General features: G+C 47.6%; 3 protein-coding genes across 3 annotated transcripts; all 3 read left to right on the forward strand.

Annotated features, from left to right (window-relative positions):
- The first annotated feature begins 73,537 nt into the window (after positions 1-73,537).
- Positions 73,538-81,835, forward strand: LOC144602677 (prostate stem cell antigen-like). Its single transcript, XM_078415809.1, has 3 exons — positions 73,538-73,717; positions 78,100-78,210; positions 81,106-81,835. Exons 1-3 carry the CDS (start codon positions 73,666-73,668, stop codon positions 81,291-81,293), a joined length of 351 nt encoding a protein of 116 aa, XP_078271935.1. The 5' UTR covers positions 73,538-73,665; the 3' UTR covers positions 81,294-81,835.
- Positions 81,836-92,360: 10,525 nt separating this feature from the next.
- On the forward strand, positions 92,361-97,020 carry LOC144602678 (prostate stem cell antigen-like). Its single transcript, XM_078415810.1, has 3 exons — positions 92,361-92,412; positions 96,052-96,162; positions 96,833-97,020. Exons 1-3 carry the CDS (start codon positions 92,361-92,363, stop codon positions 97,018-97,020), a joined length of 351 nt encoding a protein of 116 aa, XP_078271936.1.
- Positions 97,021-100,409: 3,389 nt separating this feature from the next.
- LOC144602679 (prostate stem cell antigen-like) lies at positions 100,410-103,668 on the forward strand. Its single transcript, XM_078415811.1, has 4 exons — positions 100,410-100,463; positions 100,563-100,907; positions 102,079-102,189; positions 102,864-103,668. Exons 2-4 carry the CDS (start codon positions 100,856-100,858, stop codon positions 103,049-103,051), a joined length of 351 nt encoding a protein of 116 aa, XP_078271937.1. The 5' UTR covers positions 100,410-100,463; positions 100,563-100,855; the 3' UTR covers positions 103,052-103,668.
- The last annotated feature ends 40,511 nt before the right edge of the window (positions 103,669-144,179 follow it).

Genomic DNA, 144,179 nt, shown 5'->3' on the forward strand with positions numbered 1-144,179 from the left:
TCAATCTCGTGAACCTACGCTGCACTGCCTCAATTACAAGGATGTCTTTCCTCAAATTAGGAGAGCAAAACTGTACACCATACTCCAGATGTGGTCTTACCAGGGCCCTATACAACTGTAGAATAACCTCTTTACTCCCATACTGAAATCCTCTCGTTATGAGGGCCAACGTGCCTTTAGCTTTCTTCACTGCCTGCTGCATCTGCACGCCAATTTTCAGTGACTGGTGTACAAGGACACCCTGTTCTCGCTGGACCTCCCCCTTACCTAACCTGACTCCATTGAGATAATAATCTGCCTCCTTGTTTCTGCCGCCAAAGTGGATAACCTCACATTTATCTATATTATACTGCATCTGCCACGCATCTGCCCACTCACTCACTCAACCTGTCCAGGTCACCCTGCAATCTCCTAACATCCTCTTCGCAGTACATACTGCCACCCAGCTTTGTGTCATCGTCAAACATGCTAGTGTTGCTTCTAATTCCCTCTTCCAAATCATTAATATATATGGTAAACAGTTGTGGCCCCAACACCGAGCCTTGCGGCACTCCGCTCGGCACTGCCTGTAATTATTAAAACGATTCGTTTACTCCTATTTTTTGCTTCCTGTCTGCCAACAAATTCTTTATCCATGTCAACACCCTACCCCCAATACCATGTGCTCTAATTTTAGTCACCAAGCTCCCGTGCGGGACCTTATCAAAGTCTTTCTGAAAGTCTAGATACACTACATCCACTGGCTCCCCTTCATCCATTTTACTTGTCACGTCCTCAAAAAATTCCGGAAGATTAGTCAAGCATAATTTCCCTTTCACAAATCCACGCTGACTTGGACTGGTCTGTAATTCCCCGTTTTCTCTCTCGCTCCTTTCTTGAAAAGTGGAATAACATAAGCTGTCCTGCAATCCTCAGGAACTGATCTTGAATCTATTGAACATTGGAAAATGATCACCAATGCGTTCACTATTTCCAGAGCCACCTCCCCGAGTACCCTGGGATGTAGACCATCAGGCCCTGGGGGATTTATCAACCTTCAGTCCTATCAGTCTACCCAATACAATTTCTCGCATAATGAAAATTTATTTCAGTTCCTCTACCCACCTAGATCCTCTGATCTCCAGTACATCTGGGAGATTGTTTGTGTCTTTCTTAGTGAAGACAGATCCGAAGTGCCTGTTCAACTCTTCTGCCATTTCCTTGTTACCCATAATAATTTCACCCGTGTCTGCCTTCAAGGGACCCACATTTGACTTTGCTACTCTTTTTTGTCTGCTTAACCTGCTTAAGGACAACCTCCTTCCAGTTGACGAAGCCAATGCTAATACTAAATGCTTGATATTTGCAATCTTTTAATAATTTGGATGATAATAATAATCATATAACTTGGAGCTTGTACCATTACTCTGTTCATGTGTTGCCGCATCTCAATAAAGTACTGATTTTCAAAGTAAAATGTGAGCGTATTCTTTTCTTTCATAAGTTCAAGGATCAGGATTAAGCCATTCGGCCCATCGACTCTACTCCGCCATTCAATCATGGCTGATCTATCTCTCCCTCTCAACCCCATTCTCCACATAACCCCGGACGCCTGTACTGATCAAGAATCTGTGTCAAAACCTCTCTCAAATTCTCCAAAGCAATTTCAGAAAACTGCCTCACAAGTGATCATTACTGCACTGGCATCAATGGTAGCGCACCGGTAGAGACAATAGACAATAGACAATAGGTGCAGGAGTAGGCCATTCGGAGCCAGCACCGCCATTCAATGTGATCATGGCTGATCATTCTCAATCAGTATCCCGTTCCTGCCTTCTCCCCGTACCCCCTGACTCCGCTATCCTTTAGAGCTCTATCTAGCTCTCTCTTGAATGCCTTGCTGCGTCACAGCGCCACAGACCCAGTTTCCATTCTGGCCTCGTGTGCCGTCTCTACGGATGATGCTTGACCACATCCAGTGCTTTGTCGGGGAGGCTTGTTACCAGCAGCAGCATTTCTTGTATCTACTTGCTCGATTTCTCCTCTCCAGAGTCGCTGTTCTCATCAGTAATTCGTCCTTTACCTTGCCTCCTCCCTCTACCTCTAGAAGACCCTCCCATTTGTCAAAACCACAGGGGGGTTTTCAATAAAGGCGCAGAGCGCTGGCGTAACTGAGCGAGTCAGGCAGCAGCTCTGGAGAACATGGACTGGTGACATTTCCAGCTGGGACCCTTCTTCATATATCAGGGAGTTTGAAAGACTTGTGTTCGAATTTTTTCCTGTTCTCTCTCTTGCCTTCGAAGCTCAGCTGCTCAAATCCAAAGATGACTTGCCTTTTGGTCCTGGTCGCTGGTCTCATTCTCAGCGCCCCTCTGGGTAAGAAAATCAAAACTATTTTGTTGTCCTGCAGTTTAACTGTGGAAAGGCATTTTAGATTCTCAAGTGGGATTGGAATTCTAGGTGAAACATTTAGCCTATGTGTTTGTTAACATGTAGGGAGTTTCTTACTGAATATAATAATAACAAAATAATAATAATAATAGTAATAATCATAATAATAGTAATAATCATAATAATAGTAATAGTAATAATAATAATAATAATAATAATAATAATAATAATAATAATAATAATAATAATAATAATAATAATAATAATAATAATAATAATAATAATAATAATAATAATAATAATAATAATAATAATAATTTATTTCTTTATTAGTCCCACACCGGGGAAATTTGCAGTGTTACAGCAGCAAAGTGGATAGCAAGAGATCATTCATTATAAATAAAATAAAGATAAAAGTATAAATTGTCATCAGTTTACTGTGTATTCCTTAACTGTTACTGTTGACTCGTGTGCTGGGAGCAGTGCTGGTTGTGCAGTCTCACAGCAGCGGGAAGGAAGGACCTCCGATATCTCTCCTTCATGCACTTGGGGTGAAGGAGTCTGTCACTGAAAGACCTACTCCGTGCAGTGACAGTGTCCTGCATGGGGTGGGAGTCGTTGTCCAGCAGCGATGTTATCTTTGCCGTCGTCCTCCTCTCTCCCACCGCCTGCACTGAGTCGAGGGGGCAACCCAGGACAGAGCTGGCCTTCCTGACCAGCTTGGCGAGTCTCTTCCCTTCCGCCGCTGAGATGCTGCTGCTCCAGCAGACCACTCCATAGAAGATGGCCGATGCAACCACCGTGTGGTAGAAAGTCCTCAGGTGCGCCCCCTGCACTCCAAAGGACCCGAGTCTCCTCAGCAGGAACAGTCTGCTCTGGCCCTTTTTGTAGAGCGCATCGGTGTTTGCGATCCAGTCCAATTTATGGAGTTAGTTATTGTCAAGTCAAGAGTGTTTTATTGTTGTACTAGACTGAGGTAGACTCGTTGGGTCCAAATCTCTCCCTGGGGCAACCCTCTCCCAACTGACGAAGCCCGTTGCCGGGCGGGGAGTGTCTCCCGGGTCCGTGGGCGGGCGAGGGGGGACTGGGAAGGGGAGAGGGGGCCACTCACCTCGGCCCCGTGCGGCCAGCACTGCAGCCAGAGCGAGCCGTGGATCAAAACCTCTCCTGCATCGGTCAGCACCCTCTCCTCTACCCCTCCCCCACCCCCACTCCCCCCCCCCACTCCCCTCCCCATTCCCCTCCCCCCACCCCCACTTCCTTTTACCCCTCACCCACCCCACCCCACTCCCCTCCCCCCCACCCCCACTCCCCTCCCCGCTCCCCCCACCCCCAACCCCACTCCACCCCACTTCCCTCCCCACACCCCCACCCCGACTCCCCTCCCCCCACCTCCACTTCCCTCCACCCTCCGCGCACCCCCAACCCCACCCCCCCCAATTCCCTCCACCCCTCCCCACACCCCCAACCCTACTCCCCCCCAATTCCATCCACCCTTCCACCCACCCCCACTCCCCTCCTCCCACCCCCACTCCACTCCTCCCACCACCCCTACCCCAATCCCCCCACCCCACTCCGCTCCCCTCCCCTCCCCCTACCCCCACTCCCCTCCGTAAACGAATGGGCGGTATTGAACGACTTTTTTTAACAGAATCTATCAAATAAAAATGTTTTTTTATTATATTTAAGCTGATTTTTTTTTGAACGAGAAAACTTTAAACAAACGGGGTTTTTTTCAGGGCGTTGTTTTAAAAAAATCTATTTGGTGAAACAAAAGTGTTATTTTAACGTCTTTTTTAAATGAGGAAGTAATTTTTTCGGGTTTTTTAGCAGTTTTATTTAACTGATTTTTAAAAAATATTCGAATAAATCTAATCCGTGAAATAAATGCAGGAAATACTAGATGCAGGAAACATGTTCTCAATGTTGGGCGAATCCAGAACCAGGGGCCACACACACACAGTCTTAGAATAAAGGGGAGGCCATTTAAAACTGAGGTGAGAAGCAACTTTTTCACCCAGAGAATTTGTTGTGAATTTGTGGAATTCTCTGCCACAGAGGGCAGTGGAGGCCAAATCACTGGATGGATTTGAGAGAGAGTTATATAGAGCTCTAGGGGCTAGTGGAATCAAGGGGTATGGGGAGAAGGCAGGCACGGGTTACTGATTGTGGATGATCAGCCATGATCACAATGAATGGCGGTGCTGGCTCGAAGCCTCCTATTTTCTATGTTTCTAAATTGTTCTTTTTTTAAATCAATAGAAATGAGAAAAAATATTTTTTTTCAGTGGGAAGGGCAGGAGAGGCCCCAAACGTGCAACACGGACCATTTGGGCGTCGAGCGCCACCGAAGGACTTTTTTTAAAGAATCTTTAAAATATATATATTTTTTAATTATTCAAGCTTTTTTTTTTAAATGAGAAAACCGTAAACAAACGGGCGGGACTGAACGACTTTATTTTTAAGACAGAATCTTTCAAATAAAACAATCTTCTTTTTATATTTAATCCAATTTTTTTTAAATGAGAAAACTTTAAACAAACTGTTTTTTTTAAAGGCCGTTGTTTTAAAAATCTATTCCGTGAAAGGAAAGTGATTTTTAACGCCTTTTTTTAAAATGAGAAAGTATTTTTTCGACTTTTTAGCGGTCTTTTTCAATTGATAATTTAAAAAAAAAATCGGATAAATGAAATCCGTGAAATAAATCGTTCTTTAACTGAAAATAAATGAGAAACCAGCATCAGCAGTTCCTCCTTACACACACACACGCACACACACACACGTACACACGCACACACACACACGCACAGACACATTAAGGTACACATAAAACAAACAATAACAGTGCAAAAAGGCAAAACTATAAGTGTGTAGATAGTTTAGATACTACTTTGGCAGTGTTTAGGAGAGTGCTGGTCGCTGGTCGGCACGGACTCGGTGGGCCGAATGGCCTGTGTTTACGTGCTATAAACATCAGAGGGCTCGACAGTGCTATTGTGCAGGAAGGAACTGCAGGTGTCGGTTTACACCGAAAATAGACACAAAGTGCTGGAGTAACTCAGCGGGACTGGCAGCTCGGTGAAAGCGAGTTACAGACAACGAGACTCAACAAGGCGACTTTCAAGCCAGTACAACCACTCGGATGGGCGAGGGTCTCGACCAAAACATCACCTCTACCTCTACCTCCAGAGAGGCTAGCCTGACCCGCTGAGTTACTCCAGCAGTTTGTGTCGGGACTGTTCTATGTTTATTGAAAGGAGTTGCTTGTTTTCAGAGCAGCCGCAGAATGAGCTACAGGTGTCTCTCACACAACTTTCCCTGTTCTCATGTACAGGTAACTGTTTGCGGTGTTACTACTGCCAACCATCAACGAACAGATGCGTGACCGATTATGTTACATGCTCTGGGAATGACGAGCAATGCTATCTTGGGGTTGGGATGACTGGTAAGTAAGAACCAATTTGAGATGCACACCTCTAGCTTAGCTTGGTTTAGAGATACAGCGCGGAAACATTCCCCCCCAAGCCTTTGTGTGAAAAGGTTACCCCCGCCGATTCCTATTAAATCTTATCCCCTTCACCTTAAACCTATGTCCTCTGGTCCTCAGTTTCCCTACTCTGGGCAAGAGACTCTGTGCATCTACCCGATCTATTCCTCTCATGATTTTATACACCTCTATAAGATCACCCCTCATCCTCCTGCGCTCCAAGGAATGGAGACCCAGTCTACTCAACCTCTCCCTGTAGCTCACAACCACTAGTCCTGGCAAAGATGTAAAGACTGTACATTTCTGTGAATCAATTGCTGATTTACTCATAAAAATGTGAAAACAATAGACAATAGACAATAGGTGCAGGAGGAGGCCATTCGGCCCTTCGAGCCAGCACCGCCATTCATTGTGATCATGGCTGATCATTCTCAATCAGTACCCCGTTCCTGCCTTCTCCCCTACCCCCTGACTCCGCTATCCTTAAGAGTTCTATCTAGCTCTCTCTTGAATGCATTCAGAGAATTGGCCTCCACTGCCTTCTGAGGCAGAGAATTCCACAGATTCACAACTCTCTGACTGAAAACGTTTTTCCTCATCTCAGTTCTAAATGGCCTACCCCTTATTCTTAAACTGTGGCCCCTTGTTCTGGACTCCCCCAACACTGGGAACATGTTTCCTGCCTCTAACGTGTGCAACCCCTTAATAATCTTATACATTTCGATAAGATCCCCTCTCATCCTTCTAAATTCCACTGTATACGAGCCTAGTTGCTCCAGTCTTTCAACTTGTGACAGTCCCGCCATTCCGGGAATTAACCTAGTAAACCTACGCTGCACGCCCTCAATAGCAAGAATATCCTTCCTCAAATTTGGAGACCAAAACTGCACACAGTACTCCAGGTGCAGTCTCACTGGGGCCCTGTACAACTGCAGAAGGACCTCTTTGCTCCTATAATCAACTCCCCTTGTTATGAAGGCCAACATTCCATTGGCTTTCATCAATGCCTGCTGTGCCTGCATGCTTCCTTTCAGTGACTGATGAACTAGGACACCCAGATCTCGTTGTACGTCCCCTTTTCCTAACATGACACCATTCAGATAATACTCTGCCTTCCTATTCTTATCACCAAAGTGGATAACCTCACACTTATCCACATTAAACTGCATCTGCCATGCATCCGCCCACTCACACAACATGTCCAAGTCACGCTGCAACCTCATAGCATCTTCCTCACAGTTCAATCTACCACTCAGCTTTGTATCATCAGCAAATTTGCTAATGGTACTTTTAATCCCCTCGTCCAAGTCATTAATGTATCTTGTAAATAGCTGCAGTCCCAGCACCGAGCCTTGCGGTACCCCACTAGTTACTGCCTGCCATTCTGAAAGGGAACCATTTATCCCCACTCTTTGCTTTCTGTCTGTCAACCAATTTTCTATCCATGTCAGTAACCTACCTCTAATTTTGTTCTAATTTGTGCTCTAATTTTGCCCACTAATCTCCTATGTGGAACATTGTCGAAGGCTTTCTGAAAGTCAAGGTACACCACATCCACCGGCTCTCCCCTGTCAATTTTCCTGGTTACATCCTCAAAGAATTCCAGAAGATTAGTCAAGCATTAATTCCCCTTTGTAAATCCACGCTGACTCGGAATGATCCTGTTACTACTATCCAAATGCTCCGCAATTTCATCTTTTATAATTGACTCCAGCATCTTCCCCACCACTGATGTAAGACGAACTGGTCTATAATTTCCCGTTTTCGCTCTCCCTCCTTTCTTAAAAAGTGGGACAACATTAGCTACCCTCCAATCCACAGGAATTGATCCTGAATCTATAAAACATTGGAAAATGATCACCAATGCGTCCACAATTTCTAGCGCCATATCCTTAAGTAAACTGGGATGCAGACCATCGGGCCCTGGGGATTTATCAGCCTTCAGTCCCATCAGTCTACCCAACACCATTTCCTGCCTAATGTGGATTTCCTTCAGTTCCTCCGTCACCCTAGGATCTCTTGCCACTAGAACATCTGGGAGATTGCTTGTATCTTCCTTAGTGAAGACAGATCCAAAGTACTGGTTCAACTCGTCTGCCATTTCCTTGTTCCCCATAATAAATTCCCCTGCTTCTGTCTTTAAGGGACTCACATTTGCCTTGACTATTTTTTTCCTCTTTACATACCTAAAAAATATTTTATCCTCCTTTATGTTATTGGCTAGTTTACGCTCGTAACTCATCTTTTCTCCCCGTATTGCCTTCTTAGTCATCTTCTGTTGCTCTTTAAAAGAGTCCCAATCTTCTGGCTTCCCACTCTTCTTTGCTTTGTTGTACTTCTTCTCTTTTATTTTTATGCTGTCCTTGACTTCCATTGTCATCCACGGGTGCCTCTTACTCCCCTTAGGATCTTTCCTCCTCTTTGGGATAAATTGATCCTGCAACTTCTGCATTATTCCCAGGAATACCTGCCACTCCTGTTCCACTATCTTCCCTGCGAGGGCCTTCTTCCAGTCAATTCAGGCCAGCTCCTGCCTCATGCCTCTGTAATCCCCTTTGCTGCACTGTAATACTGACACTTCCGATTTTCTCTTCTCCCTCTCAAAACCCAGTGGGATTCACAGAGAGGGTGGTGCGTGTGTGGAACAGCAGTTGGACAGGTACATAGATAGGACAAGTTTTTGGGGGGGGGGGGATATGGACTAAGCGCAGGCAGGTGGGACTAGTATAGCTGGGACATGTTGGCCGGTGTGGGCAAGTTGGGCCGAAGGGCCTGTTTCCACGCTGTAGCACTCTAAAATGGTACATGAACTACGAACACAGAAATTATTTAACTGTCCATTCTGTTTCTCCAGCTAGTGTAACGGGTTACAGCGCTGGATGTCTTCCTCCTGCTGGTTGTGGTTTTCAGAAAGATATTGAAGGGGTTTCAGTCTCTATCCACTGTTGTAATACTGACCTCTGCAACGCGAGTGACCAAGTTAAATTATCTCTTGTGCTGTTCCCTGCTCTGTTGTCAGTCTGGTTTGCAATATTTATGTGAAGCAAATGCATAATAATAATGCACCGTGTAAACGTCCGGGTGCATGCTATATGGAAATTCCTCAAATTTCCAATTCACCTTTTTTCTGGTATTGATTTGAATGATGCTTTTGTGATGATTACATGCATACAGCTTTAGTAACTGCAACAGAAGGCAGTGGAGGCCGAGGGAATTGAATTTGTAATGCAGACATATATAGATTCTTGATTAGTGCGGGTGTCAGGGGTTGTGGGGACAAGGCAGGAGAATGGGGTTAGGAGGGAGAGATAGATCAGCCATGATTCAGTGAGGAGTAGATTCGATGGGCCGAATGGCCTAACTCTTCTCCTATCACCTGCTGTATGACTTATGCCCTTATGACACTGGATTAATCTCGGGAGGCTGGACAAGCATGTTACGCAGGCACCGCTTGGACAACCTCCTTCCAGTTGACAAAGCCAATGCTAATAAACAATGCTTGATATTTGAAACCTTTTAATAATTTGGATGATAATGATAATTATATAACTTGTAGCTTGTATCATTACTCTGTTCATCTGTTGTAGCATCTCAATAAAGTACTGATTTTCAAAAGAAAATGTGAGCGTATTCCTTTCTTTCATAAGTTCCGGGACCAGGATTAAGCCACTCGGCCCATCGAGTCTACTCCGCCATTCAATCATGGCTGATCTTTCCCTCCCTCTCAACCCCATTCTCCATATAACCCCGGACGCCTGTACTGATCAAGAATCTGTGTCAAAGCCTCTCTCAAATTCTCCAAAGCAATTTCAGAAAACTGCCTCACATGTGATCGTTACTGCACTGGCATCAATGGTGGCGCAACGGTAGAGACAATAGACAATAGACAATAGGTGCAGGAGTAGGCCATTGGGAGCCAGCACCGCCATTCAATGTGATCATGGCTGATTTCTCTATCTTCAAGAAATCAAGTTGCAAAGGAAATCATTGGTTGCCCACTGCCCTCTCTAGAGGAACTTTACCCCGTCCGCAGCCTCAGCAGAGCAGCCAACATCCTGAGGGATCCTTCCCACCCTGGCTCAAGTCAAGAGAGGGGGACACTCACCTCGGCCCCGTATGGCCAGCACATTGAATGGCGGTGCTGGTTCGAAGGGCCGAATGGCCTACTCCTGCGTCTATTTTCTATTGTCTCCCTCCACATCCACTCTATCCGGGCCTTTCACTATTTGGTAAAGTTTCAATGAGGTTCCCCCCCCCCCCCACCTCATCTTTCTAAACTCCAGCGAGTACAGGCCCAGTGCTGATAAACGCTCGTCGTATGTTAACCAACACATCCCTAGGATGCTGGTTCAAACCGAAGGCAAACACTCAAGCTGGTGGATGCACGGGTTACTTGAAGATAGAGAAATCAAAATCCGTACGACTGCGCTGTAAGCTGCCCAAGCTAAACACCAGGTGCTGTTCCTCCAATTTGTGTTTAGCCCAAAGATAACAGAGCAGAGCAAGGTACACCACTCGACCCTAAAACCCGTAGTATGTCAAGGCCCCATTTTAGTTTGCAGAAACCTGCAGAAACATTTAAAAGAAAAATAACAAAAATCTGTGAGTTGATAGATGAGATATATTCTGCATTTTAATGGTGTCATCACACATTCTGTTCCCCCACAACACTGATTACTCTTCGAGAGGCGGGTTTTGCTTACTAGAATGGCGCCTTTGCGTACTGCACTTCAGTACGGGCGATTTCAACATAGAAAATAGGTGCAGGAGTAGGCCATTCGGCCCTTCGAGCCTGCACCGCCATTCAATATGATCATGGCTGATCATCCAACTCAGTATCCCGTACCTGCCTTCCCTCCATACCCCCTGATCCTTTTAGCCACAAGGGCCACATCTAACTCCCCCTTAAATATAGCCAATGAACTGGCCTCAACTACCTTCTGTGGCAGAGAATTCCACAGATTCACCACTCTCAGAGTGAAAAAAACCTTTCTCATCTCGGTCCTAAAAGACTTCCCCCTTATCCTTAAACTGTGACCCCTTGTTCTGGACTTACCCAACATCGGGAACAATCTTCCTGAATCTAGCCTGTCCAACCCCTTAAGAATTTTGTAAGTTTCTATAAGATCCCCCCTCGTTCTTCTAAATTCCAGCGAGTACAAGCCGAGTCTATCCAGTCTTTCTACATATGAAAGTCCTGCCATCCCAGGAATCAATCTGGTGAACCTTCTCTGCACTCCCTCTAAGGCAAGTACAGAGAAGTACAAGATGAACAGTGGTTCATCTTGCTCCTCCAGTATCTTTGTTTGTTTAGCCTCACTCTGACGGGGGAGGAGGCTCAGGACAAAGTTCAGTGTGGGATTGCGAGAGGGAGTTAAAGTGCCGAGCAGCACTTCCAAAGGGGATCGGGTATCTTCGGAGAGCAAATTTAGATTAGAGACACAGCGTGGAAACAGGCCCTTCGGCCCACCGAGTCCGCACTGACCAGCAATGCCTGCATACTTAACACTATCCCCCACACACACACACACACACATGGAACGATTTAAGGGCCTGTCCCACTTAGGGGATTTTAAGGCGACTGCCGGTGACTAGGCTGTCGCCGACCGTGTGTCGGGGCGTGATCGTGAGGAGTCTTCAATGAATCGCAGCTGATCTCGGCGCGTAAAGCAGGGAGTGAGGAGGATAGAAAAAGCCTGCAAAACGATATAGATAAGCTAGGAGAGTGGGCAGCGACTTGGCAGATGAAATTTAATACTGATAAATGTGAAGTTATGCATTTTGGGGGGGAAATCATAAAGAAAGTTATTTTCTAAATGGGGAGGAGCTGCGTGGTAATACAACGCAAAGGGACCTGGGGGTTGCCAGCAACTTTAAAAGCCCAGTCAAGACTATCCGTTAGCGCATGAAGAGAGAGAATGAGAGAGAGAGAGAGAGAGAGAGAGAGAGAGAGAGAGAGAGAGAGAGAGAGAGAGAGAGAGAGAGAGAGAGAGAGAGAGAGAGAGAGAGAGAGAGAGAGAGAGAGAGAGAGAGAGAGAGAGAGAGAGAGAGAGAGAGCGAGAGAGAGAGAGAGAGCGGGCAACTCCTGAAGAAAGATTGTGTTCAACAGCGTGCCTCCCCCCCCACCCACCCACCCCTGTTCCAAAGCCACATTATTCTGTTCTTGCTCTTCCCACTCCCCCTGTCCCCACCCACAGTTGTGATCCGAAGTTGGTGCCAATGGAAAACTTTTCAGTGGGGGAAACAAAAAACTTTAAAAATGTTTCAACAACAACAAAAATAGAGCCGCGTGTTTGTGGCGGGTTTGTTTGTTTGTTTGTTTGTTTGTCTGCGTGTGCGTGCGTGGAAACACGTGGAGGTGAATCCCGAACTGCAGACGCTGGTCTACACCTTCGATAGACACAAAAGCGCTGGAGAGAAGGAATGGGCGACGTTTCGGGTCGAGAGCCTTCTTCAGACACAAGAAGCCTCCTCTCCAGAACGACGGTATTTATTCACAAAATGCTGGAGTAACTCAGCGGGTCAGGCAGCATCTCAGGAGAGAAGGAACGGGTGACGTTTCGGGTCGAGACCCTTCTTCCAGACTGAAGAAACGTCGCCCATTCCTTCTCTCCCGAGATGCTGCCTGACTTGCTGAGTTACTCCAGCATTTTGTGAAATAAATAACCTTCGATCTGTACCGGCATCTGCAGTTATTTTCTTATCCTCCTCTCCAGAGATGCTGAGTTTGCTCCGGCCCTTCACGCGTCCGCCTGAGGTGGATTATTCTCTGTTCAATCCCGTGCACTTCTGCCAGTTCCGTGTAAGCTGTAACAGCCAAGGAACTGCAGCTTGTGGTTTACACCAAAGAATGTCAAAGTGCTGGAGTAACTGAGGGGGGTGGGGGGGGGGGGGGGGGGGGGTGGGAAGCAGCATCTCTGGAGAACATAGATGGATCAGGACACTTGGTGAAAATCCCTGACCCGAAACGTCACCTGTCCATGTTCTCCACAGATTCTGCCTGACCAGCTGAGTTACTCCAGCACTCTGTGAAACGTCACCTATCCGTGTTCTCCACAGATGCTGCCTGACCCGCTGAGTTACTCCAGCACTCTGTGAAACGTCACCTGTCCATGTTTTCCACAGATGCTGCCCGACCCGTTGAGTTACTCCAGCATCTCTGGAGAACTTGGATAGGTGACGTTTCTGGTCGGGACCCTCCACAGACGCTGCACGACCCGCTGAGTTACTCCAGCACTGGCTGTCTCTCCGTGCCCGCCAGGAATAGGTTTAATCCTGTGTACAGACAGGTAACTGCAGATGCTGGTTTGCACCAAAGATAGACACAAAGTGCTGGAGTAACTCAGAGAGTCAGGCAGCGTCTGTGGCGAACATGGATAGGTGACGTTTCACAGAGTGCTGAAGTAACTCAGCGGGTCGGGCAGCATCTCTGGCAAACATGGGTCGGTGACGTTTCCGGTCGAGACCCTTTATCAGACCTGACCTCGAGCAGAATTAGGCCATTCGGCCCATCAAGTCTACTCCGCCCCCCCCCCCCAGACCCCATTCTCCCCACAACCTCAGATACCCGCACCAATCAAGAATCCGTCAATCTCTGCCTTAATATCCATTGGCTTGGCCTCCACAACCCACTGTGCCAGTGAGTTCCGCAGATTCACCACCCTCTGGCCAAAGGAAGCCCTTCCTCATCTCCATCGGTCTCTCCGATCTACCTTCTCCCAATCTCTCCCCACAAAACGCCGCACGTTCTCCGGAGATGCTGCCCGGCCCGCTGAGTTTTTTTCCTCCAGCACTCTGTGCGTGTCCGTCTCGGCGTGGGATCGGCCCATCCCGGTGTGCCGTCCCGACGTTGAGGCAGCGGTGTAGAGAGAGGAGCGCCAAACGCCAGCGGCCCAACATTTCACTCTCGACAACTAAAGACCCAAAGCGATCATCCAGTTGAAGGGGTAAAGCGAAACATCACGGTGTTAGTAGCAACGTCTGAGTGCCTTTTTCCCTCTCATCTTTATGTTCTCTCTCTCTCTCTCTCTACAATCCGTGGCTTGTGAGAGAGAGAGAGAGTGGCTACCAATTTCGAAAGAGGTCCCGAACATTTTGCAACCACACTGAGAATCCAACACCATAGCCCAACACGCCGAACGAGTGACTCATTTATTGTGTCACCCTGCTTGGAATGAAGAATATTTTAGTTCCTTTCACTTGCCCCGAGCCTACAGGTAAGTTACGATCGTTAACTGTACGATATGTATTGTATAATGGAAGTTGACGCAGTTAAAAGGCTGCCTGTGTATTTTTGTTTGAAAGAACGTGTTGAATCAGTTCTGGGATTGTTACTAATAATAATAATAATAATAATAATATATTTATTTTATATAGCGCCTTAACACATGCACAAAGCGCTTTACAAATACAATTAACATAGAAACAAACAGACAAACAGACAAACTATCCTGACGGAAAAGCGGCTAATACTCAACGCCAGCGTCCTCTCACGTCAGGGTCCGGCAGTAGACATTAAAGAACACAAGACACACAGATACAATTTTTTACACAAAACAGCCATCACAGTGATTGCTCTAGGCATACCCTCACTGTGATGGAAGGCAAAGTCTTATCTCCTCCTCGTTCTTCTCCCGTGGCGCCACGAGGTGATCGAGGCTCCCAACCCCTTGAAGCCCCCACCGGGCGATGGAAAGTCCCAGGGTCGAGCCGAGCAGGCCGATGAAAGTCCTGAGCCCCCACCGGGCGATGGAAAATGCCGCGGCCGAGCCACGCAGGGCGATGAGAGTCCTGAGCCCCCACCGGGCGATGTAAAGTGCTGCGGCCGAGCCACGCAGGGTGATGAAGGGCCTGCGGGCGGGTTGATCGTGCCTCGTGCTTCGGGGCGGTCGAAGCTGCTACGGCTGGAGCTCCCAAAAGCCGGTCGCCAGCCAGGGACCTGCGAACTCCCGATGTTGCAGTCTGCAGGGCCCACGGCCGAAGCCTCCGAGATGGTAAGTCCAGGCCCTGCGACCGGAGTCTTCGAGGTCGATCCCAGCTGGAGGCCGCCGACTCCACGTTGTTAGGCCGTTGCGCGAACGGAGATATAATGTTTATTTCTGAATAAATGCTTGATCGAAGTGACAAAGTGTTTCAGTTTGCCCTTTCTGTTCCTACGCATAATAGCCAATAGGTGCATGAGTAGGCCATTCGGCCCTTCGAGCCAGCACCAGCATTCAATGTGATCATGGCTGATCATTCTCAGTCAGTACACCGTTCCTGCCTTCTCCCCACATCCTTAAGAGCTATCTTTAAGAGCTCTGTCTAGCTCTCTCTTGAATGTATTCAGAGAATTGGCCTCCACTGCCTTCTTGACCGACCGCTGTTAAACGTTGAAGAAGGGTCTCGACTCGAAACGTCACCCATTCCCTCTCTCCTAGATGCTGCCTGACCCGCTGAGTTACTCCAGCATTTTGTGACACCTTTGTTTTAAACGTTGCTGAGACTCTAACTCTGCTAGGCATTTCCATCACAATATGTAAGATGACATATAAGGTTATCAAGGGATTGGACACGCTAGAGGCAGGAAACATGTTCCCGGTGTTGGGGGGAGTCCAGAACCACAGTTTAAGAATAAGGGGAAGGCCATTTAGAACAGAGACGAGGGAAAACTTTTTCACTCAGAGAGTTGTGAATCTGTGGAATTCTCTGCCTCAGAAGGCAGTGGAGGCCAATTCTGGATGCTTTCAAGAGAGAGTTAGATAATGATAGCGGAGTCAGGGGGTATGGGGAGAAGGCAGGAACGGGGTACTGATTGAGAATGATCAGCCATGATCACATTGAATGGCGGTACTGGCTCGAGGGGCCGAATGGCCTCCTCCTGCACCGATTGTCAATGTCCTGTTTCCTTTATCATCCTTACTTTTTTTGCATATCTTTCATTGTTCTTTATCTCTCCACATCGCCGTCTATATCTCTCGTTTCCCTTATCACTAACTGGTCTGAAGAAGGGTCTCGACCCGAAACGTCGCCCATTCCTTCTCTCCAGGGATGCTGCCTGACCCGCTGAGTTACTCCGGCATTTAGTGTCCGCCTTCGTTCACGGTGAGAACTCTTATTAGAAACATAGAGAAACATAGAAAATAGGTGCAGGAGTAGGCCATTCGGCCATTCGAGCCTGCACCGCCATTCAATATGATCATGGCTGATCATCCAGCTCAGTAACCTGTACCTGCCTTCTCTCCATACCCCCTGATCCCTTTAGCCACAAGGGCCACATCTAACTCCCTCTTAAAAATAGCCAATGAACTGGCCTCAACTACCTTCTGTGGCAGAGAATTCCAGAGACTCACCACTCTCTGTGTGAAGAAATGTTTTCTCATCTCGGTCCTAAAAGACTTCCCCCTTATCCTTAAGCTGTGACCCCTGATTCTGGACTTCCCCAACATCGGGAACAATCTTCCCGCATCTAGCCTCTCCAACGCCTTAAGAATTTTGTAAGTTTCTATAAGATCCCCCCTCAATCTTCTAATTTCCTGCCTAGTCTATCCAGTCTTTCTTCATATGAAAGTCCTGCCATCCCAGGGATCAATCGGGTGAACCTTCTCTGTACTCCCTCTAAGGCTAGAATGTCTTTCCTCAGATTAGGAGACCAAAACTGTACGCAATACTCCAGGTGCGGTCTCACCAAGGCCCTGTACAACTGCAGCAGAACCTCCCTGCTCCTATACTCAAATCCTCTTGCTATGAATGCTAACATACCATTCGCTTTCTTCACTGCCTGCTGCACCTGCACGCTTGCTTTCAATGACTGGTGCACCATGACACCCAGGTCACGTTGCATCTCCCCTTTTCCTAATTAGCCAGCATTCAAGTAATACTCTGCTTTCCTGTTCTTGCCGCCAAAGTGGATAACCTCACATTTATCCACATTATATTGCATCTGCCATGCATTTTCCCACTCGCCTAATCTATCCAAGTCACTCTGCAGCCTCCTAGCATCCTCCTCGCAGCTAACACTGCCACCCAGCTTCGTGTCATCCGCAAACTTAGAGATGTTGCATTCAATTCCCTCGTCCAAATCATTAATATATATTGTAAATAACTGGGGTCCCAGCACTGAGCCTTGCGGTACCTCACTAGTCACTGCCTGCCATTCCGAAAAGGACCCGTTTATTCCCACTCTTTGCTTCCTGTCCGCCAACCGATTCTCTATCCACCTCAACACTGAACCCTCAATACCATGTGCTTTAAGTTTGTACACCAATCTCCTATGTGGGACCTTGTCCAAGGCCTTCTGAAAGTCCAGATATAACACGTCGACTGGTTCTCCCTTATCCACTCTACTAGTTACATCCTCGAAAAATTCTATAAGATTCGTCAGACATGATTTGCCTTTCATAAATCCATGCTGACTTTGTCGGATGATTTCACCACTTTCCAAATGTGCTGCTATCACATCTTTAATAACTGACTCTAGCATTTTCCCCACTACCGATGTTAGACTAACTGGTCTGTAATTCCCCGTTTTCTCTCTCCCTCCCTTTTTAAAAAGTGGGGTTACATTAGCTACCCTAATTGTTCTATTGTTATATTAAATATTCTATTGTTCTGTTGCAAATACCTCCATTTTGGAGCATGCCACATATGGGCGGAATTGTAAGCCCATAAACTTGGGTGGGGTGGAGATGTGCTGGGGATCTAGTTCAGCCATAAATCACTCACATGGGTTCAGCACTAGGTGAGAACAATACACCTGAAGATGCATCAGAAAGCATTTTATTGGGAAACAGCTCCGTCCACTAAAGGTGCAGCAGGCAGTGAAGAAAGCGAATGGTATGTTGGCATTCATAGCAAAAGGATTTGAGTTTAGGAGCAGGGAGGTTCTGCTGCAGTTGTACAGGGCCTTGGTGAGACCGCACCTGGTGTATTGTGTGCAGTTTTGGTCTCCTAACCTGAGGAAAGACGTTCTTGCCTTAGAGGGAGTACAGAGAAGGTTCACCAGATTGATCCCTGGGATGGCGGGACTTGCATATGAGTAAAGAATAGATAGACTGGGCTTGTACTCGCTGGAATTTAGAAGACTGAGGGGGGATCTTATAGAAACATATAAAATTCTTAAGTGGTTGGAGAGGCTAGATGCGGGAAGATTGTTCCCGATGTTCGGGGAGTCCAGAACCAGGGGTCACAGCTTAAGGATAAGGGGGAAGTCTTTTAGGACCGAGATGAGAAAACATTTCTTCACACAGAGAGTGGTGAGTCTGTGGAATTCTCTGCCACAGAAGGTAGTTGAGGTCAGTTCATTGGCTATATTTAAGAGGGAGTTAGATGTGGCCCTTTTTGCTAAAGGGATCAGGGGGTATGGAGAGAAGGCAGGTATAGGCTACTGAGCTGGATGATCAGCCATGATCATATTGAATGGCGGTGCAGGCTCGAAGGGCCAAATGGCCTACTCCTGCACCTATTTTCTATGTTTCTATGTCCAATACCACCAGAAATTGCGGAGAATTGTGGACGCAGCCCAGACCATCACACAAACCCTACCGTCTATATCTCTTGTTGAAAGATTGGAGCGGCTAGGCTTGTATGCACTGGAATTTAGAAGGATGAGAGGAGATCTTATCGAAACGTATAAGATTATTAAGGGGTTGGACACGTTAGAGGCAGGAAACATGTTCCCAATGTTGGGGGAGTCCAGAACAAGGGGCCACAGTCTAAGAATAAGGGGTTGGCCATTTAGAACTGAGATGAGGAAAAACCTTTTCGGTCAGAGAGTTGTGAATCTGTGGAATTCTCTGCACCAGAAGGCAGTGGAGGCCAATTCTCTGAATGCATTAAAGAGGGAGATAGATAGAGCTCTTAAGGATAGTGGAGTCAGGGGGTGTGGGGAGAAGGTAGGAACGGGGTACTGATTGAGAATGATCAGCCATGATCACATTGAATGGCGGTGCTGGCTCGAAGGCCTTGTTCTGCACCTATTGCCTATTGTCTATTGTGTCCCTCTCTTCCCCGCCGACCCTCAGTCTGAAGAAGGGTCCCGACCGAAAACGTCACGTGTTCCTTTTCTCAAGAGACGCTGTCTGACCCAAAGATAGAGACAAAATGATGGAGTAACTCAGCGGGGACAGGCAGCATCGCTGGAGAGACGGAACGGGTGACGTTTTTAGGGTCGAGACCCTTCTTCAGACTGGACAAAATGTGTAGGAATTCTCCCCTCAGACCACGCCAGAGATGCTGCCCATCCCACTGAGTTACTCCAGCACTTTGTACTTATCCATGTTCTCCACAGATGCTGCCTGACCCGCTGAGTTACTCCAGCACTCTGTGAAACGTCACCTATCCATGTTCTCCACAGATGGTGCCTGACCCGCAGAGTTACTCCAGCTTTTTGTGTCTAACCACAGTGTGTGATTGTGGATGGAAGGGGGTGTCCAGTTTGCCTGCAATATCTCTGATCAGTAGTTCCTCTCCAGGCATCACATCTGGCGGTCTGGCATAGAGCTTTGATGCGCATTGATTTTCTGCCTCATGATCTCTCACTTCACGGCGAGAGGAGTTTAGATTAGTGCTGTCACATCTACCAAGCGACAGCGAAAAGCTTTTGATCAGACACAAAAAGCTGGATTAACTCAGCGGGACAGGCAGCATCACTGGAGAGAAAGAATGGGCGACGTTTTGGGTCGAGACCCTCCTTCGGACCGGTTAGCGATAAGCGATACACCAAACGCAAACGTGTCAGGAGCAGACGAGAGCATTCGATTCAATTTCAGATACCTGCTACCAAGACAGATGTGTGCAGCAATTCATTCTTCACTCGCACAATTAAAGCATGGAATAGTCTTCACCCTGCTGCAGTTACTCAACCTGACGCAACTACATTTAAGGCAGCTCTTCTCCAAGAAGCCCTTGTTGATTAAGTCCATACTCCGCCACCTCCAGGTTAAATTCTATTTGGAATATTTTGGAGGACCAAGAACCAAGGGAAACGAGAGAGATAGACGGTGATGTGGAGAGATAAAGAACAATGAATGAAAGAAATGGAAAAAAAGTAACGATAATGAAGGAAACAGGCCATTGTTCGCTGTTTGTTGGGTGAGAACGAGAAGCTGGTGACTTGGGTGGGGGTCGGATGGAGAGAGAGTGGGAATGCCGGGGCTACCTAAAGTGAGAGAAGACAATGTTCATACTGCTGGGGTGTAAGCTGCCCAAGCGAAATATGAGGTGCTGTTCCTCCAATTTGTGTTTAGCCTCACTCTGACGATGGAGGAGGCCCAGGACTGAAAGGTTAGGTTGGGAATGTGAAGGAGAATTAAAGTGTTTAGCAACCGTGAGATCAGGTAGGTCCAGGCGGACTGAGCGAAGGTGTTCAGCGAAACGATCGCCCAGCCTGCGTTTGGTCTCGCCGATGGTCTCGGCGCTGTGAGGCAGCAACTCTACCGCTGTGCCACCGTGCTGCCCTGAATCTCCCCGTATCTGTTGAAATGCAAAAACAAGTTGCGGCAGGGAGATTGCTCCTGGCAGCTCAGAAACGGGTTCTGCTGCTTGTTTCACTGCCTTCACGCACAGCAGTCCACCGTGGGAGGACGTGCCCTGTTCCGCTTGAAACTAATTGGAAATCTGAATCGAAACAGAAGGCAGCAAAAAGGTTGTTCAGTTAGTTTGGGAAAAGACACAACGTGCTGGAGTAACTCAGCGGGTCAGATAGCATCTGTGGAGAACAAGGATAGGTGACGTTTCACAGAGTGCTGGAGTAACACAGCGGGTCAGTCAGCATCTGTGGAGAACGTGGATAGGTGACGTTTCACAGAGTGCTAGAGTAACTCAGCGGATCAGGTAGCATCTCTGGAGAACATGGATAGGTGACGTTAGACAGAGTCCTGGAGAAACTCGGCAGGTCGGGCAGCATCTCTGGAGAGAAGGTATGGGTGAGGTTGTGGGTCAAGACCTGATACGTCACCTATTCCTTTGCTCCAGAGGTGCTGCCTGACCCACTGAGTCACTCCAGCTTTCTGTGTCTATCTTATATGTCAGGACCTTGACCCAAACTTGGACCCTTGACCACTCTAACTCCAGAGATGATCAATTTTGAAAAAAATTGCTCAAGTTTCTCCAGTAAAACGATTGAAGGGGTTTACCAGCCTTGCTTACCTTGAACAGATTTGCAATAGTTTTCATTTGTTTGTCTGAAAGATACAGGGCGGAAATGAGCGCTTCGTGCCACCGAGTCCCCGCCGACCGGCGATCCCCGCACACGAACACACGAGGGACAATTTTACATTTACACCGATCAGCCAAAACAATATGACTACAGATAGGCGAAGTGAATAACATTGGTTATCTTGTTACAATGGCACCTGTCAAGGGGTGGGATATATTAGGCAGCAAGTGAACAGTCAGTTCTTGAAGTTGATGTGTTGGATGCAGGAGAAATGGGCAGGAGTAAAGACCTGAGCGACTTTGACAAGGGTCAAATTGTTCTGGCCAGACGACTGGGTCAGAGCATCTCTGAAACGGCAAGGCTTGTGGGGTGCTCCCGGTCAGCAGTGGTGAGTACCGACCGACAGTGGTCCGAGGAGGGACAGACCACAAACCGGCGACAGACAGGGTGTTGGGCGCCCAAGGATCATCGATGCGCGAGGGCAACGAAGACTATCCCGTCTGGTCCGAACCGACAGAAGGTCGACTGTGGCACAAGTCACAGAAAATTTCAATGGTGGTGACAGGAGGAATGTGTCACAATACACGGTGCATCGCACCCTGCTGCGTGTGGGGCTGCACATGGAGGACCAACATCATATTAGGCAGGTGGGCATCGTGCTTTGGCTGATCAGTATATAACTAAGCGAATTAACCTTCAAATCCGTCCGTCTTTGGAGTGTGGGAGGAAGCCCACGCCTTGCACGTCCTGGGATGGCAGGACATTCATATGAAGAAAGACTGGATAGACTCGGCTTGTACTCGCTGGAATTTAGAAGATTGAGGGGGGATCTTATAGAAACTTACAAAATTCTTAAGGGGTTGGACAGGCTAGATGCAGGAAGATTGTTCCCAAACTTGTATTAACCATCTGTTGTTGAATAAGGTTAACATAAATAGTAAGTTGCTAGACGAAGTGGACCCGTTGGGCCCAAACCTCCCCGGCATTGGTGCAGCATCCTCTCCTCCCTCCCCCTCCCCTCCTCGCCCCGCCCTCCCCCAGCTGGTCAGGCAGTATCTCTGGAGAGAAGGAATGGGTGACGTTTTGGGTCGAGACCCCTCTTCAGACTGATGTGAGGGAGGGAGGGGGGGGGGGGGCGGGACAAAGATAGGATGTAGTCGGAGACAGGAAAACTAGTGGGAGAACTTGGAATGGGGAGGGGATGGAGGGGAGGGAAAGCAGGGACTATCTGAAGTTAGAGAAGTCAATGTTCATACCGCTGGGGTGTTCATACCGCAGGACAGAAAGGTCAGACTGGGAGTGGGAGGGGGAGTTGAAGTGCTGAGCCACCGGGAGATCAGGTCGGTTGAGACGGACTGAGCGGAGGTGTTGAGCGAAACGATCGCCGAGCCTGCGCTTGGTCTCGCCAATGTGGAGAAGTTGACATCTGGAGCAGCGGATACAGTAGATGAGGTCGGAGGAGATGCAAGTGAGGGGAAATGTGTGTGAGTGTGTGGGGGAGGGGTTAGTTACCAGCACCTGCATTTCCTTGTAACTACTTCCTTGATTCCTTCTCTCCATAGATACTGACTGACCCATTTTAGGTAAAATCATTGTTTCGTATCTATATTTTTCGTAATTACTCAATTTCCCAATTATCATCTCTTCCAGTTATTCATTAGACAATAGACAATAGGTGCAGGAGGAGGCCATTCGGCCCTTCGAGCCAGCACCGCCATTCAATGTGATCATGGCTGATCATTCTCAAGCCAATGGAATGTTGGCCTTCGTAACAAGAGGAGTTGAGTATAGGAGCAAAGAGGTCCTTCTACAGTTGTACCGGGCCCTTGGTGAGACTGCACCTGGAGTACTGTGTGCAGTTTTGGTCTCCAAATTTGAGGAGGTTCACTAGGTTAATTGAGGAGCGAAGGTTTACTAGGTTAATTCCCGGAATGGCGGGACTGTCGTATGTTGAAAGGCTGGAGCGATTGGGCTTGTATACACTGGAATTTAGAAGGATGAGGGGGGATCTTATTGAAACATATAAGATAATTAGGGGATTGGACACATTAGAGGCAGATAACATGTTCCCAATGTTGGGGGAGTCCAGAACAGTTTAAGAATAAGGGGTAGGCCATTTAGAACGGAGATGAGGAAGAACTTTTTCAGTCAGAGGGTGGTGAAGGTGTGGAATTCTCTGCCTCAGAAGGCAGTGGAGGCCAGTTCGTTGGATGCTTTCAAGAGAGAGCTGGATAGAGCTCTTAAGGATAGCGGAGTGAGGGGGTATGGGGAGAAGGCAGGAACGGGGTACTGATTGAGAGTGATCAGCCATGATCGCATTGAATGGCGGTGCTGGCTCGAAGGGCTGAATGGCCTACTCCTGCACCTATTGTCTATTGTCTATTGTCTAATCACTACCCCGTTCCTGCCTTCCCCCCATATCCCCTGACTCCGCTATGCTTAAGAGCTCTATCTCGCTCTCTCTTGAATGCATTCAGAGAATTGGCCTCCACTGACTTCTGAGGCAGAGAATTCCACAGATTTACAACTCTCTGACTGAATTCTTTTTCCTCATCTCCGTTTTAAATGGCCTACCCCTTATTCTTAAACTGTGGCCCCTTGTTCTGAACTCCCCCAACATTGGGGACATGTTTCCTGCAACTAACGTGTCCAACCCCTTAATAATCTTATACGTTTGGATATGATCTCCTCTCATCCTTCTAAATTCCAGTGAACACAAGCCTAGTCGCTCCAGTCTTTCAACAGACGACAGTCCCGCCATTCCGGGAATTAACCTAGTAAATCTACGCTTCAAGTTTCCTCTAAGGCATCAGTAATTCGTCCTTTACCTTGCCTCCTCCCTCTACCTCTGTAAGACCCTCCCATTTGGCAGAATTACAGGGGATTTTCAATAAAGGCTCAGAGAGCTGGCGTAACTCAGCGAGTCAGGCAGCAGCTCTGGAGAACACGGACTGGTGACGTTTCCAGCTGGGACCCTTCTTCAGATTTCAGGGAGTTTGAAAGACTTCTGTTCGAATTTTGTTCCTGTTCTCTCTCTTGACTTCGAAGCTCAGCTGCTCAAATCCAAAGATGAATTGCCTTTTGGTCCTGGTCGCTGGTCTCATTCTCAGCGCCCCTTTGGGTAAGAAAATCAAAACTATTTTGTTGTCCTGCAGTTTAACTGTGGAAAGGCAGTTTAGATTCATATGTGGGATGGGGATTCTAGGTGAAACATTTAGCCTGTGTGTTTGTTAACATGTAAGGAGTTTGTTACTGAATATGGAGTTAGTTATTGTCGTCAAGAGTGTTTTATTGTTGTACTAGACGGAGGTGGACCTGTTGGGTGCTAATCTCTCCCCGGGGCAACCCTCCCCCAACTGAAGAAGCCAGTTGCAGGGCGGGGAGTGTCTCCCGGGGCCGTGGGCGGGCGAGGGGGGACGGGGAAGGGGAGAGGGGGCCACTCACCTCGGCCCCGTGCCGCCAGCACTGCAGCCAGAGCGAACCGTGGACCAAAGCCTCTCCTGCATCGGTCAGCACCCTCTCCTCCCCTCCCCCACCCCACCCCCACTCCCCTACCCCACCCCACTCCATCCTTCCCTCCACCCCGTCCCCTCTCCCTCCCCTCCCCTTCCCCCACTGCCCTCCCCCATTCCCCCCCACTCCCCTCCCCCCACCCCCACTCCCTCCCCCACTCCCCTCCCCCACCCCCACTCCCCCCCACTCCCCTCTCCCCATTCCCCCACCCCACTCCCCTCCGTAAACAGACGGGCGAGATTGAAGGACTTTTTCTTTTACACAGAATCTTTCAGATAAAAAATATTGTTTTAATTTTTAAGCCAATTTTTTTTAGGGCGTTGTTTTTTAATCTATTCGGTGAAACAAAAGCGTTTTTTTAACGCCCTTTTTCAAAATGAGGAAGTATTTTTTCGGGTTTTCAGCGGTCTTTTTCAATTGATAATAAAAAAAGAAATAAATCTAATTGTTTTTTAAATCAAAAGAAATGAGAAACCATCATCAGCAGTTCCTTCACACACACACACACACACACACACACACACACACACACACACACACACACACACACACACACACACACACACACACACACACACACACACACACACACACACACCACACACACACACACACACACACACACACACACACACACACACACACACATATATATATATGTACACATACACACGCACACGCGCAGACACACACATGTGTACATATAAAACAAACAATAACAGTGCAAAAAGGCAAAACTATAAGTGTGTAGGTAGTTAAGATACTACTTTGGCAGTGTTTAGGATAGCGCTGGTCGATGGTCGGCACGGTCTCGGTGGGCCGAATGGCCTGTGTTTACGTGCTATAAACATCAGAGGGCTCTGCAGTGCTGATGTGCACGAAGGAACAGCAGGTGTCGGTTTACACCGAAAATAGACACAAAGTGCTGGAGTAACTCAGCGGGACTGGCAGCTCGGTGAAAACGAGTTACAGACAACTAGACTCAACAAGGCGACTTTCAAGCCAGAACAACCACTCGGATGGGGGAGCGTCTCGACCAAAACATCACCTCTACCTCTTCTCCAGAGAGGCTAGACTGACCCGCTGAGTTACTCCAGCATTTTGTGTCGGGATTGTTCTATGTTTATTGAAAGGAGGTGCTCGTTTTCAGAGCAGCCGCAGAACGAGCTACAGGTGTCTCTCACACAACCTTCCCTGTTCTCATGTACAGGTAACTGTTTGCGGTGTTACTACTGCCCAGAATCAACGGAGAGATGCGTGACCAATTCTGTCACATGCGCTGGCAATGACGAGCAATGCGCTCTTGGGAATGCGACGATTGGTAAGTAAGAACCAATTTGAGATGCACACCTTTAGCTGAGCTTGGTTTAGAGATACAGCGCGGAAACATTCCCCCACCACCCTTTGTGTGAAAAGGTTACCCCCGCCGATTCCTATTAAATCTTTTCCCCTTCACCTTAAACCTATGTCATCTGGTTCTCGGTTTCCCTACTCTGGGCAAGAGACTCTGTGCATCTTCCCAAACTATTTCTGCCATGATTTCATACACCTCTATAAGATCACCCCTCATCCTCCTGCGCTCCAAGGAATGGAGACCCAGTCTACTCAACCTCTTCCTGTAGCTCACACCCTCTAGTCCTGGCAAAGATGTAATGACTGTCCAATACTGCGAATCAATAGCTGATTTACTCATAAACATGTGAAATTCAGTGGCATTCACACAGAGGGCGGTGGATGTATTGAACAAGCTGCCAGAGGACGTAGTTGAGGCAGGGACTACCCCAACGTTTGAGAAACAGTAAGACAGGTACATGGATAGGACAAGTTAGGGTGGGGGGTGGGGGGGGGGGGGGGATATGGACCAAGCGCAGGCAGGTGTTACTGGTGTGCTGGGACATTTTGGCCGGTGTGGGCAAGTTGGGCTTAAGGGCCTGTTTCCACGCTGCAGTACTCTAAAATGGTACATGAATTATGAACACAGAAATTATTTAACTGCCCATTCTGTTTCTCCAGCTGGTTTAACGTTTTACGAAGCTGGATGTAGTCCTTCTGCTCTTTGTGGTTATCGGCAAGATATTGGAGGAGTCTCAGTCGCTATCCGCTGTTGTAATACTGACTTCTGCAACGCGAGTGACCAAGTTAAATTATCTCTTGTGCTGTTCCCTGCTCTGGTGACCGTCTGCTTTGCAATATTTATGTGAAGCAAATGCATAATAATAATGCACAGTGTAAACGTCCGGGTACTGTATGTCGGAAGATCAGGGATGATGAGTCTTAACACTTGATTTGCAGGAGATGAGCTGCTTAATCTAATAGATGTTCTGCAATTCCTCACATTTCCAATTCGCTTTTTTTTCTGGTATTGATTTGAATGATGCTTTTGTGATGATTACATGCATACAGCTTTAGTAACTCCAACAGAATGCAGTGGAAGCCGAGGGATTGATATTTTTAAGGCAGAGATAGATAGATTCTTGATTAGTGCGGGTGTCAGGGGTTGTGGGGAGAAGGCAGGAGAATGGGGCTGGGAGGGAGAGATAGATCAGCCATGATGGAATGGCGTAGTAGATTCGATGGGCCGAATGGCCTAATTCTGCTCCTATCACCTGCTGTATGACTTATGGCCTTATGACACTGGGTTGATTTCGGGAGGCTGGACAAGCATGTTGCGCAGGCACCGCTTGGACAACCTCCAGAGAGAGCTAGGTAGAGCTCTTAAGGATAGCGGAGTCAGGGAGTATGGGGAGAAGGCAGGAACGGGGTACTGATTGAGAATGATCAGCCATGATCACATTGAATGGCGGTGCTGGCTGGAAGGGCCGAATAGCCTCCTCCTGCACCTATTGTCTATTGTATTCCAGTTGATGAAGCCCATGCTAATACACAATGCTTGATATTTGCAACCTTTTAATAATTTGGATGATAATGATGTTCTGTTCCCTGCTCTGGTGTCAGTCTGGTTTGCAATATTTATGTGAAGCAATTGCATAATAATAATGCACAGTGTAAACGTCCGGGTGCTGTATGTCGGAAGATCAGGCATGATGAGTCTTAACACTTGATTTCCAGGAGATGAGCTGCTTAATCTAATAGATGTTCTGCAATTCCTCACATTTCTAATTCACTTTTTTTTGGTATTGATTTCAATTATGCTTTGTAGATGATTACATGCATACAGCTTTAGTAACTCGAACAGAAGGTAGTGGAGGCCAAGTGAATTGATATTTTTAAGGCAGAGATAGATAGATTCTTGATTAGTGCGGGTGTCAGGGGTTGTGGGGAGAAGGCAGGTGAATGGGGTTAGGAGGGATAGATAGATCAGCCACGATCGAATGGCGCCGTCGATTCGATGGGCCGAATGGCCTAATTCTGCTCGTATCACCTGCTGTATGACCTATGGCCTTATGACCCTGTGTTAATCTCGGGAGGCTGGACAAGTGGTATCGCTTGGACAACCTCCTTCCAGTTGACGAAGCCCATGCTAATACACAATGCTTGATATTTGCAATCTTTTAATAATTTGGATGATAATAATAATCATATAACTTGAAGCTTGTACCATTACTCTGTTCATCTGTTGCTGCATCTCAATAAAGTACTGATTTTCAAAGTAAAATGTGAGCGTATTCCTTTCTTTCATAAGTTCCGGGATCAGGATTAAGCCACTCGGCCCATCGAGTCAACTCCGCCATTCAATCATGGCTGATCTATCTCTCCCTCTCATCCCCATTCTCCACATAACCCCGGACGCCTGTACTGATCAAGAATCTGTGTCAAAGCCTCTCTCAAATTCTCCAAAGCAAACTGCCTCACAAGTGATCATTACTGCACTGGCATCAATGGTGGCGCACCGGTAGAGACAATAGACAATAGACAATAGATGCAAGAGTAGGCCATTCGGAGCCAGCACCGCCATTCAATGTGATCATGGCTGATCATTCTCAATCAGTACCCCGGTCCTGCCTTCTCCTCGTACCCCCTGACTCCGCTATCCCTCAGAGCTCTATCTAGCTCTCTCTTGAATGCGTTGCTGCCTCACAGCGCCAGAGACCCGGGTTCCATGCTAGCCTCGTGTACCGTCTCTGCGGATGTGGCCTGACCACATCTAGTGCTTTGTCGGGGGAGCCTTGTTACCAGCAGCAGCATTTCTTGTATCTACTTGCTCGATTGCTCCTCTCCCGAGTCGCTGTTGTTCTTCAGAAATTCATCCTTTATCTTGCCTCCCGTTACCTCTAGAAGACCCTCCCATTTGTCAAAACCACAGGGGGATTTTCAATCAAGGCTCAGAGAGCTGGCCTAACTCAGCGAGTCAGGGAGCAGCTCTGGAGAACACGGACTGGTGACGTTTACAGCTGGGACCCTTCTTCAGATTTCAGGGAGTTTGAAAGACTTCTGATCGAAAAAAATTCCTGTTCCCTCTCTTGCCTTCGAAGCTCAGCTGCTCAAATCCAAAGATGAATTGCCTTTTGGTCCTGGTCGCTGGTCTCATTCTCCACGCCCCTAGAAACATAGAAACATAGAAAATATGTGCAGGAGGAGGCCATTTGGCCCTTCGAGCCAGCACCGCCATACATTGTGATCATGGTTGATCGTCCACAATCAGTACCCCGTGCCTGCCTTCTCCCCATATCTCTTGATTCCACTAGCCCCTAGAACTCTATCTAACTCTCTCTTAAATCCATCCAGTGATTTGGCTTCCACTGCCCTCTGTGGCAGAGAATTCCACAAATTCACAACTGTCTGGTTAAAACAGTTCTTTCTCACCCCAGTTTTAAATGACCTCCCCTTTATTCTAAGACTGTGGCCCCTGGTTCTGGACTCGCACAACATTGGGAACATTTTTCTTGCATCTAGCTTGTCCAGTCCTTTTATAATTTTAGATGTTTCTATAAGATCCCCTCTCATCCTTCTAAACTCCAGTGAATACAAGCCCAGTCTTTTCAATCTTTCCTCATATGTCAATCCCGCCATCCCAAGGATCAATCTCGTGAACCTACGCTGCACTGCCTCAATTACAAGGATGTCTTTCCTCAAATTAGGAGAGCTAAACTGTACACCATACTCCAGATGTGGTCTTACCAGGGCCCTATACAACTGTAGAATAACCTCTTTACTCCCATACTGAAATCCTCTCGTTATGAGGGCCAACGTGCCTTTAGCTTTCTTCACTGCCTGCTGCATCTGCACGCCAATTTTCAGTGACTGGTGTACAAGGACACCCTGTTCTCGCTGGACCTACCCCTTACCTAACCTAACTCCATTGAGATAATAATCTGCCTCCTTGTTTCTGCCGCCAAAGTGGATAACCTCACATTTATCTATATTATACTGCATCTGCCACGCATCTGCCTACTCACTCAACCTGTCCAGGTCACCCCGCAATCTCCTAACATCCTCTTCGCAGTACATACTGCCACCCAGCTTTGTGTCATCGTCAAACATGCTAATGTTGCTTCTAATTCCCTCTTCCAAATAATCATTAATATATATGGTAAACAGTTGTGGCCCCAACACCGAGCCTTGCGGCACTCCACTCGCCACTGCCTGTAATTATGAAAACGACTCGTTTACTCCTATTTTTTGCTTCCTGTCTGCCAACAAATTCTCTATCCATGTCAACACCCTACCCCCAATACCATGTGCTCTAATTTTAGTCACCAAGCTCCCGTGCGGGACCTTATCAAAGGCTTTCTGAAAGTCTAGATACACTACATCCACTGGCTCCCCTTCATCCATTTTACTTGTCATGTCCTCAAAAAATTCCAGAAGATTAGTCAAGCATAATTTCCCTTTCACAAATCCACGCTGACTTGGACTGGTCTGTAATTCCCCGTTTTCTCTCTCGCTCCTTTCTTGAAAAGTGGAATAACATAAGCTGTCCTGCAATCCTCAGGAACTGATCTTGAATCTATTGAACATTGGAAAATGATCACCAATGCGTTCACTATTTCCAGACCCACCCCCCCCGTGTACCCTGGGGTGTAGACCACCAGGCCCCGGGGGATTTATCAACCTTCAGTCCTATCAGTCTACCCAATACAATTTCTCGCCTAATGAAAATTTATTTCAGTTCCTCTACCCACCTAGATCCACTGATCTCCAGCACATCTGGGAGATTGTTTGTGTCTTTCTTAGTGAAGACAGATCCGAAGTGCCTGTTCAACTCTTCTGCCATTTCCATGTTACCCATAATAATTTCACCCGTATCTGCCTTCAAGGGACCCACATTTGACTTTGCTACTCTTTTTGTCTGCTTAACCTGCTTAAGGACAACCTCCTTCCAGTTGACGAAGCCCATGCTAATACTAAATGCTTGATATTTGCAATCTTTTAATAATTTGGATGATAATGATAATCATATAACTTGGAGCTTGTACCATTACTCTGTTCATCTGTTGCCGCATCTCAATAAAGTACTGATTTTCAAAGTAAAATGTGAGCGTATTCTTTTCTTTCATAAGTTCAAGGATCAGGATTAAGCCATTCGGCCCATCGACTCTACTCCGCCATTCAATCATGGCTGATCTATCTCTCCCTCTCAACCCCATTCTCCACATAACCCCGGACGCCTGTACTGATCAAGAATCTGTGTCAAAGCCTCTCTCAAATTCTCCAAAGCAATTTCAGAAAACTGCCTCACAAGTGATCATTACTGCACTGGCATCAATGGTGGCGCACCGGTAGAGACAATAGACAATAGACAATAGGTGCAGGAGTAGGCCATTCAGAGCCAGCACCACCATTCAATGTGATCATGGCTGATCATTCTCAATCAGTATCCCGTTCCTGCCTTCTCCCCATCCCCCCTGACTCCGCTATCCTTAAGAGCTCTATCCAGCTCTCTCTTGAATGCCTTGCTGCGTCACAGCGCCAGAGACCCAGTTTCCATGCTGGCCTCGTGTGCCGTCTTTACGGATGTTGCCTGACCACAACCAGTGCTTTGTCGGGGAGGCTTGTTATCAGCAGCAGCATTTCTTGTATCTACTTGCTCGATTTCTCCTCTCCAGAGTCGTTGTTTTCATCAGTAATTCGTCCTTTATCTTGCCTCCTCCCACTACTTCTAGAAGACCCTCCCATTTGTCAAAACCACAGGGGGGTTTTCAATAAAGGCGCAGAGAGCTGGCGTAACTCAGCGAGTCAGACAGCAGCTCTGGAGAATACGGACTGGTGACGTTTCCAGCTGGGACCCTTCTTCATATATCAGGGAGTTTGAAAGACTTGTGTTCGAATTTTTTTCCTGTTCTCTCTCTGGCCTTCGAAGCTCAGCTGCTCAAATCCAAAGATGAATTGCCTTTTGGTCCTGGTCGCTGGTCTCATTCTCAGCGCTCCTCTGGGTAAGAATATCAAAACTATTTTGTTGTCCTGCTGTTTAACTGTGGAAAGGCATTTTAGATTCTCAAGTGGGATCGGAATTTAGCCTGTGTGTTTGTTAACATGTAGGGAGTTTCTTACTGAATATGGAGTTAGTTATTGTCAAGTCAAGAGTGTTTTATTGCTATACTAGACTGAGGTGGACGCGTTGGGTCCAAACCTCTCCCTGGGGCAATCCTCCCCCAATTGACGAAGCCCGTTGCCGGGCGGGGAGAGTCTCCCGGGGCCGTGGGCGGGCGAGCAGCGACGGGGAAGGGGAGAAGGGGGGCACTGACCTCGGCTCCGTGTGGCCAGCACTGCAGCCAGAGCGAGCCGTGGATCAAAGCCTCTCCTGCATCGGTCAGCACCCTCTCCTCCCCTCCCCCCACTCCCCTACCCCACCCCCACTCCCCTACCCCACCCCCACTCCCCTACCTCACCCCCAATCTCCTACCCCACCCCACTCCGCTCCCCCATCCCCCCCACCCCACCCCTCCACCCCACACCCTTTCCCCATTCCCCTACCCCCACTCCCCTCTCCCCATTCCCCTCCCCTCCACCCCTCTCCCACACCACACCCCTCGTCCCCCCCACTCTCCTCCACCCCTCCCACACCTCTCCCCCTCCGCTCCCCTTCCCCCATTCCCCTCCCCAACACCCTCCCCTCTCCCTCCCCTCCCCATCCCCACCCCCGCTACCCTCCCCCATTCCCCTCCCTCCACCCCCACTCCGCCCCTGCTCCCCTTCCCTCTGTTCCCCCCACAGCCACTCCCCTACCCCACCCCCACTCCCCTACCCCACCCCCACTCCGCTCCCCCATTCCCCCCACCCCTCCACCTCACCCTCTTTCCCCCATTTCCCTCCCTCCAACCCCACTCCCCTCTCCCCACCCCCACTCCCCTCCCCTTCCCCACTCCCCTCCCCCATTCCCCTCCCTCCTCCCATACACCCCCTCCCTACTCCCTCCCCTCCCCTTCCCAACCCCACTACCCTCTCCCCATTTCCCTCCCTCCACCCCCTCACCCCCTGTTCCCCCTCCCCCCAATCCCACCCCTTCCCACCCCACCATTCTTCCCCTCCACCCCCTTCCCCCTCCCTTCCCACCCCTCCCCTCCCCCACCCCCACCCCCACTCCCCTCCCCCCCCACTCCCCCCCACTCCGCTCACCGCACCCCCACTCCCCTCCCCCCACTCCCCTCCCCCCACTCCCCTCCCCCCATTCCCCTCCCCCCCACCGTAAACAAACGGGCGGGATTGAACGACTTTTTTTTTACACAGAATCTTTTAAATAAAAAATCTTTTAAAAATATTTAAGCCAATTTTTTTAGGACGTTGTTTTTAAAAAATCTATTCGGTGATACAAAAGTGTTTTTTAACCCCCTTTTCAAAATGAGGAAGTATTTTTTCGGGGTTTTAGCGGTCTTTCTCAATTGATAATTTAAAAAAATCAAATAAATCTAATCCGTGAAATAAGTTGTTCTTTAAATCAAAATAAATGAGAAACCATCATCAGCAGTTCCTTCCTACACACGCACACACACACACACACACACACACACACACACACGCACACACACACACACACGCACACACACACACGCACACACACACACATACACAAACGCACACGTACACACGCACAGACACACATATGTACACATAAAACAAACAATAACAATGCAAAAAGGCAAAACTATAAGTGTGTAGATAGTTTAGATACTACTTTGGCAGTGTTTAGGATAGTGCTAGTCGCTGGTCGGCACGGACTCGGTGGGCCGAATGGCCTGTGTTTACGTGCTATAAACATCAGAGGGCTCGACAGTGCTATTGTGCAGGAAGGAACTGCAGGCGTCGGTTTACACCGAAAATAGACACAAAGTGCTGGAGTAACACAGCGGGACTGGCAGCTCGGTGAAAACGAGTTACAGACAACGAGACTCAACAAGGCGACTTTCAAGCCAGTACAGCCACTCGGATGGGGGAGGGTCTCGACCAAAACATCACCTCTACCTCTTCTCCAGAGAGGCTAGCCTGACCCGCTGAGTTACTCCAGCAGTTTGTGTCGGGACTGTTCTATGTTTATTGAAAGGAGTTGCTCGTTTTCAGAGCAGCCGCAGAATGAGCTACAGGTGTCTCTCACACAACCTTCCGTGTTCTCATGTGCAGGTAACTGTTTGCGGTGTTACCACTGCCCCGGTTCAACGGACAGATGCGTGACCAATGCTGTTCCATGCTCTGGCAAAGACGTGCAATGCTATCTTGGCAATGTGGCGATTGGTAAGTAAGAACCTATTCGAGATGCACACCTCTAGCTTAGCTTGGTTTAGAGATACAGCGCGGAAACATTCTCCCACCACCCTTTGTGTGAAAAGGTTACCCCCGCCGATTCCTATTAAATCTTTTCCCCTTCACCTTAAACCTATGTCCTCTGGTTCTCGATTCTACTTTGCGCAAGAGACTCTGTGCATCTTCCCAATCTATTCCTCCCATGATTTTATACACCTCTATAAAATCACCCCTCATCCTCCTGCGCTCCAAGGAATGGAGACCCAGTCTACTCAACCTCTCCCTGTAGCTCACACCCTCTAGTCCTGGCAAAGATGTAAAGACTGTCCAATTCTGTGAATCAATAGCTGTTTTGCTCATAAACATGTGAAATTCAGAGGCATTCACACAGAGGGCGGTGGGTGTATGCAACAAGCTGCCAGAGGACGTAGTTGAGGCAGGGTCTTATCCCAACGTTTAAGAAGCAGTAGGAGAGGTACATGGACAGGACAAGTTGGCGGGGGGGATTTGGACCAAGCGCAGGCAGGTGGGACTAGTGTCGCTGGGACAAGTTGGCCGGTGTGGGCAAGTTGGTCCAAAGGGTCTGGTTCCACGTTGCAGCACTCTAAAATGGTACATGATCTATGAACACAGAAATTATTTATCTGCCCATTCTGTTTCTCCAGCTGGTGCAACGTTGTACGAAGCTGGATGTAGTCCTTCTGCTCTTTGTGGTTTTCAGCAAGATATTGGAGGAGTCTCAGTCGCTATCCAGTGTTGTAATACTGACCTCTGCAACGCGAGTGACCAAGTTAAATTATCTCTTGTGCTGTTCCCTGCTCTGGTGTCAGTCCGGTTTGCAATATTTATGTGAAGCAAATGCATAATAATAATGCACAGTGTAAACGTCCGGGTGCTGTATGTCGGAATTGATTTGAATTATGCTTTGGTGATGATTACATGCACACAGCTTTAGTAACTCCAACAGAAGGCAGTGGAGGCCAAGTGAATTGATACTTTAAGGCAGAGATAGATAGATTCTTGATTAGTGCGGGTATCAGGGGTTGTGGGGAGAAGGCAGGAGAATGGGGTTAGGAGGGAGAGATAGATCAGCCACGATCGAATGGCGCCGTAGATACGATGGGCCGAATGGCCTAATTCTGCTCCTATCACCTGCTGGATGACTTATGGCCTTATGACTCTGGGTTGATCTCGGGAGGCTGGACAAGCATGTTACGCAGGCACCGCTTGGACAACCTCCTTCCAGTTGACGAAGCCCATGCTAATACACAATGCTTGATATTTGCAATCTTTTAATAATTTGGAGGATAATGATAATCATATATAACTTGGAGCTTGTACCATTACTCTGTTCATCTGTTGCCGCATCTCAATAAAGTACTGAATTTCAAAAGAAAATGTGAGCGTATTCCTTTCTTTCATAAGCTCCAGGAACAGGATTAAGCCATTCGGCCCATCGAGTCTACTCCGCCATTCAATCATGGCTGATCTATCTCTCCCTCTCAACCCCATTCTCCACAACCCCGGACGCCTGTACTGATCAAGAATCTGTGTCAAAGCCTCTCTCAAATTCTCCAAAGCAATTTCAGAAAACTGCCTCACATGTGATCATTACTGCACTGGCATCAATGGTGGCGCACCGGTAGAGACAATATACAATAGACAATAGGTGCAGGAGTAGGCCATTCGGAGCCAGCACCGCCATTCAATGTGATCATGGCTGATCATTCTCAATCAGTACCCCGTTCCTGCCTTGTCCCCATACCCCCTGACTCCGCTATCCTTAAGAGCTCTATCTAGCTCTCTCTTGAATGCTTTGCTGCGTCACAGCGCCAGAGACCCGGGTTCCATGCTGGCCTCGTGTGCCGTCTCTACGGATGATGCCTGACCACATCCAGTGCTTTATCGGGGGAGGCTTGTTACCAGCAGCTGCATTTCTTGTATCTACTTGCTCGATTCCTCCTCTCCAGAGTCGCTGTTGTTCTTCAGAAATTCATCCTTTATCTTGCCTCCCGTTACCTGTAGAAGACCCTCCCATTTGTCAAAACCACAGGGGGATTTTCAATCAAGGCTCAGATAGCTGGCGTAACTCAGCGCTGCCGTCGCAGCTGCGGCTTGCCTGCAGTCCGTCTGTCTTTTGTGTTTTTTGTTGTTTTTGTCTGAATTGTGGTTTTAATATGATGTAGTGTTGTATGTTATGTTTTTTGGGGGGGGGGGGGGTGGGAGGGAACAGGAACTGTAACTGTAACATTCTCTCTCCAGAACGGAGACGCGACCTTTGTTCTGTGTCGTGTCTCCGTTCCCGTTGCGGCCTACCACCGGCCATGCACCTGGGACCACCTGGGTCTCTGGTTCGCAGAGCCCGCGGTCCGGACTCACCACCTGCGGCGCTGGCTGCCTGCGAATGCTGCGGGAACGGCTGCGACTCGTCTCCGGAGGCTCCGGCGCGGGCCGCGTGGACGTCGGAAGCCCGCAGGCCCCTGGATGGGGGCCGACATCGGGAGCTCCGGCAGCGGCAGAGGCAACGTGTCCGCCCGCCCCGAATCGCGGGGCTTGGGTCGGCCCGCCACGGACCTTTCACCATCCGGCGCGGCCTGAAATAGGCCGCGGGATTTTTTTTCACCGCCCAGCGGGGGGTTCAATATCGGGAGCCCCGACCGCCCCGACGTGGCAACTCCAACAGCCTGACCGCGGGACAAGACGGCAGGGAAGAGAAAAATACATTCTGGCCTTCCATCACAGTGAGGAGGGACTGGAGGAGACTCACTGTGATGGATGTTTCTTTTTGTTTGGTGTTAGTTGTGATTGTATGTGTTATTGCATTTTTATTGATTAATCTTATTGGTCTTATTGTTCAACTGCGGGTAATGTTTCATTTTACTACACATTTATGTGTATGTAACAAATAAACGACTATTGACTATTGACTATTGAGCAGCTCTGGAGAACACGGACTGGTGACGTTTCCAGCTGGGAACCTTCTTCAGATTTCAGGGAGTTTGAAAGACTTCTGATCGAAAAAAAATCCTGTTCCCTCTCTTGCCTTCGAAGCTCAGCTGCTCAAATCCAAAGATGAATTGCCTTTTGGTCCTGGTCGCTGGTCTTATTCTCAGCGCCCCTAGAAACATAGAAACATAGAAAATAGGTGCAGGAGGAGACTTTTTGGCCCTTCGAGCCAGCACCGCCATTCATTGTGATCATGGTTGATCGTCCACAATCAGTACCCCGTGCCTGCCTTCTCCCCATATCTCTTCATTCCACTAGCCCCTAGAACTCTATCTAACTCTCTCTTAAATCCATCCAGTGATTTGGCTTCCACTGCCCTATGTGGCAGAGAATTCCACAAATTCACAACTGTCTGGGTGAAACAGTTTTTTCTCACCCCAGTTTTAAATAGCCTCCCCTTTATTCTAAGACTGTGGCCCCTGGTTCTGGACTCGCCCAACATTGGGAACATTTTTCCCGCATCTAGCTTGTCCAGTCCTTTTATAATTTTAGATGTTTCTATAAGATACCCTCTCATCCTTCTAAACTCCAGTGAATACAAGCCCCGTCTTTTCAATCTTTCCTCATATGTCAATCCCGCCATCCCAGGGATCAATCTCGTGAACCTACGCTGCACTGCCTCAATTACAAGGATGTCCTTCCTCAAATTAGGAGAGCAAAACTGTACACAATACTCCAGATGTTGTCTTACCAGGGCCCTGTACAACTGTAGAATAACCTCTTTACTCCTATACTGAAATCCTCTCGTTATGAGGGCCAACGTGCCTTTAGCTTTCTTCACTGCCTGCTGAATCTGCACGCCAATTTTCAGTGACTGGTGTACAAGGACACCCTGGTCTCGCTGGACCTACCCCTTACCTAACCGAACTCCATTGCGATAATAATCTGCCTCCTTGTTTCTGCCGCCAAAGTGGATAACCTCACATTTATCTATATTATATTGCATCTGCCACGCATCTGCCCACTCACTCAACCTGTCCAGGTCACCCTGCAACCTCCTAACATCCTCTTCGCAGTACATACTGCCACCCAGCTTTGTGTCATCGTCAAACATGCTAGTGTTTCTTCTAATTCCCTTTTCCAAATCATTAATATATATGGTAAACAGTTGTGGCCCCAACACCGAGCCTTGCGGCACTCCACTCGCCACTGCCTGTAATTATGAAAACGACTCGTTTACTCCTATTTTTTGCTTCCTGTCTGCCAACAAATTCTTTATCCGTGTCAACACCCTACCCCCAATACCATGTGCTCTAATTTTAGTCACCAAGCTCCCGTGCGGGACCTTATCAAAGGCTTTCTGAAAGTCTAGATACACTACATCCATTGGCTCCCCTTCATCCATTTTACTTGTCACGTCTTCAAAAAATTCCAGAAGATTAGTCAAGCATAATTTCCCTTTCACAAATCCACGCTGACTTGGACTGCTATCCAAATGCACCGTTATTACCTCTTTAATAAATGACTCCAGCATCTTTCCCAGCACCGAAGTCAGGCTAACTGGTCTGTAATTCCCCGTTTTCTCTCTCGCTCCTTTCTTGAAAAGTGGAATAACATTAGCTGTCCTGCAATCCGCAGGAACTGATCTTGAATCTATTGAACATTGGAAAATGATCACCAATGCGTTCACTATTTCCAGAGCCACCTGGGATGTAGACCATCAGGCCTTGGGGATTTATCAACCTTCAGTCCTATCAGTCTACCCAATACAATTTCTCGCCTAATGAAAATTTATTTCAGTTCCTCTACCCCCCTAGATACTCTGATCTCCAGTACATCTGGGAGATTGTTTGTGTCTTTCTTAGTAAAGACAGATCCGAAGTACCTGTTCAACTCTTCTGCCATTTCCTTGTTACCCATAATAATTTTACCCTTGTCTGCCTTCAAGGGACCCACATTTGACTTTGCTGCTCTTTTTGTCTGCTTAACCTGCTTAAGGACAACCTCCTTCCAGTTGACGAAGCCCATGCTAATACAAAATGCTTGATATTTGCAATCTTTTAATAATTTGGATGATAATGCTAATCATATAACTTGGAGCTTGTACCATTACTCTGTTCATCTGTTGCCGCATCTCAATAAAGTACTGATTTTCAAAGTAAAATGTGAGCGTATTCCTTTCTTTCATAAGTTCCGGGATCAGGATTAAGCCATTCGGCCCATCGACTCTACTCCGCCATTCAATCATGGCTGATCTATCTCTCCCTCTCAACCCCATTCTCCACAACCCCGGACGCCTGTACTGATCAAGAATCTGTGTCAAAGCCTCTCTCAAATTCTCCAAAGCACTTTCAGAAAACTGCCTCACATGTGATCATTACTGCACTGGCATCAATGGTGGCGCACCAGTAGAGACAATAGACAATAGACAATAGGTGCAGGAGTAGGCCATTCGGAGCCAGCACCGCCATTCAATGTGACCATGGCTGATCATTCTCAATCAGTACCCCGTTCCTGCCTTCTCCCCATACCCCCTGACTCCGCTATCCCTCAGAGCTCTATCTAGCTCTCTCTTGAATGCTTTGCTGCGTCACAGCGCCAGAGACCCGGGTTCCATGCTGGCCTCGTGTGCCGTCTCTACGGATGTTGCCTGACCACATCCAGTGCTTTGTCGGGGGAGGCTTGTTACCAGCAGCAGCATTTCTTGTATCTACTTGCTCGATTTCTCCTCTCCAGAGTCGCTGTTGTCATCAGTAATTCGTCCTTTAGCTTGCCTCCTCCCTGTACATCTGTAAGACCCTCCCATTTGTCAAAACCACAGGGGGATGTTCAATAAAGGCTCAGAGAGCTAGCGTAACTCAGTGAGTCAGGCAGCAGCTCTGGAGAACACGGAATGGTGACGTTTCTAGCTGATACCCTTCTTCCAATTTCAGGAGGTTTGAAAGACTTCTGTTCGAATTTTGTTCCTGTTCTCTCTCTTGCCTTCGAAGCTTAGCTGCCCAAATCCAAAGATGAATTGCCTTTTGGTCCTGGTCGTCGGTCTCATTCTCAGCGCCCCTCTGGGTAAGAAAATCAAAACTATTTTGTTGTCCTGCAGTTTAACTGTGGAAAGGCATTTTAGATTCTCAAGTGGGATTGGAATTCTAGGTGAAACATTTAGCCTGTGTGTTTGTTAACATGTAGAGAGTTTCTTACTGAATATAATAATAACAAAATAATAATAATAATAATAATAATAGTAATAATCATAATAATAATAATAATAATAATAATAATAATAATAATAATATATTTATTTATTAGTCCCACACCGGGGAAATTTACAGTGTTACAGCAGCAAAGTGGATAGCAAGAGATCATTCATTATAAATAAAATAAAGATAAAAGGATAAATTGTCATCAGTTTACTGTGTATTCCTTAACTGTTACTGTTGACTCGTCTGCTGGGAGCAGCGCTGGTTGTGCAGTCTCGTAGCGGGAAGGAAGGAACTCCGATATCTCTACTTCTCGCACTTGGGGTGAAGGAGTCTGTCACTGAAGGAGCTACTCAGTGCAGTGACAGTGTCCTGCATGGGGTGGGAGTCGTTGTCCAGCAGCGATGTTATCTTTGCCGTCGTCCTCCTCTCTCCCACCGCCTGCACTGAGTCGAGGGGGCAACCCAGGACAGAGCTGGCCTTCCTGACCAGCTTGGCGAGTCTCTTCCCTTCCGCCGCTGAGATGCTGCTGCTCCAGCAGACCACTTCATAGAAGATGGCCGATGCCACCACCGTGTGGTAGAAAGTCCTCAGGTGTGCCCCCTGCACTCCAAAGGACCCAAGCCTCCTCAGCAGGAACAGTCTGCTCTGGCCCGTTTTGTAGAGCGCATCGGTGTTTGCGATCCAGTGCAATTTATGGAGTTAGTTATTGTCAAGTCAAGAGTGTTTTATTGTTGTACTAGACTGAGGTAGACTCGTTGGGTCCAAATCTCTCCCTGGGGCAACCCTCTCCCAACTGACGAAGCCCGTTGCCGGGCGGGGAGTGTCTCCCGGGTCCGTGGGCGGGCGAGGGGGGACTGGGAAGGGGAGAGGGGGCCACTCACCTCGGCCCCGTGCGGCCAGCACTGCAGCCAGAGCGAGCCGTGGATCAAAGCCTCTCCTGCATCGGTCAGCACCCTCTCCTCCACCCCTCCCCCACCCCCACTCCCCTCCCCCCCCACTCCCCTCCCCATTCCCCTCCCCCCACCCCCACTTCCTTTTACCCCTCACCCACCCCACCCCACTCCCCTCCCCCCCACCCCCACTCCCCTCCCCCCTCCCCCACCACCAAACCCACTCCACCCCACTTCCCTCCCCACACCCCCACCCCGACTCCCCTCCCCTCACCTCCACTTCCCTCCACCCTCCGCGCACCCCCAACCCCACCCCCCCAATTCCCTCCACCCCTCCCCACACCCCCAACCCTACTCCCCCCCAATTCCATCCACCCCTCCACCCACCCCCACTCCCCTCCTCCCACCCCCACTCCACTCCTCCCACCACCCCTACCCCAATCCCCCCACTCCGCTCCCCTCCCCCACCCCCACTCCCCTCCGTAAACAAATGGGCGGATTTGAACGACTTTTTTTTAACAGAATCTTTATTATATTCAAGCTGATTTTTTTGTTGAACGAGAAAACTTTAAACAAACGTGGTTTTTAAGGGCGTTATTTTTTTAAATCTATTTGGTGAAACAAAAGTGTTTTTTTAACGGCTTTTTTAAATGAGGAAGTAATTTTTTGTTTTTTTTAGCGGTTTTATTTAACTGATTTTTTAAAATATTCGTTTAAATCTAATCCGTGAAATAAATGCAGGAAATACTAAATGCAGGAAATATGTTCCCAATGTTGGGCGAGTCCAGAACCAGGGGCCACACACACACAGTCTTAGAATAAAGGGGAGGCCATTTAAAAGTGAGGTGAGAAGGAACTTTTTCACCCAGAGAATATGTTGTGAATTTGTGGAATTCTCTGCCACAGAGGGCAGTGGAGGCCAAATCACTGGATGGATTTGAGAAAAAGTTATATAGAGCTCTAGGGGCTAGTGAAATCAAGGGATATGGGGAGAAGGCAGGCACGGGTTACTGATTGTGGATGGTCAGCCATGATCACAATGAATGGCGGTGCTGGCTCGAAGCCTCCTATTTTCTATGTTTCTAAAATGTTCTTTTTTTAAATCAATAGAATTGAGAAAAATCTTTTAGCAGTGGGAATGGCAGGAGAGGCCCCAAACGTGCAACACGGACCATTTGGGCGTCGAGCGCCATCGAAGGACTTTTTTAAAGAATCTTTAAAATAAATATATATTTTTTATTATTTAAGCTTTTGTTTTAATGAGAAAACCGTAAACAAACGGGCGGGACTGAACGACTTTTCTTTTAGACAGAATCTTTCAAATAAAACAATCTACTTTTTATATTTAAGCCAATTTTTTAAAATGAGAAAACTTTAAACAAACAGGTTTTTTAAAAGGACGTTGTTTTTTTTAATCTATTCGGTGAAAGAAAAGTGTTTTTTTAACGCCTTTTTTTTTTAAATGAGAAAGTATTTTTTTCGAGTTTTTAGCGGTCTTTTTCAATTGATAATTTTTTTTAAATCGAACAAATTAAATCCGTGAAATAAATCGTTCTTTAAATCAAAAGAAATGAGAAACCAGCATCAGCAGTTCCTTCATATACGCACGCACACACACACACACACACACACACACACACACACACACACACACACACACACACACACACACACACACACACACACACACACACACACACACACACACACACACACACACACACACACACACACACACACACACACACACACACAAACGCACACACGCACAGACATACATATGTACACATAAAACAAACAATAACAGTGCTAAAATGCAAAACTATAAGTCTGTAGATAGTTTAGGTACTACTTTGGCAGTGTTTAGGATAGTGCTGGTCGCTGGTCGGCACGGACTCGTTGGGCCGAATGGCCTGTGTTTACGTGCTATAAACATCAGAGGGCTCGACAGTGCTATTGTGCAGGAAGGAACTGCAGGTGTCGGTTTACACCGAAAATAGACACAAAGTGCTGGAGTAACTCAGCGGGACTGGCAGCTCGGTGAAAACGAGTTACAGACAACGAGACTCAACAAGGCGACTTTCAAGCCAGTACAACCACTCGGATGGGGGAGGGTCTCGACCAAAACATCACCTCTACCTCTTCTCCAGAGAGGCTGGCCTGACCCGCTGAGTTACTCCAGCAGTTTGTGTCGGGATTGTTCTATGTTTATTGAAAGGAGTTGCTCGTTTTCAGAGCAGCCGCAGAATGAGCTACAGGTGTCTCTCACACAACCTTCCGTGTTCTCATGTACAGGTAACTGTTTGCGGTGTTACTCCAGCCCCGCATCAATGAACAGATACTGGACCGATTCTGTTACATGCTCTCGGAATGACGAGCAATGCTATCTTGGGGTTTTGACGGCTGGTAAGTAAGAACCAATTTGAGATGCACACCTCTCGCTTAGCTTGGTTTAGAGATACAGCGCGGAAACATTCCCCCACCACCCTTTGTGTGAAGAGGTTACCCCGCCGATTCCTATTAAATCTTATCCCCTTCACCTTAAACCTATGTCCTCTGGTTCTCGGTTTCCCTACTCTGGGCAAGAGACTCTGTGCATCTACCCGATCTATTCCTCTCATGATTTTATACACCTCTATAAGATCACCCTTATCCTCCTGCGCTCTAAGGAATAGAGAACCAGTCTCACTAGTCTGTTCATCTAAATTGGACTGCTTCCAACCCGTCACTCTATCCTCCCTTGCAAAGCTTGTCTCCGCTATGAAACCTGCAACCTGCCCCCTTGATCCTGCCCCCACTGCCCTTCTGAAGGATGTCATTGCAATAGCCGGTCCCAGCATCCTCTCTATTATCAACAGTTCTCTGGCCACTGGCACTGTTCCAACCAGTTTCAAGCACGCGGTGGTCCAGCCCCTACTGAAAAAACCTAACCTAGACCCCACCTTGCCTAGCAACTACAGACCCATTTCCAAACTGCCATTCCTGTCAAAAGTCCTTGAAAATGCAATTCTAAACCAATTAGTGCCCTACCTGCACCAAAACACCATCCTGGAAAGTTTCCAGTCAGGTTTCAGAGCCCACCACAGCACAGAGTCTGCCTTGTTGAAGGTACACAACGACCTGCTTCTCGCCATCGACACCGGCGACTGTGCAATCCTGCTCCTTCTCGACTTCAGCGCAGCGTTCGATACAGTGGACCACACCATCCTTATTGACCGTCTCCGGTACGCGGTTGGCATTGATGGCACTGCCCTGAGCTGGTTCGCTTCGTACCTCAAAGATAGGAGTTTTGCCATCAACATAGGCAGTTATTCCTCTGCTCCAGCTAGCCTCTCCTGCGGAGTTCCACAAGGCTCCATCCTAGGCCCCATTCTCTTCTCTCTATACATGCTCCCCCTTGGCCAAATCATTCAAAGGCACGGCATTTCTTTCCACTGCTATGCCGATGACACTCAACTTTACCTCCCCCTGAAACCCAACAACCAGTCAAATTTAAACAGCCTCTTACACTGCCTTGAGGACATAAAATGTTGGATGGCACAGAACTTCCTCCAATTAAATGAGAGCAAGTCTGAGGTCATCCTATTCGGCCCCCCCGTCTCCATCAAATTGATAACAGGCAGTCTTGGAAGTCTATCCTGCCTAGTCAAACCGCATGTCAAAAACCTCGGCATGATATTTGACTCTGCATTAAAATTTGATAAGCAAGTCAACGCTGTGGTAAAAGCCAGCTTCTTCCAACTTCGAACCATAGCTAAAATCAAACCTTTCCTCCAATTCGACGACACAGAAAAAATCATTCACGCTTTCATTTCCTCCCGACTAGACTACTGCAACTCCCTATACACTGGGATCAGCCAATCATCCCTGTCCCGCCTGCAACTGGTCCAAAACGCCGCAGCGAGACTCCTGACGGGTACCCGTAAAAGGGACCACATCACCCCGATTCTGGCCTCTCTCCACTTGCTCCCTGTACGGTACAGAATCAACTTCAAGCTCCTCCTATTCACGTATAAAGCCCTAAATGGACACTCCCCCCCTACATCAAAAATCTTCTAACCCCCCTCTCTAACTCCAGGTCCCTCAGGTCGGCCGACTTGGGGCTACTCACTATCCCGCGGTCTAGGCTTAAGCTCAGGGGTGACCGCGCTTTTGCGGTTGCAGCTCCTAGACTGTGGAACAGCATCCCTCTCCCCATCAGAACTGCCCCCTCCATCGACTCCTTTAAGTCCAGGCTCAAAAACTATTTCTACTCCCTAGCGTTTGAGGCTCATTGAGGAGGCGCTGTGAACTGTTTGCGTGCTACTGTATGTTTCATTTTTTTCCCATTGGAACCTAATCAGATGTACAGCACTTTGGTCAACGTGGGTTGTTTTTAAATGTGCTATACAAATAAAATTGACTTGACTTGACTTCACTTGACTAGTCAACCTCTCCCTGTAGCTCACACCCTCTAGTCCTGGCAGAGATGTAAAGACTGTACAATTCTGTGAATCAATAGCTGATTTACTCATAGACATGTGAAAACTCAGTGGCATTCACACAGAGCGCGGCAGGTATATGGAACAAGCTGCCAGAGGAGGTAGTTGAGGCAGGGACTTTCCCAATATTTAAGAAACAGTTGGACAGGTACATGGATAGGACAGGTTTGGGTGGTGGGGGGATATGGACCAAGCGCAGGCAGGTGGGACTAGTGTCGCTGGGACATGTTGGCCGGGTGGGCAAGTTTCGCCGAAGGGCCTGTTTCCACGCTGTATCACTCTAAAATGGTATATGAACTATGAACACAGAAATTATTTAACTGTCCATTCTGTTTCTCCAGCTGGTGCAACGGGTTACAGCGCTGGATGTGTTGTTCCTGTTCTTTGTGGTCAACAGCATGATGTTGCAGGAGGTTCCGTCTCTTTCCACTGTTGTAATACTGACCTCTGCAACGCGAGTGACCAAGTTAAATTATCTCTTGTGCTGTTCCCTGCTCTGGTGTCAGTCTGGTTTGCAATATTTATGTGAAGCAAATGCATAATAATAATGCACCGTGTAAACGTCCGGGTGCTCTATGTCGGAAGATCAGGGATGATGAGTCTTAACACTTGATTTCCAGGAGATGAGCTGCTTAATCTAACAGACGTGCAAATCCTTTTCATTTCAAAATCAGTAACCTTCGCCCAGGTTTCGGATGAGTTCATCGACGTTGGTTAGTTCTGTGGGTTCTGCAATTCCTCAAATTTCCAATTCACTTTTTTTTCTGGTATTGATTTGAATGATGCTTTTGTGATGATTACATGCATACAGCTTTAGTAACTCCAACAGAAGGCAGTGGAGGCCGAGGGGATTGATATTTTTAAGGCATAGATAGATAGATTCTTGATTAGTGCGGGTGTCAGGGGTTGTGGGGAGAAGGCAGGAGAATGGGGATGGGAGGGAGAAATAGAACAGCCGTGATGGAATGGCGTAGTATATTCGATGGGTCGAATGGCCTAATTCTGCTCCTATCACCTGCTGTATGACTTAAGCCCTTATGATACTGGGTTAATCTCGGGAGGCTGGACAAGCATGTCACGCAGGCACCGCTTGGACAACCTCCTTCCAGTTGACGAAGCCCATGCTAATACACAATGCTTGATATTTGCAACCTTTTAATAATTTGGATGATAATGATAATCATATAACTTGGAGCTTGTACCATTACTCTGTTCATCTGTTGCCGCAGCTCAATAAAGTACTGATTTTCAAAAGAAAATGTGAGCGTATTCCTTTCTTTCATAAGTTCCGGGACCAGGATTAAGCCACTCGGCCCATCGAGTCTACACCGCCATTCAATCAGGGCTGATCTATCTTTCCCTCTCAACCCCATTCTCCACATAACCCCGGACGCCTTTACTGATCAAGAATCTGTGTCAAAGCCTCTCTCAAATTCTCCAAAGCAATTTCAGAAAACTGCCTCACATGTGATCATTACTGCACTGGCATCAATGGTGGCGCAACGGTAGAGACAATAGACAATAGACAATAGGTGCAGGAGTAGGCCATTTGGAGCCAGCACCACCATTCAATGCGATCATGGCTGATTTCTCTATCTTCAAGAAATCAAGTTGCAAAGGAAATCATTGGTTGCCCACTGCCCTCTCTAGAGGAACTTTACCCCGTCCGCAGCCTCAGCAGAGCAGCCAACATCCTGAGGGATCCTTCCCACCCTGGCTCAAGTCAAGAGAGGGGGCCACTCACCTCGGCCCCGTGTGGCCAGCACATTGAATGGCGGTGCTGGTTCGAAGAGCCGAATGACCTCCTCCTGCACATATTGTCTATTGTCTATTGTCTCCCTCCACATCCACTCTATCCGGGCTTTTCACTATTTGGTAAAGTTTCAATGAGGTTCCCCCCCCCCCACCTCATCTTTCTAAACTCCAGCGAGTACAGGCCCAGTGCTGACAAACGCTCGTCGTATGTTAACCCACACATCCCTAGGATGCTGCTTCAAACCGAAGGCAAACATACAAGCTGGTGGATGCACGGGTTACTTGAAGATAGAGAAATCAAAATCCGTACCACTGCGCTGTAAGCTGCCCAAGCTAAACACCAGGTGCTGTTCCTCCAATTTGTGTTTGGCCCAAAGATAACAGAGCAGAGCAAGGTACACCACTCGACCCTAAAACCCGTAGTACGTCAAGGCCCCATTTTAGTTTGCAGAAACCTGCAGAAACATTTAAAAGAAAAATAACAAAAATCTGTGAGTTGATAGATGAGATATATGCTGTATTTTAATGGTGTCATCACACATTCTGTTCCCCCACAACACTGATTACTCTTCGAGAGGCGGGTTTTGCTTACTAGAATGGCGCCTTTGCGTACTGCACTTCAATACGGGGGATTTCAACATCGAAATAGGTGCAGGAGTAGGCCATTCGGCCCTTGGAGCCTGCACCGCCATTCAATATGATCATGGCTGATCATCCAACTCAGTATCCCGTACCTGCCTTCCCTCCATACCTCCTGATCCCTTTAGCCACAAGGGCCACATCTAACTCCCCCTTAAATATAGCCAATGAACTGGCCTCAACTACCTTCTGTGGCAGAGAATTCCACAGAAAAATCCCAGAAAAAAAACGTTATCATCTCAGTCCTAAAAGACTTCCCCCTTATCCTTAAACTGTGACCCCTTGTTCTGGACTTCCCCAACATCGGGAACAATCTTCCTGCATCCAGCCTGTCCAACCCCTTAAGAATTTTGTAAGTTTCTATAAGATCCCCCCTCAATCCTCTAAATTCCAGCGAGTACAAGCCGAGTCGATCCAGTCTTTCTACATATGAAAGTCCTGCCATCCCAGGAATCAATCTGGTGAACCTTCTCTGCACTCCCTCTAAGGCAAGCACAGAGAAGTACAAGATGAACAGTGGTTCATCTTGCTCCTCCAGTATCTTTGGTTGTTTGGCCTCACTCTGACGGGGGAGGAGGCTCAGGACAAAGTTCAGTGTGGGATTGCGAGAGGGAGTTAAAGTGCCGAGCAGCACTTCCATAGGGGATCGGGTATCTTCGGAGAGCAAGCTTAGATTAGAGACACAGCGCGGAAACAGGCCCTTCGGCCCACCGAGTCCGCACTGACCAGCAATGCCCGCATACTTAACACTATCCCCCCCCCACACACACACACACATGGAACGATTTAAGGGCCTGTCCCACTTAGGGGATTTTAAGGCGACTGCCGGTGACTAGGCTGTCGCCGACCGTGTGTCGGGGCGTGATCGTGAGGAGTCTTCAATGAATCGCAGCTGATCTCGGCGGGTAAAGCAGGGAGTGAGGAGGATAGAAAAAGCCTGCAAAACGATATAGATCAGCTAGGAGAGTGGGCAGCGACTTGGCAGATGAAATTTAATACTGATAAATGTGAAGTTATGCATTTTGGGGGGGAAATCATAAAGAAAGTTATTTTCTAAATGGGGAGGAGCTGCGTGGTAATACAACGCAAAGGGACCTGGGGGTACTAGTACAGGAATCACAAAAAGTTAGTATGCAGGTGCAGCAAGTGAGTAGGAAGGCCAATGGAGTCTTAGTCTTTATTGCCAGGGGGATAGAGTATAAAAGTAGGGAGGTTTTGCTGCAGCTGTATACAGTATTGGCAAGACCGCATTTGGAATACTGTGCAGTTTTGGTGTCCATATTAAGGATAGCGGAGTCAGGGGGTATGGGGAGAAGGCAGGAACGGGGTACTGATTGAGAATGATCAGCCATGATCACAGTAAATGGCGGTGCTAGCTCGAAGGGCCGAATGACCTCCTCCTGCACCTATTGTCTTAGTAGGAGCGCGGGAGGAAACCGGGGCTCCCGGAGAAGACCCACGCGGGTCACGGGGAGAAGGTACAAACTGGTAGTCGGGGTGGAACCCGGGTCTCCGGCGACTCTATCGTGACTGTGTCGCCTCCGCACCATCGCGCTAACTCTCTCTCTCTCTCTCTCTCTCTCTCTCCTTTCTTCAGACTCTACGGCTTCAAGATTCACCCCATGGCTTACCAACTTCAGCTTCAGGCTGCCAGCAACTTTAAAAGCCCAGTCAAGACTATCCGTTAGCGCATGAAGAGAGAGAATGAGAGAGAGAGAGAGAGCGGGCAACTCCTGAAGAAAGATTGTGTTCAACAGCGTGCCCGCAGGCAGATGATACACCGTGTTCACTTTAACTAAACAAACTCTTTGCCTCCCCCCCCCCACCCACCCACCCCGCTCCAAAGCCACATTATTCTGTTCTTGCTCTTCCCATTCCCCCTGTCCCCACCCACAGTTGTGATCCGAAGTTGGTGCCAATGGAAAACTTTTCAGTGGGGGAAACAAAAAACTTTTAAAATGTTTCAACAACAACAAAAATAGAGCCGCGTGTTTGTGGCGGGTTTGTTTGTTTGTTTGTTTGTTTGTCTGCGTGTGCGTGCGTGGAAACACGTGGAGGTGAATCCCGAACTGCAGACGCTGGTCTACACCTTCGATAGACACAAAAGCGCTGGAGAGAAGGAATGGGCGACGTTTCGGGTCGAGAGCCTTCTTCAGACACAAGAAGCCTCCTCCCCTCCAGAACGACGGTATTGATTCACAAAATGCTGGAGTATCTCAGCGGGTCAGGCAGCATCTCAGGAGAGAAGGAACGGGTGACGTTTCGGGTCGAGACCCTTCTTCCAGACTGAAGAAACGTCGCCCATTCCTTCTCTCCCAAGATGCTGCTTGACTTGCTGAGTTACTCCAGCATTTTGTGAAATAAATAACCTTCGATCTGTACCGGCATCTGCAGTTATTTTCTTATCCTCCTCTCCAGAGATGCTGAGTTTGCTCCGGCCCTTCACGCGTCCGCCTGAGGTGGATTATTCTCCGTTCAATCCCGTGCACTTCTGCCAGTTCCGTGTAAGCTGTAACAGCCAAGGAACTGCAGCTTGTGGTTTACACCAAAGAATGTCAAAGTGCTGGAGTAACTGAGGAGGGGGGGGGGGGGGAGCAGCATCTCTGGAGAACATAGATGGATCGGGACACGGTGAAAATCCCTGACCCGAAACGTTATGTTCTCCACAGATGGTGCCCGACCCGCTGAGTTACTCCAGCACTCTGAAACGTCACCTATCCATGTTCTCCAGAGATGCTGCCCGACCCCCCGAGTTACTCCAGCATCTCTGGAGAACTTGGATAGGTGACGTTTCTGGTCGGGAGCCTCCACAGACGCTGCCTGACCCGCTGAGTTACTCCAGCACTGGCTGTCTCTCCGTGCCCGCCAGGAATGGGTTTAATCCTGTGTACAGACAGGTAACTGCAGATGCTGGTTTGCACCAAAGATAGACACAAAGTGCTGGAGTAACTCAGAGAGTCAGGCAGCGTCTGTGGAGAACACGGATAGGTGACGTTTCACAGAGCGCTGGACGGAGTAACTCAGCGGGTCAGGCAGCATCTGTGGAGAACATGGATAGGTGACGTTTCACAGAGCGCTGGAGTAACTCAGCGGGTCAGGCAGCATCTGTGGAGAACATGGATAGGTGACGTTTCACAGAGTGCTGGAGTAACTCAGCGGGTCGGGCAGCATCTCTGGCAAACATGGGTCGGTGAAGTTTCGGGTCGAGACCCTTTATCAGATCTGGCCTCGAGCAGAATTAGGCCATTCGGCCCATCAAGTCTACTCCGCCATTCGGTCATGGCTGACCTATCTCCCCCCCCCCCCCCCCCGCGAGACCCCATTCTCCCCACAACCTCAGATACCGGCACCAATCAACAATCCGTCAATCTCTGCCTTAATATCCATTGGCTTGGCCTCTACGGCCCACTGTGCCAGTGAGTTCCGCAGATTCACCACCCTCTGGCCAAAGGAAGCTCTTCCTCTTCTCCATCGGCCTCTCCGATCTACCTTCTCCCATTCTCTCCCCACAAAACGCCGCACGTTTTCCGGAGATGCTGCCCGGCCCGCTGAGTTTTTTTCCTCCAGCACTCTGTGCGTGTCCGTCTCGGCGTGGGATCAGCCCATCCCGGTGGTGTCAAAGGCCTGGTGTGCCGTCCCGACGTTGAGGCAGCGGTGTAGAGAGAGGAGCGCCAAACGCCAGCGGCCCAACATTTCACTCTCGACAACTAAAGACCCAAAGCGATCATCCAGTTGAAAGGGTAAAGCGAAACATCACGGTGTTAGTAGCAACGTCTGAGTGCCCTTTTCCCTCTCATGTTTATGTTCTCTCTCTCTCTGCAATCCGTGGCTTGTGAGAGAGAGAGAGTGACTACCAATTTCGAAAGAGGTCCCGACCATTTTGCAACCACATTGAGAATCCAACACCATAGCCCAACACGCCGAACGAGTGGCTCATTTATTGTGTCACCCTGCTTGGAATGAAGAATATTTTAGTTCCTTTCACTTGCCCCGAGCCTACAGGTAAGTTACGATCGTTAACTGTACGATATGTATTGTATAATGGAAGTTGACGCAGTTAAAAAGCTGCCTGTGTATTTTTGTTTGAAAGAACGTGTTGAATCAGTTCTGGGATTGTTACTAATGTTTATTTCTGAATAAATGCTTGATCGAAGTGACAAAGTGTTTCAGTTTTCCCTTTCTGTTCCTACGCATAATAGCCAATAGGTGCATGAGTAGGCCATTCGCCCCTTCAAGCCAGCACCAGCATTCAATGTGATCATGGCTGATCATTCTCAGTCAGTACCCCGTTCCTGCCTTCTCCCCACATCCTTAAGAGCTATCCTTAAGAGCTCTGTCTAGCTCTCTCTTGAATGTATTCAGAGAATTGGCCTCCACTGCCTTCTTGACCGACCGCTGTTAAACGTTGAAGAAGAGTTTCGACCCGAAACGTCACCCATTCCCTCTCTCCTAGATGCTGCCTGACCCGCTGAGTTACTCCAGCATTTTGTGACACCTTTGTTTTAAACGTTGCTGAGACTCTAACTCTGCTAGGCATTTCCATCACAATATGTAAGATGACATATAAGGTTATCAAGGGATTGGACACGCTAGAGGCAGGAAACATGTTCCCGGTGTTGGGGGGGGGGGGTCCAGAACCACAGATTAAGAATAAGGGGAAGGCCATTTAGAACAGAGACGAGGGAAAACTTTTTCACTCAGAAAGCATCCAACGAACTGGCCTCCACTGCCTTCTGAGGCAGAGAATTTCACACCTTCACCACTCTCTGACTGAAAAAGTTCTTCCTCATCTCCGTTCTAAATGGCCTACCCCTTATTCTTAAACTGTGGCCCCTTGTTCTGGACTCCCCCAACATTGGGAACATGTTTCCTGCCTCTAATGTGTCCAATCCCCTAATTATCTTATATGTTTCAATAAGATCCCCCCTCATCCTTCTAAATTCCAGTGTATACAAGCCTAATTGCTCCAGCCTTTCAACATACGACAGTCCTGCCATTCCGGGAATCAACCTAGTGAACCTACGCTGCACGCCCTCAATAGCAAGAATATCCTTCCTCAAATTTGGAGACCAAAACTGCACACAGTACTCCAGGTGCGGTCTCACCAGGGCCCGGTACAACTGTAGAAGGACCTATTTGCTCCTGTACTCAACTCCTCTTGTTACGAAGGCCAACATTCCATTGGCTTTCTTCACTGCCTGCTGTACCTGCATGCTTCCTTTCAGTGACTGATACACTAGGACACCCAGATCTCGTTGAACATCCCCTCTTCCTAACTTGACACCATTCAGATAATAATCTGCCTTTCTATTCTTACTTCCAAAGTGAATAACCTCACACTTATCTACATTAAACTGCATCTGCCATGTATCCGCCCACTCACACAACCTGTCCAAGTCACCCTGCAGCCTTATTGCATCTTCCTCACAATTCACACTACCCCCCAGCTTAGTATCATCTGCAAATTTGCTAATGGTACTTTTAATCCCTTCATCTAAGTCACTGCCTTTCACTGCCTTCACTCACAGCAGTCCACCGTGGGAGGACATGCCCTGTTCCACCTGAAACTAATTGGAAATCTGAATCGAAACAGAAGGCAGCAAAAAGGTTGTTCAGGTTGTTTGGGAAAAGACACAAAGTGCTGGAGTAACTCAGCGGGTCAGATACCATCTGTGGAGAACATGGATAGGTGACGTTTCACAGAGTGCTGGAGTAACACAGCGGGTCAGGCAGCATCTGTGGAGAACGTGGATAGGTGACGTTTCACAGAGTGCTAGAGTAACTCAGCGGGTCAGGTAGCATCTCTGGAGAACATGGATAGGTGACGTTAGACAGAGTCCTGGAGAAACTGGGCAGGTCGGGCAGCATCTCTGGAGAGAAGGAATGGGTGAGGTTTTGGGTCAAGACCTGATACGTCACCTATTCCTATTCTCCAGAGATGCTGCCTGACCCATTGAGGCACTCCAGCTTTCTGTGTCTACCTTATATGTCAGGATCTTGACCCAAACTTGGACCCTTGACCACTCTAACTCCAGAGATGATCAATTTTGAAAAAAAATGCTCAAGTTTCTCCAGTAAAACGATTGAAGGGGATTACCAGCCTTGCTTACCTTGAACAGATTTGCAATAGTTTTCATTTGTTTGTCTGAAAGATACAGGGTGGAAATGGGCGCTTCGTGCCACCGAGTCCGCGCCGACCGGCACGAGGGACAATTTTACATTTCCACCGATCAGCCAAAACATTATGACTACAGACAGGCGAAGTGAATAACATTGGTTATCTTGTTACAATGGCACCTGTCAAGGGGTGGGTTATATTAGGCAGCAAGTGAACAGTCAGTTCTTGAAGTTGATGTGTTGGATGCAGGTGAAATGGACAGGAGTAAAGACCTGAGCGACTTTGACAAGGGCCAAATTGTTCTGGCCAGACGACTGAGTCAGAGCATCTCTGAAACGGCAAGGCTTGTGGAGTGCTCCAGGTCAGCAGTGGTGAGTACCGACCGACGGTGGTCCGAGGAGGGACAGACCACAAACCGGCGACAGGCAGGGAGTTGGGCGCCCAAGGCTCATCGATGCGCGAGGGCAACGAAGACTATCCCGTCTGGTCCGAACCGACAGAAGGTCGACTGTGGCACAAGTCACAGAAAATTTCAATGGTGGTCACGGGAGGAATGTGTCACAATACACAAGTGCATCGCACCCTGCTGCGTGTGGGGCTGCACATGGAGGACCAACAGCATATTAGGCAGGTGGGCATCGTGCTTTGGCTGATCAGTATATAACCAAGCGAATAAACCTTCAAATCCGTCCGTCTTTGGAGTGTGGGAGGAAGCCCACGCCTTGCACGTCCTGGGATGGCAGGACTTTTATATGAAGAAAGACTGGATAGACTCGGCTTGTACTCGCTGGAATTTAGAAGATTGAGGGGGGATCTTATAGAAACTTACAAAATTCTTAAGGGGTTGGACAGGCTAGATGCAGGAAGATTGTTCCCAAACTTGTATTAACCATCTGTTGTTGAATAAGGTTAACATAAATAGTAAGTTGCTAGACCAAGTGGACCCGTTGGGCCCAAACCTCCCCGGCATTGGTGCAGCATCCTCTCCTCCCTCCCCCTCCCCTCCTCGCCCCGCCCTCCCCCAGCTGGTCAGGCAGCATCTCTGGAGAGAAGGAATGGGTGACGTTTTGGATCGAGACCCCTCTTCAGATTGATATGAGGGAGGGGGGGGGGGGCGGGACAAAGATAGGATGTAGTCGGAGACAGGAAAACTAGTGGGAGAACTGGGAATGCGGAGGGGATGGAGGGAGGGGGAAAGCAGGGACTATCTGAAGTTAGAGAAGTCAATGTTCATACCGCTGGGGTGTTCATACCGCAGGACAGAAAGGTCAGACTGGGAGTGGGAGGGGGAGTTGAAGTGCTGAGCCACCGGGAGATCAGGTCGGTTGAGACGGACTGAGCGGAGGTGTTGAGCGAAATGATCGCCGATCCTGCGCTTGGTCTCGCCAATGTGGAGAAGTTGACATCTGGAGCAGCGGATACAGTAGATGAGGTTGGAGGAGATGCAAGTGAGGGGAAATTTGTGTGTGTGAGTGTGTGAGTGTGTGGGGAAGGGGTTAGTTACCAGCACCTGCATTTCCTTGTAACTACTTCCTTGATTCCTTCTCTCCATAGATACTGACTGACCCAGTTTGGTAAAATCAATGCTTCGTATCTATATTTTTCGTAATTACTCAATTTCGCAATTATCATCTCTTCCAGTTATTCAATAGACAATAGACAATAGGTGCAGGAGGAGGCCATTCGGCCCTTCGAGCCAGCACCGCCATTCAATGTGATCATGGCTGATCATTCTCAATCAGTACCCCGTTCCTGCCTTCTCCCCATACCCCCTGACTCCGCTATGCTTAAGAGCTCGATCTCGCTCGCTCTTGAATGCATTCAGAGAATTGGCCTCCACTGACTTCTGAGGCAGAGAATTCCACAGATTTACAACTCTCTGACTGAAAAAGTTTTTCCTCATCTCAGTTCTAAATGGCCTACCCCTTATTCTTAAACTGTGGCCCCTAGTTCTGGACTCCCCCAACATTGGGAACATGTTTCTTGCAACTAACATGTCCAACCCCTTAATAATCTTATACGTTTCGATAAGATCTCCTCTCATCTTTCTAAATTCCAGTGTATACAAGCCTAGTAGCTCCAGTCTTTCAACATACGACAGTCCTGCCATTCCGGGAATTAACCTAGTAAATCAACACTGCAAGTATTCAAGTTTCCTTTACCTCTAAGGTATCAGTAATTCGTCCTTTACCATGCCTCCTCCCTCTACCTCTGTAAGACCCTCCCATTTGGCAGAATTACAGGGGATTTTCAATAAAGGTTCAGAGAGCTGGCATAACTCAGCGAGTCAGGCAGCAGCTCTGGAGAACACGGACTGGTGACGTTTCCAGCTGGGACCCTTCTTCAGATTTCAGGGAGTTTGAAAGACTTCTGTTCGAATTTTGTTCCTGTTCCCTCTCTGGCCTTCGAAGCTCAGCTGCTCAAATCCAAAGATGAATTGCCTTTTGGTCCTGGTCGCTGGTCTCATTCTCAGCGCCCCTCTGGGTAAGAAAATCAAAACTATTTTGTTGTCCTGCAGTTTAACTGTGGAAAGGCATTTTAGATTCTCAAATGGGATTGGGATTCTAGGTGAAACATTTAGCCTGTGTGTTTGTTAACATGTAGGGAGTTTGTTACTGAATATGGAGTTAGTTATTGTCAAGTCAAGAGTGTTTTATTGTTGCAAATCTCTCCCCGGGGCAACCCTCCCCCAACTGACGTCTCCCGGGGCCGTGGGCGGGCGACGGGGGACGGGGAAGGGGAGAGGGAGCCACTTACCTCGGCCCCGTGTGGCCAGCACTGCAGCCAGAGCGAGCAGTGGATCAAAGCCTCTCCTGCATCGGTCAGCACCCTTCCCTTCCCTCCCCTCCCCCCCCACTCCCCTACCCCACCCCCACTCCCCTACCCCACCCCCACCCCCACCCCCACTCCCCTACCCCACCCCCACCCCCACCCCCACTCCCCTACCCCACCCCCACTCCCCTACCCCACCCCCTACCCCATCCCACTCCCCTACTCACCCCTCTCCCCTACCCCACCCCCACTCCCCTACCCCACCCCTACCCCACCCCACTCCCCTACCCCACCCCACTCCCCTACCCCACCCCCACTCCCCTACCCCACCCCCTACCCCACTCCCCTACCCCACCCCTCTCCCCTACCCCACCCCCCTCTCTTACCACACCCCACTCCCCTACCCCAGCCCCACTCCCTTACCCCACCCCCACTCCCTTACCCCACCCCCACTCCCCTACCCCACCCCCACTCCCCTACCCCACCCCCACTCCCCTACCCCACTCCCTACCCCATCCCCACCCCCACTCCCCTACCCCACCCCCTACCCCAACCCCACTCCCCTACCCCAACCCCACTCCCCTACCCCACCCCCACTCCGCTCCCCCACCCCCACCCCCTTTCCCCCATTCCCCTACCCCCACCCCCACTCCCTTACCACACCCCCACTCCCCTCTCCCCTCCCCCACCCCCACTTCCCTCCAATCCTCCCCCACCCCACTCCCCTCCCCCTCGTCCCCCCACTCCCCTCCACCCCTCCTCCACCTCTCCCCCCACCCCTCCCCTTCCCCCACTCCCCTCCCCCATTCCCCTACCCCCCTCCCCTCTCCCTCCCCTCTCCCTCCCCTCCCCATCCCCACCCCCACTACCAACCCCCCATTCCCCTCCCTCCAACCCCACTCCCCCCTGCTCCCCCTCCCCTTCCCCCTACTCCCCACTCCCCTCCCCCACCCCCATCCCACACCTCCCTCCCCTTCCCACACTCCCCTCCACCGACCCCCCCACAGCCACTCCCCTACCCCACCCACCACTCCCCTACCCTACCCCCACTCCGCTCCACCATTCCCCCCACCCCCACCCCTCCACCCCCTTTCCCCCATTCCCCTCCCCCCAGCCACTCCCCTCTACCCACTCCCCTCCCCCCTCGTCCCCCACTCACCTCCACCCCTCCCCCCACCTCTCCCCCCACCCCCTCCCTTCCCCTTCACCCACTCCCCTCCCCTATTCCCCTCCCCCCTCCCCTACCCCCTCCCTCCCCTCCCCTTCCCCACCCCCACTACCCTCCCCCCATTCCCCTCCCTCCACCCCAACTCCCCCCTCCCCCCTACTCCCCACATCCCTCCCTACCCCCAATCTCACCCTCCCTCCCCTTCCCACCCCACTCCATCCTTCCCCTCCACCCCCCTCCCCTCTCCCACCCCTCCCCTTCCCACACTCCCCTCCCCGTCCCGTCCCCCCCACTCCCCTCCCCCCACCCCAACTCCCCTCACCGCACCCCCACTCCCCCATCCCAACTCCCCTCCCCCCATTCCCCCACCCCCACTCCCCTCCCCCCATTCCCCCACTCCCCTCCGTAAACAAACGGGCGGGATTCAACGACTTTTCTTTTTACACAGAATCTTACAAATAAAAAATCTTTTAAAATTATTTAAGCCAATTTTTTTTTTTAATGACAAAACTTTAAACACACTTTTTTAAAAAGGGTGTTGTTTTTTAATTTAATCGGTGAAACAAAAGTGTTTTTTTAACGCCTTTTTTCAAAATGAGGAGGTATTTTTTCGGGTTTTTAGCGTTTTTTTCAATTGATAATTTTTAGAAAATCAAATAAATCTAATCCGTGAAATAAATTGTTCTTTAAATCAAAAGAAATGAGAAACCATCATCAGCAGTTCCTTCCTACGCTCCAGAGAGGCTAACCTGACCCGCTGAGTTACTCCAGCAGTTTGTGTCGGGACTGTTCTTTGTTTATTGAAAGGAGTTGCTCGTTTTCAGAGCAGCCGCAGAATGAGCTACAGGTGTCTCTCACACAACCTTCCCTGTTCTCATGTACAGGTAACTGTTTGCGGTGTTACTACTGCCCAGGATCAAGTGAGAGATGCGTGACCGAATCTGTTACATGCCCTGGCAAAGACGAGCAATGCTTTTTTGGGAACGGGACGGCTGGTAAGTAAGAACCAATTTGAGATGCACGCCTCTAGCTTAGCTTGGTTTAGAGATACAGCGCGGAAACATTCCCCCACCACCCTTTGTGTGAAAAGGTTACCCCGCCGATTCCTATTAAATCTCTTCCCCTTCACCTTAAACCTATGTTCTCTGGTCCTCGGTTTCCCTACTCTGGGCAAGAGACTGTGCATCTACCCGATCTATTCCTCTCATTATTTTATACACCTCTATAAGATCACCCCTCATCCTCCTGCGCTCCAAGGAATGGAGACCCAGTCTACTCAACCTGTCCCTGTAGCTCACACCCTCTAGTCCTGGCAAAGACGTAAAGACTGTACAATTCTGTGAATCAATAACTGATTTACTCATAGACACGTGAAAACTCAGTGGAATTCACACAGAGCGCGGCGGGTATATGGAACAAGCTGCCAGAGGAGGTTGTTGAGGCAGGGAATTTCCCAACGTTTAAGAAACAGTTAGACAGGTACATGGATAGGACAAGTTTGGGTGGTGGTGGGGGGGGGGGGGGGGGGGGATATAGACCAAGCGCAGGCAGGTGGGACGTGTCGCTGGGACATGTTGGCCGGGTGGGCAAGTTGGGCCGAAGGGGCTGTGTCCACGCTGTATCACTCTAAAATGGTACATGAACCATGAACACAGAAATTATTTAACTGTCCATTCTGTTTCTCCAGCTGGTGTAACGGTTTACAGCGCTGGATGTATTCCTCCTGCTGTTTGTGTTCAACAGGATGAGTCTGGAGAAGTTTCAGTCGCTATCCACTGTTGTAATACTGACCTCTGCAACGCGAGTGACCAAGTTAAATTATCTCTTGTGCTGTTCCCTGCTCTGGTGTCAGTCTGGTTTGCAATATTTATGTGAAGCAAATGCATAATAATAATGCACCGTGTAAATGTCCGGGTGCTGTATGTCGGAAGATCAGGGATGATGAGTCTTAACACTTGATTTCCAGGAGATGATCCGCTTAATCTAATAGATGTTCTGCAATTCCTCACATTTCGAATTCACTTTTTTTTGGTATTGATTTGAATTATGCTTTGTAGATGATTACATGCATACAGCTTTAGTAACTCCAACAGAAGGCAGTGGAGGCCAAGTGAATTGAAAATTTTAAGGCAGAGATAGATAGATTCTTGATTAGTGCGGGTGTCAGGGGTTGTGGGGAGACGGCAGGAGAATGGGGTTGGGAGGGAGAGATAGACCAGACACGATCGAATGGCGTAGTAGACTCGATGGGCCGAATGGCCTAATTCTGCTCCTATCACCTGCTGTATGACTTATGCCCTTATGACACTGGGTTGATCTCGGGAGGCTGGACAAGCATGTTACGCAGGCACCGCTTGGACAACCTCCTTCCAGTTGACGAAGCCCATGCTACTACACAATGCATGATATTTGCAACCTTTTAATAATTTGGATGATAATGAGAATCATATATAACTTGGAGCTTGTACCATTACTCTGTTCATCTGTTGCCGCATCTCAATAAAGTACTGATTTTCAAAAGAAAATGTGAGCGTATTCCTTTATTTCATAAGTTCCGGGACCAGGATTAAGCCACTCGGCCCATCGAGTCTACACCGCCATTCAATCATGGCTGATCTATCTCTCCCTCTCAACCCCATTCTCCACATAACCCCGGACGCCTGTACTGATCAAGAATCTGTGTGAAAGCCTCTCTCAAATTCTCCAAAGCAATTTCAGAAAACTGCCTGACAAGTGATCATTACTGCAATGTCAGTAATAGGTGCAGGAGGAGGCCATTTGGCCCTTAGAGCCAGCACCGCCATTCATTGTGATCATGGTTGATCGTCCACAATCAGTAGCCCGTGCCTGCCTTCTCCCCATATCTCTTGATTCCACTAGCCTCTAGAACTCTATCTAACTCTCTCTTAAATCCATCCAGTATTTTGGCTTCCACTGCCCTCCGTGGCAGAGAATTCCACAAATTCACAACTGTCTGGGTGAAACTGTTTTTTCTCACCCCAGTTTTAAATAGCCTCCCCTTTATTCTAAGACTGTGACCCCTGGTTCTGGACTCGCCCAACATTGGGAATTTTTTTCCTGCATCTAGATTGTCCAGTCCTTTTATAACTTTAGATGTTTCTATAAGATCCCCTCTCATCCTTCAGTACCCCGTTTCTTCTTTCTCCCCACACCCCCTGACTCCGCTATCCCTCAGAGCTCTATCTAGCTCTCTCTTAAACGCGTTGCTGCCTCACAGCGCCAGAGACCCGGGTTCCATGCTAGCCTCGTGTGCCGTCTCTGCGGATGTGGCCTGACCACATCCAGTGCTTTGTCGGGGGAGCCTTGTTACCAGCAGCAGCATTTCTTGTATCTACTTGCTCGATTGCTCCTCTCCCGAGTCGCTGTTGTTCTTCAGAAATTCATCCTTTATCTTCCCTCCCGTTACCTCTAGAAGACCCTCCCTTTTGTCAAAACCACAGGGGGATTTTCAATCAAGGCTCAGAGAGCTGTCGTAACTCAGCGAGTCAGGCAGCAGCTCTGGAGAACACGGACTGGTGACGTTTCCAGCTGGGACCCTTCTTCAGATTTCAGGGAGTTTGAAAGACTTCTGATCGAATTTTTTTCCTGTTCCCTCTCTTGCCTTCGAAGCTCAGCTGCTCAAATCCAAAGATGAATTGCCTTTTGGTCCTGGTCGCTGGTCTCATTCTCCGCGCCCCTAGAAACATAGAAACATAGAAAATATGTGCAGGAGGAGGCCATTTGGCCCTTCGAGCCAGCACCGCCGTTCATTGTGATCATGTTTGATCGTCCACAATCAGTACCCCGTGCCTGCCTTCTCCCCATATCTCTTGATTCCACTAGCCCCTAGAACTCTATCTAACTCTCTCTTAAATCCATCCAGTGATTTGGCTTCCACTGCCCTCCGTGGCAGAGAATTCCACAAATTCACAACTGTCTGGTTAAAACAGTTCTTCCTCACCCCAGTTTTAAATGACCTCCCCTTTATTCTAAGACTGTGGCCCCTGGTTCTGGACTCGCACAACATTGGGAACATTTTTCTTGCATCTAGCTTGTCCAGTCCTTTTATAATTTTAGATGTTTCTATAAGATCCCCTCTCATCCTTCTAAACTCCAGTGAATACAAGCCCAGTCTTTTCAATCTTTCCTCATATGTCAATCCCGCCATCCCAGGGATCAATCTCGTGAACCTACGCTGCACTGCCTCAATTACAAGGATGTCTTTCCTCAAATTAGGAGAGCAAAACTGTACACCATACTCCAGATGTGGTCTTACCAGGGCCCTATACAACTGTAGAATAACCTCTTTACTCCCATACTGAAATCCTCTCGTTATGAGGGCCAACGTGCCTTTAGCTTTCTTCACTGCCTGCTGCATCTGCACGCCAATTTTCAGTGACTGGTGTACAAGGACACCCTGTTCTCGCTGGACCTCCCCCTTACCTAACCTAACTCTATTGAGATAATAATCTGCCTCCTTGTTTCTGCCGCCAAAGTGGATAACCTCACATTTATCTATATTATACTGCATCTGCCACGCATCTGCCCACTAACTCAACCTGTCCAGGTCACCCTGCAATCTCCTAACATCCTCTTCGCAGTACATACTGCCACCCAGCTTTGTGTCATCGTCAAACATGCTAGTGTTGCTTCTAATTCCCTCTTCCAAATCATTAATATATATGGTAAACAGTTGTGGCCCCAACACCGAGCCTTGCGGCACTCCACTCGCCACTGCCTGTAATTATGAAAACGACTCGTTTACTCCTATTTTTTGCTTCCTGTCTGCCAACCAATTCTCTATCCATGTAAACACCCTACCCCCAATACCATGTGCTCTAATTTTAGTTACCAAGCTCCCGTGCAGGACCTTATCAAAGGCTTTCTGAAAGTCTAGATACACTACATCCACTGGCTCCCCTTCATCCATTTTACTTGTCACGTCCTCAAAAAATTCCAGAAGATTAGTCAAGCATAATTTCCCTTTCACCAATGCGTTCACTATTTCCAGAGCCACCTCCCCGATTACCCTGGGATGTAGACCATCAGGCCCTGGGGGATTTATCAACCTTCAGTCCTATCAGTCTACCCAATACAATTTCTCGCCTAATGAAAATTTATTTCAGTTCCTCTACCCACCTAGATCCACTGATCTCCAGTACATCTGGGAGATTGTTTGTGTCTTTCTTAGTGAAGACAGATCCGAAGTACCTGTTCAACTCTTCTGCCATTTCCTTGTTACCCATAATAATTTTACCCGTGTCTGCCTTCAAGGGACCCACATTTGAATTTGCTACTCTTTTTGTCTGCTTAACCTGCTTAAGGACAACCTCCTTCCAGTTGACGAAGCCCATGCTAATACACAATGCTTGATATTTGCAATCTTTTAATAATTTGGATGATAATAATAATCATATAACTTGGAGCTTGTACCATTACTCTGTTCATCTGTTGCCGCATCTCAATAAAGTACTGATTTTCAAAGTAAAATGTGAGCGTATTCCTTTCTTTCATAAGTTCAAGGATCAGGATTAAGCCATTCGGCCCATCGAGTCTACTCCGCCATTCAATCATGGCTGATCTATCTCTCCCTCTCAACCCCATTCTCCACATAACCCCGGACGCCTGTACTGGTCAAGAATCTGTGTCAAAGCCTCTCTCAAATTCTCCAAAGCAATTTCAGAAAACTGCCTCACATGTGATCATTACTGCACTGGAATCAATGGTGGCGCACCGGTAGAGACAATAGACAATAGACAATAGGTGCAGGAGTTGGCCATTCGGGGCCAGCACCGCCATTCAATGTGATCATGGCTGATCATTCTCAATCAGTACCCCGTTCCTGCCTTCTCCCCATCCCCCCTGACTCCGCTATCCTTAAGAGCTCTATCCAGCTCTCTCTTGAATGCCTTGCTGCGTCACAGCGCCAGAGACCCAGTTTCCATGCTGGCCTCGTGTGCCGTCTCTACGGATGATGCCTGACCACATCCAGTGCTTTGTCGGGGAGGCTTGTTACCAGCAGCAGCATTTCTTGTATCTACTTGCTCGATTTCTCCCCTCCAGAGTCGCTGTTATCATCAGCAATTCGTCCTTTAGCTTGCCTCCTCCCTCTACCTCTAGAAGACCCTCCCATTTGTCAAAACCACAGGGGGATTTTCAATAAAGGCGCAGAGAGCTTGCGTAACTCAGCGAGTCGGGCAGCAGCTCTGGAGAACACGGACTGGTGACGTTTCCAGCTGGGACCCTTCTTCATATATCAGGGAGTTTGAAAGACTTGTGTTCGAATTTTTTCCTGTTCTCTCTCTTGCCTTCGAAGCTCAGCTGCTCAAATCCAAAGATGAATTGCCTTTTGGTCCTGGTCGCTGGTCTCATTCTCAGCGCCCCTCTGGGTAAGAAAATCAAAACTATTTTGTTGTCCTGCAGTTTAACTGCGGAAAGGCATTTTAGATTCTCAAGTGGGATCGGAATTCTAGGTGAAACATTTAGCCTATGTGTTTGTTAACATGTAGGGAGTTTCTTACTGAATATAATAATAACAAAATAATAATAATAATAATAATAATAATAATAATAATAATAATAATAATAATAATAATAATAATAATAATAATAATAATAATAATAATAATAATAATAATAATAATAATAATAATAATAATAATAATAATAATAATAATAATAATAATAATAATAATAATAATAATAATAATAATAATAATAATAATAATAATAATATATTTCTTTATTAGTCCCACACCGGGGAAATTTACAGTGTTACAGCAGCAAAGTGGATAGCAAGAGATCATTCATTAGAAATAAAATAAAGATAAAAGGATAAATTGTCATCAGTTTACTGTGTATTCCATAACTGTTACTGCCATTCCTGACCAGCTTGGCGAGTCTCTTCCCTTCCGCCGCTGAGATGCTGCTGCTCCAGCAGACCACTCCATAGAAGATGGCCGATGCCACCACCGTGTGGTAGAAAGTCCTCAGGTGCGCCCCCTGCACTCCAAAGGACCCGAATCTCCTCAGCAGGAACAGTCTGCTCTGGCCCTTTTTGTAGAGCGCATCGGTGTTTCCGATCCAGTCCAATTTATGGAGTTAGTTATTGTCAAGTCAAGAGAGTTTTATTTTTGTACTAGACTGAGGTAGACGCGTTGGGTTCAAATCTCTCCCGGGGGCAACCCTCCCCCAACTGACGAAGCCCGTTGCCGGGCGGGGAGTGTCTCCCCGGGCCGTGAGCGGGGAAGGGGAGAGGGGGCCACTCACCTCGGCCCCGTGTGGCCAGCACTGCAGCCAGAGCGAGCCGTGGACCAAAGCCTCTCCTGCATCGGTAAACACCCTCCCCACCCCCACTCCCCTGCCCCACTCCCCTCCACCCACCCCCACTCCCCTCCACGCCTCCCCCCACCCCCACTCCCCTCCCCGCATTTCCACTCCCCCATTCCCCTCCCCCCACTCGCACCCACTCCCATCCCCCCACGCTCACTCCCCTCACCACCACTCCCCTCTCGGTATTTCCCCTCCCCCCCACTCCCCTCCCCATTCCCCTCCCCCACCCCCAATCCCCCACTCCCCCTCACCCCCACTCCCCTCCCCCCATTCCCCACCCACTCCCATCCCCCCACGCTCACTCCCCTCCCCCCATCACCCCCACCCCACTCCCCCCACTCCCATCCCCCCACGCTCACTCCCCTCACCCCCACTCCCCTCTCCGCATTTCCCCTCCCCACACTCCCCTCCCCCATTCCCCTCCCCCCACGCCCACTCCCACTCCCCTCACCCCCACTCCCCTCCCCCCATTCCCCACCCACTCCCTCACTCCCCTCCATTAATAAACGAGTGGGATTGAACAACTTTTTTTTAACAGAATGTTTCAAATAAAAAAGTTTTAAAATTATATTGAAGTCGATATTTTTTTAAATGTGAAAACTTTAAATATACGGGTATTTAAGGGCGTTGTTTTAAAAAAATCAATTTGGTGAGTCAAAAGTGTTTTTTTAACTGCTTTTTTTAATGAGGAAGCAATTTTTGTGGGTTTTTTTGTGGTTTTTATAAACTGATTATTAAAAAAAATCGAATAAATCTAATCCGTGAAATAAATGCAGGATATGCTAGATGGAGGAAACATGTTCGCAATGTTGGGCGAGTCCAGAACCAGGGGCTACAGTCTAAGAATAAAGGGGAGGCCATTTAAAACTGAGGTGAGAAGAAACTTTTTTACCCAGAGATTTGTGGAATTCTCTGCCACAGAGGGCAGTGGAGGCCAATTCACTGGATGAATTTAAGAGAGAGTTAGATAGAGCTCTAGGGGCTAGTGGAATCAAGGGATATGGGGAGAAGGCAGGCACGGGTTACTGATTGTGGACGATCAGCCATGATCACAATGAATGGCGGTTCTGGCTCGATGGGCCGAATGGCCTCCTCCTGCATCTATTTTCTATGTTTCTAAATTGTTATTTCTTTAAATCAAAAGAAATGAGAAAAAATCTTTTATCAGTAGGAAGTGCGGGAGACCGGACCAATAGACAAAAGACAATAGGTGCAGGAGGAGGCCATTCGGCCCTTCGAGCCAGCACCACCATTCAATGTGATAATGGCTGATCATTCTCAATCAGTACCCCGTTCCTGCCTTCTTCCCATACCCCCTGAGTCCGCTATCCTTAAGAGCTCTATCTAGCTCTCTCTTGGATGCATTCAGAGAATTGGCCTCCACTGCCTTCTGAGGCAGAGAATTCCACAGATTTACAACTCTCTGGCTGAAAAAGTTTTTCTTCATCTTCGTTGTAAATGGCCTACCCCTTATTCTTAAACCGTGGCCGCTGGTTCTGGACTCCCCCAACATTGGGAACATGTTTCCTGCCTCTAAGGTGTCCAACCCGTTAATAATCTTATGTGTTTCGATAAGATCCCCTCTCATCCTTCTAAATTCCACTGTATACAAGCCTAGTCGCTCCAGTCCTTCAACATCCAATCGGGCGTCGAGCGCCAACGAAGGACTTTTTTAAAACAATCTTTAAAATAAATCTTTTTTTTTCTTATTTAAGCTTTTTTTTTTTAAATGAAAGAACCGTGAACAAACGGGCGGTATTGGATGACTTTTTGTTTAGACAGAACCTTTCAAATAAAATAATAATTTAAAAATATTTAAGCAAATTCTTTTTTTATACGAGAAAACTTTAAGCAAACGGGGTTTTTAAAGGGCGTTGTTTTTTAAATCTATTTAGTGAAAGAAAAGTGTTTTTAACGCCTATTTTTTAAAATCAGAAAGGTTTTTTTCAGGTTTTTTAGCGGTCTTTTATAATTGATAATTTTTTAAAAATCGAATAAATCTAATCCGTGAAATAAATCGTTCTTTAAATCAAAAGAAATGAGAAACCATCATCAGCAGTTCCGTCCTACACACATACACGCGCACACACGCGCACACACGCGCACACACGCACACTAACGCACACATGCACACACACACGCGCCCACACATATGTACACACACACACACCCATATGTAGACACACGCACACACACACACATATGTAGACACACACGCACACACACACGCGCACACACACACGCACACACACACGCATACACACACATATGTACACACACCCGCACACACACACACACCCGCACACACACACACACATATACACATATAAAACAAACAATAACAGTGCAAAAAGGCAAAACTATAAGTGTGTACATAGTTTAGATGCTACTTTGGCAGTGTTTAGGATAGTGCTGGTCGCTGGTCGCTGGTCGGCACGGACTCGTTGGGCCGAATGGCCTGTGTTTACGTGCTATAAACATCAGAGGGCTCTATCGTGCTGATGTGCAGGAAAGAACTGCAGGTGTCTACACCGAAAATAGACACAAAATGCTGGAGTAACTCAGCGGGACTGGCAGCTCGGTGAAAACGAGTTACAGACAACGAGACTCAACAAGGCGACTTTCAAGCCAGTACAACCACTCGGATGGGCGAGGGTCTCGACCAAAACATCACCTCTACCTCTTCTCCAGAGAGGCTAGCCTGACCCGCTGAGGTACTCCAGCAGTTCGTGTCGGGACTGTTCTATGTTTATTGAAAGGAGTTGCTCGTTTTCAGAGCAGCCGCAGAATGAGCTACAGGTGTCTCTCACACAACCTTCCCTGTTCTCATGTACAGGTAACTGTTTGCGGTGTTACTACTGCCCAGGATCAAGTGAGAGATGCGTGACCGAATCTGTTACATGCCCTGGCAAAGACGAGCAATGCTTTTTTGGGGTTGGGACGGTTGGTAAGTAAGAACCAATTTGAGATGCACACCTCTAGCTTAGCTTGGTTTAGAGATACAGCGCGGAAATATTCCCCCACCACCCTTTGTGTGAAAAGGTTACCCCCGCCGATTCCTATTAAATCTTTTCCCCTTCACCTTAAACCTATGTCATCTGGTTCTCGAATCTACTCTGGGCAAGAGACTCTGTGCATCTACCCAATCCATTCCTCTCATGATTTTATAGTGGAATAGGTCACCCCTCATCCTCCTGCGCTCCAAGGAAAGGAGAACCAATCTACTCAACATCTCCCTGTAGCTCACACCCTCTAGTCCTGGCAAAGATGTAAAGACTGTACAATTCTGTGAATCAATAGCTGATTTACTCATAGACATGTGAAAACTCAGTGGCATTCACACAGAGCGCGGCTGGTATATGGAACATGCTGCCAGAGGAGGTAGTTGAGGCAGGGACTTTCCCAACATTTAAGAAACAGTTGGACAGGTACATGGATAGGACATGTTTGGGTGGTGGGGGAGGGGGGGGATATAGACCAAGCGCAGGCAGGTGGCACTAGTGTCGTTGGGACATGTTGGCCGGGTGGGCAAGTTGGGCCGAAGGGCCTGTTTCCACGCTGTATCACTCTAAAATGGTACATGAACAATGAACACAGAAATTATTTAACTGTCCATTCTATTTCTCCAGGTGGCGTAACGGGTTACAGCGCTGGATGTATTGATCCTGCTGCTTGTGGTCGACAGCAAGAGTGTGGAGGAGTTTCAGTCTCTTTCCACTGTTGTAATACTAACCTCTGCAACGCGAGTGACCAAGTTAAATTATCTCTTGTGCTGTTCCCTGCTCTGGTGTCAGTCTGGTTTGCAATATTTATGTGAAGCAAATGCACAATAATAATGCACAGTGTAAACGTCCGGGTGCTGTATGTCGGAAGATGAGGGATGATGAGTCTTAACACTTGATTTCCAGGAGATCAGCTGCTTAATCTAATAGATGTTCTGTAATTCCTCACATTTCGAATTCACTTTTATTTGGTATTGATTTGAATTATGCTTTGTAGATGATTACATGCATACAGCTTTAGTAACTCCAACAGAAGGCAGTGGAGTCCAAGTGAATTGAAAATTTTAAGGCAGAGATAGATAGATTCTTGATTAGTGCGGGTGTCAGGGGTTGTGGGGAGACGGCAGGAGAATGGGGTTGGGAGGGAGAGATAGATCAGCCATGATTCAATGACGGAGTAGAATCGATGGGCCGAATGGCCTAATTCTGCTCCTATCACCTGCTGTGTGACTTATGCCCTTATGACACTGGGTTGATCTCGGGAGGCTGGACAAGCATGTTACGCTGGCACCGCTTGGACAACCTCCTTCCAGTTGACGAAGCCCATGCTAATACAGAATGCTTGATATTTGCAACCTTTTAATAATTTGGATGATAATGATAATCATATATAACTTGGAGCTTGTACCATTACTCTGTTCATCTGTTGCCGCATCTCAATAAAGTACTGATTTTCAAAAGAAAATGTGAGCGTATTCCTTTCTTTCATAAGTTCCGGGACCAGGATTAAGCCATTCGGCCCATCGAGTCTACTCCGCCATTCAATCATGGCTGATCTATCTCTCCCTCTCAACCCCATTCTCCACATAACCCCGGACGCTTGTACTGATCAAGAATCTGTGTCAAAGCCTCTCTCAAATTCTCCAAAGCAAACTGCCTCACAAGTGATCATTACTGCACTGGCATCAATGGTGGCGCACCGGTAGAGACAATAGACAATAGACAATAGGTGCAAGAGTAGGCCATTCGGAGCCAGCACCGCCATTCAATGTGATCATGGCTGATCATTCTCAATCAGTACCCCGGTCCTGCCTTCTCCCCGTACCCCCTGACTCCGCTATCCCTCAGAGCTCTATCTAGCTCTCTCTTGAATGCGTTGCTGCCTCACAGCGCCAGAGACCCGGGTTCCATGCTAGCCTCGTGTGCCGTCTCTGCGGATGTGGCCTGACCACATCCAGTGCTTTGTCGGGGGAGCCTTGTTACCAGCAGCAGCATTTCTTGTATCTACTTGCTCGATTGCTCCTCTCCCGAGTCGCTGTTGTTCTTCAGAAATCCATCCTTTATCTTGCCTCCCGTTACCTCTAGAAGACCCTCCCATTTGTCAAAACCACAGGGGGATTTTCAATCAAGGCTCAGAGAGCTGGCGTAACTCAGCGAGTCAGGCAGCAGCTCTGGAGAACATGGACTGGTGACGTTTCCAGCTGGGACTCTTCTTCAGATTTCAGGGAGTTTGAAAGACTTCTAATCGAAATTTTTTCCTGTTCCCTCTCTTGCCTTCGAAGCTCAGCTGCTCAAATCCAAAGATGAATTGCCTTTTGGTCCTGGTCGCTGGTCTCATTCTCCGCGCCCCTAGAAACATAGAAACATAGAAAATATGTGCAGGAGGAGGCCATTTGGCCCTTCGAGCCAGCACCGCCATTCATTGTGATCATGGTTGATCGTCCACAATCAGTACCCCGTGCCTGCCTTCTCCCCATATCTGTTGATTCCACTAGCCCCTAGAACTCTATCTAACTCTCTCTTAAATCCATCCAGTGATTTGGCTTCCACTGCCGTCTGTGGCAGAGAATTCCACAAATTCACAACTGTCTGGTTAAAACAGTTCTTTCTCACCCCAGTTTTAAATGACCTCCCCTTTATTCTAAGACTGTGGTCCCTGGTTCTGGACTCGCACAACATTGGGAACATTTTTCTTGCATCTAGCTTGTCCAGTCCTTTTATAATTTTAGATGTTTCTATAAGATCCCCTCTCATCCTTCTAAACTCCAGTGAATACAAGCCCAGTCTTTTCAATCTTTCCTCATATGTCAATCCCGCCATCCCAGGGATCAATCTCGTGAACCTACGCTGCACTGCCTCAATTACAAGGATGTCTTTCCTCAAATTAGGAGAGCAAAACTGTACACCATACTCCAGATGTGGTCTTACCAGGGCCCTATACAACTGTAGAATAACCTCTTTACTCCCATACTGAAATCCTCTCGTTATGAGGGCCAACGTGCCTTTAGCTTTCTTCACTGCCTGCTGTATCTGCACGCCAATTTTCAGTGACTGGTGTACAAGGACACCCTGGTCTCGCTGGACCTCCCCCTTACCGAACCTAACTCCATTGAGATAATAATCTGCCTCCATGTTTCTGCCGCCAAAGTGGATAACCTCACATTTATCTATATTATACTGCATCTGCAACGCATCTGCCCACTCACTCAACCTGTCCAGGTCACCCTGCAACCTCCTAACATCCTCTTCGCAGTACATACTGCCACCCAGCTTTGTGTCATCGTCAAACATGCTAGTGTTGCTTCAAATTACCTCTTCCAAATCATTAATATATATGGTAAACAGTTGTGGCCCCAACACCGAGCCTTGCGGCACTCCACTCGCCACTGCTTGTAATTATGAAAACGACTCGTTTACTCCTATTTTTTGCTTCCTGTCTGCCAACCAATTCTCTATCCATGTCAACACCCTACCCCCAATACCATGTGCTCTATTTTTAGTCACCAAGCTCTCGTGCGGGACCTTATCAAAGGCTTTCTGAAAGTCTAGATACACTACATCCACTGGCTCCACTTCATCCATTTTACTTGTCACGTCCTCAAAAAATTCCAGAAGATTAGTCAAGCATAATTTCTCTTTCACAAATCCACGCTGACTTGGACTTATCCTTTTACTGCTATCCAAATGCACCGTTATTACCTCTTTAATAAATGACTCCAGCATCTTTCCCACCACCGAAGCCAGGCTAACTGGTCTGTAATTCCCCGTTTTCTCTCTCGCTCCTTTCTTGAAAAGTGGGATAACATTAGCTGTCCTCCAATCCTCAGGAACTGATCTTGAATCTATTGAACATTGGAAAATGATCACCAATGCGTTCACTATTTCGAGAGCCACCTCCCCGAGTACCCTGTGATGTAGACCACCAGGCCCTGGGGATTTATCAACATTCAGTCCTATCAGTCTACCCAATACAATTTCTCGCCTAATGAAAATTTATTTCAGTTCCTCTACCCCCCCCCCCCCCCTAGTTCCTCTGATCTGCAGTACATCTGGGAGATTGTTTGTGTGTTTCTTAGTGAAGACAGATCCGAAGTGCCTGTTCAACTCTTCTGCCATTTCCTTGTTACCCATAATAATTTCACCCGTGTCTGCCTTCAAGGGACCCACATTTGACTTTGCTACTCTTTTTTGTCTGCTTAACCTGCTTAAGGACAACCTCCTTCCAGTTGACGAAGCCAATGCTAATACTAAATGCTTGATATTTGCAATCTTTTAATAATTTGGATGATAATAATAATCATATAACTTGGAGCTTGTACCATTACTCTGTTCATGTGTTGCCGCATCTCAATAAAGTACTGATTTTCAAAGTAAAATGTGAGCGTATTCTTTTCTTTCATAAGTTCAAGGATCAGGATTAAGCCATTCGGCCCATCGACTCTAATCCGCCATTCAATCATGGCTGATCTATCTCTCCCTCTCAACCCCATTCTCCACATAACCCCGGACGCCTGTACTGATCAAGAATCTGTGTCAAAACCTCTCTCAAATTCTCCAAAGCAATTTCAGAAAACTGCCTCACAAGTGATCATTACTGCACTGGCATCAATGGTAGCGCACCGGTAGAGACAATAGACAATAGACAATAGGTGCAGGAGTAGGCCATTCGGAGCCAGCACCGCCATTCAATGTGATCATGGCTGATCATTCTCAATCAGTATCCCGTTCCTGCCTTCTCCCCGTACCCCCTGACTCCGCTATCCTTTAGAGCTCTATCTAGCTCTCTCTTGAATGCCTTGCTGCGTCACAGCGCCACAGACCCAGTTTCCATTCTGGCCTCGTGTGCCGTCTCTACGGATGATGCTTGACCACATCCAGTGCTTTGTCGGGGAGGCTTGTTACCAGCAGCAGCATTTCTTGTATCTACTTGCTCGATTTCTCCCCTCCAGAGTCGCTGTTCTCATCAGTAATTCGTCCTTTACCTTGCCTCCTCCCTCTACCTCTAGAAGACCCTCCCATTTGTCAAAACCACAGGGGGATTTTCAATATAGGCGCAGAGCGCTGGCGGAACTGAGCGAGTCAGGCAGCAGCTCTGGAGAACACGGACTGGTGACATTTCCAGCTGGGACCCTTCTTCATATATCAGGGAGTTTGAAAGACTTGTGTTCGAATTTTTTCCTGTTCTCTCTCTTGCCTTCGAAGCTCAGCTGCTCAAATCCAAAGATGACTTGCCTTTTGGTCCTGGTCGCTGGTCTCATTCTCAGCGCCCCTCTGGGTAAGAAAATCAAAACTATTTTGTTGTCCTGCAGTTTAACTGTGGAAAGGCATTTTAGATTCTCAAGTGGGATTGGAATTCTAGGTGAAACATTTAGCCTATGTGTTTGTTAACATGTGGGGAGTTTCTTACTGAATATAATAATAACAAAATAATAATAATAATAGTAATAATCATAATAATAGTAATAATCATAATAATAGTAATAATAATAATAATAATAATAATAATAATAATAATAATAATAATAATAATAATAATAATAATAATAATAATAATAATAATAATAATAATAATAATAATAATATATTTCTTTATTAGTCCCACACCGGGGAAATTTACAGTGTTACAGCAGCAAAGTGGATAGCAAGAGATCATTCATTAGAAATAAAATAAAGATAAAAGGATAAATTGTCATCAGTTTACTGTGTATTCCATAACTGTTACTGGCCTTCCTGACCAGCTTGGCGAGTCTCTTCCCTTCCGCCGCTGAGATGCTGCTGCTCCAGCAGACCACTCCATAGAAGATGGCCGATGCCACCACCGTGTGGTAGAAAGTCCTCAGGTGCGCCCCCTGCACTCCAAAGGACCCGAATCTCCTCAGCAGGAACAGTCTGCTCTGGCCCTTTTTGTGGAGCGCATCGGTGTTTCCGATCCAGTCCAATTTATGGAGTTAGTTATTGTCAAGTCAAGAGAGTTTTATTGTTGTACTAGACTGAGTTAGACGCGTTGGGTTCAAATCTCTCCCTGGGGCAACCCTCCCCCAACTGACGAAGCCCGTTGCCGGGCGGGGAGTGTCTCCCGGGGCCGTGAGCGGGGAAGGGGAGAGGGGGCCACTCACCTCGGCCCCGTGTGGCCAGCACTGCAGCCAGAGCGAGCCGTGGACCAAAGCCTCTCCTGCATCGGTAAACACCCTCCCCAGCCCCACTCCCCTCCACCCACCTCACTCCCGTCCACGCCTCCCCCCACCCCCACTCCCCTCCCCGCATTTCCACTCCCCCATTCCCCTCCCCCCACTCGCACCCACTCCCATCCCCCCACGCTCACTCCCCTCACCCCCACTCCCCTCTCCGTATTTCCCCTCCCCCCCACTCCCCTCCCCATTCCCCTCCCCCACCCCCAATCCCCCACTCCCCCTCACCCCCACTCCCCTCCCCCCATTCCCCACCCACTCCCATCCCCCCACGCTCACTCCCCTCCCCCCATCACCCCCACCCCACTCCCCTCCCCTCCCCCCACGCCCATCCCCCCACGCTCACTCCCCTCCCCCCATCACCATAATAATAATAATAATAATAATAATAATAATAATAATAATAATAATAATAATAATAATAATAATAATAATAATAATAATAATAATAATAATAATAATTTATTTCTTTATTAGTCCCACACCGGGGAAATTTGCAGTGTTACAGCAGCAAAGTGGATAGCAAGAGATCATTCATTATAAATAAAATAAAGATAAAAGTATAAATTGTCATCAGTTTACTGTGTATTCCTTAACTGTTACTGTTGACTCGTGTGCTGGGAGCAGTGCTGGTTGTGCAGTCTCACAGCAGCGGGAAGGAAGGACCTCCGATATCTCTCCTTCATGCACTTGGGGTGAAGGAGTCTGTCACTGAAAGACCTACTCAGTGCAGTGACAGTGTCCTGCATGGGGTGGGAGTCGTTGTCCAGCAGCGATGTTATCTTTGCCGTCGTCCTCCTCTCTCCCACCGCCTGCACTGAGTCGAGGGGGCAACCCAGGACAGAGCTGACCTTCCTGACCAGCCTGTCGAGTCTCTTCCCTTCCGCCGCTGAGATGCTGCTGCTCCAGCAGACCACTCCATAGAAGATGGCCGATGCAACCACCGTGTGGTAGAAAGTCCTCAGGTGCGCCCCCTGCACTCCAAAGGACCCGAGTCTCCTCAGCAGGAACAGTCTGCTCTGGCCCTTTTTGTAGAGCGCATCGGTGTTTGCGATCCAGTCCAATTTATGGAGTTAGTTATTGTCAAGTCAAGAGTGTTTTATTGTTGTACTAGACTGAGGTAGACTCGTTGTGTCCAAATCTCTCCCTGGGGCAACCCTCTCCCAACTGACGAAGCCCGTTGCCGGGCGGGGAGTGTCTCCCGGGTCCGTGGGCGGGCGAGGGGGGACTGGGAAGGGGAGAGGGGGCCACTCACCTCGGCCCCGTGCGGCCAGCACTGCAGCCAGAGCGAGCCGTGGATCAAAGCCTCTCCTGCATCGGTCAGCACCCTCTCCTCTACCCCTCCCCCACCCCCACTCCCCCCCCCCCACTCCCCTCCCCATTCCCCTCCCCCCACCCCCACTTCCTTTTACCCCTCACCCACCCCACCCCACTCCCCTCCCCCCCACCCCCACTACCCTCCCCGCTCCCCCCACCCCCAACCCCACTCCACCCCACTTCCCTCCCCACACCCCCACCCCGACTCCCCTCCCCCCACCTCCACTTCCCTCCACCCTCCGCGCACCCCCAACCCCACCCCCCCCAATTCCCTCCACCCCTCCCCACACCCCCAACCCTACTCCCCCCCAATTCCATCCACCCTTCCACCCACCCCCACTCCCCTCCTCCCACCCCCACTCCACTCCTCCCACCACCCCTACCCCAATCCCCCCACCCCACTCCGCTCCCCTCCCCTCCCCCTACCCCCACTCCCCTCCGTAAACGAATGGGCGGTATTGAACGACTTTTTTTAACAGAATCTATCAAATAAAAATGTTTTTTTATTATATTTAAGCTGATTTTTTTTTGAACGAGAAAACTTTAAACAAACGGGGTTTTTTTCAGGGCGTTGTTTTAAAAAAATCTATTTGGTGAAACAAAAGTGTTATTTTAACGTCTTTTTTAAATGAGGAAGTAATTTTTTCGGGTTTTTTAGCAGTTTTATTTAACTGATTTTTAAAAAATATTCGAATAAATCTAATCCGTGAAATAAATGCAGGAAATACTAGATGCAGGAAACATGTTCTCAATGTTGGGCGAATCCAGAACCAGGGGCCACACACACACAGTCTTAGAATAAAGGGGAGGCCATTTAAAACTGAGGTGAGAAGCAACTTTTTCACCCAGAGAATTTGTTGTGAATTTGTGGAATTCTCTGCCACAGAGGGCAGTGGAGGCCAAATCACTGGATGGATTTGAGAGAGAGTTATATAGAGCTCTAGGGGCTAGTGGAATCAAGGGGTATGGGGAGAAGGCAGGCACGGGTTACTGATTGTGGATGATCAGCCATGATCACAATGAATGGCGGTGCTGGCTCGAAGCCTCCTATTTTCTATGTTTCTAAATTGTTCTTTTTTTAAATCAATAGAAATGAGAAAAAATATTTTTTTTCAGTGGGAAGGGCAGGAGAGGCCCCAAACGTGCAACACGGACCATTTGGGCGTCGAGCGCCACCGAAGGACTTTTTTTAAAGAATCTTTAAAATATATATATTTTTTAATTATTCAAGCTTTTTTTTTTAAATGAGAAAACCGTAAACAAACGGGCGGGACTGAACGACTTTATTTTTAAGACAGAATCTTTCAAATAAAACAATCTTCTTTTTATATTTAATCCAATTTTTTTTAAATGAGAAAACTTTAAACAAACAGTTTTTTTTAAAGGCCGTTGTTTTAAAAATCTATTCCGTGAAAGGAAAGTGTTTTTTTAACGCCTTTTTTTAAAATGAGAAAGTATTTTTTCGAGTTTTTAGCGGTCTTTTTCAATTGATAATTTAAAAAAAAAATCGAATAAATGAAATCCGTGAAATAAATCGTTCTTTAAATGAGAAACCAGCATCAGCAGTTCCTTCTTACACACACACACACACACACACACGCACGTACACACGCACACACACACGCACAGACACATTAAGGTACACATAAAACAAACAATAACAGTGCTAAAAGGCAAAACTATAAGTGTGTAGATAGTTTAGATACTACTTTGGCAGTGTTTAGGAGAGTGCTGGTCGCTGGTCGGCACGGACTCGGTGGGCCGAATGGCCTGTGTTTACGTGCTATAAACATCAGAGGGCTCGACAGTGCTATTGTGCAGGAAGGAACTGCAGGTGTCGGTTTACACCGAAAATAGACACAAAGTGCTGGAGTAACTCAGCGGGACTGGCAGCTCGGTGAAAACGAGTTACAGACAACGAGACTCAACAAGGCCTCTTTCAAGCCAGTACAACCACTCGGATGGGGGAGGGTCTCGACCAAAACATCACCTCTACCTCTTCTCCAGAGAGGCTAGCCTGACCCGCTGAGTTACTCCAGCATTTTGTGTCGGGACTGTTCTATGTTTATTGAAAGGAGTTGCTCGTTTTCAGAGCAGCCGCAGAATGAGCTACAGGTGTCTCTCACACAACTTTCCCTGTTCTCATGTGCAGGTAACTGTTTGCGGTGTTACTCCTGCCAACCATCAACGAACAGATGCGTGACCAATTATGTTACATGCTCTGGGAATGACGAGCAATGCTATCTTGGGGTTGGGAAGACTGGTAAGTAAGAACCAATTTGAGATGCACACCTCTAGCTTAGCTTGGTTTAGAGATACAGCGCGGAAACATTCCCCCCCAAGCCTTTGTGTGAAAAGGTTACCCCCGCCGATTCCTATTAAATCTTATCCCCTTCACCTTAAACCTATGTCCTCTGGTGCTCAGTTTCCCTACTCTGGGCAAGAGACTCTGTGCATCTACCCGATCTATTCCTCTCATGATTTTATACACCTCTATAAGATCACCCCTCATCCTCCTGCGCTCCAAGGAATGGAGACCCAGTCTACTCAACCTCTCCCTGTAGCTCACAACCACTAGTCCTGGCAAAGATGTAAAGACTGTACATTTCTGTGAATCAATTGCCGATTTACTCATAAAAATGTGAAAACAATAGACAATAGACAATAGGTGCAGGAGGAGGCCATTCAGCCCTTCGAGCCAGCACCGCCATTCATTGTGATCATGGCTGATCATTCTCAATCAGTACCCCGTTCCTGCCTTCTCCCCATACCCCCTGACTCCGCTATCCCTAAGAGCTCTATCTAGCTCTCTCTTGAATGCATTCAGAGAATTGGGCTCCACTGCCTTCTGAGGCAGAGAATTCCACAGATTCACAACTCTCTGACTGAAAACGTTTTTCCTCATCTCAGTTCTAAATGGCCTACCCCTTATTCTTAAACTGTGGCCCCTTGTTCTGGACTCCCCCAACACTGGGAACATGTTTCCTGCCTCTAACGTGTGCAACCCCTTAATAATCTTATACATTTCGATAAGATCCCCTCTCATCCTTCTAAATTCCACTGTATACGAGCCTAGTCGCTCCAGTCTTTCAACTTGTGACAGTCCCGCCATTCCGGGAATTAACCTAGTAAACCTACGCTGCACGCCCTCAATAGCAAGAATATCCTTCCTCAAATTTGGAGACCAAAACTGCACACAGTACTCCAGGTGCAGTCTCACTGGGGCCCTGTACAACTGCAGAAGGACCTCTTTGCTCCTATAATCAACTCCCCTTATTATGAAGGCCAACATTCCATTGACTTTCATCAATGCCTGCTGTGCCTGCATGCTTCCTTTCAGTGACTGATGAACTAGGACACCCAGATCTCGTTGTACGTCCCCTTTTCCTAACATGACACCATTCAGATAATACTCTGCCTTCCTATTCTTATCACCAAAGTGGATAACCTCACACTTATCCACATTAAACTGCATCTGCCATGCATCCGCCCACTCACACAACATGTCCAAGTCACGCTGCAACCTCATAGCATCTTCCTCACAGTTCAATCTACCACTCAGCTTTGTATCATCAGCAAATTTGCTAATGGTACTTTTAATCCCCTCGTCCAAGTCATTAATGTATCTTGTAAATAGCTGCAGTCCCAGCACCGAGCCTTGCGGTACCCCACTAGTTACTGCCTGCCATTCTGAAAGGGAACCATTTATCCCCACTCTTTGCTTTCTGTCTGTCAACCAATTTTCTATCCATGTCAGTAACCTACCTCTAATTTTGTTCTAATTTGTGCTCTAATTTTGCCCACTAATCTCCTATGTGGAACATTGTCGAAGGCTTTCTGAAAGTCAAGGTACACCACATCCACCGGCTCTCCCCTGTCAATTTTCCTGGTTACATCCTCAAAGAATTCCAGAAGATTAGTCAAGCATTAATTCCCCTTTGTAAATCCACGCTGACTCGGAATGATCCTGTTACTACTATCCAAATGCTCCGCAATTTCATCTTTTATAATTGACTCCAGCATCTTCCCCACCACTGATGTAAGACGAACTGGTCTATAATTTCCCGTTTTCGCTCTCCCTCCTTTCTTAAAAAGTGGGACAACATTAGCTACCCTCCAATCCACAGGAATTGATCCTGAATCTATAAAACATTGGAAAATGATCACCAATGCGTCCACAATTTCTAGCGCCACCTCCTTAAGTAAACTGGGATGCAGACCATCGGGCCCTGGGGATTTATCAGCCTTCAGTCCCATCAGTCTACCCAACACCATTTCCTGCCTAATGTGGATTTCCTTCAGTTCCTCCGTCACCCTAGGATCTCTTGCCACTAGAACATCTGGGAGATTGCTTGTATCTTCCTTAGTGAAGACAGATCCAAAGTACTGGTTCAACTCGTCTGCCATTTCCTTGTTCCCCATAATAAATTCCCCTGCTTCTGTCTTTAAGGGACTCACATTTGCCTTGACTATTTTTTTCCTCTTTACATACCTAAAAAATCTTTTATCCTCCTTTATGTTATTGGCTAGTTTATGCTCGTAACTCATCTTTTCTCCCCGTATTGCCTTCTTAGTCATCTTCTGTTGCTCTTTAAAAGAGTCCCAATCTTCTGGCTTCCCACTCTTCTTTGCTTTGTTGTACTTCTTCTCTTTTATTTTTATGCTGTCCTTGACTTCCATTGTCATCCACGGGTGCCTCTTACTCCCCTTAGGATCTTTCCTCCTCTTTGGGATAAATTGATCCTGCAACTTCTGCATTATTCCCAGGAATACCTGCCACTCCTGTTCCACCATCTTCCCTGCGAGGGCCTCTTTCCAGTCAATTCAGGCCAGCTCCTGCCTCATGCCTCTGTAATCCCCTTTGCTGCACTGTAATACTGACACTTCCGATTTTCTCTTCTCCCTCTCAAAACCCAGTGGGATTCACAGAGAGGGTGGTGCGTGTGTGGAACAGCAGTTGGACAGGTACATGGATAGGACAAGTTTTGGGGGGGGGGGATATGGACTAAGCGCAGGCAGGTGGGACTAGTATAGCTGGGACATGTTGGCCGGTGTGGGCAAGTTGGGCCGAAGGGCCTGTTTCCACGCTGTAGCACTCTAAAATGGTACATGAACTATGAACACAGAAATTATTTAACTGTCCATTCTGTTTCTCCAGCTGGTGTAACGGTTTACGGCGCTGGATGTGTTGTTCCTGCTGGTTGTGGTTTTCAGCAAGATATTGAAGGAGTTTCAGTCTCTATCCACTGTTGTAATACTGACCTCTGCAACGCGAGTGACCAAGTTAAATTATCTCTTGTGCTGTTCCCTGCTCTGTTGTCAGTCTGGTTTGCAATATTTATGTGAAGCAAATGCATAATAATAATGCACCGTGTAAACGTCCGGGTGCATGCTATATGGAAATTCCTCAAATTTCCAATTCACCTTTTTTCTGGTATTGATTTGAATGATGCTTTTGTGATGATTACATGCATACAGCTTTAGTAACTCCAACAGAAGGCAGTGGAGGCCGAGGGAATTGAATTTGTAAGGCAGACATAGATAGATTCTTGATTAGTGCGGGTGTCAGGGGTTGTGGGGACAAGGCAGGAGAATGGGGTTAGGAGGGAGAGATAGATCAGCCATGATTCAGTGACGGAGTAGATTCGATGGGCCGAATGGCCTAACTCTTCTCCTATCACCTGCTGTATGACTTATGCCCTTATGACACTGGGTTAATCTCGGGAGGCTGGACAAGCATGTTACGCAGGCACCGCTTGGACAACCTCCTTCCAGTTGACAAAGCCAATGCTAATAAACAATGCTTGATATTTGAAACCTTTTAATAATTTGGATGATAATGATAATTATATAACTTGTAGCTTGTATCATTACTCTGTTCATCTGTTGTAGCATCTCAATAAAGTACTGATTTTCAAAAGAAAATGTGAGCGTATTCCTTTCTTTCATAAGTTCCGGGACCAGGATTAAGCCACTCGGCCCATCGAGTCTACTCCGCCATTCAATCATGGCTGATCTTTCCCTCCCTCTCAACCCCATTCTCCATATAACCCCGGACGCCTGTACTGATCAAGAATCTGTGTCAAAGCCTCTCTCAAATTCTCCAAAGCAATTTCAGAAAACTGCCTCACATGTGATCATTACTGCACTGGCATCAATGGTGGCGCACCGGTAGAGACAATAGACAATAGACAATCGGTGCAGGAGTAGGCCATTCGGAGCCAGCACCGCCATTCAATGTGATCATGGCTGATTTCTCTATCTTCAAGAAATCAAGTTGCAAAGGAAATCATTGGTTGCCCACTGCCCTCTCTAGAGGAACTTTACCCCGTCCGCAGCCTCAGCAGAGCAGCCAACATCCTGAGGGATCCTTCCCACCCTGGCTCAAGTCAAGAGAGGGGGCCACTCACCTCGGCCCCGTGTGGCCAGCACATTGAATGGCGGTGCTGGTTCGAAGGGCCGAATGGCCTACTCCTGCGTCTATTGTCTATTGTGTCCCTCCACATCCACTCTATCCGGGCCTTTCACTATTTGGTAAAGTTTCAATGAGTTTCCCCCCCCCCACCTCATCTTTCTAAACTCCAGCGAGTACAGGCCCAGTGCTGACAAACGCTCGTCGTATGTTAACCCACACATCCCTAGGATGCTGGTTCAAACCGAAGGCAAACACACAAGCTGGTGGATGCACGGGTTACTTGAAGATAGAGAAATCAAAATCCGTACCACTGCACGAAAGCTGCCCAAGCTAAACACCAGGTGCTGTTCCTCCAATTTGTGTTTGGCCCAAAGATAACAGAGCAGAGCAAGGTACACCACTCGACCCTAAAACCCGTAGTACGTCAAGGCCCCATTTTAGTTTGCAGGAACCTGCAGAAACATTTAAAAGAAAAATAACAAAAACCTGTGAATTGATAGATGAGATATATTCTGCATTTTAATGGTGTCATCACACATACTGTTCCCCCATAACACTGATTACTCTTCGAGAGGCGGGTTTTGCTTACTAGAATGGCGCCTTTGCGTACTGCACTTCAGTACGGGCGATTTCAACATAGAAAATAGGTGCAGGAGTAGGCCATTCGGCCCTTCGAGCCTGCACCGCCATTCAATATGATCATGGCTGATCATCCAACTCAGTATCCCGTACCTGCCTTCCCTCCATACCCCCTGATCCCTTTAGCCACAAGGGCCACATCTAACTCCCCCTTAAATATAGCCAATGAACTGGCCTCAACTACCTTCTGTGGCAGAGAATTCCACAGATTCACCACTCTCAGTGTGAAAAAAACCTTTCTCATCTCGGTCCTAAAAGACTTCCCCCTTATCCGTAAACTGTGACCCCTTGTTCTGGACTTACCCAACATCGGGAACAATCTTCCTGAATCTAGCCTGTCCAACCCCTTAAGAATTTTGTAAGTTTCTATAAGATGCCCCCTCGTTCTTCTAAATTCCAGCGAGTACAAGCCGAGTCTATCCAGTCTTTCTACATATGAAAGTCCTGCCATCCCAGGAATCAATCTGGTGAACCTTCTCTGCACTCCCTCTAAGGCAAGCACAGAGAAGTACAAGATGAACAGTGAGTGGTTCATCTTGCTCCTCCAGTATCTTTGTTTGTTTAGCCTCACTCTGACGGGGGAGGAGGATCAGGACAAAGTTCAGTGTGGGATTGCGAGAGGGAGTTAAAGTGCCGAGCAGCACTTCCAAAGGGGATCGGGTATCTTCGGAGAGCAAGTTTAGATTAGAGACACAGCGTGGAAACAGGCCCTTCGGCCCACCGAGTCCGCACTGACCAGCAATGCCCGCATACTTAACACTATCCCCCCCCCCCACACGCACACACATGGAACGATTTAAGGGCCTGTCCCACTTAGGGGATTTTAAGGCGACTGCCGGTGACTAGGCTGTCGCCGACCGTTTGTCGGGGCGTGATCGTGAGGAGTCTTCAATGAATCGCAGCTGATCTCGGCGCGTAAAGCAGGGAGTGAGGAGGATAGAAAAAGCCTGCAAAACGATATAGATAAGCTAGGAGAGTGGGCAGCGACTTGGCAGATGAAATTTAATACTGATAAATGTGAAGTTATGCATTTTGGGGGGGAAATCATAAAGAAAGTTATTTTCTAAATGGGGAGGAGCTGCGTGGTAATACAACGCAAAGGGACCTGGGGGTCACCCAGCCTGCGTTTGGTCTCGCCGATGGTCTCGGCGCTGTGAGGCAGCAACTCTACCGCTGTGCCACCGTGCTGCCCTGAATCTCCCCGTATCTGTTGAAATGCAAAAACAAGTTGCGGCAGGGAGATTGCTCCTGGCAGCTCAGAAACGGGTTCTGCTGCTTGTTTCACTGCCTTCACTCACAGCAGTCCACCGTGGGAGGACGTGCCCTGTTCCACTTGAAACTAATTGGAAATCTGAATCGAAACAGAAGGCAGCAAAAAGGTTGTTCAGGTAGTTTGGGAAAAGACACAACGTGCTGGAGTAACTCAGCGGGTCAGATAGCATCTGTGGAGAACAAGGATAGGTGACGTTTCACAGAGTGCTGGAGTAACACAGCGGGTCAGGCAGCATCTGTGGAGAACGTGGATAGGTGACGTTTCACAGAGTGCTAGAGTAACTCAGCGGACCAGGCAGCATCTCTGGAGAACATGGATAGGTGACGTTAGACAGAGTCCTGGAGAAACTCGGCAGGTCGGGCAGCATCTCTGGAGAGAAGGTATGGGTGAAGTTTTGGGTCAAGACCTGATACGTCACCTATTCCTTTTCTCCAGAGATGCTGCCTGACCCATTGAGGCACTCCAGCTTTCTGTGTCTATTTTATATGTCAGGATCTTGACCCAAACTTGGACCCTTGACCACTCTAACTCCAGAGATGATCAATTTTGAAAAATATTGCTCAAGTTTCTCCAGTAAAACGATTGAAGGGGATTACCAGCCTTGCTTACCTTGAACAGATTTGCAATAGTTTTCATTTGTTTGTCTGAAAGATACAGGGCGGAAATGGGCGCTTCGTGCCACCGAGTCCCCGCCGACCGGCGATCCCCGCACACGAACACACGAGGGACAATTTTACATTTACACCGATCAGCCAAAACATTATGACTACAGATAGGCGAAGTGAATAACATTGGTTATCTTGTTACAATGGCACCTGTCAAGGGGTGGGATATATTAGGCAGCAAGTGAACAGTCAGTTTTTGAAGTTGATGTAGCAGTAGCAGCAGCAATCAGCAGTAGCAGCAGCAATCAGCAGTAGCAGCAGCAATCAACAGTAGCAGCAGCAATCAGCAGTAGCAGCAGCAGCAGCAGCAATCAGCAGTAGCAGCAGCAGCAAGCAGCAGTAGCAGCAGTAGCAAGCAGCAGCAAGCAGTGTGGGGATTGTGTGGAGTAAGGAGTAAGACCTGTGTGATCTCCCGGACTAGTTTCGATCGCCTAGCTTGGGGTCGGAGAGGAATTTCCCGGATTTTTTCCCAAATTGGCCTGGGTTTTTTATCCGGTTTTTCGCCTCTCCCAGGAGATCACTCAGTTCTTTTGGGTGGGCGGTTGGAGCGGTTGGAGTAGCGGCCGGGCGGTAGGTTTAGTAACTGAGCGCGGGGCTTTGTTTGGAGAGTATGACTGCCAGTGCAGTTTTTTGTTCTGGGTGTCAGATGTGGGGAATCTGGGAGTCTGATAGTCTTCCAGACATCCACATCTGCGCCAGGTGTGACGAGATGGGGCTCCTAAGGGACCGTATTAGGAACCTGGAGCGGCAGATTGATGACCTCCGTCTGATCAGGGAGAGTGAGGAGGTTATAGATAGGAGTTACAGGGAGGTGGTCACTCCTAGACCGCGGGAGGTAGACAAGTGGGTCACTGTTAGGGGGGGCAAGGAACAGAGGCAGGGACTAGGGAGTACCCCGGTGGCTGTACCCCTTGGAAATAAGTACTCCTGTTTAAGTACTGTTGGGGGGGACAGCCTACCTGGGGGCAACGACGGTGCCCGGGCCTCTGGCAAGGAGTCCGGCCCTGTTGCTCAGAAGGGTAGGGAAAGGAAGAGGAGAGCAGTAGTAATAGGGGACTCTATAGTGAGGGGGTCAGATAGGCGTTTCTGTGGACGCAGTCGGGAGACCCGGATGGTGGTTTGCCTCCCTGGTGCCGGTGTCCGGGATGTGTCTGAGCGTGTCCAGGATATCCTTAAAGGGGAGGGAGAGGAGCCAGAGGTCGTGGTACATATAGGTACCAACAATATAGGTAGGATAAGGGAAGAGGTCCTGAAAAGAGAATTCAGGGGGCTAGGAAGAGAGTTAAAAAAAAGGACTTCCAAAGTAATAATCTCAGGCTTACTGCCTGTGCCACGCGATAGTGAGAATAGGAATGGAGTGAGGTGGAGGATAAATACGTGGCTGAGGAACTGGTGCAGGGAGCAGGGTTTCAAGTTTCTGGATCATTGGGACCTCTTCTGGGGGAAGTATGACTTGTACAAAAAGGACGGGTTGCATCTGAACCCGAGGGGAACCAATATCCTGGCGGGGAGATTTGCTAAAATAACTGCGGAGACTTTAAACTAGTACGGTTGGGGGGAGGGACTCAAACACAGATAGCTAATAGGCAGTGTGTGAGGCAGGAGGCAGAAAAGGGAAACACTCAGACCCAATATGTAGGAGAGAAAGAAGGGAAAAGAAATAAACTGAGAATAAGAAATGATGGGTCCCTTAAATGTGTATATTTTAATGCTAGGAGCATTGTAAGAAAGGTGGATGAGCTTGGAGCCTGGATTGACATCTGGAAGTATGATGTTGTGGCGATCAGTGAAACATGGTTGCAGGAGGGTTGCGATTGGCAATTAAATATTCCAGGATTTCATTGTTTCAGATGTGATAGAATCGGAGGGGCAAGAGGTGGGGGTGTTGCATTGCTTGTCAGGGAGGATATCACAGCAGTGCTTTGGCAGGACAGACTAGAAGGCTCGATTAAGGAGGCTGTTTGGGTGGAACTCAGAAATGAGAAAGGTTTAGCAACACTTATAGGGGTGTATTATAGACCGCCAAATAGGGAACGAGAATTGGAAGAGCAAATATGTAAGGAGATAGCAGATATTAGTAGTAAGCACAGAGTGGTGATTGTGGGTGATTTCAATTTTCCGTATATAGACTGGGAATCACATTCTGTTAAAGGGCTGGATGGTTTGGAGTTTGTAAAATGTGTGCAGGATAGTTTTTTGCAGCAATACGTAGAGGTGCCTACCAGAGAAGGGGCAGTGTTGGACCTCCTGTTAGGAAATGAGATGGGTCAGGTGACGGAGGTATGTGTTGAGGAGCACTTTGGGTCTAGTGATCATAATGCCATTAGTTTCAATATCATTATGGAGAAGGTCAAATCTGGACCAAGGGTTGAGATTTTGGATTGGAGAAAGACTAATTTTGAGGAGATGAGAAAGGATTTAAAAGGAGTGAAATGGAAATTGTTGTTTTATGAAAAGGATATAATAGAGAAATGGAGGATATTTAAAGGTGAAATTTTGAGAGTACAGAGTCTTTATGTCCCTGTTTGGTGGAAAGGAAAGAATAATAATTTGAAAGAGCCGTGGTTTTCCAGGGAAATTGGACACTTGGTTCGGAAAAAGAGGGAGACATACAATAAATATAAGCGGCAGGGAGTAAATGAGGTGCTTGAGGAATATAAAGAATGTAAAAGGAATCTTAAAAAGGAAATTAGAAAAGCAAAAAAAAGATATGAGGCTATTTTGGCAAGTAATGTAAACGTAAACCCCAAGGGGTTCTACAGATATGTCAATAGCAAAAGGATAGTGAGGGATAAAATTGGTCCATTAGAGAGTCAGAGTGGACAGCTATGTGCTGAGCCGGAAGAAATGGGGGAGATATTAAACAATTTCTTTTCTTCGGTATTTACCGAGGAGAAGGATATTGAATTATGTGAGGTAAGCGAAACAAGTAGAGTAGTGATGGAAATTAGGATGATTAAAGAAGAGGAGGTACGGACACGTTTGAAGAATATAAAAGTGGATAAGTCTCCAGGTCCTGATAGGATATTCCCTAGGACATTGAGGGAAGTTAGTGCAGAAATAGCAGGGGCTATGACGGAAATATTTCAAACGTCATTAGAAACAGGGATGGTGCCGGAAGATTGGCGCATTGCGCATGTTGTGCCATTGTTTAAAAAAGGTTCTAAAAGTAAACCTAGCAATTATAGACCTATTAGTTTGACGTCTGTGGTGGGAAAATTAATGGAAAAGATACTTAGGGACAATATATATAATTATTTGGATAATCAAGGCCTGATTAGAAACAGTCAACATGGATTTGTGCCTGGAAGGTCATGTTTGACTAATCTTCTTGAATTTTTTGAAGAGGTTACCAGGGAAATTGATAAGGGCAAGGCTGTGGATGTTGTCTATATGGACTTCAGTAAGGCATTTGACAAGGTTCCACATGGAAGGTTGATTAAGAAGGTTAAATCGTTGGGTATTAATAGTGAGGTTGCAAGATGGATTCAACAATGGCTGAATGGGAGATACCAGAGGGTAACGGTTGACAATTGTATGTCAGGTTGGAGGCCAGTGTATAGTGGAGTGCCCCAAGGATCTGTGTTGGGTCCACTGTTGTTTGTCATTTACATTAATGATCTGGATGATGGTGTGGCAAATTGGATTAGTAAATATGCAGATGATACTAAGATAGGTGGAGTAGTTGATAGTGAGGTAGATTTTCAAAGTCTACAGAGAGACTTGGGCCTTTTGGAAGGGTGGGCTGAAAGATGGCAGATGGAGTTTAATGCTGATAAGTGTGAGGTGCTGCATTTTGGTAGGACAAATCAAAATAGGACGTACAGGGTAAATGGTAGGGAATTGAGGAATGCAGTGGAACAGAGGGATCTGGGAATAACTGTGCATTGTTCCCTGAAGGTGGAATCTCATGTGGATAGGGTGGTGAAGAAGGCGTTTGGTATACTTGCCTTTATAAATCAGAGCATCGAGTATAGAAGTTGGGATGTAATGTTGAAATTGTACAGGGCATTGGTGAGGCCGAATCTGGAGTATGGTGTGCAGTTCTGGTCGCCAAATTATAGGAAGGATGTCGACAAAATGGAGAGGGTACAGAGGAGATTTACTAGAATGTTGCCTGGGTTTCAGCATTTAGGCTACAGAGAGAGGTTGAACAGGTTGGGTCTTTATTCTTTGGAGCGTAGAAGGTTGAGGGGGGACTTGATAGAGGTTTTTAAAATTATGAGAGGGACGGACAGAGTTGACGTGGGTAGGCTTTTCCCTTTGAGAGTGGGGAAGATTCCAACAAGGGGACATAGCTTCAGAATTGAGGGACAAAGGTTTAGGGGTAACATGAGGGGGAACTTCTTTACTCAGAGGGTTGTGGCTGTATGGAATGGGCTTCCGGTGGAAGTGGTGGAGGCTGGCTCGATTTTATTATTTAAGAGTAAATTGGATAGGTATATGGATAGGAGGGGATTGGAGGGTTATGGTCTGAGTGCAGGTAGATGAGACTAGGTCAGGGAGAATGGTCGGCGTGGACTGGTAGGGCCGGACAGGCCTGTTTCCATGCTGTAGTTGTTATATGTTATATGTGATGTGTTGGATGCAGGAGAAATGGACAGGAGTAAAGACCTGAGCGACTTTGACAAGGGCCAAATTGTTCTGTCCAGACGACTGGATCAGAGCATCTGTGAAACGGCAAGGCTTGTGGGGTGCTCCCGGTCAGCAGTGGTGAGTACCGACCAACAGTGGTCCGAGGAGGGACAGACCACAAACCGGCGACAGGCAGGGTGTTGGGCGCCCAAGGCTCATCGATGCGCGAGGGCAACGAAGACTATCCCATCTGGTCCGAACCGACAGAAGGGCGACTGTGGCACAAGTCACAGAAAATTTCAATGGTGGTGACGGGAGGAATGTGTCACAATACACAGCGCATCGCACCCTGCTGCGTGTGGGGCTGCACATGGAGGACCAACAGCATATTAGGCAGGTGGGCATCGTGCTTTGGCTGATCAGTATATAACCAAGCGAATTAACCTTCAAATCCGTCCGTCTTTGGAGTGTGGGAGGAAGCCCACGCCCTGCAAGTCCTGGGATGGCAGGACTTTCATATGAAGAAAGACTGGATAGACTCGGCTTGTACTCGCTGGAATTTAGAAGATTGAGGGGGGATCTTATAGAAACTTACAAAATTCTTAAGGGGTTGGACAGGCTAGATGCAGGAAGATTGTTCCCAAACTTGTATTAACCATCTGTTGTTGAATAAGGTTAACATAAATAGTAAGTTGCTAGACCAAGTGGACCCGTTGGGCCCAAACCTCCCCGGCATTGGTGCAGCATCCTCTCCTCCCTCCCCCTCCCCTCCTCGCCCCACCCTCCCCCAGCTGGTCAGGCAGTATCTCTGGAGAGAAGGAATGGGTGACGTTTTGGGTCGAGACCCCTCTTCAGACTGATGTGAGGGAGGGAGGGGGGGGGGGGGGCGGGACAAAGATAGGATGTAGTCGGAGACAGGAAAACTAGTGGGAGAACTTGGAATGGAGAGGGGATGGAGGAGAGGGAAAGCAGGGACTATCTGAAGTTAGAGAAGTCAATGTTCATACCGCTGGGGTGTTCATACCGCAGGACACAAAGGTCAGACTGGGAGTGGGAGGGGGAGTTGAAGTGCTGAGCCACCGGGAGATCAGGTCGGTTGAGACGGACTGAGCGGAGGTGTTGAGCGAAATGATCGCCGAGCCTGCGCTTGGTCTCGCCAATGTGGAGAAGTTGACATCTGGAGCAGCGGATACAGTAGATGAGGTTGGAGGAGATGCAAGTGAGGGGAAATTTGTGTGTGTGAGTGTGTGAGTGTGTGGGGGAGGGGTTAGTTACCAGCACCTGCATTTCCTTGTAACTACTTCCTTGATTCCTTCTCTCCATAGATACTGACTGACCCATTTTAGGTAAAATCAGTGTTTCGTATCTATATTTTTCGTAATTACTCAATTTCGCAATTATCATCTCTTCCAGTTATTCATTAGACAATAGACAATAGGTGCAGGAGGAGGCCATTCGGCCCTTCGAGCCAGCACCGCCATTCAATGTGATCATGGCTGATCATTCTCAAGCCAATGGAATGTTGGCCTTCGTAACAAGAGGAGTTGAGTATAGGAGCAAAGAGGTCCTTCTACAGTTGTACGGGGCCCTGGTGAGACCGCACCTGGAGTACTGTGTGCAGTTTTGGTCTCCAAATTTGAGGAAGGATATTCTTGCTATGGAGGGCGTGCAGCGTAGGTTCACTAGGCTAATTCCCGGAATGGCGGGACTGTCGTATGTTGAAAGGCTGGAGCGATTGGGCTTGTATACACTGGAATTTAGAAGGATGAGGGGGGATCTTATTGAAACATATAAGATAATTAGGGGATTGGACACATTAGAGGCAGATAACATGTTCCCAATGTTGGGGGAGTCCAGAACAAGGGGCCACAGTTTAAGAATAAGGGGTAGGCCATTTAGAACGGAGATGAGGAAGAACTTTTTCAGTCAGAGGGTGGTGAAGGTGTGGAATTCTCTGCCTCAGAAGGCAGTGGAGGCCAGTTCGTTGGATGCTTTCAAGAGAGAGCTGGATAGAGCTCTTAAGGATAGCGGAGTGAGGGGTATGGGGAGAAGGCAGGAACGGGGTACTGATTGAGAGTGATCAGCCATGATCGCATTGAATGGCGGTGCTGGCTCGAAGGGCTGAATGGCCTACTCCTGCACCTATTGTCTATTGTCTATTGTCTAATCACTACCCCGTTCCTGCCATCTCCCCATATCCCCTGACTCCGCTATGCTTAAGAGCTCTATCTCGCTCTCTCTTGAATGCATTCAGAGAATTGGCCTCCATTGACTTCTGAGGCAGAGAATTCCACAGATTTACAACTCTCTGACTGAATTTTTTTTCCTCAACTCCGTTTTAAATGGCCTACCCCTTATTCTTAAACTGTGGCCCCTTGTTCTGAACTCCCCCAACATTGGGGACATGTTTCCTGCAACTAACGTGTCCAACCCCTTAATAATCTTATACGTTTCGATATGATCTCCTCTCATCCTTCTAAATTCCAGTGAACACAAGCCTAGTCGCTCCAGTCTTTCAACAGACGACAGTCCCGCCATTCCGGGAATTAACCTAGTAAATCTACGCTTCAAGTTTCCTCTAAGGCATCAGTAATTCGTCCTTTACCTTGCCTCCTCCTTCTACCTCTGTAAGACCCTCCCATTTGGCAGAATTACAGGGGATTTTCAATAAAGGCTCAGAGAGCTGGCGTAACTCAGCGAGTCAGGCAGCAGCTCTGGAGAACACGGACTGGTGACGTTTCCAGATGGGACCCTTCTTCAGATTTCAGGGAGTTTGAAAGACTTCTGTTCGAATTTTGTTCGTGTTCTCTCTCTTGACTTCGAAGCTCAGCTGCTCAAATCCAAAGATGAATTGCCTTTTGGTCCTGGTCGCTGGTCTCATTCTCAGCGCCCCTTTGGGTAAGAAAATCAAAACTATTTTGTTGTCCTGCAGTTTAACTGTGGAAAGGCATTTTAGATTCTTATGTGGGATGGGGATTCTAGGTGAAACATTTAGCCTGTGTGTTTGTTAACATGTAAGGAGTTTGTTACTGAATATGGAGTTAGTTATTGTCGTCAAGAGTGTTTTATTGTTGTACTAGACGGAGGTGGACCTGTTGGGTGCTAATCTCTCCCCGGGGCAACCCTCCCCCAACTGAAGAAGCCAGTTGCAGGGCGGGGAGTGTCTCCCGGGGCCGTGGGCGGGCGAGGGGGGACGGGGAAGGGGAGAGACAATAGACAATAGACAATAGACAATAGGTGCAGGAGTAGACCATTCAGCCCTTCGAGCCAGCACCGCCATTCAATGCGATCATGGCTGATCACTCAATCAGTACCCCGTTCCTGCCTTCTCCCCATACCCCCTCACTCCGCTATCCTTAAGAGCTCTATCCAGCTCTCTCTTGAAAGCATCCAACGAACTGGCCTCCACTGCCTTCTGAGGCAGAGAATTCCACACCTTCACCACCCTCTGACTGAAAAAGTTCTTCCTCATCTCCGTTCTAAATGGCCTACCCCTTATTCTCAAACGGTGGCCCCTTGTTCTGGACTCCCCTAACATTGGGAACATGTTATCTGCCTCTAATGTGTCCAATCCCCTAATTATCTTATATGTTTCAATAAGATCCCCCCTCATCCTTCTAAATTCCAGTGTATACAAGCCCAATCGCTCCAGCCTTTCAACATACCACAGTCCCGCCATTCCGGGAATTAACCCAGTGAACCTACGCTGCACGCCCTCCATAGCAAGAATATCCTTCCTCAAATTTGGAGACCAAAACTGCACACAGTACTCCAGGTGCGGTCTCACCAGGGCCCGGTACAACTGTAGAAGGACCTCTTTGCTCCTATACTCAACTCCTCTTGTTACGAAGGCCAACATTCCATTGGCTTTCTTCACTGCCTGCTGAACCTGCATGCTTCCTTTCATTGACTGATGCACTAGGACACCCAGATCTCGTTGAACTCCCCCTCCTCCTAACTTGACACCATTCAGATAATAATCTGCCTTTCTATTCTTACTTCCAAAGTGAATAACCTCACACTTATCTACATTAAACTGCATCTGCCATGTATCCGCCCACTCACACAACCTGTCCAAGTCACCCTGCAGCCTTATTGCATCTTCCTCACAATTCACACTACCCCCCAACTTAGTATCATCTGCAAATTTGCTAATGGTACTTTTAATCCCTTCGTCTAAGTCATTAATGTATATCGTAAATAGCTGGGGTCCCAGCACCGAACCTTGCGGTACCCCACTGGTCACTGCCTGCCATTCCGAAAGGGACCCATTTATCTTCTGTCTGTCAACCAATTTTCTATCCATGTCAGTACCCTACCCCCAATACCATGTGCCCTAATTTTGCCCACTAATCTCCTATGTGGGACCTTGTCGAAGGCTTTCTGAAAGTCGAGGTACACCACATCCACTGACTCTCCCTTGTCAATTTTCCTAGTTACATCCTCAAAAAATTCCAGTAGATTTGTCAAGCATGATTTCCCCTTCGTAAATCCATGCTGACTCGGAATGATCCCGTTACTGCTATCCAAATGCTCAGCAATTTCGTCTTTTATAATTGACTCCAGCATCTTCCCCACCACTGATGTCAGACTAACTGGTCTATAATTACCCGTTTTCTCTCTCCCTCCTTTCTTAAAAAGTGGGATAACATTTGCTATCCTCCAATCCACAGGAACTGATCCTGAATCTATAGAACATTGAAAAATGATCTCCAATGCTTCCACTATTTCTAGAGCCACCTCCTTAAGTACTCTGGGATGCAGACCATCAGGCCCTGGGGATTTATCAGCCTTCAGTCCCATCAGTCTACCCAAAACCATTTCCTGCCTAATGTGGATTTCCTTCAGTTCCTCCATCACCCTAGGTTCTCCGGCCCCTAGAACATTTGGGAGATTGTGTGTATCTTCCTCAGTGAAGACAGATCCAAAGTAACGGTTTAACTCGTCTGCCATTTCTTTGTTCCCCATAATAAATTCCCCTGCTTCTGTCTTCAAGGGACCCCTTGACTATTTTTTTCCTCTTCACGTACCTAAAAAAACTTTTGCTATCCTCCTTTATATTATTGGCTAGTTTACCCTCGTACCTCATCTTTTCTCCCCGTATTGCCTTTTTAGTTAACTTTTGTTGCTCTTTAAAAGAGTCCCAATCCTCTGTCTTCCCACTCTTCTTTGCTATGTTATACTTCCTCTCCTTAATTTTTATGCTGTCCCTGACTTCCCTTGTCAGCCACAGGTGTCTCTTACTCCCCTTAGAGTCTTTCCGCCTCTTTGGAATAAATTGATCCTGCAACCTCTGCATTATTCCCAGGAATACCTGCCATTGCAGGAGAGGGGGCCACTCACCTCGGCCCCGTGCCGCCAGCACTGCAGCCAGAGCGAACCGTGGACCAAAGCCTCTCCTGCATCGGTCAGCACCCTCTCCTCCCCTCCCCCACCCCACCCCCACTCCCCTACCCCACCCCACTCCATCCTTCCCTCCACCCCGTCCCCTCTCCCTCCCCTCCCCTTCCCCCACTCCCCTCCCCCATTCCCCCCCACTCCCCTCCCCCCACCCCCACTCCCTCCCCCACTCCCCTCCCCCCACCCCCACTCCCCCCCACTCCCCTCTCCCCATTCCCCCACCCCCACTCCCCTCCGTAAACAGACGGGCGAGATTGAAGGACTTTTTTTTTTACATAGAATCTTTCAAATAAAAAATATTGTTTTAATTTTGAAGCCAATTTTTTTTAGGGCGTTGTTTTTTAATCTATTCCGTGAAACAAAAGTGTTTTTTTAACGCCCTTTTTCAAGATGAGGAAGTATTTTTTCGGGTTTTCAGCGCGGGCTTTTTCCAATTGATAATAAAAAAAGAAATAAATCTAATCCGTGAAATAAATTGTTTTTTAAATCAAAAGAAATGAGAAACCATCATCAGCAGTTCCTTCACACACACACACACACACACACACACACACACACACACACACACACACACACACATATATATGTACACATACACACGCACACGCGCAGACACACACATGTGCACATATAAAACAAACAATAACAGTGCAAAAAGGCAAAACTATAAGTGTGTAGGTAGTTAAGATACTACTTTGGCAGTGTTTAGGATAGCGCTGGTCGATGGTCGGCACGGTCTCGGTGGGCCGAATGGCCTGTGTTTACGTGCTATAAACATCAGAGGGCTCTGCAGTGCAGATGTGCACGAAGGAACAGCAGGTGTCGGTTTACACCGAAAATAGACACAAAGTGCTGGAGTAACTCAGCGAGACTGGCAGCTCGGTGAAAACGAGTTACAGACAACTAGACTCAACAAGGCGACTTTCAAGCCAGTACAACCACTCGGATGGGGGAGCGTCTCGACCAAAACATCACCTCTACCTCTTCTCCAGAGAGGCTAGCCTGACCCGCTGAGTTACTCCAGCATTTTGTGTCGGGATTGTTCTATGTTTATTGAAAGGAGTTGCTCGTTTTCAGAGCAGCCGCAGAATGAGCTACAGGTGTCTCTCACACAACCTTCCCTGTTCTCATGTGCAGGTAACTGTTTGCGGTGTTACTCCTGCCTCGCATCAACGAACAGATGCGTGACCGATTCTGTTCCATGCACTGGCAATGACGAGCAATGCTATCTTGGAGTTGTGATGGCTGGTAAGTAGGAACCAATTTGAGATGCACACCTCTAGCTTAGCTTGGTTTAGAGATACAGCGCGGAAACATACCCCCACCACACTTTGTGTGAAAAGTTACCCCCGCAGATTCCTATTAAATCTTTTCCCCTTCACCTTAAACCTATGTCCTCTGGTTCTCGTTTCTACTCTGGGCAAGAGACTCTGTGCATCTACCCGATCTATTCCTCTCATGATTTTATACACCTCTATAAGATTACCCCTCATCCTACTGCGCTCCAAGGAAAGGAGACCCAATCTACTCAACCTCTCCCTGTAGCAAACACCCTCTAGTCCTGCCAAAGATGTAAAGACTGTACAATTCTGTGAATCAATAGCTGATTTACTCATAGAAATGTGAAAACTCAGTGGCATTCACACAGAGCGCAGTGGATATATGGAACAAGCTGCCAGAGGAGGTTGTTGAGGCAGGGACTTTCCCAACGTTTAAGAAACAGCTGGACAGGTACATGGATAGGACATGTTTGGGTGGGGAGGGGGGGGGGGGATATGGACCAAGCGCAGGCAGGTAGGACTAGTGTCACTGGGACATGTTGGCCGGTGTGGGCAAGTTGGGCTGAAGGGCCTGTTTCCACGCTGTATCGTGAACTATGAACACAGAAATTATTTAACTGTCCATTCTGTTTCTACAGCTGGTGCAACGGTTTACAGCGCTGGATGTGGTCCTGCTGCTCTTTGCGGTCAACAGCAAGATGTTGCAGGAGCCTCCGTCTCTTTCCACTGTTGTAATACTGACCTCTGCAACGCGAGTGACCAAGTTAAATTATCTCTTGTGCTGTTCCCTGCTCTGGTGTCAGTCTGGTTTGCAATATTTATGTGAAGCAAATGCCTAATTATAAAGCGCAGTGTAAACATCTGGGTGCTGTATGTCGGAATTGATTTGAATTATGCTTTGGTGATGATTATATGCATACAGCTTTAGTAACTCCAACAGAAGGCAGTGGAGGCCAAGTGAATTGATACTTTAAGGCAGAGATAGATAGATTCTTGAATAGTGCGGGTATCAGGGGTTGTGGGGAGATGGCAGGAGAATGGGGTTAGGAGGGAGAGATAGATCAGGCACGATCGAATGGCGCCGTAGATACGATGGGCCGAATGGCCTAATTCTGCTCCTATCACCTGCTGTATGACTTATGGCCTTATGACCCTGTGTTGATCTCGGGAGGCTGGACAAGCATGTTACGCAGGCACCACTTGGACAACCTCCTTCCAGTTGACGAAGCCCATGCTAATACACAATGCTTGATATTTGCAACCTTTTAATAATTTGGAGGATAATGATAATCATATATAACTTGGAGCTTGTACCATTACTCTGTTCATCTGTTGCCGCATCTCAATAAAGTACTGATTTTCAAAAGAAAATGTGAGCGTATTCCTTTCTTTCATAAGTTCCGGGACCAGGATTAAGCCACTCGGCCCATCGAGTCTACTCCGCCATTCAATCATGGCTGATCTATCTCTCCCTCTCAACCCCATTCTCCACATAACCCCGGACGCCTGTACTCATCAAGAATCTGTGTCAAAGCCACTCTCAAATTCTCCAAAGCAATTTCAGAAAACTGCCTCACATGTGATCATTACTGCACTGGCATCAATGGTGTCGCAGCGGTAGAGACAATAGACAATAGGTGCAGGATTGGGCCATTCAGAGCCAGCACCGCCATTCAATGTGATCATGGCTGATCATTCACAATCAGTACCCCGTTCCTGCCTTCTCCCCATACCCCCTGACTCCGCTATCCCTCAGAGCTCTATCTAGCTCTCTCTTGAATGCGTTGCTGCCTCACAGCGCCAGAGACCCGGGTTCCATGCTGGCCTCGTGTGCCGTCTCTACGGATGTTGCCTGATCACATCCAGTGCTTTGTCGGGGGAGGCTTGTTACCAGCAGCTGCATTTCTTGTATCTACTTCCTCGATTTCTCTTCTCCAGAGTCGCTGTTGTCATCAGTAATTCGTCCTTTAGCTTGCCTCCTCCCACTACCTTAAGAACACCCTCCCATTTGTCAAAACCACAGGGGGATTTTCAATAAAGGCTCAGAGATCTGGCGTAACTCAGCGAGTCAGGCAGCAGCTCTAGTGAACACGGAATGGTGACGTTTCCAGTTGGGACCCTTCTTCAGATATTAACCTACAAATCCGTCCGTCTTTGGAGTGTGGGAGGAAGCCACTATGACATTCTTGCCATAGAGGGAGTACAGAGAAGGTTCACCAGATTGATTCCTGGGATGGCATGACTTTCATATGAAGAAAGACTGGATAGACTCGGCTTGTACTCGCTGGAATTTAGAAGATGGAGGGGGGATCTTATAGAAACCTACAAAATTCTTAAGGGGTTGGACAGGCTAGATGCAGGAAGATTGTTCCCGATGTTGGGGAAGTCCAGAACAAGGGGTCACAGTTTAAGGATAAGGGGGAAGTCTTTCAGGACCGAGATGAGAAAGTTTTTTTTCACACAGAGAGTGGTGAATCTGTGGAATTCTCTGCCACAGAAGGTAGTTGACGCCAGTTCATTGACTATATTTAAGAGGGAGTTAGATGTGGCCCTTGTGGCTAAAGGGATCAGGGGGTATAGAGCGAAGGCAGGTACGGGATACTGTGTTGGATGATCAGCCATGATCATATTGAATGGCAGTGCAGGCTCGAAGGGCCGAATGGTCTACTCCTGCACCTATTTTCTATGTTTCTATGAGACAGCGCCCGTGGTCGGGATGGAACCGGGGCCTCTGGTGCCGTGAGGCAGCAGCTCTAAAACATAGAAAACATAGAAACATAGAAAATAGATGCAGGAGTAGGCCATTCGGCCCTTCGAGCCTGCACCGCCATTCAATATGATCATGGCTGATCATTCAGCTCAGTAGCCTGTACCTGCCTTCTCTCCATACCCCCTGATCCCTTTAGCAAAAAGGGCCACATCTAACTCCCTCTTAAATATAGCCAATGAACTGGCCTCAACTACCTTCTGTGGCAGAGAATTCCACAGACTCACCACTCTCTGTGTGAAGAACTGCGCCACCGTGCCACTCCTAAGCAAGAAGGTCAAGGTGCAGGAGAGAGATTGCATCTGGCAGCATGGATACTGGTTAGTCAGGCGTACAACTGCCTGCAGTAACGGCAGTCAATTTTGAAGAGACGTTATCTGCTCGACCTGAAACAGTCGCTGGAAATCTGAATCGAAACTGAAAGCAACGACAAAGGCTGTTCACGTGGCCCTGGGGAATGGCACAAAGTGCTGGGGGTAAACAAGGGAAGAGACTGAACTTTTTTCTCGCCTTCCACATTCACAGTGAGGAATGTGTTGTGGGGCTAGGAAAATAACTGCAGATGCTGGTACAAATCGAAGGTATCACAAAAATGCTGGAGTAACTCAGCGGGTCAGGCAGCATCTCTGGAGAGAGTCAGTGTGGTGGATGTTCGTGTTAAAATTTATTTTGTGTGTACTGTTGCTATAACTGTACGTCAAATCAAATTCCTGATATGTTGCAAAGCATACTTGGCTAATATAGTACGATTATGATTATTAGGATTATGAAGGAGTTAAGGAGGAATTTATTTCATCAGAGGGTGGTGGCTAAAGCGCCCGTGGTCGGGATCGAACCCGGGTCTCCGGCGCTGCATTCGCTGCAAGGCAGCAAATCTGCCGCTGCGCCAAACTTGTATTAACCATTTGTTGTTGAATAAGGTTAACATAAATAGTAATTTGCTAGACGAAGTGGACCCATTGGGCCCAAACCTCCCCGGCATTGGTGCAGCACCCTCTCCTCCCTCCCCCTCCTCTCCTCGCCCTACCCCAGCTGGTCAGGCAGCATCTCTGGAGACAAGGGAATGGGTGAATTTTTGGGTCGAGACCCCTCTTCAGACTGATGTGAGGGAGGGGGGGGGGGGGACAAAGATAGGATGTAGTCAGAGACACGAAAACTAGTGGGATAACTGGGAATGGGGAGGGGATGGAGGGAGAGGGAAAGCAGGGGCAATCTGAAATTAGAGAGGTCAATACCGCTGGGGTGTAAACTGCCCAAGCGAAATATGAGGTGCTGTTCCTCCAATTTGCGCTGGGCCTCGCTCGCTCTGACAATGGAGGAGGCCCATGACAGAAAGGTCAGACTGGGAGTGGGAGGGGGAGTTGAAGTGCTGAGCCACCAGGAGATCAGGTTGGTTGAGACGGACTGAGCGGAGGTGTTGAGCGAAACGATCGCCGAGCCTGCGCTTGGTCTCGCCGATGTGGAGAAGTTGACATCTGGAGCAGATGAAGGAGGTGGTGCAAGTGAGGCGAAATTTGTGTGTGTGTGTGGGGGGGAGGGGGGGGGGGTTCGTATCTATATTTTTCGTAATTACTTAATTTCGCAATTATCATCTCTTCCAGTTGTTCAAGGTTCCTTTACCTCTAAGCAAGGCATCAGTAATTCGTCCTTTAGATTGCCTCCTCCCACTACCTCTAGAAGACCCTCCCATTTGGCAGAATTACAGGGGATTTTCAATAAAGGCTCAGAGAGCTGGCATAACTCAGTGAGTCAGGCAGCAGCTCTGGAGAACACGGACTGGTGACGTTTCCAGCTGGGACCCTTCTTCAGATTTCAGGGGGTTTGAAAGACTTCTGTTCGATATTTTGTCCTGTTCTCTCTCTGGCCTTCGAAGCTCAGCTGCTCAAATCCAAAGATGAATTGCCTTTTGGTCCTGGTCGCTGGTCTCATTCTCAGCGCCCCTCTGGGTAAGAAAATCAAAACTATTTTGTTGTCCTGCAGTTTAACTGTGGAAAGGGATTTTAGATTCTCATGTGGGATCCGAATTCGAGGTGAAACATTTAGCCTGTGTGTTTGTGAACATGTAGGGAGTTTGTTACTGAATATGGAGTTCGTTATTGTCAGGTTAAGTGTTTTATTGTTGCACTGGACAAAGTCCGTTGCCGGGTGGGTGGGCGGGCGAGGAGGGACGGAGGAGGGGGAGTGGTGGGGGGGAGTGGGGATAGGGTTGGGACAAGGGGGAGGGGAGTACACGATAGCACGACGATTTTAAGCCCACCTTACTCACCGTCATCCCTTTGGTGCTAATGGAAGAAGTTTCATTGAAATCGGTGTTATATTTTTAAAGTTATTCCACATTTTAAAGTCTAAATCTATCTCCTAAGGAGGGTGGAGGGGAGTGGGGGTGGGGGAGGGGAGGGAAATGGGGGAGGGGAGTGGGGGGGGGGAGGGGAGTGGGAGGTGTGGGGGTGGGGGAGGGGTGTGGGGGGGGGAGGGGAATGGGGGAGGGGAGTGGGGGGGGAGTGGGGGTGGTGGGAGGAGTGGAGGGGAGTGGGGTGGGGGAAGGGGGTGGGGGAAAGGGGGGTGGGGGAGGGGAGGGGAGGGTGCTGACCGATGCAGGAGAGGCTTTGGGTCCACTCCCCCCGCCCCACTCCCCTCCCCCACCCCACTCCCCTCCCCCGCCCCACTCCCCTCCCCCACCCCACTCCCCTCCCCCACCCCACTCCCCTCCCCCACTCCCCTCCTCCATTCTCCTCCCCACACCCACTCCCCAACACCTCACCCCCACTCCCCCCCCGCTCCACTCCCCTGCACCCCACCCCTACCCCAATTCCCCGCACAGCCCCTCCCTTCTCCCCACCTCCGCTTGAGACTGGCAGCTCGGTGAGAACGAGTTACAGACAACGAGACTCAACAAGGCGACTTTCAAGCCAGTACAACCACTCGGATGGGCGAGGGTCTCGACCAAAACATCACCTCTAACTCTTCTCCAGAGAGGCTAGCCTGACCCGCTGAGTTACTCCAGCAGTTTGTGTCGGGACTGTTCTATGTTTATTGAAAGGAGGTGCTCCTTTTCAGAGCAGCCGCAGAATGAGCTACAGGTGTCTCTCACACAACCTTCCCTGTTCTCATGTGCAGGTAACTGTTTGCGGTGTTACTCCTGCCCAGCATCAACGGACAGATGCGTGACCGATTCTGTTCCATGCTCTGGCAAAGACGTGCAATGCTATCGTGGCAATGTGATGATTGGTAAGTAAGAACCTATTCGAGATGCACACCTCTAGCTTAGCTTGGTTTAGAGATACAGCGCGGAAACATTCCCCCACCACCCTTTGTGTGAAAAGGTTACCCCCGCCGATTCCTATTAAATCTTTTCCCCTTCACCTTAAACCTATGTCCTCTGGTTCTCCATTCTACTCTGGGCAAGAGACTCTGTGCAACCTCCCAATCTATTCCTCCCATGATTTTATACACCTCTATAAAATCACCCCTCATTCTCCTGCGCTCCAAGGAATGGAGACCCAGTCTACTCAACCTCTTCCTGTAGCTCACACCCTCTAGTCCTGGCAAAGATGTAAAGACTGTCCAATTCTGTGAATCAATAGCTGTTTTGCTCATAAACATGTGAAATTCAGTGGCATTCACACAGAGGGCGGTGGGTGTATGCAACAAGCTGCCAGAGGACGTAGTTGAGGCAGGGTCTTATCCCAACGTTTAAGAAGCAGTAGGACAGGTACATGGATAGCACAACTTGGCGGGGGGGATTTGGACCAAGCGCAGGCAGGTGGGACTAATGTCGCTGGGACAAGTTGGCTGGTGTGGGCAAGTTGGTCCGAAGGGCCTGGTTCCACGTTGCAGCACTCTAAAATGGTACATGATCTATGAACACAGAAATTATTTATCTGCCCATTCTGTTTCTCCAGCTGGTGCAACGTTGTACGAAGCTGGATGTAGTCCTTCTGCTCTTTGTGGTTTTCAGCAAGATATTGGAGGAGTCTCAGTCGCTATCCAATGTTGTAATACTGACCTCTGCAACGCGAGTGACCAAGTTAAATTGTCTCTTGTGCTGTTCCCTGCTCTGGTGTCAGTCTGGTTTGCAATATTTATGTGAAGCAAATGCACAATAATAATGCACCATGTAAACGTCCGGGTACTGTATGTCGGAAGATCAGGGATGATGAGTCTTAACACTTGATTTCCAGGAGATGAGCTGCTTAATCTAATAGATGTTCTGCAATTCCCCACATTTCCATTTCGCTGTTTTTTTGTATTGATTTGAATAATGCTTTGTAGATGATTACATGCATACAGTTTTATTAACTCGAACCGAAGGCAGTGGAGGCCAAGTGAATTGATACTTTTAAGGCAGAGATAGATAGATTCTTGATTAGTGCGGGTGTCAGGGGTTGTGGGGAGAAGGCAGGAAAATGGGGTTGGGAGGAAGAAATAGATCAGCCATGATGGAATGGCGTAGTATATTCGATGGGCCGAATGGCCTATTTCTGCTACTATCACCTGCTGTGTGACTTATGGCCTTATGACACTGGGTTGATCTCGGGAGGCTGGACAAGCATGTTACGCAGGCCAACCTCCTTCCAGTTGACGAAGCCCATGCTAATACACAATGCTTGATATTTGCAACCTTTTAATAATTTGGATGATAATGATAATCATATATAACTTGGAGCTTGTACCATTACTCTGTTCATCTGTTGCCGCATCTCAATAAAGTGCTGTTTTTCAAAAGAAAATGTGAGCGTATTCCTTTCTTTCATAAGTTCCGGGACCAGGATTAAGCCACTCGGCCCATCGAGTCTACTCCGCCATTCAATCATGGCTGATCTATCTCTCCCTCTCAACCCCATTCTCCACATAACCCCGGACGCCTGTACTGATCAAGAATCTGTGTCAAAGCCTCTCTCAAATTCTCCAAAGCAATTTCAGAAAACTACCTCACATGTGAACACTACTGCACTGACATCAATGGCGGCGCACCGGTAGAGACAATAGACAATAGGTGCAGGAGTAGGCCATTCGGAGCCAGCACCGCCATTCAATGTGATCATGGCTGATCATTCACAATCAGTACCCCGTTCCTGCCTTCTCCCCAAACCCCCTGACTCCGCTATCCCTCAGAGCTCTATCTAGCTCTCTCTTGAATGCGTTGCTGCCTCCCAGCGCCAGAGACCCGGGTTCCATGCTGGCCTCGTGTTATATCGTATAACCATATAACCATATAACAACTACAGCACGGAAACAGGCCCGTTCGGCCCTTCCAGTCCACGCCGACCACTCTCTCTGACCTAGTCTCATCTACCTGCACTCAGACCATAACCCTCTAATCCCCTCTTATCCATATACCTATCCAATTTACTCTTAAATAATAAAATCGAGCCAGCCTCCACCACTTCCACCGGAAGCCCATTCCATACAGCCACCACCCTCTGAGTAAAGAAGTTACCCCTCATGTTACCCCTAAACTTTTGTCCCTCAATTCTGAAGCTATGTCCCCTTGTTGGAATCTTCCCCACTCTCAAAGGGAAAAGCCTACCCACGTCAACTCTGTCGGTCCCTCTCAAAATTTTAAAAACCTCTATCAAGTCCCCCCTCAACCTTCTACGCTCCAAGGAATAAAGACCCAACCTGTTCAACCTCTCTCTGTAGCTTAAGTGCTGAAACCCAGGCAACATTCTAGTAAATCTCCTCTGTACCCTCTCCATTTTGTCGACATCTTTCCTATAATTTGGCGACCAGAACTGCACACCATACTCCAGATTCGGCCTCACCAATGCCCTGTACAATTTTAACATTACATCCCAACTTCTATACTCGATGCTCTGATTTATAAAGGCAAGCATACCAAATGCCTTCTTCACCACCCTATCCACATGAGATTCCACCTTCAGGGAACAATGCACAATTATTCCCAGATCCCTCTGTTCCACTGCATTCCTCAATTCCCTACCATTTACCCTGTACGTCCTATTTTGATTTGTCCTACCAAAATGCAGCACCTCACACTAATCAGCATTAAACTCCATCTGCCATCTTTCAGCCCACCCTTCCAAAAGGCCCAATTCTCTCTGTAGACTTTGAAACTCTACTTCATTACTAACTCCACTACCTATCTTAGTATCATCTACTTGCTTGATTTCTCCTCTGCAGAGTCGCTGTTGTCATCAGTAATTCGTCCTTTAGCTTGCCTCCTCCCACTACCTCTAGAAGACCCTCCCATTTGTCAAAACCACAGGGGGATTTTCAATAAAGGCGCAGAGAGCTGGCGTAACTCAGCGAGTCAGGCAGCAGCTCTGGAGAACACGGACTGGTGACGTTTCCAGCTGGGACCCTTCTTCAGATATCAGGGAGTATGAAAGACTTCTGATCGAATTTTGTCCCTGTTCTCTCTCTCTTGCCTTCGAAGCTCAGCTGCTAAAATCCAAAGATGAATTGCCTTTTGGTCCTGGTCGCCGGTCTCATTCTCAGCGCCCCTCTGGGTAAGAAAATCAAAACTATTTTGTTGTCCTGCAGTTTAACTGTGGAAAGGCATTTTAGATTCTCAAGTGGGATTGGAATTCTAGGTGAAACATTTAGCCTGTGTGTTTGTTAACATGTAGGGAGTTTCTTACTGAATATAATAATAACAAAATAATAATAATAGTAATAATACTACTACTACTACTACTAATAATAATAATAATAATATAATATTTCTTTATTAGTCCTACACCGGGGAAATTTACAGTGTTACAGCAGCAGCAAAGTGGATAGCAAGAGATCAATAATTATAAATAAAATAAAGATAAAAGGATAAATTGTCATCAGTTTACTGTGTATTCCTTAACTGTTACTGTTGCCTCGTCTGCTGGGAACAGTGCTGGTTGTGCAGTCTCGCAGCGGGAAGGAAGGACCTCCGATATCTCTCCTTCTCGCACTTGGGGTGAAGGAGTCTGTCACTGAAGGAGCTACTCAGTGCAGTGACAGTGTCCTGCATGGGGTGGGAGTCGTTGTCCAGCAGCGATGTTATCTTTGCCGTCGTCCTCCTCTCTCCCACCGCCTGCACTGAGTCGAGGGGGCAACCCAGGACAGAGCTGGCCTTCCTGACCAGCTTGGCGAGCCCTTCCGCCGCTGAGATGTTGCTGCTCCAGCAGACCACTCCATAGAAGATGGCCGATGCCACCACCGTGTGGTAGAAAGTCCTCAGGTGCGCCCCCTCCACTCCAAAGGACCCGAGTCTCCCCAGCAGGAACAGTCTGCTCTGGCTCTTTTTGTAGAGCGCATCGGTGTTTCCGATCCAGTCCAATTTATGGAGTTAGTTATTGTCAAGTCAAGAGTGTTTTATTCTTGTACTAGACTGAGGTAGACTCGTTGCGTCCAAATCTCTCCCTGGGGCAAACCTCCCCCAACTGACGAAGCCCGTTGCCGGGCGGGGGGTGTCTCCCGGGGCCGTGGGCGGGCGAGGGGGGACTGGGAAGGGGAGAGGGGGCCACTCACCTCGGCCCCGTGTGGCCAGCACTGCAGCCAGAGCGAGCCGTGGATCAAAGCCTCTCCTGCATCGGTCAGCACCCTCTCCTCCACCCCTTCCCCACCCCCCACTTCCCGCCCCCCACCCACTCCCCTCCCCCATTACCCTCCCCCCACCCCCACTCCCGTTTACCCCTCACCCACCCCACCCACACTCACCTCCCCATTCCCGCCCACCACCCCACTCCCCTCCACCCTCACCCCACCCACAAACCCAGTAATTTTTTCGGGTTTTTTAGCTGTTTTATTTAACTGATTTTTAAAATATTCGTTTAAATCTAATCCGTGAAATAAATGCAGGAAATACTAGATGCAGGAAACATGTTCTCAATTTTGGGCGAATCCAGAACCAGGGGCCACACACACACAGTCTTAGAGGTGAGAAGGAACCTTTTCACCCAGAGAATTTGTTGTGAATTTGTGGAATTCTCTGCCACAGAGGGCAGTGGAGGCCAAATCACTGGATGGATTTAAGAGAGAGTTAGATAGAGCTCTAGGGGCTGGTGGAATCAAGGGATATGGGGAGAAGGCAGGCACGGTTTACTGATTGTGGATGAACAGCCGTGATCACAATGAATGGCGGTGCTGGCTAAATGTTCTTTTGTAAAATCAATAGAAATGAGAAAAAACTTTTTTTCAGTGGGAAGGGCAGGAGAGGCCCCAAACGTGCAACCCGGACCATTTGGGCGTCGAGCGCCATCGAAGGACTTTTTTAAATGAGAAAACCGTAAACAAACGGGCGGGATTGAATGGCTTTTTTTTTTAGACAGAATCTTTCAAATAAAACAATCTTCTTTTTATATTTAACCCAAATTTTTTTTAATGATAAAACTTTAAACAAACAGGTTTTTTTAAAGGGCGTTGTTTTTTTTAATCTATTCGTTGAAAGAAAAGTGTTTTTTTAACGCCTTTTTAAAAAATGAGAAAGTATTTTTTTCGAGTTTTTAGCGGTCTTTTTCAATTGATAATTTAAAAAAAAAATCGAATAAATCAAATCCGTGAAATAAATCGTTCTTTAAATCAAAAGAAATGAGAAACCAGCATCAGCAGTTCCTTCTTACACACACACGCACACACACGCACACGCGCACACACGCACACACACACACACACACACACACACACACACACGTTCTTCAGTTGACCGGGGCCGTCAACTGAAGAACGTCGTTGAGAAAATGGCGGCGCACACAGTTGCAGCGGCTCGATGTCCTCCCGGTCAGTGCTCGTGTTTTTTTGTGTATGTGTATGTGTATGTGTGCGTGTTGTTTTGTGCCCTGTGTACTTACTGTCGGGCGAACAACGTCTACGGCCGGCAGGATCTTCTTAGGATTGGAGCCGGTCGCGAATGGGGGGTTACCGCCGAGTTTGTCCGCTCATACAAGATCCCGGCGGACATAGCGAGGAGCCCCGACTCTCCGTGGATCACCATCCCCGCGGGGAGGAGGCGAAGGCGGCGCAGAGAGAGAAGGCAAAAGCGAGGCGGCAGGGCCGGCGCTCTGGTCAGGCTACGGAGGCAGCCACTGAAACCACCGCTTCCCAGCCTGTTTCTAACGAACGCCAGATCCCTCGCTAACAAGATGGATGAACTTAGGCTGCAGACTGCAGCTAACAACGCCGTGAAGGACAGCTGTATCCTGTTGATCACGGAGACCTGGCTTCATTCTTTCATTCCGGACTCTGCTATCGAGCTAGCAGGCTACACAGCACAGCGTCATGACAGGACAAGAGACTCTGGTAAGAGCAGAGGTGGAGGGCTCTGTGTGTACGTGAACAACACCTGGTGTACAAACACAGTGACTGTAGACAGTCACTGCTCCCCGGACCTGGAGTATGTGACTGTTAAATGCAGGCCCATTTATCTCCCTAGAGAGTTTACTGTTGTCATGATAACTGCTGTGTACATACCACCGGATGCTAATGCTAACTCGGCTATCGGATATTTGTATGGTAGCACTAGCAGTCAACAGAGCATATATCCTGACGGTGTTCACATCATAGCAGGGGACTTTAACCACGCGGACTTGAAGAAAATGCTCCCCAAATTCTATCAGCATGTTAAATGTGCTACAAGAGGAGCTAATACACTGGACAAGGTCTACTCCAACATCAAGCTGGGCTACAGGGCTAGACAACTACCACACCTGGGTCAGTCGGACCATATGTCCCTGTTTTTAATTCCTGCATATGCCCCCCTCAGGAAAACCGCTCCTACCATCACAAAGACCATCACAACTTGGCCTGATGGTGCATCTCAGCAGCTGCAGGACTGCTTCGACAGGACCAACTGGGATGTGTTTGAACACCGGGACCTGGAGGTGTTCACAGACAGTGTACTATGTTACATTAAAAACTGCATGGACACTGTCACAGTGGACAAACGCATCCGGGTCTACCCCAACCAGAAGCCCTGGATGACCCGGGAGGTCCAGCGGCTGTTAAAAGAGAGGAACACTGCTTTTAGGTCTGGCGATAGGGCTTTATACAGCATGGCCCGAGCTAACCTGAAGAGAGGCATCAGAGAGGCCAAATTAGACTACAGGAGGAAGATAGAGGACCACCTGGACAGTAACAACAGCAGGCAGGTGTGGCAGGGGATCCAGTATCTAACCAACTATAAGACCAACCTTGGAGCTGCTGAAGGTGACGCCTCGTTGGCAGAGGAGCTGAACCTCTTCTTTGCTCGCTTTGAAGTGGAGCCACCCGAGACAGCCATATCACACCACATGGTCCACAGCAGCCTAACCCTCAAGATAGAGGAGCATGAGGTGAGGCGCACGCTGCGGGCCATCAATCCAAGGAAGGCTACTGGACCCGACGGCGTCTCTGGACGCGTGCTGAAGGACTGCGCTGACCAGCTGGCTGGAGTCTGTACGAGGATTTTCAACCAGTCTCTGGCCCAGTCCACTGTTCCATCCTGTCTGAAGTCCGCAATCATAGTCCCCTTGCCCAAAAAACCCCACATTTCCAGCCTCAACGACTACCGGCCAGTCGCACTCACACCAGTGGTGATGAAGTGTTTTGAAAAACTGGTCCGGGGTCATATCACATCACTCCTGCCCCGAAGCTTTGACACCCACCAGTTTGCGTACAGAGCGAATAGATCCACAGAGGACGCTATAGCCACAGCCCTCCATGCTGCACTGTTCCACCTGGAGCAGCCGGGGAGCTACGTGCGGATGCTCTTTGTGGACTACAGCTCTGCCTTTAATACCATCCTTCCCCATAAACTGGTGGACAAACTGGGGGACTTGGGACTTCCACACTCCACCTGCATGTGGATAAATAGCTTCCTGTCAGCTCGCAGCCAGAGAGTCAGAGTGGGCCATCACACATCCACGGCCCTCAGCCTCAGTACCGGCTCTCCACAGGGCTGCGTGCTGAGCCCCCTGCTCTACACCATCTATACACATGACTGCACCCCCGCCCACCACAGCAACACCATTGTCAAATTTGCGGATGACACTACGGTGGTGGGACTCATCACCGGGGGGGACGAGTACGCCTACCGGGATGAGGTGGAGCAGCTGACAGTGTGGTGTGGAGAAAATAACCTGCTCCTCAACACCTTAAAGACAAAGGAAATAATAATAGACTTCAGAAAGAATAAAACGGACATGTTACCATTAACTATCAGAGGGGACTGTGTGGAGAGGGTGGCGGATTTCCGCTTCCTGGGAATCCATATTGAGGAGGACCTGACGTGGAGCGTGAACACCTCTGCGCTGCTGAAAAAGGTCCAGCAGAGACTGCACTTCCTGAGGGTGCTCAGGAAGAATAACATCACTCAGAGACTGCTGTTGTCCTTTTATCGGTGCTACATTGAGAGCATCCTAACATACTGTGTATGCGTATGGTACACCAGCTGCACAGCGGCTCAGAGGAAAGCGCTCCAGAGGGCCATTGACAACGCCCAGAGGATTGTCGGCTGCCCTCTACTTACCTTGGAGGACTTACACAGTTCCCGCTGCATCAAAAAATCCCAGAGTATTATAAAGGACATTTCCCACCCCGGACACTCCCTGTTTGAACTGTTACCGTCAGGCAGACGGTACAGATCTACAAGGACAAGGACAAACAGACTTAAAAATAGTTTTTACCCCACTGCTATAAAGGCACTAAATGTAGCCGCCAAGGAACGCAGGGGCGATACATAATAAGAGACTGTGAAATCGACAGAAGGATGTAGGGTTGGGTGTTTATGCGTGCTATTTTCATGATATTTATTTTAGTTGTTTATCTTTTTTAAAATATTTTACCTTGTATGTATCGTTAGCTTTTAGAAATGTTTGAATGGTGCACTGACTGGCTGACATTTTACAATTTCGTTGTACATGGCTCATGTTACAATGACAATAAAGGAACTATTCTATTCTACACACACACACAGACACACACACACGCACACACACACGCACGCACACACACACACACACAGACACACATATGTACACATAAAACAAACAATAACAGTGCTAAAAGGCAAAACTATAAGTGTGTAGATAGTTTAGATACTACTTTGGCAGTGTTTAGGATAGTGCTGGTCGCTGGTGGGCACGGACTCGGTGGGCCGAATGGCCTGTGTTTACGTGCTATAAACATCAGAGAGCTCGACAGTGCTATTGTGCAGGAAGGAACTGCAGGTGTCGGTTTACACCGAAAATAGACACAAAGTGCTGGAGTAACTCAGCGGGACTGGCAGCTCGGTGAAAACGAGTTACAGACAACGAGACTCAACAAGGCGACTTTCAAGCCAGTACAACCACTCGGATGGGCGAGGGTCTCGACCAAAACATCACCTCTACCTCTTCTCCAGAGAGGCTAGCCTGACCCGCTGAGTTACTCCAGCAGTTTGTGTCGGGACTGTTCTATGTTTATTGAAAGGAGGTGTTCGTTTTCAGTGCAGCCGCAGAATGAGCTACAGGTGTCTCTCACACAACCTTCCCTGTTCTCATGTACAGGTAACTGTTTGCGGTGTTACCACTGCCCAGAATCAACGGACAGATGCGTGACCAATTCTGTTACATGCGCTGGCAATGACGAGCAATGCGCTCTTGGGAATGCGACGATTGGTAAGTAAGAACCAATTTGAGATTCACACCTTTAGCTTTGATTGGTTTAGAGATACAGCGCGGAAACATTCCCCCACCACCCTTTGTGTGAAAAGGTTACCCCCGCCGATTCCTATTAAATCTTTTCCCCGTCATCTTAAACCTATGTCATCTGGTTCTCGGTTTCCCTACTCTGGGCAAGAGACTCTGTGCATCTTCCCAATCTATTTCTGCCATGATTTCATACACATCTCTAAGATCACCCCTCATCCTCCTGCGCTCCAAGGAATGGAGACCCAGTCTACTCAACCTCTTCCTGTAGCTCACACCCTCTAGTCCTGGCAAAGATGTAAAGACTGTCCAATACTGCGAATCAATAGCTGATTTACTCATAAACATGTGAAATTCAGTGGCATTCACACAGAGGGCGGTGGATGTATGCAACAAGCTGCCAGAGGACGTAGTTGAGGCAGGGACTATCCCAACGTTTGAGAAACAGTAAGACAGGTACATGGATAGGACAAGTTAGGGTGGGGTGGGGGGGGAGGATATGGACCAAGCGCAGGCAGGTGTTACTGGTGTGCTGGGACATTTTGGCCGGTGTGAGCAAGTTGGGCTTAAGGGCCTGTTTCCACGCTGCAGCACTCTAAAATGGTACATGAATTATGAACACAGAAATTATTTAACTGCCCATTCTGTTTCTCCAGCTGGTGTAACGTTTTACGAAGCTGGATGTAGTCCTTCTGCTCTTTGTGGTTATCAGCAAGATATTGGAGGAGTCTCAGTCGCTATCCACTGTTGTAATACTGACTTCTGCAACGCGAGTGACCAAGTTAAATGATCTCTTGTGCTGTTCCCTGCTCTGGTGTCCGTCTGGTTTGCAATATTTATGTGAAGCAAATGCATAATAATAATGCACAGTGTAAACGTCCGGGTGCTGTATGTCGGAAGATCAGGGATGACGAGTCTTAACACTTGATTTGCAGGAGATGAGCTGCTTAATCTAATAGATGTTCTGCAATTCCTCACATTTCCAATTCGCTTTTTTTTGCTATTGATTTGAATTATACTTTGTAGATGATTACATGCATACAGCTTTAGTAACTCCAACAGAAGGCAGTGGAGGCCATGTGAATTGATACTTTTAAGGCAGAGATAGATAGATTCTTGATTAGTGCGGGTGTCAGGGGTTGTGGGGAGAAGGCAGGAGAATGGGGCTGGGAGGGAGAGATAGATCAGCCATGATGGAATGGCGTAGTAGATTCGATGGGCCGAATGGCCTAATTCTGCTCCTATCACCTGCTGTATGACTTATGGCCTTATGACACTGGGTTGATTTCGGGAGGCTGGACAAGCATGTTGCGCAGGCACCGCTTGGACAACCTCCAGAGAGAGCTAGGTAGAGCTCTTAAGGATAGCGGAGTCAGGGAGTATGGGGAGAAGGCAGGAACGGGGTACTGATTGAGAATGATCAGCCATGATCACATTGAATGGCGGTGCTGGCTGGAAGGGCCGAATAGCCTCCTCCTGCACCTATTGTCTATTGTATTCCAGTTGATGAAGCCCATGCTAATACACAATGCTTGATATTTGCAACCTTTTAATAATTTGGATGATAATGATAATCATATAACTTGGAGCTTGTATCATTACTCTGTTCATCTGTTGCCGCATCTCAATAAAGTACTGATTTTCAAAAGAAAATGTGAGCGTATTCCTTTTTTTTCATGATCCGGGACCAGGATTAAGCCATTCAGCCCAACCAGTCTACTCCGCCATTCAATCATGGCTGATCTATCTCTCCCTCTCAACCCCATTCTCCACATAACCCCGGACGCCTGTACTGATCAAGAATATGTATCAAAGCCTCTCTCAAATTCTCCAAAGCAATTTCAGAAAACTGCCTCACAAGTGATCATTACTGCACTGGCATCAATGGTGGCGCACCGGTAGAGACAATAGACAATAGGTGCAGGAGTAGGCCATTCGGAGCCAGCACCGCCATTCAATGTGATCATGGCTGATCATTCTCAATCAGTACCCCGTTCCTGCCTTCTCCCCGTGCCCCCTGACTCCGCTATCCCTCAGAGCTCTATCTAGCTCTCTCTTGAATGCGTTGCTGCCTCACAGCGCCAGAGACCCGGGTTCCATGCTAGCCTCGTGTGCCGTCTCTACGGATGTGGCCCGACCACATCCAGTGCTTTGTCGGGGGAGCCTTGTTACCAGCAGCAGCATTTCTTGTATCTACTTGCTCGATTTCTCCTCTCCAGAGTCGCTGTTTTCATCAGTAATTCGTCCTTTATCTTGCCTCCTCCCTCTACCTCTAGAAGACCCTCTTGTATCTCTATCTAACTCTCTCTTAAATCCATCCAGTGATTTGGCTTCCACTGCCCTCTGTATCAGAGAATTCCACAAATTCACAACTGTCTGGTTAAAACAGTTCTTTCTCACCCCAGTTTTAAATGACCTCCCCTTTATTCTAAGACTGTGGCCCCTGGTTCTGGACTCGCACAACATTGGGAACATTTTTCTTGCATCTAGCTTGTCCAGTCCTTTTATAATTTTAGATGTTTCTATAAGATCCCCTCTCATCCTTCTAAACTCCGGTGAATACAAGCCCAGTCTTTTCAATCTTTCATCATATGTTAATCCCGCCATCCCAGGGATCAATCTCGCGAACCTACGGTGCACTGCCTCAATTACAAGGATGTCTTTCCTCAAATTAGGAGAGCTAAACTGTACACCATACTCCAGATGTGGTCTTACCAGGGCCCTATACAACTGTAGAATAACCTCTTTACTCCCATACTGAAATCCTCTCGTTATGAGGGCCAACTTGCCTTTAGCTTTCTTCACTGCCTGCTGCATTTGCACGCCAATTTTCAGTGACTGGTGTAGAAGGACACCCTGTTCTCGCTGGACCTCCCCCTTACCTAACCTAACTCCATTGAGATAATAATCTGCCTCCTTGTTTCTGCCGCCAAAGTGGATAACCTCACATTTATCTATATTATACTGCATCTGCCACGCATCTGCCCACTCACTCAACCTGTCCAGGTCACCCTGCAATCTCCTAACATCCTCTTCGCAGTACATACTGCCACCCAGCTTTGTGTCATCGTCAAACATGCTATTGTTGCTTCTAATTCCCTCTTCCAAATCATTAATATATATGGTAAACAGTTGTGGCCCCAACACCGAGCCTTGCGGCACTCCACTCGCCACTGCCTGTAATTATTAAAACGATTCGTTTACTCCTATTTTTTGCTTCCTGTCTGCCAACCATTTCTCTATCCATGTCAACACCCTACCCCGAATACCATGTGCTCTATTTTTAGTCACCAAGCTCTCGTGCGGGACCTTATCAAAGGCTTTCTGAAAGTCTAGATACACTACATCCACTGGCTCCACTTCATCCATTTTACTTGTCACGTCCTCAAAAAATTCCAGAAGATTAGTCAAGCATAATTTACCTTTCACAAATCCACGCTGACTTGGACTTATCCTTTTACTGCTATCCAAATGCACCGTTATTACCTCTTTAATAAATTACTCCAGCATCTTTCCCACCACCGAAGTCAGGCTAACTGGTCTGTAATTCCCCGTTTTCTCTCTCGCTCCTTTCTTGAAAAGTGGGATAACATTAGCTGTCCTCCAATCATCAGGAACTGATCTTGAATCTATTGAACATTGGAAAATGATCACCAATGCATTCACTATTTCCAGAGCCACCTCCCCGAGTACCCTGGGATGAAGACCACCAGGCCCTGGGGATTTATCAACATTCAGTCCTGTCGCTCTACCCAATACAATTTTTCGCCTAATGAAAATTTATTTCAGTTCCTCTACCCCCCTAGATCCTCTGATCTCCAGTACATCTGGGAGATTCTTTGTGTCTTTCTTAGTGAAGACAGATCCGAAGTACCTGTTCAACTCTTCTGCCATTTCCTTGTTACCCATAATAATTTCACCCGTGTCTGCCTTCAAGGGACCCACATTTGACTTTGCTACTCTTTTTGTCTTAACATATCTGAAGAAGCTATTACTGTCCTTCTTTATATTCTTGGTCAGCTTCCCCTCGTCCTTCATCTTTTCAGCCCGTATTGCCCGTTTTGTTACCTTCTGTTGTCCTGAGAAAGTTTCCCAATCCTCTGGCTTCTTGCTTCTCTTTGCTGTGTTATACATCTTTTCTTTTAGTTTTATTCCATCCCTAATTTCCCTTGTCAGCCACGGTTGCCTCCTACTCTCCTTAGAATATTTCTTCCTTTTTAAAAAATGAAATGATCCTGCGTCTTCCGGATTATGCCCAGAAATTCCTGCCATTGCTGTTCCACCATCATTCCTGCTAGGATCCCTTTCCAGTCTACCTTGGCCAGCTCCTCTCTCTTGCCTTCATAGTCCCATTTGTTCAACTGCAACACTGACACTTCTGATTTAACCTTTTCCTTGCCCCTCTGGGTAAGAAAATCAAAACTATTTTGTTGTCCTGTAGTTTAACTGTGGAAAGGCATTGTAGATTCTCAAGTGGGATAGGAATTCTGGGTGAAACATTTAGCCTATGTGCTTGTTAACATGTAGGGAGTTTGTTACTGAACATGGAGTTAGTTATTGTCAAGTCAAGAGTGGTTTATTGTTGTAAGTCCCAGATAGAAGGAATGGTAACGTTTCAGGTCGAGACCTCTTCTTTCCTCTCTCCAGAGATGCTGCCTGTCCCGCTGAGTTACTCCAGCATTTTATGTCTATCTTCAGTGTAAACCAGCATCTGCACTTTCCTTCTTACACACACACACACACACATAAGTACACATATAATAGGTGACGTTTCGGGTCGATACCCTCTTCAGATTGAGAGTCAAGGGAAAGGGGAACGAGAGATATAGACGATGATGTAGAGAGATGTAGAACAAGTGAATGGAAGATATGCAAAAAAATAACAATGATACAGGAAACAGGCCATTGTAAGCTGCGGGCTCGGTGAAAACGAGTTACAGACAACGAGAATCAACAAGGCAACTTTCAAGCCAGTACAACCACTCGGATGGGCGAGGGTCTGGACCAAAACACCACCTCTAACTCTTCCCCAGAGAGGCTAGCCTGACCCGCTGAGTTACTCCAGCAGTTTGTGTCGGGACTGTTCTATGTTTATTGAAAGGAGTTGCTCGTTTTCAGAGCAGCCGCAGAGAGCTACAGGTGTCTCTCACACAACCTTGCCTGTTTTTTCTCATGTACAGGTAATTGTTCGCGGTGTTACTCCTGCCAACCATCAGGGCAAAAAAGATGCGTGATCAATTCTGTTACATGCTCTGGCAAAGACGAGCAATGCTATCGTGGGGTTCTGATGGTTGGTAAGTAGGAATCAATTTGAGATGCACACCTCTAGCTTAGCTTGGTTTAGAGATACAACGTGGAAACATACCCCCACCACCCTCTGTGTGAAAAGATTCCTATTAAATCTTTTCCCCTTCACCTTCAACCTATGTCCTCTAGTTCTCGATTCCCCTACTCTGGGCAAGGGATTCTGTGCTACTACCCGATCTATTCCTCTCATGATTTTATACACCTCTATATGATCACCCCTCATCTTCCTGCGCTCCAAGGAGTGGACTCAACCTCTCCCTGTAGCTCACATCCTCTACTCCTGGCAAAGATTTAAAGACTGTACAAATCTGTGAATGAATACCTGATTTACTCGTAGATATGTGAAAACTCAGTGGCATTCACACAGAGGGTGGTGGGCGTATGGAACAAGCTGCCAGAGGATGTAGTTGAGGTAGGGATTATCCCAACATTTAAGAAACAGCAGTTGGACAGTTACATGGATAGGACAAGTTTGGGGGAGGGGGGCATATGGACCAAGCGCAGGCAGGTGGTACTAGTGTAGCTGCAACACGTTGGCCGGTATGGGCAAGTTGGGCCGAAGGGCCTGTTTCCACACTGTAGCACTCTGAAATGGTACATGAACTATGAACACAGAAATTATTTACCTGTCCTTTCTGTTTCTCCAGCTGATGAAATGGTTTACAACGCTGGATGTGTTGTTCCTGTTCTTTGTGGTCAACAGCAAGATATTGCAGGAGCTTCCGTCTCTTACCACTGTTGCAATACTGACCTCTGCAACGCGAGTGACCAAGTTAAATTATATCTTGTGCTGTTCCCTGCTCTGGTGTCAGTCTGGTTTGCAATATTTATGTGAAGCAAATGCATAATAATAATGCACAGTGTAAACGTCCGGGTGCTGTATGTCGGAAGAACAGGGATGATGAGTCTTAACACTTGATTTCCAGGAGATGAGCTGCTTAATCTAACAGACGTACAAATCCTTTTTATTTCGAAATCAGTAACCTTCGCCCAGGTTTCAGATGAGTTCATCGACGTTGGTTAGTTCTGTGGGTTCTGCAATTTCTCAAATTTCCAGTTCACTTTTTTTTCTGGTATTGATTTGAATGATGTTTTTGTAATGATTAAATGCATACAGCTTTAGTAAATCCAACAGAAGGCAGTGGAGGCCGAGGGGATTGATATTTTTAAGGCATAGATAGATAGATTCTTGATTAGTGCGGGTGTCAGGGGTTGTGGGAGAAGGCAGGAGAATGGGGTTGGGAGGGAGAAATAGAACAGCCGTGATGGAATGGCGTAGTAGATTCGATGGGCCGAATGGCCTAATTCTGCTCCTATCACCTGCTGTATGACTTATGGCCTTATGACACTGGGTTGATCTCGGGAGGCTGGACAAGCATGTTACGCAGGCACCGCTTGGACAACCTCATTCCAGTTGACGAAGCCCATGCTAATACACAATGCTTGATATTTGCAATCTTTTAATAATATGGATGATAATGATAATAATATTACTTGGAGCTTGTACCATTACTCTGTTCATCTGTTGCCGCATCTCAATAAAGTACTGATTTTCAAAAGAAAATGTGCGCGTATTCCTTTCTTTCATAAGTTCCTGGACCAGGATTAAGCCACTCGGCCCATCGAGTCAACTCCGCCATTCAATCAGGGCTGATCTATCTCTCCCTCTCAACCACATTCTCCACATAACCCCGGACGCCTGTACTGATCAAGAATCTGTGTCAAAGTCTCTGTCAAATTCTCCAAAGCAATTTTACAAACTGCCTCACATGTTATTATTACTAAACTGTATAATTGTGTGGCACGGCGCCGCAGAGGGAGAGCTGCTGCCTCACAGCGCCAGAGACCCGAGTTCCATCCTGACCACGATGTTTGCACATTCTCCCTGTGACCTTGTGGGTTTTCTCCGGGTGCTCCGGTTTCCGCCCACACTCCAAAGAAGTACAGGTTTGTAGGTTAAAAGAGGGTGGTGGGAGGATGGAACAAGCTACCAGAGGAGGTAGCTGAGGCTGGGACGACCCCAACATTTAAGAAACAGTTAGACAGGTGCATGGATTGGACAGGTTTGGAGAGATATGGATCAAGCCCGGGCAAGTGGGTCTAGTGTAAGACATTCTGGCCTTGCATCACAGTGAGGAGGTGACAGGAGGAGACTCACTGTGATGGATGTTTCTTTTTGTTTGATTGTGTGTGTTATTGCTTATTTTTATTGTTTTTGTTGTTCGCCTGTGGGTAATCTTTCATTTCACTGCACATTTATGCGTATGTGACAAATAAACTTGACTTGATTTGTAACTGGGACTTGTTGGCCGGTGTGGGCTAGTTGGGCCGAAGGGCCTGTTTCCACACTGTCTCACTCTATGACTTCATGAGTACAGGGAGACAGATGTAATCACACCCTCAGACCATCTCTAATGGGATTTTACTGGACTTTCTCTTGCACTAAACATTATCACGTATCTATACACTGTGGCTGGATTGATTGTAATCACGTATTGTCTTTCCGCTGACTGGTTAGTGCACTACAAAAGCTTTTCACTGTCCCATGGTACATGTGGCAATACACTAAACTAAGGAGTCAGGAAGTCTCGACGGTCATCTCCCTCCTAAACAGATATGCCATTTTGGATACTGTTGGGGGTGATGGCTCATCAGGGGCAGGCAGCAGCAGCCAAGTTCATGGCACCGTGGGTGGCTCTGCGGCAAAGGAGGGGAGGAAAAAGAGTGGAAGGGCTATAGTGATAGGGAATTCAATTGTACGGGGAATAGATAGGCGTTTCTGCGGCCGCAAACGAGACTCCAGGATGGTATGTTGCCTCCCTGGTGCAAGGGTCAGGGATGTCTCAGAGCGGCTGCAGAACATTCTGGAGGGGGAGGATGAACAGCCAGTTGTCGTGGTGCACATTGGCACCAACGATATAGGTAAAAAACGGGATGAGGTCCTACAAGGTGAATTTAGGGAGCTAGGAGATAAACTTAAAAGTAGGACCTCAAAGGTAATAATCTCTGGATTACTACCAGTGCCACGTGCTAGTCAGAGTAGAAATAGGAGGATATTACAGATGAATACGTGGCTTGTAAAATGGTGCAAGGGGGAGGGATTCAAATTTCTAGGACATTGGAACCAGTTCTGGGGGAGGTGGGACCAGTACAAACAGGACGGTCTGCACCTGAGCTGGAATGGAACCAATGTCCTTGGGGGAGTGTTTGCTAGTACTGTCGGGGAGGATTTAAACTAATGTGGCAGGGGGATGGGAACAAGAGCAGGGAGACAGAGGGGTATAAAGTGAGGGTAGAAACAATAGGTAACAAGGTGAAAAGTAAAAGTGGCAGGCAGACAAATCCAGGGTAAAGATCAAAAAGGGTCACTTTGCAACATAATTATATAAGGGGCAAGAGTGTTATAAAAACAAGCCTGAAGGCGTTGTGTGTCAATGCAAGGAGGATTCGGAATAAGGTGGATGAATTAAATGTGGAGATAGTTATTAATGATTATGATATGGTTGGGATTACGGAGACATGGCTCCAGGGTGACCAAGGCTGGGAGCTCAACATCCAGGGATATTCTATATTCAGGCGGGATAGACAGAAAGGAAAAGGAGGTGGGGTAGCATTGCTGGTTAGAGAGGAGATTAACGCAATTAATTAAGGACATTAGCTCGGAGGATGTGGAATCGATATGGGTAGAGCTGCAAAACACTAAGGGGCAGAAAACGTTGGTGGGAGTTGTGTACAGGCCACCTAACAGCAGTAGTGAGGTTGGGGATGGCATCACGCAGGAAATTAGAAATGCATGCACCAAAGGTGCAGCAGTTATAATGGGTGACTTCAATCTACATATAGATTGGGTGAACCAAACTGGCAGGGGTGCTGAGGAAGAGGATTTCTTGGAATGTTTGCGAGATGGTTTTCTAAACCAACATGTCGAGAAACCAACGAGAGAGCAGGCCATTCTAGACTGGGTATTGAGTAATGAGGAAGGGTTAGTTAGCAGTCTTGTTGTGCGAGGGCCCTTGGGCAAGAATGATCATATGGTGGAGTTCTACATTAGGATGGAGAGTGACAAAGTCAATACAGAAACAAGTGTTCTGAACTTAAATAAAGGTAACTTTGAGGGTATGAGGCGTGAATTGTCCAAGATAGACTGGCAATTGATGCTGAAAGTGTTGACGGTGGACATGCAATGGAAGGCATTTAAAGGTCGCATGGATGAACTACAGCAAGTGTTCATCCCAGTTCGGCAAAAGAACAAACCAGGAAAGGTAGTGCATCCGTGGTTAACAAGGGAAATCGAGGATTGTATTAAAACAAAAAATGAAGCATACAGATTAGCCAGAAAAAGTAGCATACCAGAGGACTGGGAGAAATTCAGAGTCCAGCAGAGGAGGACAAAGGGCTTAATTAGGAAAGGGAAAATAGATTATGAGGGATTATGAGGGAAAAGCTTTTATAGATGTGTGAAGAGAAAAAGATTAGTTAAGACAAATGTAGGTCCCTTGCAGTCGGAAACAGGTGAATTGATCATAGGGAACAAGGAGATGGCAGACCAATTGAACAAATACTTTGGTTCTGTCTTCACTAAGGAAGACATAAACCGTCTGCCGGAAATAGCGGGGGACCGGGGGTCTAATGAGATGGAGGAACTGAGGGAAATCCAGGTTAGTCGGGAAGTGGTGTTAGGTAAATTAAATGGATTAAAAGCAGATAAATCCCCAGGGCCAGATAGGCTGCATCCCAGAGTGCTTAAGGAAGTAGCCTCCGAAATAGTGGATGCATTAGTGATAATTTTTCAAAACTCTTTAGATTCTGGAGTAGTTCCTGAGGACTGGAGGGTAGCTAATGTAACCCCACTTTTAAAAAAGGGAGGGAGAGAGAAAACGGGGAATTATAGACCAGTTAGCCTAACATCGGTAGTGGGGAAAATGCTAGAGTCAGTTATTAAAGATGTGATAGCATCACATTTGGAAAGTGGTGAAATCATCGGACAAAGTCAGCATGGATTTACAAAAGGCAAATCATGTCTGACGAATCTTATAGAATTTTTCGAGGATGTAACTAGTAGAGTGGATAAGGGAGAACCAGTCGATGTGTTGTATCTGGACTTTCAGAAGGCCATCGACAAGGTCCCACATAGGAGATTGGTGTACAAACTTAAAGCACACGGTATTGAGGGTTCAGTGTTGAGGTGGATAGAAAATTGGTTGGCGGACAGGAAACAAAGAGTAGGAATAAATGGGTCCTTTTCGGAATGGCAGGCAGTGACTAGTGGGGTACCGCAAGGCTCAGTGCTGGGACCCCAGTTATTGACAGTGTATATTAATGATTTGGGCGAGGGAATTGAATGCAACATCTCTAAGTTTGCGGATGACACGAAGCTGGGTGGCAGTGTTAGCTGCGAGGAGGATGCTAGGAGGCTGCAGAGTGACTTGGATAGATTAGGCGAGTGGGCAAATGCATGGCAGATGCAATATAATGTGGATAAATGTGAGGTTATCCACTTTGGTGGCAAGAACAGGAAAGCAGAGTATTACCTGAACGGTGACCGATTAGGAGAAGGGGAGATGCAACGTGACCTGGGTGTCATGGTGCACCAGTCATTGAAAGCAAGCGTGCAGGTGCAGCAGGCAGTGAAGAAAGCGAATGGTATGTTGGCATTCATAGCAAGATGATTTGAGTTTAGGAGCAGGGAGGTTCTACTGCAGTTGTACAGGGCATTGGTGAGACCGCACCTGGAGCATTGTGTGCAGTTTTGGTCTCCTAATCTGAGGAAAGACGTTCTTGCCTTAAAGGGAGTACAGAAAAGGTTCACCAGATTGATCCCTGGGATGGCGGGACTTTCATATGAAGAAAGACTGGATATACTAGGCTTGTACTCGCTGGAATTTAGAAGACTGAGGGGGGATCTTATAGAAACATATAAAATTCTTAAGGGGCTGGAGAGGCTAGATGCGGGAATATTGTTCCCGATGTTGGGGGAGTCCAGAACCAGGGGTCGCAGCTTAAGAATAAGGGGGAAGTCTTTTAGGACCAAGATGAGAAAACATTTCTTCACACAGAGTGGTGAGTCTGTGGAATTCTCTGCCACAGAAGGTAGTTGAGGACAGTTCATTGGCTATATTTAAGAGGGAGTTAGATGTGGCCCTTGTGGCTAAAGGGATCAGGGGGTATGGAGAGAAGGCAGGTACAGGATACTGAGCTGGATGATCAGCCATGATCATATTGAATGGCGGTGCAGGCTCGAAGGGCCGAATGGCCTACTCCTGCACATATTTTCTATGTTTCTATGTATGATGAGCGTTTCGCGACACTGGGTCTCTAGAAGCTGGAGTTTTGATGGATGAGGGGGGGACCTCATTGAAACGTAGAATAACGAAAGGCCTGGATGGAGTGAAAGTGGGGAGGAACTTTCCACTAGGGGGAGTGTCTAGGCCTAGCGGGCACAGTCTCAGAATAAAAGGACGCACCTTTGGAAAGGATACGGAGATGGGATTTCTTTACCGTTTCTCAGTAGACGTAACAATACACTGAACATGCCCGAACTATGTGCAAAAGTAAAAAACGCCCACTGCTTTGGGTTCAGCATGCAAACTCGCAAAACATTCCCAGCCATTATAATACGGTCCCGTTTATCTCCGGTCATTTGGAAGTCAGAGAGGGTGGTCTGGACAAAAAAGCGGCATTTCCAAGATGGTGACGAGGGATATTTGTAAATAAAATACTCGTGACATTTATTCACGAAACTCAACAATGGTATCCAACATGGCAATGTTGTTTATAGATTCAATGGACGCTTTATGTGAAACACGGAGTGGGTTTTCTCCGGGTGCTCCGGTTTCTTCCCACGCTCCAAAGACATACAATGGTAACATTGTGAAAAATGTGAATTAGGAAAATGTTTTGCAGAAGATAACGGGTGCAAATTCTTCTCCTTGCTCGCAAAGTCCACTACTCTCCTTTAATTACATTTCCTGTTTTAGAGAGGGAAGAGGGAAGAGGAAGTTGCACCTTTGGTCCTAAAAATATCTGTAGTGGGAGTAATGTGGAACGTGGTGTTCCTCAAAATTGCAAGCAACAGGGGTGTATATCTGCAGAAACAAAGCACTGCAGATATTGGATTAGACCAAAGATGGACGCAGAGTGCTGCTGTAACTCAGCGGCTCAGGCAGTGTCTTTGGAGGAAAAGAACAGGGGACGTTTCGGATCGGGAGGTTTAGTTTAGTTTAGAGATGCAGCGCGGAAACAGGCCCTTCGGCCCACCAGGTCCACACCGACCAACGATCCCCGCACACTAACACCACCCGACACGCACGGGGAACAATTTACACTTCTACCAAGCCAATTAACCGACATACCTGCAGGTAGACTGGGAAAATCAGGTTGGTAATGGACCCCAGGAAAGAGAGTTTATGGAGTGTCTCCGAGATGGATTCTTAGAACAGCTTGTACTGGAGCCTACTAGGGAGAAGGCATTTCTGGATTCAGTGTTGTGTAATGAACCTGATCTCATAAGGGGACTCGAGGTAAAAGAGCCATTAGGATGCAGTGATCACAATATGATACGTTTTACTCTACAAATTGAGAGGGAGAAGGGAAAATCGGAAGTGTCAGTATTACAGTATAGCAAAGGGAATTACAGAGGCATGAGGCAGGAGCTGGCCAGAATTGACTGGAAGGAGGCCCTAGCAGGGAAGACGATAGAACAGCAATGGCAGGTATTCCTGGGAATAATGCAGAAGTTGCAGGATCAATTTATCCCGAAGTGGAGGAAAGATTCCAAGCGAAGTAAGAGGCACCCGTGGCTGACAAGGGAAGTCAAGGACAGCATAAAAATAAAAGAGAAGAAGTACAACAAAGCAAAGAAGAGTGGGAAGCCAGAGGATTGGGGCTCTTTTAAAGTGCAACAGAAGATGACTAAGAGGGCAATACGGGGAGAAAAGATGAGGTACGAGGGCAAACTAGCCAATAATATAAAGGAGGATAGTAAAAGCTTTTTTGGGTATGTAAAGAGGAAAAAAATAGTCAAGGCAAATGTGGGTCCCTTGAAGACAGAAGCGGGGGAATTTATTATGGGGAACAAGGAAATGGCAGACGAGTTGAACCGGTACTTTGGATCTGTCTTCACTAAGGAAGATACAAGCAATCTCCCAGATGTTCTAGTGGCCAGAGATCCTAGGGTGACGGAGGAACTGAAATAAATCCACATTAGGCAGGAAATTGTGTTGGGTAGACTGATGGGACTGAAGGCTGATAAATCCCCAGGGCCTGATGGTCTGCATCCCAGAGTACTTAAGGAGGTGGTGCTAGAAATTGTGGACGCATTGGTGATCATTTTCCAATATTCTATAGATTCAGGATCAGTTCCTGTGGATTGGAGGGTAGCTAATGTTGTCCCACTTTTTAAGAAAGGAGGGAGAGAGAAAACTGGAAATTATAGACCAGTTAGTCTGACATCAGTGGTGGGGAATATGCTGGAGTCAATTATAAAAGACGAAATTGCGGAGCATTTGGATAGTAGTAACAGGATCGTTCCGATTCAGCATGGATTTATGAACGGGAAATCATGCTTGACTAATCTTCTGGAATTCTTTGAGGATGTAACTAGGAAAATTGACAGGAGAGAACCGGTGGATGTGGTGTACCTTGACTTTCAGAAAGCCTTTGACAAGGTTCCACATAGGAGATTAGTGGGCAAAATTAGAGCACATGGTATTGGAGGTAGGGTACTGACATGGATCGAAAATTGGTTGACAGACAGAAAGCAAAGAGTGGGGATAAATGGGTCCCTTTCAGAATGGCAGGCAGTAACTAGTGGGGTACTGCAAGTCTCAGTGCTGGGACCGCAGCTATTTACAATATACATTAATGACTTGGATGAAGGGATTAAAAGTACTGTGTTGTGTGAACTGTGTGGAAGATGTTGTGTGAACTGTGAGGAAGATGTTGTGTGAACTATGAGGAAGATACTACGAGGTTGCAGGGTGACTTGGACAGGTTGTGTGAGTGGGCGGATGCATAGCAGATGCAGTTTAATGTGGATAAGTGTGAGGTTATCCATTTTGGTGGTAAGAATAGGAAGGCAGAGTATTATCTGAATGGTGTCAAGTTAGGAAAAGGGGACGTACAACGAGATCTGGGTGTCCTAGTGCATCAGTCACTGAAAGGAAGCATGCACAGGCAGTGAAGAAAGCCAATGGAATGTTGGCCTTCATAACAAGAGGAGTTGAGTATAGGAGCAAAGAGGTCCTTCTGCAGTTGTACAGGGCCCTAGTGAGAGCACACCTGGAGTACTGTGTGAAGTTTTGGTCTCCAAATTTGAGGAAGGATATTCTTGCTATTGATGGCGTGCAGCGTAGGTTTACTAGGTTAATTCCCAGAATGGCGGGACTGTCATATGTTGAAAGACTGGAGCGACTAGGCTTGTATACACTGGAATTTAGAAGGATGGGAGGGGATCTTATCGAAACGTATAAGATTATTAAGGGGTTGGACACGTTAGAGGCAGGAAACATGTTCCCAAAGTTGGGGGAGTCCAGAACAAGGGGCCACAGTTTAAGAATAAGGGGTAGGCCATTTAGAACTGAGATGAGGAAAAACTTTTTTAGTCAGAGAATTGTAAATCTGTGGAATTCTCTGCCTCAGAAGGCAGTGGAGGCCGATTCTCTGAATGCATTCAAGAGAGAGCTAGATAGAGCTCTTAAGGATAGCGGAGTCAGGGGGTACGGGGAGAAGGCAGCAACGGGGTACTGATTGAGAATGATCAGCCATGATCACATTGAATGGCAGTGCTGGCTCGAAGGGCCGAATGGCCTCCTCCTGCTCCTATTGTCTATTGTTTTTGGAGCGTGGGAGGAAACCGAAGATCTCGGAGAAAGCCCATGCGGAAACGGAGGGAACGTACAAACTCCGTAGACAGCACCCATAGGTAGGATTAAATCGGGTCTCTGGTGCTGCAAGGCAGCAGACTATCGCTGCGCTAACATAGAAGGTTAATTTAATTATCGATTTTGTTTTAAGGCAGGTGCTGGCATTATTATATCAGGGCTCCATAATAATGTGGAAGTGCCCCTACAATACGTAATCAGAGGTCAGGTAGAAACCAATCTATATATTAAAACCCTCGTTTGTTTGTTTGTTTGTTTCTGACCTACAGCCAAAACGGTACAGGATAGCGCGACAATTTTCGGCCCACCTTACCCACCGTCGTCCCTTTGGTGCTAATGGAAGACGTTTCATTGAAATTGGTGTTATATGTTTAAAGTTATTCACATTTAAAATTTTAAATCTATCTCCTACGGAGGGAGGGAGGATAAGGGTGGTTGAGGGGGAGGGGAGGGAGGAATGAGGGGGAGGGAGGTGGAGAGGGGAGGAGAGGTGGAGAGGGGAGGAGAGGGTGCTGCACCAATGCAGGAGAGGTTTGGGCCCAACGGGTCCACTTGGTCTAGTTACACCTACAATCCAGTCACAAGATTACAAAAATACATTTCTGCCTTATAGTTACCTCTTTGCTTCCCTCTACGTAAGTGTGAGAGTCATAAAGCACAAAATTAGGCCCTATTATCTAGCTGGAGTAGAGTAGAGACAGTTGGGTGTGACAGTTTACTCGAATAATTTGTCATTTTGTTCAAAGGTTCGATGATACAAGGTGACAATATTGTTTTGTAGGGTGAAAGGAATAGGAAAGAAAAGCTGACAAAATGGTCGGCACCTTTAGCATGGGTTTTGGTTAATTTTTCACACCAACTGTAGGCATAAGGCGCTGGTCAGGCCGCATTTGGAGTATTGTGAGCAATTTTGGGCACCATAGCTGAGGGTGTGCTGGCTCCGGAGAGGGTCCAGTGGAGGTTTACAAGAATGATCCCAGGAATGAGTGGGTTAACGTACGATGAGCGTTTGTCAGCACTGGGCCTGTACTCGCTGGAGTTTAGAAGAATGAGGGGGGACCTCATTGAAACGTACATAATAGTAAAAGGCTTGGATAGAGTGGATGTGGAGAGGTGTTTCCCTTAGTGGGAGAGTCTGGGACCAGAGGGCACAGCCTCAGAATTAAAGGATGTTCCTTTAGGAAGGAGATGAGGAGGAATTTCGTTAGTCAGAGGGTGGTGAATCTGTGGAACTCTTTGCCGCAGAAGGCTGTGGAGGCCAAGTCAGTGGATATATTTAAGGCAGAGATAGATAAATTCTTGATTAGTTCGGAAGGTGTCAGGGGTTATGGGGAGAAGGCAGGAGAATGGGGTTAGGTGGGAGAGATAGGTCAGCCATGATTGAATGGGGGAGTAGACTTGATGGGCCAAATGGCCTAATTCTGCTCCTATCTCTTATGATATGAACCTTTAAACATTCAGTCAGAGACACCGACTGATTTAAGGCACATGTAACATTGTTGGTTACAGGTGCCTTTGTACAATGCCTGCAAGGATGCCACCATTGCATGTAGTTTCGTTTAGTTTTAGAGATACAGCGCGGAAACAGGCCCCTCAGCCCACTAGTCCGCGCCAACCAGCGATCCTTGCACACTAACACTATCCTACACACACCAGGGACAATTTTTCATTTAGTCCCAGCCAATTAACCTACAAACCTGGACGTCTGTGGAGTGTGGGAGGAAACCGCAGGTCACGGGGAGAACGTACAAACTCCGTGCAGACAAGCACCCGTGGTCAGGATTGAACCCGGGTCTCTGACGCTGCAAGGCAGTGCTTCTACCGCTGCGCCACTGTGTAGTCCTACGATTACCACCATTGCATTTAACTTTAATTTAATTTAATTTAAAAGTGCTTTCATTTTTACTATTACTCAGAAAATAATGTATAAACATGGGCAGGCAGTCTGCTCGTTTATTTTTTTTGCATTTCATTTTTGTCAAAATTTCTTCATGCGCGTGAACATGGTTTTTTAAAAAACATTTTTGTGAAACTCTCAGACATAACAACAATGTACCGTGGATAATTCAGTAAACTCTCGTTTTAAGGGACCCCTTTATAACGGATCTTGGATATAGCGGACGGAGTTGCCCCGGCCGTTTACAGCCCCGGCTTCCGACTCCAGCCCAGACTCGCCGGCTGCCCTTCTTCACCTACGGCACGGTCCCGATCCCTGTCCCTGTCCCTGTCACGCGGCCGACGTCGTAGCCCCTGGGGACGGCGCTTTCGTCAGGCCGCCGCCACCGACAGGTCGCGCTCGTGCACCACGTGGGCTCCCTCCTCTCTCACCTTTGGCTTTGTCCGCTACCCACTTAACCGCTGCCTCCTCCTCCCATCGCTCTGTTCCCTCCGCCTCTCTCCCACCCACCCCCTCCCCCCTTCTCCCCCCGGAGTTACCAACACACTACAACAGGTGAGAGGGGAGGGAGCCCCATGGTGGCTGAGACCACCTGAACAAAGTGCTGTCCCAGGGGCTACGTCGTGAGCGACAACAGCCGCGTCAGGCGGTGAAGGACTCGCTGGTGCAGATCAGTGCCATCGGCGCCTGGTTTTACGGTGAAACGGCACAAAGTGCTGGAGCATCTGAGCTTAATCATTCTGAAGAAGAGTCCCGACGTCACCCATCCGTGCGATCTGTGTAAGAAGGAACTGCTGATGCTACCTTAAACTGAAGGTTCACACAAAAAGCTAGAGTAACTCAGTGGGTCGGACAACATCTCTGTAGAAAAGGAATAGGTGACGTTTCGCATCGAGAACCATCTTCTGCTGAGTTACTCCAGCATTCTGTGTCCCTTTTGTGTATTAACCATCATCTGCTTTTCTTTGTTTCAACTGCATACAATGATCAGTCTGAAGAAGGGTCTCGACCCAAAACATCATCCATTGATCAGTCTGAAGAAGGGTCTCGACCCGAAACTTCATCCATTGGTCAGTCTGAAGAAGGGTCTCGACCCGAAAAGTCATTCATTGATCGGTCTGAAGAAGGGTCTCGACCCGAAACTTCATCCATTGGTCGGTCTGAAGAAGGGTCTCGACCCAAAAAGTCATTCATTGATCGGTCTGAAGAAGGGTCTCGACCCGAAACTTCATCCATTGATCAGTCTGAAGAAGAGTCTTGACCCGAAACGTCACCCATTCCTTCTCTCCAGAGATGCTGCCTGTCCCGCTGAGTTACTCCAGGATTTTGTGTCAAACTTAGGTTTAAACCAACATCTGCAGTTCCTTCTACAACCATGGGGCACCGCACAATGGCTGCCTCGCCTACAGTCTGCCTGTCCTTTTAGAACTTTTTTTGTTATTTTTGGTAAGTTTTAAAAGTTTGTGTAAATGTTCTCTGGTTTGTTTTATGTGGGGGGGGTGGATAGGGGGAAACGTTTTTTCAATCTCGTACCTTGCTGAAGTTGCTATTGTTTTCCGGATCGTATCTCCGGTCACTCTGCGGCCTAACATCGTGGAGCTGGCGGCCTTGCCCGGGACTGACTTTGAGCCCCACCGCGGGGCCGTGGACTTACCATCAAAGTGTGCGATCTCTTGCCTGTGGACTTTAAAATCGCGGGGCTCGCAGTCTCGGGTTGAGACCGGTCGGGAGCTCCAAAAGCCGCACGAGGTTCGATAGCCCCGATCCGGGGTAGATCGCCCGGCGCGGGGGAGCTGAAATCCCCCCCCCCCCCCACGCAGGAGCTAGATCGCCGCTGCTTACCGGACTCAAGATCGTCCCATCAACGGAAGGTTAGAGGACCCCGATTGCTGGAGGACAAAGAAGGGAGAGACTGAACGTTTTTTCGCCTTCTATCGCAGTGAGGAATGTGGAGGAATGTGATGTTCATGTTAAAATGTATTATGTGTGGCCTGTTGCTTTTTGTACGGCAAATGAAGCTCCTCGTATGTTGCAAAACATACTTGGCTGATAAAGTATTATTGTGGTTGTGATTGTAATGCCTTACCTAGTAGTAGCGGTCAATCGGCAATGACGGACGTCACCCCCCCTCCTCCTCGATGGTCCATTATAACGAGGGTTTACTGTCGACATGATTACATGTTAACACACAAGAACCAGCCAAGCAGCAGCACAGCACCCAGCGCAAGAGATACCGTCATATCCTTGCCTTCATTACACAGGTCGTGCACACAGCACGACGTTTCCAAACTAACTGTAATTCCAGCCAATGTGTTCGAGATACTTTTCTTGCAACTCGCTGGCCGAATACATCCACGGCTTGCAAACACACTCTTCTCTGCACAAATAAAAACTCTGGTTACCGACGGAGAATTAGCTCTTCTAACTACTACTACTCCATTATATTCCAGACTCCGGGGTCCGGATAGAAAACAAGACATTACACAGAATAAATTACACACAAAAGCACAATAAATTACACACAAATGCACAATAAATTACACACAAACGCACAATAAATTACACACAAAACGCACAATAAATTACACACCAAAGCACAATAAATGACACACAAACGCACAATAAATGACACACCAAAGCACAATAAATTACACACAAACACACAATAAATTACACACCAAAGCACAATAAATTACACACAAACGCACAATAAATTGCACACAAACGCACAATAAATTACACACAAACGCACAATAAATTACACGCAAAAGCACAAATTACACACAAGCACAATAAATTACACACAAAAACACGATTAATTACACACAAAACGCACAATAAATTACACACAAGCACACAATTACACACAAACGTACAATAAATTACATACAAACGCACAATAAATCACCCACAAAAGCACAATAAATCACACACAAACGCACAATAAATCACCCACAAAAGCACAATAAATCACACACAAACGCACAATAAATCACCCACAAAAGCACAATAAATCACACACAAACGCACAATAAATCACACACAAACGCACAATAAATTGCACACAAACGCACAATAAATCGCACACAAAAGCACAATAAATTACACACAAACACAATAAATTACACACCAGAGCGCAATAAATTACACACCAAAGCACAATAAATTACACACCAAAGCACAATAAATTACACACAAATTACACACAAAAGCACAATAAATTACAAAAGCACAATAAATTACTTACAAAAGCACAATAAATTACACACAAAAGCACAAATTCCACACAAGCACAATAGATTACACACAAACACACAATAAATCACACACAAACACACAATAAATTACACACACACACGCACAATAAATTACAAACTTACCGAATAGTGAAAGGCCTGGATAGAGTGGATGTGGAGAGGATGTTTCCACAAGTAGGAGAGTGTCGGGCCAGACATGTCAGTCTGAAAATTAAAGGACGTTCCTTTTGGAAGTCCAGGAGGAATTTCTTTAGTCAGAGGGAGGTGAATCTGTGGAATTCATTACCACCGAAGACTGTGGGTGCCAGGTCAAAGGATATTTTTAAGGCAGAGATAGATAGATTCTTGATTTGTACGAGTGTCAGGGGTTATGGGGAGAAGGCAGGAGAATGGGGTTGGGAGGGTGAAATAGGTCAGCCATGATTGAATGGTGTAGACTGGATGGGCTGAATGGCCTAATTCTACTCCTACCACTTATGAATTCAATGGTGTTTAAAGATATAGCATGGAAACAGGCCCTTCAGCCCACGCCAACCAATGATCCTCTACACACTAGGGTCAAGACCTGAAACGTCACTCATTCGTGTCTCCAGAGATGCTGCCTGTCTCGCTGAGTTACTCCAGCTTTCGGTGTCTACCTTTGGAGTTATTTATTGTCCTTAGCATAAGTTGGGATATTCACAAGTTATCAGGGTAGAATTAGGCCACTTGGCCCATCATGTCTACTCCGCCATTCAATCATGGCTGATCTCTGCCTCCTAATCCCATTTTCCTGCCTTCTCCCCATAACCCTTGACACAATACAATACAATACAATATATCTTTATTGTCATTGTACCCAGGGGTACAACGAGATTGGGAATGCGCCTCCCATACGATGCAATAGTTTAAGTAATTTAGACAACAGCAACCCAACGAAACAATTGTAACAGTTTTAGACAGGGTAAAGTGCAAGTTGATCTATGCGTTGTGACCATCCGGCTCAGCAGCATAGCAGCTATGGCCCTGGGGATGAAGCTGTTCCTGAGTCTGGAACCGTTCTAATCAAGAATTTGTCTATCTCTGCCTTAAAAATATCCACTGACTTGGCCTCCACAGCCCTCTGTGGCAATAAGTTCTGCAGATTAACTACCTTCTGACTAAAGAAGTTCATCCTAACTTCGTTTCTCAAAGAGCGTCCTTTAATTCTGAGTCCTAGACTTTCCCACCAGTGGAAACATCCTCTCCACATCCACTCTATCTATGCCTTTCACTATTCTGATAGTATTTTGGCTTTGGGCTTGGTTTTCTTGGTTGAGCGCTTATCCTGGTGTTGTAGCACAAGTACTTTGTGTTTATGCTGTCTGTTACACTCGTTTATTTAGTTTAGTTTAGTTTAATTTAGAGATAGAGCGCGGAAACAGGCCCTTCGGCCCACCGGGTCCGCGCCGCCCAGCGATCCCCGCACACTCACACTATCCTACACCCACTAGGGACAATTTTTGCATTCACCAAGCCAATTAACCTACAAACCTGTACGTCTTTGGAGTGTGGGAGGAAACCAAAGATCTCGGAGGAAACCCACGCAGGTCACGGGGAGAACGTACAAACTCCGGACAGACAGCACCCATAGTCGGGATCGAACCCGGGTCTCCGGCGCTGCATTCGCTGTAAGGCAGCAGCTCTACCGGTGCGCCACCGTGACCGCCCCGTTATAGCGGACAATTAGCAATAACGGTCACCATCCCTCCCGCTGTGATCTGTTATAACAAGGGTTTAATGTGCTGCATCAATTTATATTCACATTCTTCAAGTAAAACCTAGGTGAGTGCTACTTACTTATTTTACCAACCCTTTTGAAGCACTGTTCATTTTTTTGACAGGTGATCGTTTCCATTCTGCAATTTAATGGAGTTAGGGTATTCTCATAGCACTGCAGGCTGCCCCCTGTAGGTTGACAGAGGAGAATGCGGTTTAGTTCACAGTTCATCAGTCTGAGCAGCAGAATTAGGTCACTTAGCCCACTGAGTCTACTCAGCCACCTTTTCCCTCTCAATCCCATTCTCCTTCCTTCTGATCAAGAATCTGTCACTATCCAAACCTGTCCTATCCTTGTAGACACAAAATACTAGAGTAATTCAGCGGGTCAGGCAGCATCACGGGAGAGAAGGAATGGGTGATGTTTCGGGTCGAGACCCTATCTTCTTCAGACATCCTATCCATGTACCTGCCTAAATAGTACCAGCCTCAACCACCTCCTCCGGCAGCTCGTTCCGTACACCCACCACCCTCTATGTAAGAAAGGAAACCACAGATGCTGGTTTAAATCGAAGGTAGACACAAGATGCTGGAGTAACTCAGCAGGTCAGGCAGCATCTCTGAAGAGAAGGAATGGGTGACATTTCGGGTCGAGACCCTTCTTTAGACTGATGACGTATCGGGTCGAGACCCTTCTTCAGAAGGATCTCGACCCGAAACGTCACCCACTCCTTCTCTCCAGAGATGCTGCCTGACCCGCTGAGTTACTCCAGCATCTAGTGTCACCTTTTGTGTAAAACTGTTGTCCCTCAGGCTCCTAGTAAATCCCCTCCCCTTAAACCCACATCCTCTGGCTCTTGATTCTCCTACTCTGGGTAAATGGCATTTACCCGATCTATTTCTCACATGATCTTACACACCTCTATAAGATCACCCTTCATCCTCTTGCGCTCCAAGAAATAAAGGCATAGCCTGCTCAACCACTCCCGACAGCTCAGGCCCTCAAGTCTTGGCAACATCCTCGTAACATCCTCTGCACCCTTTTCCAGTTTAACACCTTTCCCAAGACCAAAACTGACCACCATACTTTAAATATGGCCTCACCAATGTCTTGTTTAACTGCAACATGACCACCCAACTTCGATGCTCAATACTCTGACCAATGAAGGCCAATGTACCAAAAGTCCCCTTGACCACCCTATATTTACCTGTGACTTATCGAAACGTATAAGATTATTAAGGGGTTGGACACGTTAGAGGCAGGAAACATCTTCCCAATGTTGGGGGAGTCCAGAACAAGGGGGTCATAGTTTAAGAATAAGGGGTAGGCCATTTAGAACTGAGATGAGGAAAAACTTTTTCAGTCAGAGAGTTGTGAATCTGTGGAATTCTCTGCCTCAGAAGGCAGTGGAGGCCAATTCTCTGAATGCATTCAAGAGAGAGCTAGATAGAGCTCTTAAGGATAGCGGAGTCAGGGGGTATGGGGAGAAGGCAGGAACGGGGTACTGATTGAGAATGATCAGCCACGATCACATTGAATGGCGGTGCTGGCTCGAAGGGCCGAATGGCCTCCTCCTGCACCTATTGTCTATTGTCTATTGTTTATTGACTCCGTTTTCAAGGAACTATGGACCTGCACTCCTGGATCCCTTTGTTCTACACTCCCCGGAGCCCTGCCATTCACTGGGTGGGCCCTGCCCTGGTTTGAGTTCCCAAAATGCAGCACCTTGCACTTATCTGCATTAAACTCCATTCACTGTTCTTCAGCCCGCCTGCCCAACCCGATCGTCATCCTGCTGCAATTGTAGACAACCATCTTCGCTGTCTGCAATGCCGCCCACTTTAGCGTCATCTGCAAACTTACTAATCATGCCTTGTGTGCTGCTAGTGCATCGGGTGATCACTGATCGGCATGGACTCTTGTGGGCCGAACGGCCTGTTTCCATGCTGCATCTCTGAAGTCTAAATCGAGAGACAGCCACCATCTTACTTACTGTTGGGATAGAGGATCTCACGTACATCGTCACCTCTTTCACTCCCAGATACACCACTGGCTTCATGCCATACACTCTCATAAAGCAAGATATTACTTGACTTTAATTGCATTACATGTCTCTTACCTAATCTGATGACGCTGGCAAGTACGATGAGCATCCAAAGGCAATTCATTTTGAGCTTTGAAGGGTTGGGGATATCCTTTAACGTCTGAGCAAACCTGAAAGATACTTGCTCTTAAATTAATAGGCATTGGACATTTTTTTTTTCAATACAAGGTTAACCCTGTTTATTTTTGAAAGGAACATGCAGCTTTGGGGAAAAATTCAAACTTTTCAGAATTCTGAGCATGTTTAAAATATGAAAAGTACAAGAACATAGTGCACGCCATAAAATACTGTAAATACATTTTGCCTCAACCCCACAGAGCTCTGATGAGCTCTGACCATGAGTACGAAGGTGGACACAAAATGTCGGAGTAACTCAGCGGGACAGGCAGCATCTCTGGAGAGAAGGGACGGGTGACGTTTCGGGTCGAGACCCTTTTTCAGACTGGTGACCGTGAACACTGTGTGAGATTTTGTTCTCTATCTTACAAGGAGGATATACTTGGTTAGGAAGTGGTTTGTCGTAGTATTACAGGCTTGTTGAAGGCTGCCAGAGTCATTCTAGCTGCGTTTCCACCATCTCCATCCACGCAAAGCAATAACCACCAATAATCCGAAGAAGGGCCTCGACCCGAGACGTCACCCGTTCCTTCTCTCCAGAGATGCTGCCTGACCCGCCGAGTTACTCCAGCATTTTGTCTGCCACCAATAATCATTCTCTACCCGTGGGAATGAGCTGCAGGAAGAACGCACAATGCAGGTTCCATTGGGGTATCGGTTACTGTCGCCATTCCGTCCCCGTATTCATCCCACCCTCACAATGATTCAATTACATTCAATCCCACCATGGTCTCTTATGCCCCTCCATCCAACTAGACACATGCCTCCCCCCCATCCAACTGAACATGTTCCCCCCTCACTCCCCTGCAGCTCCCCAGCCACTCCACTCTAGTCCAGTCCAGTCCACTCTAGTCCAGTCCAATCCAATCCAGTCCACTCTAGTTTGTCCAATCCACTCTAGTTCACTCCACTCGTCTAATCCACTCCAGTCCACTCTAGCCCATTCCACTCCACTTGTCCATTCTAGTCCAGTCCACTCTAGTCTAGTCCAGTCCAATCCACTCTAGTCCAGTCCAGTCCACTTTAGTCCAGTCCAACCCACCCTAGTCAAGTCCAGTCCACTCTAGTCGGGTCCAGTCCACTCTAGTCCAGTCTAATCCAGTCCACTCCATTCTAGTCCACTCCATTCTAGTCCAGTCCACTCTAGTCCAGTCCAGTCCAGTGCACTCTAGTCTAGTCCAGTCCACTCTAGTCCAGTGCACTCTAGTCTAGTCCAGTCCACTCTAGTCCAGTGCACTCTAGTCTAGTCCAGTGCACTCTAGTCCAGTCCAATCCACCCTAGTCCAGTCCAGTCCACTCCACTCTAGTCGGGTCCAGTCCACTCTAGTCCAGTCCAGTCTAATCAAGTCCAGTCCACTCCTCTAGCCCAGTCCACTCTAGTCCAGTCCAGTCCAGTGCACTCTATTCCAGTCCAGTCCAGTCTAGTCGGGTCCAGTCCACTCTAGTCCAGTAGAGTCTAATCAAGTCCAGTCCACTCCTCTAGCCCAGTCCACTCTAGTCCAGTCCAGTCCAGTGCACTCTATTCCAGTCCAGTCCACTCTAGTCGGGTCCAGTCCACTCTAGTCCAGTCCAGTCTAATCAAGTCCAGTCCACTCCTCTAGCCCAGTCCACTCTAGTCCAGTCCAGTCCACTCTAGTCCAGTCCAGTCCACTCTAGTCCAGTCCAATCCACCCCAGTCCAGTCCAGTCCAGTCCACTCTAGTCCAGTCCAGTCCAAACGTTCAAGAGGGAACTGCAGATGTTGGTTTAAACCGAAGATGGACACAGAGTGCTGGAGTAACTCAGCGGGTCGGGCAGCATCTCTGGAGAGAAGGGACGGGCGACGTTTCGGGTCGAGACCCTTCCTCAGAATTTCTTCAGCCAGAGGACGGTGAATCTGCGGGATTCTTTGACACTCTGACGGCCGTGGAGGCCCCGAGTCAGTGGGGGTTTATGGTAGAGACAGATAGATAGATAGATAGATTGTTGATCAGTGCAGGTGTCAGAGTTAGATGTGGCCCTTGTGGCTAAAGGGATCAGGGGGGTATGGAGAGAAGGCAGGTACAGGTTACTGAGTTGGATGATCAGCCATGATCACATTGAATGGCGGTGCGTACAGGCTCGAAGGGCCGAATGGCCTCCTCCTGCACCTATTTTGTATGTTTCTATGTCAGGGGTTACGGGGAGAAGGCAGGAGAGTGGTGGCGTTGGGAGGGAGAGAGAGACAGGTCGCCCATGATTGAATGGTGGGTTAGACTCGATGGGCCGAATGGCCTAATTCTGCTCCTATCCCTGATGACAAATCCACTGCAATCCTGCGCATTCCAGTCGAGTCCACTCTGTCCAATGCCCTGCACTGCAAGGAAAACCCGCTCAGCTCCAGGTCCAGGTTCAAATCCAGACCTTCCCCCCAACTGTCGTCGTCGACGTCGCCGCCATTTCCCGCTCACCTCGCGCCGCCCTCCCCGTCCCCGCCCCCCGGCACGTGACAACGGCCCATCCCCCACACACGTGACAGCGTCTCCATCCCCGCCCCCCCGACACGTGACAGCGTCTCCGTTCCCGCCCCGCCCCCAACACACTTGACACTGCCCCAGCCGCCTCGCACACGTGACAGCGCCTCCATCCCCGCGCCCCCCCGACACGTGACAGCGTCTCCATCCCCGCCCCCCGACACACTTGACACTGCGATTTATTCACAAAATGCTAGAGTAACTCAGCAGGTCAGGCAGCATCTCGGGAGAGAAGGAATGGGTGACGTTTCGGGTCGAGACCCTTCTTCAGACTGAACACTTGACACTGCCCCAGCCGCGCTGCACACGTGACAGCGTCTAAAACCCGGCCCCCGACACACGTGACACCGGCCCCATCTCCGCACACGTGACAGCGTCTCCATCCCCCCCGACACGTGACACGGGCTCCATCCCCGCCCCGACACACGTGACACTGTCCCAGCCGCCCCGCACACGTGACACTGTCCCAGCCGCCCCGCACACATGACATCGTCTCCAACCCCGGCCCCCGACGCACGTGACACTATCCCAGCCGTCCCGCACACGTGACAGCGTCTCCATCCCAAGCCCCCCCCCCCCACATACGGGACACTGTCCCAGCCGCCCCGCACACGTGACAGCGTCTCCAACCCCGCCCCGCACACGTGACACCGCCCCATTCATCCGTACACGTAACGCCGCCCTCTTGACACGTGACACGGTCCCCATTCCTCGACACCGGCACCACCACCCCCACACACGTGACGCCGTCCCCATCCCCGCTCCCCCACACACATGACATCGGCCCCTTCCGCGACACACGTGACGCCATCCGCATCCCCAACCCCCGACACACGTGACACCGTCCTGATTCCCCCGACACGTGACGGTGACGACCGCGACGCTCCCCGATGGCCCGTTTGAACCTCCCTTTACAATTCAATTCAATTTCAATTCAATTTAAAATACTTTATTGGTATGATAAGATACATCATTATATTGCCAAAGTATAGAACATTGCATACATATTTGAAATGCATGAATATAAAAACAAGTCTACAATGCACCTGTACATATATATATATATATATTCACACAATACATTTATAGCCTTTTATCGATTGCTACTCGTTCTTGCAGTTGTGAATAGTACAGCAAGGTAGCAAGTTTAGTGGCTTGATATTAATTTCCTTAGTGTCAATTTATGTATGTGTGTATGTGTACATGTTGGTCATTCACTGTCTCAGGTTGTGGCATGCTGTTACATATTGTGTCTGTGTGTATGTGTACATGTTGGTCATTCACTGTCTCTCAGGTTGTGGCATGCTGTTACATATTGTGTCTGTGTGTACATGTTGGTCATTCACTGTCTCAGGTTGTGGCATGCTGTTACATATTGTGTCTGTGTGTACATGTTGGTCATTCACTGTCTCAGGTTGTGGCATGCTGTTACATATTGTGTCTCTATGAGTGTGTTCACATGTTGGTCATTCACTGTCTCTCAGGTTGTGGCATGCTGTTACATATTGTGTCTGTGTGTGTGTGTACATGTTGGTCATTCACTGTCTCAGGTTGTGGCGTGCTGTTACATATTGTGTCTCTGAGTGTGTGTTCACATGTTGGTCATTCACTGTCTCTCAGGTTGTGGCATGCTGTTACATATTGTGTCTGTGTGTGTGTGTACATGTTGGTCATTCACTGTCTCAGGTTGTAGCATGCTGTTACATATTGTGTCTCTGTGTGTATGAGTGTGTGTGTGTACATGTTGGTCATTCACTGTCTCTCAGGTTGTGGCATGCTGTTACATATTGTGTCTCTGTGTGTATGTGTACATGTTGGTCATTCACTGTCTCAGGTTGTAGCATGCTGTTACATATTGTGTCTCTGTGTGTATGTGTACATGTTGGTCATTCACTGTCTCTCAGGTTGTGGCATGCTGTTACATATTGTGTCTCTGTGTGTATGTGTGTATGTGTACATGTTGGTCATTCACTGTCTCAGGTTGTGGCATGCTGTTACATATTGTGTCTGTGTGTATGTGTACATGTTGGTCATTCACTGTCTCAGGTTGTGGCATGCTGTTACATATTGTGTCTGTATGAGTGTGTGTGTACATGTTGGTCATTCACTGTCTCAGGTTGTGGCATGCTGTTACATATTGTGTCTCTGTGTGTGTGTGTACATGTTGGTCATTCACTGTCTCTCAGGTTGTGGCATGCTGTTACATATTGTGTCTGTATGTATGAGTGTGTGTGTATGTGTACATGTTGGTCATTCACTGTCTCAGATTGTGGCATGCTGTTCCATATTGTGTCTCTGTGTGTATGAGTGTGTGTGTATGTACATGTTGGTCATTCACTGTCTCAGGTTGTGGCATGCTGTTACATATTGTGTCTCTGTGTGTATGAGTGTGTGTGTACATGTTGGTCATTCACTGTCTCTCAGGTTGTGGCATGCTGTTACATATTGTGTCTCTGTGTGTATGTGTACATGTTGGTCATTCACTGTCTCTCAGGTTGTGGCATGCTGTTACATATTGTGTCTGTGTGTGTATGTGTACATGTTGGTCATTCACTGTCTCTCAGGTTGTGGCATGCTGTTACATATTGTGTCTCTGTGTGTATGAGTGTGTGTGTACATGTTGGTCATTCACTGTCTCAGGTTGTAGCATGCTGTTACATATTGTGTCTCTGTGTGTATGAGTGTGTGTGTGCATGTTGGTCATTCACTGTCTCTCAGGTTGTGGCATGCTGTTACATATTGTGTCTCTGTGTATATGTGTACATGTTGGTCATTCACTGTCTCTCAGGTTGTGCCATGCTGTTACATATTGTGTCTGTGTGTGTATGTGTACATGTTGGTCATTCACTGTCTCTCAGGTTGTGGCATGCTGTTACATATTGTGTCTCTGTGTGTATGTGTACATGTTGGTCATTCACTGTCTCTCCGGTTGTGGCATGCTGTTACATATTGTGTCTGTGTGTATGAGTGTGTGTGTACATGTTGGTCATTCACTGTCTCTCAGGTTGTGGCATGCTGTTACATATTGTGTCCCTGTGTGTATGTGTACATGTTGGTCATTCACTGTCTCAGGTTGTGGCATGCTGTTACATATTGTGTCTGTGTGTATGTGTGTGTGTGTACATGTTGGTCATTCACTGTCTCTCAGGTTATCATATCAGATCATATATATACAGGGCGGAAACAGGCCTTTTCGGCCCACCAAGTCCGCGCCGCCCAGCGATCCCCGCACATTAACACTATCCTACACACACTAGGGACAATTTTTTACATTTTACCCAGTCAAATTAACCTACATACCCGTACGTCTTTGGAGTGTGGGAGGAAGCCGAAGATCTCGGAGAAAACCCACGCAGGTCACGGGGAGAACGTACAAACTCCTTACAGTACAGCACCCGTAGTCAGGATCGAACCTCAGTCTCTGGCGCTGCATTCGCTGTAAAGCAGCAACTCTACCGCTGCGCTACCGTGCCGCCCAGGTTGTGGCATGCTGTTACATATTGTGTCTCTGTGTGTATGTGTACATGTTGGTCATTCACTGTGTCTCGGGTCGTGGCATGCTGTTACATATTGAGCGCCAAGATGTGCCGTATTTCCTTCGCCAAGGATTATTCTTAGTTTTGATATATCGTCTAGTTCTTTCAAATCTGGGGTCGCCAGACTGAGTTTTTCAAGATATATTTTCCTTATTTTATCGAATTTTTTACATTTTAAGAGGAAGTGCATCTCTGTTTCAACCTCCTCTGTCAAGCAGTGATCGCATATTCTATTTTCTCTTGGTTGCCAAGATCTCTTCTGCCTTCCTTTTTCAACTGCCAAAATGGTGGTCACTTAACCTGTACTTGGTGAGGGTCTGTCTCTGCTTTATGTCTCTAACAGTTGAGAGATAGTCTGCCAATTTATAATCTCTTTTTAGGGCACGGTAGCACTCTAGTCTGCTTTGGCTTTTAGTTACTTTATCCCAATGTTTCAAATACATTTCTTTGCATTGTTTAATAATTTGGTTCACTCTAACTGGTGATTGGAAAGCAGTGTTGATCTGAGACTGGTCAAGGTTTAACTGATTGGAGTAGTTAGTCTCAATACCAACTGACACAGGGAGCTCTTTTCTGGGTTCCCCTCTTGGGTTTGGAGGGCTTTGAACTGGAGGGTGTCTGGGGGACTAGATTTAAGGTGATTCCAAAAATTTAGTGCTCGTTTCAGGATATTTATTATCAGTGCGTATCTACCTAATTCCGCCCTACATGCGTTTGTTGGTGTTTTCCTTTGGATGCGGAGGATATTCCGACAAAATTCCGCATGTAGGGCCTCTGTTGTGTGTTTTTCCCATTTAGTACAGCGATGGTGACTGAGCAGACCCCATACTTCACTACCATAAAGCGCAATGGGCTGAATTACACTGTCAAATATTTTAAGCCAGATTTTAATTGGAATTTGGATGTTGTGGAATCTTCTTTTTATTGCGTACAGAGCTCTTCGAGCTTTCTCTTTTAGTGCATTCACTGCCATGCTAAAGCTCCCTGATGCTGCAATAGTTAGACCAAGGTAAGTGTAGCTCATAGTGTGTTCGATAATGATACCATTGAGAGTGAATTTGTATTTGTCTTCCTGACATCTGGGTCTTTTTTGAAAAATCATGATGTTGGTTTTTCTTTAGATTGACTGCCAGGGCCCAATTTTGGCAGTAATCATCGAGTAGGTCCAACTGTTGCTGCCGTCCCTGTTCTGTGGGAGACAACAAAACCAAGTCATCTGCATAAAGCAGGGATTTTACCTCTCCGTCCAGAAGACAGAGGCCTGGCGCTGTGCTCTGGTCCAACTTTACTGCCAAATCGTTTATGTACACATTAAACAGTGTTGGGCTCAGATTGCAGCCTTGACGGACGCCTCTTCTCTGGGTAAAGACATCAGTGCATTTGTCCACAATTTTGACACCACATTTATTATTCAAATACATTGATTTAATAAGGTCATATACCTTTCCTCCTATACCACAATGGAGAAGTTTGTAATAAAGCCCTTCGTGCCAAATAGAGTCAAATGCTTTCTTAAAGTCAATAAAACAGGCAAATATTTCCCCTTTTTTTGCTTGATGTATATGTTTTCCAATGAGAGTGTGAAAAGTATAGATATGGTCAGTGGTGCGGTGTTTTGGAAGGAAGCCAATTTGATTTTTACTGAAAATATTATATTTGCTAAGGAAATCCTGCATTCTGTCATTTATAATACTGTAGAATAACTTCCCTAGGCAGCTACTGACACAGATGCCACGATAATTGTTTGGATCTGATTTGTTTCCAATCTTATAAATGGGCGAAATAATAATAATAATAATAATGTATTTTATTTATATAGCGCTTTTCATATACTCAAAGACGTTTTACAGAGATTTAGAGAACATAGGGAAATTAATAAATAGATAGATAAATAAGTAAACGAACAGAGAAAGGAGACAGAAGGTGAGGTGACCTTCAGTGGTTGAAGGCAGTACTGAACAGGTGAGACTTCAGCGAAGTTTTGAATGTGGTGAGTGTGGAGGAGTCTCTAACGTTTTGGGGTAGTGAGTTCCATAGGGTGGGAGCAGCGATGGAGAAAGCCCTGTCCCCCCAGGATCTGAGTTTGGTCCGGATGTGGGGGGATAGGAGATTGGCAGCAGCAGAGCGGAGGGTGCAGGTGGGAGTGTGCCTGTGGAGGAGGTCGGTCAGGTAGGATGGGGCCAGGTTATGGAGGGCTTTGTAGGTTATGAGGAGGATTTTGTACTGGATTCTCTGGGGGATGGGGAGCCAGTGGAGTTTGTAAAGGACGGGGGTGATATGGTCACGGA

This window comes from Rhinoraja longicauda, chromosome 19, assembly GCF_053455715.1.
Source record: "Rhinoraja longicauda isolate Sanriku21f chromosome 19, sRhiLon1.1, whole genome shotgun sequence".
NCBI classification, from domain to species: Eukaryota; Metazoa; Chordata; class Chondrichthyes; order Rajiformes; family Arhynchobatidae; genus Rhinoraja; species Rhinoraja longicauda.

Coding starts and splice junctions, on each gene's coding strand:
- LOC144602677 (XM_078415809.1), top strand. CDS start 73,666: ATGACTTGCCTTTTGGTCCTGGTCGCTGGTCTCATTCTCAGCGCCCCT. Junction 73,718..78,099: donor CATTCTCAGCGCCCCTCTGG/GTAAGAAAATCA, acceptor TCTCATGTGCAG/GTAACTGTTTGCGGTGTTAC. Junction 78,211..81,105: donor TCTTGGGGTTGGGAAGACTG/GTAAGTAAGAAC, acceptor CTGTTTCTCCAG/CTGGTGTAACGGTTTACGGC.
- LOC144602678 (XM_078415810.1), top strand. CDS start 92,361: ATGAATTGCCTTTTGGTCCTGGTCGCTGGTCTCATTCTCAGCGCCCCT. Junction 92,413..96,051: donor CATTCTCAGCGCCCCTTTGG/GTAAGAAAATCA, acceptor TCTCATGTGCAG/GTAACTGTTTGCGGTGTTAC. Junction 96,163..96,832: donor TCTTGGAGTTGTGATGGCTG/GTAAGTAGGAAC, acceptor CTGTTTCTACAG/CTGGTGCAACGGTTTACAGC.
- LOC144602679 (XM_078415811.1), top strand. CDS start 100,856: ATGAATTGCCTTTTGGTCCTGGTCGCTGGTCTCATTCTCAGCGCCCCT. Junction 100,908..102,078: donor CATTCTCAGCGCCCCTCTGG/GTAAGAAAATCA, acceptor TCTCATGTGCAG/GTAACTGTTTGCGGTGTTAC. Junction 102,190..102,863: donor TCGTGGCAATGTGATGATTG/GTAAGTAAGAAC, acceptor CTGTTTCTCCAG/CTGGTGCAACGTTGTACGAA.